Source organism: Patiria miniata, unplaced genomic scaffold, assembly GCF_015706575.1.
Source record: "Patiria miniata isolate m_02_andy unplaced genomic scaffold, ASM1570657v1 HiC_scaffold_7, whole genome shotgun sequence".
In the NCBI taxonomy this organism is placed as follows: Eukaryota; Metazoa; Echinodermata; class Asteroidea; order Valvatida; family Asterinidae; genus Patiria; species Patiria miniata.
In genome coordinates, this window is record NW_024037074.1 from 343926 (window position 1) to 487598 (window position 143673).

Sequence of the window (143673 nt, forward strand, 5' to 3'; positions counted from 1 at the left end):
ATATTCCTTTCAGTTTTAGTGGCAAACACAAGCAGAGGTGCTGGTTTGTTGTATGGCCCAACCATAAAGCCAAGGCCACTAAAATATGTGGGCTACAAACCATCTAGGAAGCACACAGAAAGACATTAAGTCATTGTGATTTTGTTTTGTATTTAAACTGCAAACACTTTTGTTGGCTCATGAAATTGAAGATGAAAGTTCATCATGCCAATCTGGTTTGTGTTGCCTGTGAATGTGCTTTCCACAAATTATGATGCCATTTTCCTACAACATTTTTGTGTGGTATTTGGCAATAAGGAATAGGTGCCCAATCCTCGGAATAACCCAACATCAGGGTGGCACTGGGGGTATCTCCAGCTGTCGGTGAAGGCGTCAATAACCCATACTTCAGTTAAGAAGCCCTGTGTTACATAGTATGAATGTTTTAACTCTTCATTAAACTCATGCTTTTCATCTGTTGCTTATTAAAGCTATACATGTACCGGTACCTTATTTGAAGGCAAAGTAAAGCCATATTTTTCTGACCGTGTACCTCACTCATTACAGTAATGAGTTCAAGGGCTTTTAAAGTTAATGTTAGTTTTCTACAGTCTAGCATTTTATTGATAAAGTGTGAATGGGGTTTACATGTACATCCATTAGAAGGATTAGCCTTCATTACTTAAAGAATTAATTACCCAACCCTTTCATAGGCAATGTAGTGTCCAAAACTGCCATGCCTAATCACTGTAGTGCCCAAGTTTTGGACACTACAGTGATTAGGCATGACAGTTTTGGACACTATAATCACTGTAGTATCCAAAACTGCCATGCCTAATCACTGTAGTGTCCAAAACTGCCATGCCTAATCACTGTAGTATCCAAAACTGCCATGCCTAATCACTGTAATGTCCAAAACTGCCATGCTTAATCACTGTAGTGCCCAAGTTTTGGACACTACAGTGATTAGACATGGCAGTTTTGGACACTATAATCACTGTAGTGTCCAAAACTGCCATGCCTAATCACTGAAGTGTCCAAAACTGCCATGCCTAATCACTGTAGCGCCGGAAAATGGCCTGTGCACTCCATGGTTTTATTGATAAATTTTTCGTTAATTACAAAATACACAATGTAGTACAAGTGCTGATGAATGAACATTTATTTAAAAATATGACCAGGAAGGAATGCATAAAATAATGTCACTGTCTTTGATACAAAATAAGTCAGCTGATGCTGTGTCAGATCACTGTAAATTTTAACATTAGGTATTTGCCTTTTTAACAATGTCTTTTGGGGCAAATCAAATTTTCCTAATTATTATTTTGAGCTAATTATAAAGTTTGCATATAAACAGGAGGTCATGGGTTCACTCCCAGCTGAGCAAGCTTGTGATTTTTTCTTCCTACCGAGCTCTTAGAAAGCACTGGTGTACATGTACATGTACGTGTACATATACCCACAATGACAAACTATCAAAGTCATAAAACAGGTTTTCATCATTCAATCCATTACCTTTGAATTACCTTTCGCATGCGTTGAATATTGCCCCCTACAATTTTTAAGGTCGTTCGCGTAATAGGTACTAACGGATACTGAAGAAGTCTTAAATTATTTCATTTTCTGTCGTTTATAATGAACGATTCCATGGCAAACTGTATGTGTACTCTTGGCCAAAGAAATCTTGTCTACTTGACCACCATGAAAGATTATAGAGACACCCTTCTTGATATTCTTGGCTGGTTCATATTCTGATTCCGAGGAAGTGCAGTTGTATTTTCTTTGCTGTCCTTAACTTCAACACATTTGCAAACGTCTTGAGGAAAGCCTCTGATACAGAATCTTGACAGAGTAAAACTGGCTTTTGATGATGCCCAGTTGCCTACAATCCTATGCATCTCATGTTCTTTGAGAAGATAAGACTGCTCTTGCCGTTAAATCCTGGAATTAATCATGACAGGGCCAACACATGTATCCCCACGAGAAACAAAAGGTGACACTGCACCATTATGCCAACAATGCTGTGTTATTTTGATAAGTTTTCACCAATGTTTATTGTGTGCAGAATACTAATTTTTGGCTCTGCATTGCCAATTTCTTTTTTGCAGAACCTGAAAATATAATCCTTTGAAATAATTACTTTCTTGTATAGCAACTACATGATTGTGTAGCCCTTTAAGCAGGGAAACTACCTTGTAATTTACAGCTCATGAGTTCTTGGTGCAGTTTACAACTGTACAATATATTTTGCTGACAAACACCAATGAGGAACAGAGTGATTTGATACCATGTCACGTAGATATCCTGGATAACTGAAGAACTTGCAGATGGGGTGCAAGGAACTTGTCTTAATTGCCTGTCGATACAGCTAGGTATAATATGACAGATTGATCTGGTTTGACTCTGCATGAAAACCACTGAATGAGTAGCACATCAATGGAGCTTGGTATGGTATACCTGCACGGTGGAGAAGGTGCGATTACTGAGCTGTGCAGGGATCTTTCATCTTGCCAAAGGAATCAAACTAATGGCAATGTACTTGGATTCGTAATACACTGTAGCCATTTGTTTGATAGGATTTATTGTGGAGGAGAATGCAAATTTTAAAACCTTCGGCCCCCCCCCCCTATACTGGAATTTTTTAGACCTGTTTCAAGAGGCCTTTTTTCACGAGTGACCCTTTTTAACATAGAGTGAACATCTTCAATTGAAAAGCACCACCAATCATCCGAGAATGTCAGATGACATTATCATAGAACAAGTGTCCAACCTGTAAACACTTTAGGCACTTCAATGCTTTGCATTCTTTGCCAAACGGCCAATGGTACCACATCAGGCACAGGTGCGTACCTGGCCCGACTGAGAAATCCAGGCATTGCGATCTCCTATTCTAATGACCAAAGGGATGTTCCATGTGATCCTCATTCTACACCGATGGGAATTTCCTTTGAAGACAGTGGGCTCATGCCGAAAGTTGCAGAAACGTCCCTCTATAAACCTGACCATATCAGGACAGAATTGAGTGGACCACATTGTCTTCCATATCTAAAGATAAATATTTAACCGTGACGACAGTGATGCCATCAAAGTTGGTCAGCTGACACCCGTTGAAAGCCTCTAATTTTGGAAAAGAGCCTTGAACTTGATGACTTGAATTTGACATCGAAATGGTTGCCAGGCAACTGCTGGGCAGCAGAAAGGTGGTCCTTGGTTGAAATTCCCACCTTGCGCAGTTTCCCGAACAGCTTAGTAAATTATGCCGAGAGAAATTACATACATTATACAAAATTCATTAAATGAAAATGATCTGAAAAGTTTGTAAATTATTGTAAAAGCAAACATGAACGCCCCAATATTTAATAGATTTTTAAAAAATCATTTAACTGTACAGTTTAAGTACATGTATTTACAAAGTGTGTGCAACTTGAAGAATTTACCAAGATTTGCAGGAATCTTGCAAAATTAAATATACAAAATTCAAAGTCATACTCAGACAATCAGTGAAAACAAAACTAAAAGAATGCAAAACACAAAGCAGGTCACTAAATAATGTGAAATTGTACTTAGTCCATAGGTAGGGACTGCTGACTTTAAATCTGAAGGTTGCATGTTCGATTCCGGGGGGAGGGGGATCTTAGATTTGAAATTTTATTACTTTATGGGTCAATTTAAACTTGATAGTTAATTTCGTAACCACTAAAAAGTGTCAAATTATGCTTAGTCCAATGGTATGGACTGCTGACTCTAAATCTGAAGGTTGTGGGTTCAAATCCAGGGTGGGAATTTAAGATTTTAAAATGTATTTCTTTTTGGGTAAATTGAAACTTTATAGTTAATTTCGTAACCATTAAAAAGTGTGAAATTATGCTTAGTCCAATGGTGTGGACTGCTGACTTGAAATCTGAAGGTTGGGGTTCAAATCCAGGGTGGAATTTTAGATTTTAAAATGTTATTTCTTTTTGGGTAAATTGAAACTTCATAGTTAATTTCGTAACCACTAAAAAGTGTGAAATTATGCTTAGTCCAATGGTGTGGACTGGTTGACTCGAAATCTGAAGGTTGTGGGTTCAAATCCAGGGTGGAAATTATAGATTTTAAAATTTTATTCTTTTTGGGTAAATTTAAACTTCATAGTTAATTTCGTAACCACTAAAAAGTGTGAAATTATGCTTAGTCCAATGGTATGGACTGTTTACTCGAAATCTGAAGGTTGCGGGTTCAAATCCAGGGTGAAGTTTTAGATTTTAAAATTTATTCTTTTTGGGTAAATTGAAACTTCATAGTAATTTCGTAACCACTAAAAAGTGTGAAATTATGCTTAGTCCAATGGTATGGACTGCTGACTCGAAATCTGAAGGTTGTGGGTTCAAATCCAGGGGGGAAATTATAGATTTTAAAATTGTATTTCTTTTTGGGTAAATTGAAACTTTATAGTTAATTCCGTAACCACTAAAAAGTGGGAAATTATGCTTAGTCCAATGGTACGGACTGTTGACTCGAAATCTGAAGGTTGCGGGTTCAAATCCAGGGTGGAAGTTTTAGATTTTAAAATGTTATGTCTTTTTGGGTAAATTTAAACTTCATAGTTAATTTCGTAACCACTAAAAAGTGTGAAATTATGCTTAGTCCAATGGTATGGACTGGTTACTCGAAATCTGAAGGTTGTGGGTTCAAATCCAGGGTGGAAATTTTAGATTTTAAAATTTTTTTTTGGGTCAATTGAAACTTCATAGTTATTTCGTAACCTTTAAAAATTGTGAAATTATGCTTAGTCCAATGGTACGGACTGCTGACTCGAAATCTGAAGGTTGTGGGTTCAAATCCAGGGTGGAAGTTTTAGATTTTAAAATGTTATGTCTTTTTGGGTAAATTTAAACTTCATAGTTAATTTCGTAACCACTAAAAAGTGTGAAATTATGCTTAGTCCAATGGTACGGACTGCTGACTCGAAATCTGAAGGTTGTGGGTTCAAATCCAGGGTGGAAATTTTAGATTTTCAAATGTATTTCTTTTTGGTAAATTTAAACTTGATAGTTAATCGTAACCACTAAAAAGTGTGAAATTATGCTTAGTCCAATGGTATGGACTGTTGACTCGAAATCTGAAGGTTGTGGGTTCAAATCCAGGGTGGAAATTATAGATTTTAAAATGTTATTTCTTTTTGGTAAATTGAAATTTGATAGTTAATTCCGTAACCACTAAAAAGTGGGAATTATGCTTAGTCCAATGGTATGGACTGTTGACTCGAAATCTGAAGGTTGCGGGTTCAAATCCAGGGTGAAATTTTAGATTTTAAAATTTATTTCTTTTTGGGTAAATTTAAACTTCATAGTTAATTTTGTAACCACTAAAAAGTGTGAAATTATGCTTAGTCCAATGGTATGGACTGCTTACTCGAAATCTGAAGGTTGTGGGTTCAAATCCAGGGTGGAAATTTTAGATTTTAAAATTTATTTCTTTTTGGGTAAATTGAAACTTCATAGTTATTTCGTAACCTTTAAAATTGTGAAATTATGCTTAGTCCAATAGTACGGACTGCTGACTCGAAATCTGAAGGTTGTGGGTTCAAATCCAGGGTGGAAGTTTTAGATTTTAAAATTTTATGTCTTTTTGGGTAAATTTAAACTTCATAGTTAATTTCGTAACCACTAAAAAGTGTGAAATTATGCTTAGTCCAATGGTACGGACTGTTGACTCGAAATCTGAAGGTTATGGGTTCAAATCCAGGGTGGAAATTATAGATTTTAAAATGTTATGTCTTTTTGGGTAAATTGAAACTTGATAGTTAATTTCGTAACCACTAAAAATTGTGAAATTAGGCTTAGTCCAATGGTACGGACTGCTGACTCGAAATCTGAAGGTTGTGGGTTCAAATCCAGTGTGGAAGTTTTAGATTTTAAAATTTATTTCTTTTTGGGTAAATTTAAACTTCATAGTTAATTTTGTAACCACTAAAAAGTGTGAAATTATGCTTAGTCCAATGGTATGGACTGCTTACTCGAAATCTGAAGGTTGTGGGTTCAAATCCAGGGTGGAAATTTTAGATTTTAAAATTTATTTCTTTTTGGGTAAATTGAAACTTGATAGTTATTTCGTAACCTTTAAAAATTGTGAAATTAGGCTTAGTCCAATGGTACGGACTGCTGACTCGCAATCTGAAGGTTGTGGGTTCAAATCCAGGGTGGAAGTTTTAGATTTTAAAATTTTATGTCTTTTTGGTAAATTTAAACTTCATAGTTAATTTCGTAACCACTAAAAAGTGTGAAATTATGCTTAGTCCAATGGTACGGACTGTTGACTCGAAATCTGAAGGTTGTGGGTTCAAATCCAGGGTGGAAATTTTAGATTTAAAATGTTATTTCTTTTTGGGTAAATTTAAACTTGATAGTTAATTTCGTAACCACTAAAAGTGTGAAATTATGCTTAGTCCAATGGTATGGACTGCTGACTCGAAATCTGAAGGTTGTGGGTTCAAATCCAGGGTGGAATTTTAGATTTTAAAATTCATTTCTTTTTGGGTAAATTTAAACTTCATAGTTAATTTGTAACCACTAAAAAGTGTGAAATTATGCTTAGTCCAATGGTATGGACTGCTTACTCGAAATCTGAAGGTTGTGGGTTCAAATCCAGGGTGGAAATTTTAGATTTTAAAATTTATTTCTTTTTGGTAAATTGAAACTTGATAGTTATTTCGTAACCTTTAAAAATTGTGAAATTAGGCTTAATCCAATGGTACGGACTGCTGACTCGAAATCTGAAGGTTGTGGGTTCAAATCCAGGGTGGAAGTTTTAGATTTTAAAATTTTATGTCTTTTTGGGTAAATTTAAACTTCATAGTTAATTTCGTAACCACTAAAAAGTGTGAAATTATGCTTAGTCCAATGGTACGGACGTTGACTCGAAATCTGAAGGTTGTGGGTTCAAATCCAGGGTGGAAATTTAGATTTTAAAATTTTATTTCTTTTTGGGTAAATTGAAACTTGATAGTTAATTTCGTAACCACTAAAATGTGTGAAATTATGCTTAGTCCAATGGTATGGACTGCTGACTCGAAATCTGAAGGTTGCGGGTTCAAATCCAGGGTGGAAGTTTTAGATTTTAAAATTTTATGTCTTTTTGGGTAAATTTAAACTTCATAGTTAATTTCGTAACCACTAAAAAGTGTGAAATTATGCTTAGTCCAATGGTACGGACTGCTGACTCGAAATCTGAAGGTTGTGGGTTCAAATCCAGGGTGGAAATTTTAGATTTTAAAATTTATTTCTTTTTGGGTAAATTGAAACTTGATAGTTAATTTCGTAACCTTTAAGAATTGTGAAATAGGCCTAGTCCAATGGTACGGACTGCTGACTCGAAATCTGAAGGTTGTGGGTTCAAATCCAGGGTGGAAGTTTTAGATTTAAAAATTTATGTCTTTTTGGGTAAATTTAAACTTCATAGTTAATTTCGTAACCACTAAAAAGTGTGAAATTATGCTTAGTCCAATGGTATGGACTGTTGACTCGAAATCTGAAGGTTGTGGGTTCAAATCCAGGGGGAAATTTAGATTTTAAAATTTTATTTCTTTTTGGTTAAATTGAAACTTGATAGTTAATTTCGTAACCACTAAAATGTGTGAAATTATGCTAAGTCCAATGGTATGGACTGCTGACTCGAAATCTGAAGGTTGTGGGTTCAAATCCAGGGTGGAAGTTTTAGATTTTAAAATTTTATGTCTTTTTGGGTAAATTTAAACTTCATAGTTCATTTCGTAACCACTAAAAAGTGTGAAATTATGCTTAGTCCAATGGTACGGACTGCTGACTCGAAATCTGAAGGTTGTGGGTTCAAATCCAGGGTGGAAATTTTAGATTTTAAAATTTATTTCTTTTTGGGTAAATTGAAACTTGATAGTTATTTCGTAACCTTTAAAAATTGTGAAATTATGCTTAGTCCAATGGTACGGACTGCTGACTCGAAATCTGAAGGTTGTGGGTTCAAATCCAGGGTGGAAATTTTAGATTTTAAAATTTTATGTCTTTTTGGGTAAATTTAAACTTCATAGTTAATTTCGTAACCACTAAAAAGTGTGAAATTATGCTTAGTCCAATGGTACGGACTGCTGACTCGAAATCTGAAGGTTGTGGGTTCAAATCCAGGGTGGAAATTTTAGATTTTAAAATGTATTTCTTTTTTTGGTAATTTTAAATTTGATAGTTAATTTCGTAACCACTAAAAAGTGTGAAATTATGCTTAGTCCAATGGTATGGACTGTTGACTCGAAATCTGAAGGTTGTGGGTTCAAATCCAGGGGGAAATTATAGATTTTAAAATTTTATTTCTTTTGGGTAAATTGAAACTTGATAGTTAATTTCGTAACCACTAAAATGTGTGAAAGTCCAATGGTACGGACTGCTGACTCGAAATCTGAAGGTTGTGGGTTCAAATCCAGGGTGGAAGTTTTAGATTTAAAAATTTTATGTCTTTTTGGGTAAATTTAAACTTCATAGTTAATTTCGTAACCACTAAAAAGTGTGAAATTATGCTTAGTCCAATGGTATGGACTGTTGACTCGAAATCTGAAGGTTGTGGGTTCAAATCCAGGGGGAAATTATAGATTTTAAAATTTTATTTCTTTTTCGGTAAATTGAAACTTGATAGTTAATTTCGTAACCACTAAAATGTGTGAAATTATGCTTAGTCCAATGGTATGGACTGCTGACTCGAAATCTGAAGGTTGTGGGTTCAAATCCAGGGTGGAAGTTTTAGATTTTAAAATGTTATGTCTTTTTGGGTAAATTTAAACTTCATAGTTAATTTCGTAACCACTAAAAAGTGTGAAATTATGCTTAGTCCAATGGTACGGACTGCTGACTCGAAATCTGAAGGTTGTGGGTTCAAATCCAGGGTGGAAATTTTAGATTTTAAAATTTATTTCTTTTTGGGTAAATTGAAACTTGATAGTTATTTCGTAACCTTTAAAAATTGTGAAATTAGGCTTAGTCCAATGGTACGGACTGCTGACTCGAAATCTGAAGGTTGTGGGTTCAAATCCAGGGTGGAAGTTTTAGATTTTAAAATTTATGTCTTTTTGGGTAAATTTAAACTTCATAGTTAATTTCGTAACCACTAAAAAGTGTGAAATTATGCTTAGTCCAATGGTACGGACTGCTGACTCGAAATCTGAAGGTTGTGGGTTCAAATCCAGGGTGGAAATTTTAGATTTTAAAATGTATTTCTTTTTTGGTAATTTTAAATTTGATAGTTAATTTCGTAACCACTAAAAAGTGTGAAATTATGCTTAGCCCAATGGTATGGACTGTTGACTCGAAATCTGAAGGTTGTGGGTTCAAATCCAGGGGGAAATTATAGATTTTAAAATTTTATTTCTTTTTGGTAAATTGAAACTTGATAGTTAATTTCGTAACCACTAAAAGTGTGAAAGTCCAATGGTATGGACTGCTGACTCGAAATCTGAAGGTTGTGGGTTCAAATCCAGGGTGGAAGTTTTAGATTTTAAAATGTTATGTCTTTTTGGGTAAATTTAAACTTCATAGTTAATTTCGTAACCACTAAAAAGTGTGAAATTATGCTTAGTCCAATGGTACGGACTGCTGACTCGAAATCTGAAGGTTGTGGGTTCAAATCCAGGGGGGAAATTATAGATTTTAAAATTTATTTCTTTTTGGGTAAATTGAAACTTGATAGTTAATTCGTAACCACTAAAAGTGTGAAATTATGCTAAGTCCAATGGTATGGACTGCTGACTCGAAATCTGAAGGTTGTGGGTTCAAATCCAGGGTGGAAGTTTTAGATTTTAAAATTTTATGTCTTTTTGGGTAAATTTAAACTTCATAGTTAATTTCGTAACCACTAAAAAGTGTGAAATTATGCTTAGTCCAATGGTACGGACTGCTGACTCGAAATCTGAAGGTTGTGGGTTCAAATCCAGGGTGGAAATTTTAGATTTTAAAATTTATTTCTTTTTGGGTAAATTGAAACTTGATAGTTATTTCATAACCTTTAAAAATTGTGAAATTAGGCTTAGTCCAATGGTACGGACTGCTGACCCGAAATCTGAAGGTTGTGGGTTCAAATCCAGGGTGGAAGTTTTAGATTTTAAAATTTTATGTCTTTTTGGGTAAATTAAACTTCATAGTTAATTTCGTAACCACTAAAAAGTGTGAAATTATGCTTAGTCCAATGGTACGGACTGCTGACTCGAAATCTGAAGGTTGTGGGTTCAAATCCAGGGTGGAAATTTTAGATTTTAAAATGTATTTCTTTTTTGGTAATTTTAAATTTGATAGTTAATTTCGTAACCACTAAAAAGTGTGAAATTATGCTTAGCCCAATGGTATGGACTGTTGACTCGAAATCTGAAGGTTGTGGGTTCAAATCCAGGGGGAAATTATAGATTTTAAAATTTTATTTCTTTTGGGTAAATTGAAACTTGATAGTTAATTTCGTAACCACTAAAATGTGTGAAAGTCCAATGGTATGGACTGCTGACTCGAAATCTGAAGGTTGTGGGTTCAAATCCAGGGTGGAAGTTTTAGATTTTAAAATGTTATGTCTTTTTGGGTAAATTTAAACTTCATAGTTAATTTCGTAACCACTAAAAAGTGTGAAATTATGCTTAGTCCAATGGTACGGACTGCTGACTCGAAATCTGAAGGTTGTGGGTTCAAATCCAGGGTGGAAATTTTAGATTTTAAAATTTATTTCTTTTTGGGTAAATTGAAACTTGATAGTTATTTCGTAACCACTAAAATGTGTGAAATTATGCTTAGTCCAATGGTATGGACTGCTGACTCGAAATCTGAAGGTTGCGGGTTCAAATCCAGGGTGGAAGTTTTAGATTTTAAAATTTTATGTCTTTTTGGGTAAATTTAAACTTCATAGTTAATTTCGTAACCACTAAAAAGTGTGAAATTATGCTTAGTCCAATGGTATGGACTGCTGCATCAAATTTGAAGGTTGTGGGTTCAAATCCAGGGTGGAAATTTTAGATTTTAAAATTTATTTCTTTTGGGTAAATTGAAACTTGATAGTTATTTCGTAACCTTTAAGAATTGTGAAATTAGGCTTAGTCCAATGGTACGGACTGCTGACTCGAAATCTGAAGGTTGTGGGTTCAAATCCAGGGTGGAAGTTTTAGATTTTAAAATTTTATGTCTTTTTGGGTAAATTTAAACTTCATAGTTAATTTCGTAACCACTAAAAAGTGTGAAATTATGCTTAGTCCAATGGTATGGACTGCTGACTCGAAATCTGAAGGTTGTGGGTTCAAATCCAGGGGGAAATTATAGATTTTAAAATTTTATTTCTTTTTGGGTAAATTGAAACTTGATAGTTAATTTCGTAACCACTAAAATGTGTGAAATTATGCTAAGTCCAATGGTATGGACTGCTGACTCGAAATCTGAAGGTTGTGGGTTCAAATCCAGGGTGGAAGTTTTAGATTTTAAAATTTTATTTCTTTTGGGTAAATTTAAACTTCATAGTTAATTTCGTAACCACTAAAAAGTGTGAAATTATGCTTAGTCCAATGGTACGGACTGCTGACTCGAAATCTGAAGGTTGTAGGTTCAAATCCAGGGTGGAAATTTTAGATTTTAAAATTTTATGTCTTTTTGGGTAAATTTAAACTTCATAGTTAATTTCGTAACCACTAAAAAGTGTGAAATTATGCTTAGTCCAATGGTACGGACTGCTGACTCGAAATCTGAAGGTTGTGGGTTCAAATCCAGGGTGGAAATTTTAGATTTTAAAATTTATTTCTTTTTTGGTAAATTTAAATTTGATAGTTAATTTCGTAACCACTAAAAAGTGTGAAATTATGCTTAGTCCAATGGTATGGACTGCTGACTCGAAATCTGAAGGTTGTGGGTTCAAATCCAGGGTGGAAATTTTAGATTTTAAAATTTATTTCTTTTTTGGTAAATTGAAACTTGATAGTTAATTCCGTAACCACTAAAAAGTGGGAAATTATGCTTATTCCAATGGTACGGACTGTTGACTCGAAATCTGAAGGTTGCGGGTTCAAATCCAGGGTGGAAGTTTTATATTTTAAAATTTTATGTTTTTTGGGTAAATTTAAACTTCATAGTTAATTTCGTAACCACTGAAAAGTGTGAAATTATGCTTAGTCCAATGGTATGGACTGTTGACTCGAAATCTGAAGGTTGTGGGTTCAAATCCAGGGGGGAAATTATAGATTTTAAAATTTTATTTCTTTTTGGGTAAATTGAAACTTGATAGTTAATTTCGTAACCACTAAAATGTGTGAAAGTCCAATGGTATGGACTGCTGACTCGAAATCTGAAGGTTGTGGGTTCAAATCCAGGGTGGAAGTTTTAGATTTTAAAATGTTATGTCTTTTTGGGTAAATTTAAACTTCATAGTTAATTTCGTAACCACTAAAAAGTGTGAAATTATGCTTAGTCCAATGGTACGGACTGCTGACTCGAAATCTGAAGGTTGTGGGTTCAAATCCAGGGGGAAATTATAGATTTTAAAATTTTATTTTTTGGGTAAATTGAAACTTGATAGTTAATTTCGTAACCACTAAAATGTGTGAAATTATGCTAAGTCCAATGGTATGGACTGCTGACTCGAAATCTGAAGGTTGTGGGTTCAAATCCAGGGTGGAAGTTTTAGATTTTAAAATTTTATGTCTTTTTGGGTAAATTTAAACTTCATAGTTAATTTCGTAACCACTAAAAAGTGTGAAATTATGCTTAGTCCAATGGTACGGACTGCTGACTCGAAATCTGAAGGTTGTGGGTTCAAATCCAGGGTGGAAATTTTAGATTTTAAAATTTATTTCTTTTTGGGTAAATTGAAACTTGATAGTTATTTCATAACCTTTAAAATTGTGAAATTAGGCTTAGTCCAATGGTACGGACTGCTGACCCGAAATCTGAAGGTTGTGGGTTCAAATCCAGGGTGGAAGTTTTAGATTTTAAAATTTTATGTCTTTTGGGTAAATTTAAACTTCATAGTTAATTTCGTAACCACTAAAAAGTGTGAAATTATGCTTAGTCCAATGGTACGGACTGCTGACTCGAAATCTGAAGGTTGTGGGTTCAAATCCAGGGTGGAAATTTTAGATTTTAAAATGTATTTCTTTTTGGTAATTTAAATTTGATAGTTAATTTCGTAACCACTAAAAAGTGTGAAATTATGCTTAGCCCAATGGTATGGACTGTTGACTCGAAATCTGAAGGTTGTGGGTTCAAATCCAGGGGGGAAATTATAGATTTTAAAATTTTATTTCTTTTTGGGTAAATTGAAACTTGATAGTTAATTTCGTAACCACTAAAATGTGTGAAAGTCCAATGGTATGGACTGCTGACTCGAAATCTGAAGGTTGTGGGTTCAAATCCAGGGTGGAAGTTTTAGATTTTAAAATGTTATGTCTTTTTGGGTAAATTTAAACTTCATAGTTAATTTCGTAACCACTAAAAGTGTGAAATTATGCTTAGTCCAATGGTACGGACTGCTGACTCGAAATCTGAAGGTTGTGGGTTCAAATCCAGGGTGGAAATTTTAGATTTTAAAATTTATTTCTTTTTGGGTAAATTGAAACTTGATAGTTATTTCGTAACCACTAAAATGTGTGAAATTATGCTTAGTCCAATGGTATGGACTGCTGACTCGAAATCTGAAGGTTGCGGGTTCAAATCCAGGGTGGAAGTTTTAGATTTTAAAATTTTATGTCTTTTTGGGTAAATTTAAACTTCATAGTTAATTTCGTAACCACTAAAAAGTGTGAAATTATGCTTAGTCCAATGGTATGGACTGCTGCATCAAAATCTGAAGGTTGTGGGTTCAAATCCAGGGTGGAAATTTTAGATTTTAAAATTTATTTCTTTTTGGGTAAATTGAAACTTGATAGTTATTTCGTAACCTTTAAGAATTGTGAAATTAGGCTTAGTCCAATGGTACGGACTGCTGACTCGAAATCTGAAGGTTGTGGGTTCAAATCCAGGGTGGAAGTTTTAGATTTTAAAATTTTATGTCTTTTTGGGTAAATTTAAACTTCATAGTTAATTTCGTAACCACTAAAAAGTGTGAAATTATGCTTAGTCCAATGGTATGGACTGTTGACTCGAAATCTGAAGGTTGTGGGTTCAAATCCAGGGGGAAATTATAGATTTTAAAATTTTATTTCTTTTTGGGTAAATTGAAACTTGATAGTTAATTTCGTAACCACTAAAATGTGTGAAATTATGCTAAGTCCAATGGTATGGACTGCTGACTCGAAATCTGAAGGTTGTGGGTTCAAATCCAGGGTGGAAGTTTTAGATTTTAAAATTTTATGTCTTTTGGGGTAAATTTAAACTTCATAGTTAATTTCGTAACCACTAAAAAGTGTGAAATTATGCTTAGTCCAATGGTACGGACTGCTGACTCGAAATCTGAAGGTTGTAGGTTCAAATCCAGGGTGGAAATTTTAGATTTTAAAATTTTATGTCTTTTTGGGTAAATTTAAACTTCATAGTTAATTTCGTAACCACTAAAAAGTGTGAAATTATGCTTAGTCCAATGGTACGGACTGCTGACTCGAAATCTGAAGGTTGTGGGTTCAAATCCAGGGTGGAAATTTTAGATTTTAAAATTTATTTCTTTTTTGGTAAATTTAAATTTGATAGTTAATTTCGTAACCACTAAAAAGTGTGAAATTATGCTTAGTCCAATGGTATGGACTGCTGACTCGAAATCTGAAGGTTGTGGGTTCAAATCCAGGGTGGAAATTTTAGATTTTAAAATTTATTTCTTTTTTGGTAAATTGAAACTTGATAGTTAATTCCGTAACCACTAAAAAGTGGAAATTATGCTTATTCCAATGGTACGGACTGTTGACTCGAAATCTGAAGGTTGCGGGTTCAAATCCAGGGTGGAAGTTTTAGATTTTAAAATTTTATGTTTTTTGGGTAAATTTAAACTTCATAGTTAATTTCGTAACCACTGAAAAGTGTGAAATTATGCTTAGCCCAATGGTATGGACTGTTGACTCGAAATCTGAAGGTTGTGGGTTCAAATCCAGGGGGAAATTATAGATTTTAAAATTTTATTTCTTTTTGGGTAAATTGAAACTTGATAGTTAATTTCGTAACCACTAAATGTGTGAAAGTCCAATGGTATGGACTGCTGACTCGAAATCTGAAGGTTGTGGGTTCAAATCCAGGGTGGAAGTTTTAGATTTTAAAATGTTATGTCTTTTTGGGTAAATTTAAACTTCATAGTTAATTTCGTAACCACTAAAAAGTGTGAAATTATGCTTAGTCCAATGGTACGGACTGCTGACTCGAAATCTGAAGGTTGTGGGTTCAAATCCAGGGTGGAAATTTTAGATTTTAAAATGTTATTTCTTTTTTGGTAATTTTAAATTTGATAGTTAATTTCGTAACCACTAAAAAGTGTGAAATTATGCTTAGCCCAATGGTATGGACTGTTGACTCGAAATCTGAAGGTTGTGGGTTCAAATCCAGGGGGAAATTTAGATTTTAAAATTTTATTTCTTTTTGGGTAAATTGAAACTTGATAGTTAATGTCGTAACCACTAAAATGTGTGAAAGTCCAATGGTATGGACTGCTGACTCGAAATCTGAAGGTTGTGGGTTCAAATCCAGGGTGGAAGTTTTAGATTTTAAAATGTTATGTCTTTTTGGTTAAATTTAAACTTCATAGTTAATTTCGTAACCACTAAAAAGTGTGAAATTATGCTTAGTCCAATGGTACGGACTGCTGACTCGAAATCTGAAGGTTGTGGGTTCAAATCCAGGGTGGAAATTTTAGATTTTAAAATTTATTTCTTTTTGGGTAAATTGAAACTTGATAGTTATTTCGTAACCACTAAAATGTGTGAAATTATGCTTAGTCCAATGGTATGGACTGCTGACTCGAAATCTGAAGGTTGCGGGTTCAAATCCAGGGTGGAAGTTTTAGATTTTAAAATTTTATGTCTTTTTGGGTAAATTTAAACTTCATAGTTAATTTCGTAACCACTAAAAAGTGTGAAATTATGCTTAGTCCAATGGTATGGACTGCTGCACTCAAAATTTGAAGGTTGTGGGTTCAAATCCAGGGTGGAAATTTTAGATTTTAAAATTTATTTCTTTTTGGGTAAATTGAAACTTGATAGTTATTTCGTAACCTTTAAGAATTGTGAAATTAGGCTTAGTCCAATGGTACGGACTGCTGACTCGAAATCTGAAGGTTGTGGGTTCAAATCCAGGGTGGAAGTTTTAGATTTTAAAATTTTATGTCTTTTTGGGTAAATTTAAACTTCATAGTTAATTTCGTAACCACTAAAAAGTGTGAAATTATGCTTAGTCCAATGGTATGGACTGTTGACTCGAAATCTGAAGGTTGTGGGTTCAAATCCAGGGGGAAATTATAGATTTTAAAATTTTATTTCTTTTTGGGTAAATTGAAACTTGATAGTTAATTTCTTAACCACTAAAATGTGTGAAATTATGCTAAGTCCAATGGTATGGACTGCTGACTCGAAATCTGAAGGTTGTGGGTTCAAATCCAGGGTGGAAGTTTTAGATTTTAAAATTTTATGTCTTTTGGGGTAAATTTAAACTTCATAGTTAATTTCGTAACCACTAAAAAGTGTGAAATTATGCTTAGTCCAATGGTACGGACTGCTGACTCGAAATCTGAAGGTTGTAGGTTCAAATCCAGGGTGGAAATTTTAGATTTTAAAATTTATGTCTTTTTGGGTAAATTTAAACTTCATAGTTAATTTCGTAACCACTAAAAAGTGTGAAATTATGCTTAGTCCAATGGTACGGACTGCTGACTCGAAATCTGAAGGTTGTGGGTTCAAATCCAGGGTGGAAATTTTAGATTTTAAAATTTATTTCTTTTTTGGTAAATTTAAATTTGATAGTTAATTTCGTAACCACTAAAAAGTGTGAAATTATGCTTAGTCCAATGGTATGGACTGCTGACTCGAAATCTGAAGGTTGTGGGTTCAAATCCAGGGTGGAAATTTTAGATTTTAAAATTTATTTCTTTTTGGTAAATTGAAACTTGATAGTTAATTCCGTAACCACTAAAAAGTGGGAAATTATGCTTATTCCAATGGTACGGACTGTTGACTCGAAATCTGAAGGTTGCGGGTTCAAATCCAGGGTGGAAGTTTTATATTTTAAAATTTTATGTTTTTTGGGTAAATTTAAACTTCATAGTTAATTTCGTAACCACTGAAAAGTGTGAAATTATGCTTAGTCCAATGGTATGGACTGCTTACTCGAAATCTGAAGGTTGTGGGTTCAAATCCAGGGTGGAAATTTTAGATTTTAAAATTTATTTCTTTTTGGGTAAATTGAAACTTGATAGTTATTTCGTAACCACTAAAATGTGTGAAATTATGCTTAGTCCAATGGTATGGACTGCTGACTCGAAATCTGAAGGTTGCGGGTTCAAATCCAGGGTGGAAGTTTTAGATTTTAAAATTTTATGTCTTTTTGGGTAAATTTAAACTTCATAGTTAATTTCGTAACCACTAAAAAGTGTGAAATTATGCTTAGTCCAATGGTATGGACTGCTGCATCAAAATTTGAAGGTTGTGGGTTCAAATCCAGGGTGGAAATTTAGATTTTAAAATTTATTTCTTTTTGGGTAAATTGAAACTTGATAGTTATTTCGTAACCTTTAAGAATTGTGAAATTAGGCTTAGTCCAATGGTACGGACTGCTGACTCGAAATCTGAAGGTTGTGGGTTCAAATCCAGGGTGGAAGTTTTAGATTTTAAAATTTTATGTCTTTTTGGGTAAATTTAAACTTCATAGTTAATTTCGTAACCACTAAAAAGTGTGAAATTATGCTTAGTCCAATGGTATGGACTGTTGACTCGAAATCTGAAGGTTGTGGGTTCAAATCCAGGGGGAAATTATAGATTTTAAAATTTTATTTCTTTTTGGGTAAATTGAAACTTGATAGTTAATTTCGTAACCACTAAAATGTGTGAAATTATGCTAAGTCCAATGGTATGGACTGCTGACTCGAAATCTGAAGGTTGTGGGTTCAAATCCAGGGTGGAAGTTTTAGATTTTAAAATTTTATGTCTTTTGGGTAAATTTAAACTTCATAGTTAATTTCGTAACCACTAAAAAGTGTGAAATTATGCTTAGTCCAATGGTACGGACTGCTGACTCGAAATCTGAAGGTTGTAGGTTCAAATCCAGGGTGGAAATTTTAGATTTTAAAATTTTATGTCTTTTTGGGTAAATTTAAACTTCATAGTTAATTTCGTAACCACTAAAAAGTGTGAAATTATGCTTAGTCCAATGGTACGGACTGCTGACTCGAAATCTGAAGGTTGTGGGTTCAAATCCAGGGTGGAAATTTTAGATTTTAAAATTTATTTCTTTTTTGGTAAATTTAAATTTGATAGTTAATTTCGTAACCACTAAAAAGTGTGAAATTATGCTTAGTCCAATGGTATGGACTGCTGACTCGAAATCTGAAGGTTGTGGGTTCAAATCCAGGGTGGAAATTTTAGATTTTAAAATTTATTTCTTTTTTGGTAAATTGAAACTTGATAGTTAATTCCGTAACCACTAAAAAGTGGGAAATTATGCTTATTCCAATGGTACGGACTGTTGACTCGAAATCTGAAGGTTGCGGGTTCAAATCCAGGGTGGAAGTTTTATATTTTAAAATTTTATGTTTTTTGGGTAAATTTAAACTTCATAGTTAATTTCGTAACCACTGAAAAGTGTGAAATTATGCTTAGCCCAATGGTATGGACTGTTGACTCGAAATCTGAAGGTTGTGGGTTCAAATCCAGGGGGGAAATTATAGATTTTAAAATTTTATTTCTTTTTGGGTAAATTGAAACTTGATAGTTAATTTCGTAACCACTAAAATGTGTGAAAGTCCAATGGTATGGACTGCTGACTCGAAATCTGAAGGTTGTGGGTTCAAATCCAGGGTGGAAGTTTTAGATTTTAAAATGTTATGTCTTTTTGGGTAAATTTAAACTTCATAGTTAATTTCGTAACCACTAAAAAGTGTGAAATTATGCTAAGTCCAATGGTACGGACTGCTGACTCGAAATCTGAAGGTTGTGGGTTCAAATCCAGGGTGGAAATTTTAGATTTTAAAATGTATTTCTTTTTTGGTAATTTTAAATTTGATAGTTAATTTCGTAACCACTAAAAAGTGTGAAATTATGCTTAGCCCAATGGTATGGACTGTTGACTCGAAATCTGAAGGTTGTGGGTTCAAATCCAGGGGGAAATTATAGATTTTAAAATTTTATTTCTTTTTGGGTAAATTGAAACTTGATAGTTAATGTCGTAACCACTAAAATGTGTGAAAGTCCAATGGTATGGACTGCTGACTCGAAATCTGAAGGTTGTGGGTTCAAATCCAGGGTGGAAGTTTTAGATTTTAAAATGTTATGTCTTTTTGGGTAAATTTAAACTTCATAGTTAATTTCGTAACCACTAAAAAGTGTGAAATTATGCTTAGTCCAATGGTACGGACTGCTGACTCGAAATCTGAAGGTTGTGGGTTCAAATCCAGGGTGGAAATTTTAGATTTTAAAATTTATTTCTTTTTGGGTCAATTGAAACTTGATAGTTATTTCGTAACCACTAAAATGTGTGAAATTATGCTTAGTCCAATGGTATGGACTGCTGACTCGAAATCTGAAGGTTGCGGGTTCAAATCCAGGGTGGAAGTTTTAGATTTTAAAATTTTATGTCTTTTTGGGTAAATTTAAACTTCATAGTTAATTTCGTAACCACTAAAAAGTGTGAAATTATGCTTAGTCCAATGGTATGGACTGCTGCATCAAAATTTGAAGGTTGTGGGTTCAAATCCAGGGTGGAAATTTTAGATTTTAAAATTTATTTCTTTTTGGGTAAATTGAAACTTGATAGTTATTTCGTAACCTTTAAAATTGTGAAATTAGGCTTAGTCCAATGGTACGGACTGCTGACTCGAAATCTGAAGGTTGTGGGTTCAAATCCAGGGTGGAAGTTTTAGATTTTAAAATTTTATGTCTTTTTGGGTAAATTTAAACTTCATAGTTAATTTCGTAACCACTAAAAAGTGTGAAATTATGCTTAGTCCAATGGTATGGACTGTTGACTCGAAATCTGAAGGTTGTGGGTTCAAATCCAGGGGGGAAATTATAGATTTTAAAATTTTATTTCTTTTTGGGTAAATTGAAACTTGATAGTTAATTTCTTAACCACTAAAATGTGTGAAATTATGCTAAGTCCAATGGTATGGACTGCTGACTCGAAATCTGAAGGTTGTGGGTTCAAATCCAGGGTGGAAGTTTTAGATTTTAAAATTTTATGTCTTTTGGGGTAAATTTAAACTTCATAGTTAATTTCGTAACCACTAAAAAGTGTGAAATTATGCTTAGTCCAATGGTACGGACTGCTGACTCGAAATCTGAAGGTTGTAGGTTCAAATCCAGGGTGGAAATTTTAGATTTTAAAATTTATGTCTTTTTGGGTAAATTTAAACTTCATAGTTAATTTCGTAACCACTAAAAAGTGTGAAATTATGCTTAGTCCAATGGTACGGACTGCTGACTCGAAATCTGAAGGTTGTGGGTTCAAATCCAGGGTGGAAATTTTAGATTTTAAAATTTATTTCTTTTTTGGTAAATTTAAATTTGATAGTTAATTTCGTAACCACTAAAAAGTGTGAAATTATGCTTAGTCCAATGGTATGGACTGCTGACTCGAAATCTGAAGGTTGTGGGTTCAAATCCAGGGTGGAAATTTTAGATTTTAAAATTTATTTCTTTTTTGGTAAATTGAAACTTGATAGTTAATTCCGTAACCACTAAAAAGTGGGAAATTATGCTTATTCCAATGGTACGGACTGTTGACTCGAAATCTGAAGGTTGCGGGTTCAAATCCAGGGTGGAAGTTTTATATTTTAAAATTTTATGTTTTTTGGGTAAATTTAAACTTCATAGTTAATTTCGTAACCACTGAAAAGTGTGAAATTATGCTTAGTCCAATGGTATGGACTGCTTACTTGAAATCTGAAGGTTGTGGGTTCAAATCCAGGGTGGAAATTTTAGATTTTAAAATTTATTTCTTTTTGGGTTAATTGAAACTTGATAGTTATTTCGTAACCTTTAAAAATTGTGAAATAAGGCTTAGTCCAATGGTACGGACTGCTGACTCGAAATCTGAAGGTTGTGGGTTCAAATCCAGGGTGGAAGTTTTAGATTTTAAAATGTTATGTCTTTTTGGGTAAATTTAAACTTCATAGTTAATTCCGTAACCACTAAAAAGTGTGAAATTATGCTTAGTCCAGTGGTATGGACTGTTGACTCGAAATCTGAAGGTTGCGGGTTCAAATCCAGGGTGGAAGTTTTAGATTTTAAAATGTTATGTCTTTTTGGGTAAATTTAAACTTCATAGTTAATTTCGTAACCACTAAAAAGTGTGAAATTATGCTTAGTCCAATGGTATGGACTGCTTACTCGAAATCTGAAGGGTTGTGGGTTCAAATCCAGGGTTGAAGTTTTAGATTTTAAAATTTTATGTCTTTTTGGGTAAATTTAAACTTCATAGTTAATTTCGTAACCACTAAAAAGTATGAAATGATGCTTAGTCCAATGGTACGGACTGCTGACTTGAAATCTGAAGGTTGTGGGTTCAAATCCAGGGTGGAAATTTCAAATTTTAAAATTTATTTCTTTTTTGGTAAATTAAATTTGATAGTTAATTTCGTAACCACTCAAAAGTATGAAACGATGCTTAGTCCAATGGTACGGACTGCTGACTCGAAATCTCAAGGTTGTGGGTTCAAATCCAGGCTGGAAATTTTAGATTTTAAATGTTTTTTCTTTTTGGGTAAATTGAAACTTGATAGTTAATTTCATAACCTTTAAAAATTGTGAAATTACACTTAGTCCAATGGTATGGACTGCTGACTCTAAATCTGAAGGTTGCGGGTTCAAAGCCAGGGTGGAAATTTTAGATTTTAAAATGTATTTCTTTTTTGGTGAATTTAAATTTGATAGTTAATTTCGTAACCACTAAAAAGTGTGAAATTATGCTTAGTCCAATGGTATGGACTGCTGACTCGAAATCTGAAGGTTGTGGGTTCAAATCCAGGGTGAAAGTTTTGGATTTTAAAATTTTATGTCTTTTGGGGTAAATTGAAACTTGATAGTTAATTTCGTAACCACTAAAAAGTGTGAAATTATGCTTAGTCCAATGGTATGGACTGTTGACTTGAAATCTGAAGGTTGTGGGTTCAAATCCAGCGTGGAAATTATAGATTTTAAAATTTTATTTCTTTTTTGGTACATTTAAATTTGATAGTTAATTTCGTAACCACTAAAAAGTGTGAAATTATGCTTAGTCCAATGGTATGGACTGCTGACTCTAAATCTGAAGGTTGCGGGTTCAAATCCAGGGTGGACATTTTAGATTTTAAAATGTATTTTTTTTGGTGAATTTAAATTTGATAGTTCATTTCGTAATCACTAAAAAGTGTGAAATTATGCTTAGTCCAATGGTATGGACTGCTGACTCGAAATCTGAAGGTTGTGGGTTCAAATCCAGGGTGGAAATTTTAGATTTTAAAATGTATTTCTTTTTTGTTGAATTTCAATTTGATAGTTTATTTCGTAACCACTAAAAAGTGTGAAATTATGCTTAGTCCAATGGTATGGACTGCTGACTCGAAATCTGAAGGTTGTGGGTTCAAATCCAGGGTGGAAATTTTAGATTTTAAAATGTATTTCTTTTGGGGTAAATTTAAATTTGATAGTTAATTTTGTAACCGCTAAAAAGTGTGAAATTATGCTTAGTCCAATGGTATGGACTGTTGACTCGAAATCTGAAGGTTGTGGGTTCAAATCCAGGGTGGAAATTATAGATTTTAAAATGTTATGTCTTTTTGGGTAAATTTAAACTTCATAGTTAATTTCGTAACCACTAAAAAGTGTGAAATTATGCTTAGTCCAATGGTATGGACTGCTTACTCGAAATCTCATGGTTGTGGGTTCAAATCCAGGGTTGAAGTTTTAGATTTTAAAATTTTATGTCTTTTTGGGTAAATTTAAACTTCATAGTTAATTTCGTAACCACTAAAAAGTATGAAATGATGCTTAGTCCAATGGTACGGACTGCTGACTCGAAATCTGAAGGTTGTGGGTTCAAATCCAGGGTGGAAATTTCAAATTTTAAAATTTATTTCTTTTTTGGTAAATTTAAATTTGATAGTTAATTTCGTAACCACTCAAAAGTATGAAATGATGCTTAGTCCAATGGTACGGACTGCTGACTCGAAATCTCAAGGTTGTGGGTTCAAATCCAGGCTGGAAATTTTAGATTTTAAATGTTTTTTCTTTTTGGGTAAATTGAAACTTGATAGTTAATTTCATAACCTTTAAAAATTGTGAAATTACACTTAGTCCAATGGTATGGACTGCTGACTCTAAATCTGAAGGTTGCGGGTTCAAAGCCAGGGTGGAAATTTTAGATTTTAAAATGTATTTCTTTTTGGTGAATTTAAATTTGATAGTTAATTTCGTAACCACTAAAAAGTGTGAAATTATGCTTAGTCCAATGGTATGGACTGCTGACTCGAAATCTGAAGGTTGTGGGTTCAAATCCAGGGTGAAAGTTTTGGATTTTAAAATTTTATGTCTTTTGGGGTAAATTGAAACTTGATAGTTAATTTCGTAACCACTAAAAAGTGTGAAATTATGCTTAGTCCAATGGTATGGACTGTTGACTTGAAATCTGAAGGTTGTGGGTTCAAATCCAGGGTGGAAATTATAGATTTTAAAATTTTATTTCTTTTTTGGTACATTTAAATTTGATAGTTAATTTCGTAATCACTAAAAAGTGTGAAATTATGCTTAGTCCAATGGTATGGACTGCTGACTCTAAATCTGAAGGTTGCGGGTTCAAATCCAGGGTGGACATTTTAGATTTTAAAATGTATTTCTTTTTTGGTGAATTTAAATTTGATAGTTCATTTCGTAACCACTAAAAAGTGTGAAATTATGCTTAGTCCAATGGTATGGACTGCTGACTCGAAATCTGAAGGTTGTGGGTTCAAATCCAGGGTGGAAATTTTAGATTTTAAAATGTATTTCTTTTTTGTTGAATTTCAATTTGATAGTTTATTTCGTAACCACTAAAAAGTGTGAAATTATGCTTAGTCCAATGGTATGGACTGCTGACTCGAAATCTGAAGGTTGTGGGTTCAAATCCAGGGTGGAAATTTTAGATTTTAAAATGTATTTCTTTTGGGGTAAATTTAAATTTGATAGTTAATTTTGTAACCACTAAAAAGTGTGAAATTATGCTTAGTCCAATGGTATGGACTGTTGACTCGAAATCTGAAGGTTGTGTGTACAAATCCAGGGTGGAAATTATAGATTTTAAAATTTTATTTCTTTTTGGGTAAATTGAAACTTGATAGTTAATTCCGTAACCACTAAAAAGTGGGAAATTATGCTTAGTCCAATGGTATGGACTGTTGACTCTAAATCTGAAGGTTGCGGGTTCAAATCCAGGGTGGAAATTTCAAATTTTAAAATTTATTTCTTTTTGGGTAAATTTAAACTTCATAGTTGATTTTGTAACCACTAAAAAGTGTGAAATTATGCTTAGTCCAATGGTATGGACTGCTTACTCAAAATCTGAAGGTTGTGGGTTCAAATCAAGGGTGGAAATTTTAGATTTTAAAATGTATTTCTTTTTGGGTAAATTGAAACTTGATAGTTATTTCGTAACCTTTAAAAATTGTGAAATTAGGCTTAGTCCAATGGTACGGACTGCTGACTCGAAATCTGAAGGTTGTGGGTTCAAATCCAGGGTGGAAGTTTTAGATTTTAAAATGTTATGTCTTTTGGGGTAAATTTAAACTTCATAGTTAATTTCGTAACCACTAAAAAGTGTGAAATTATGCTTAGTCCAATGGTATGGACTGCTGAATCGAAATCTGAAGGTTGTGGGTTCAAATCCAGGGTGGAAATTTTAGATTTTAAAATTCATTTCGTTTTGGGTGAATTGAAACTTGATAGTTATTTCGTAACCTTTAAGAATTGTGAAATTAGGCTTAGTCCAATGGTACGGACTGCTGACTTGAAATCTGAAGGTTGTGGGTTCAAATCCAGGGTGGAAGTTTTAGATTTTAAAATTTTATGTCTTTTTGGGTAAATTTAAACTTCATAGTTAATTTCGTAACCACTAAAAAGTGTGAAATTATGCTTAGTCCAATGGTACGGACTGCTGACTCGAAATCTGAAGGTTGTGGGTTCAAATCCAGGGTGGAAATTTTAGATTTTAAAATTTATTTCTTTTTTGGTAAATTTAAATTTGATAGTTAATTTCGTAACCACTAAAAAGTGTGAAATTATGCTTAGTCCAATGGTATGGACTGTTGACTCGAAATCTGAAGGTTGTGGGTTCAAATCCAGGGGGGAAATTATAGATTTTAAAATTTTATTTCTTTTTGGGTAAATTTAAACTTCATAGTTAATTTCGTAACCACTAAAAAGTGTGAAATTATGCTTAGTCCAATGGTACGGACTGCTGACTCGAAATCTGAAGGTTGTGGGTTCAAATCCAGGGTGGAAATTTTAGATTTTAAAATGTATTTCTTTTTGGTAAATTTAAATTTGATAGTTAATTTCGTAACCACTAAAAAGTGTGAAATTATGCTTAGTCCAATGGTATGGACTGTTGACTCGAAATCTGAAGGTTGTGGGTTCAAATCCAGGGTGGAAGTTTTAGATTTTAAAATTTTATGTCTTTTTGGGTAAATTTAAACTTCATAGTTAATTTCGTAACCACTAAAAAGTGTGAAATTATGCTTAGTCCAATGGTACGGACTGCTGACTCGAAATCTGAAGGTTGTGGGTTCAAATCCAGGGTGGAAATTTTAGATTTTAAAATTTATTTCTTTTTTGGTAAATTTAAATTTGATAGTTAATTTCGTAACCACTAAAAAGTGTGAAATTATGCTTAGTCCAATGGTATGGACTGTTGACTTGAAATCTGAAGGTTGTGGGTTCAAATCCAGGGGGGAAATTATAGATTTTAAAATTTTATATCTTTTTGGGTAAATTGAAACTTGATAGTTAATTTCGTAACCACTAAAATGTGTGAAATTATGCTAAGTCCAATGGTATGGACTGCTGACTCGAAATCTGAAGGTTGTGGGTTCAAATCCAGGGTGGAAATTTGAGATTTTAAAATGTATTTCTTTTTGGGTAAATTGAAACTTGATAGTTATTTCGTAACCTTTAAAAATTGTTAAATTAGGCTTAGTCCAATGGTACGGACTGCTGACTCGAAATCTGAAGATTGTGGGTTCAAATCCAGGGTGGAAGTTTTAGATTTAAAAATTTTATGTCTTTTTGGGTAAATTTAAACTTCATAGTTAATTTCGTAACCACTAAAAAGTGTGAAATTAGGCTTAGTCCAATGGTACGGACTGCTGACTCGAAATCTGAAGGTTGTGGGTTCAAATCAAGGGTGGAAATTTTAGATTTTAAAATTTTATTTCTTTTTGGGTAAATTGAAACTTTATAGTTAATTCCGTAACCACTAAAAAGCATGAAATTATGCTTAGTGCAGTGGTTCAGACTGCTGACTCTAAATCTAAAGGTTGCAGGTTCATTCCCACGCTGGGAATTTTAGATTTCAAAATTTTACTACTTTTTAGGTCAATTGAACATTTAGTTAATTTTTTAACCACAAAATAGTGTGAAGTTGTGCTTAATCAAGTAATACGGACTGATGACCCTAAATCTGAACTTCTGAAGGTTGCTAGTTCAAGTCCCACAGTTGGAGTTTTAGATTTTAAAATTTTATTAATTTTGAGGTCAATTGAAACTTTATATTTTTTCAAGTTTGAAACCAGTCCACACTTCTAGTCTAGCAAAAGCCAAAAAGTAAAAAAGCAAATACTTTTAGCTTGAAGCAAATAGTGAAAGCATTTGCTCTCATTTTTATTCATGCAAATAAAAGTTATGCTGAAAAATACGTAATAAAAAAAAAGAAGCAAATGCTAGTTTTAATACATACGACCAAATGTTTCAATGTTAATCATAATTGCATCGTATATGTTTGAGTAATAGATATAAAGTGTTTGAGGACCTACGTGGATCTGTTTGGGCCTACAACGACGCCCATTCACTGAGCGGATTCGGGATTGCCCATCGAGAACTCGAAAAGATAGGAGAGACCAAGGCCAGTTGCTTTGGTAAAATTTTTCATTCAGGTAAGACAAACTTCCATGAAGACTCAACTCAACTCATTAGTTCAAGTCCCCCCCCCCCCCCCAACTAAGCCCTAAGACAACACTGAGTGTACACTGTTTACAAAATATGTCCGGTTTTATTTAGTTAAGTGGCTTTCAGGCTGTTAGTTCTCCCACGTTTTAATAGTGGCCCCTCATTTGACAATTGTCTTCAAACGTTCTTTTGTCAAAGCCATCGGGGCAGAATATTTTTGGCATGCTGTTGGAAAGAATCAATTTTCAACTTTTGTTCTTGTGAAAATCCTGTTGCGTGACATCACAGCCTGTGTTGTGATGTGGATGAGTTCTACCTGATTGATAAACGTGACCCGACTCAGAGGTGTCATGTCTTGGTGACAGTCCCTCGCTTGTCAGTAGGTACAGAATGTCATTTGGTGACAAGTGAACGTCCTTTATATCCCAAGTCAAGGAGTCATGTCCCACAGTATCTCCGGGGTTATCCACGGTGTTGCCGAGCGGCTCCGAATCCTCCTCAGACGTTATCGTCATGACAACTGTCTGCTCCATGTTCCCAAGGGTGCCCTCCGAGGACGACATCATGGACATGTGTGAGATGTCCTGTGATTGGTCAGCAAGGTATGGTACCAAGACTGTAGATTCAGCTGCAGATTCCTCGGGGCTGATTTGGATAATGCGCAGGCCTGAGTGTACAGCCGTAGCTGTGCTAGATGGTGGTGCAGCAGCTGGGTGTGCTGCTCAGACATGTGTTGCAGTAAGTCTTGCAAAATGGACTGGTTCTCGCTGTCGTTGGTTAGACGTTTCAAACTGGACTTGTGAATCATGGACAGCTGCTGATTGAGTGACGTGTCTGTGTTGGACAAATACCCAACCTGGAGAGCAAGAAGGATGGGCAGAGAAATTATTTGCTTACAGATGGAATTTTAATAGACCAATCCATTAGGCTCTGCCCCATGATGTGTAACCAATCACAACCATGACAACGCACCCCAAAGTCTGACATTTATGCACTTTATGATGTGTGCAGTTGGAGCATGAATGCTTAAGAAGGCACATGTGTTGTTGCCCAGTTATTTAGTGCAACTAGAGTATGAGTGAAACCACGAATCCTCTACACAAGGATAAACTACACATCTGAGCTTGTGTACAAAATGTGTGCAACGGTTTGTCTGCATTTATCATTAGCAGCGTCAGCGCATAGAACAACGTAGAACGTGTAGAAAATGTAGAGCAATGACAACAACAGTGCACACCATGATAGCCCACAGCCATGACAGCTGGCATCCTAACAGAAATCTGACCACTGAGAGAGCGCAGTCGCATTAGTGTGCCTGCATTAGTTCTGATCAAGGTATGTCCCCCCTCCCACTTTTGAGAAGCGATTGACGCCCTTGGTACCTGTTGCACTCAGGGAACAAGATCCAAACTCATTCTTAGACCAAGACCAGATGGAATGCCCACTCACCTTTGTACGAAGCCTTTCTATAGTGCCTTTCATCCTGTGCTCTGTCTGGGCCAACGTTGTCTGCTCCTCCTCAAGAGTCTTCTCCAGACTTTCCTTCTCCTGCAGCAGCAGCGACAAGTTGTGCTCTGTGTAGCAAGTCTCGTCCTCCAAATCCCCTTTGCTTCCCTCGTCTGGTATCTCAATAAGGACAACTGTTTACGAGAGGGAAAGGTTAAGTAATTATCCTGGATAATAATTCCTGTAATAATGAAAGTCGCTCATCAAAAGGTCACTCCAGGTGTGGGCTACACAAAGAGGGGAAATGACGGGAGGAGTTTTTGGAGTGGAAAGGTTGACATATATGTTGCACTGGAAAGGGACAGATAATATGTAGCGGTAAAAACAGGATACAGGCAAGAAAGACCCCAGTGATGCAGTGCGTGTCAAGAACATGTAATTCCTTGTAGCTGGGTGTAAGCAATCACTCACTTTTTAACCATATTCCTAACATTAGGTGGGCAAGGTGAAGGACAAATTCCAATATTTAATTAACTGTTGAAGTCCGCTTTCAAAATGCACTGCCACCCTGACTCATTAAATTTTCTAAAATCCATCAATTTAAAAACACCAATTCCACTTTGTAAAATCCACTGTCAATATGGCCCTCACCCGCCCCAACCCCCTTAAAAAAATGCTGAAATTTTGGTGGTTGTTTTGTTTATTTTATTGACCAAACAAGTGCAGGAGTGAAGACAACTGTTTTAAACATGCTGTTGTCTACCCATTTCCTTCTTCCGTATGGATTCATGATATATCAATTGTGGGGCTGGGGGGGGGAAGAGTTCTTCCTTGTATCAAATGCCTCCCCCTTGGCTTTTTGGTCAGCTTTTTCTAATTATCCTTCACTGCTGGTGGCATTATCCACCTTAACCTCTGGGTAGATGCTGAAGGATTCTTGGAGGGTCAGGGTTAATATTCTTACCATCTTACCTTCCCCATTGGCAGTGCTCTGGCTCGGATCATTGATGCAGGCATACTGGTACTCGATTTGCGGCTGCTGCCCATCAGTCTGCTCATAGCCCCGGGGATGAGGTGTCCGTCTCCGATGGCTGCTGTGACTGGGGGACTATGAGGTGTGTTACCAGGCTGGTACTGTTGGGTGCTGGGTCAGTGTATGTGGTGAAGATCTAGTTGACATACTGGGTAAAAATGGTGGAGTGAAGTCGTTAAGGTTGACAAAATGAGACTTAAACCAAAAGATTCAATTTACGACACAAACGTACAGTGATAAAATTAGGTTCACAATTAATTATTTTAAAAGGCACGAAGTGTTGGCATTTGATATAATCCACCCAAATCCTTGTAGAACTACCATACCTGCTCACAAGGTACATAAATTTCAACTGATTACATTTATTTCATGGGTTTTTTTTCCATGCAAATTCAAGGGGACCATTACATTACAGTAACGGCATACTCAGTTGTCTTGAAGCAGCACTGAAACTGTGAAGGCTAAAAATAAGTGCATTTTCAAACATTTTAAGCCAAAAGGTGTGTCTAATCATTCTCAAAAGAATGGATACTTGAGTCAAATGTTTGATTGCGGAATTTATTTCACAGAGTCTTTTGACCCTAAATCCCTAGCATGATTTACTAGGAACCATACCCATCCTGGCAAATTCCAACACCATATGGGAAACTGAGCACACACATATTTCTGACTTTGATTCTGGAGGTGTGCCAATGTAAAAGACTGTCAGTTTAGGGGTACTGTACCCATCCTGACAGATTCCAACAAAACATGTCGTTGGAGTTTGATGGGTTGAGTTCTGTTATGGTTAAAGCTATAAATAAGTCCAATGAATTTAGGAATTCAAGCATCAGGAATTTACAACATTTTCTGAGTGAACCATGGTAGTTTAACCACATGTGCAAACATTGATCAGCTTATTACTGTTGATGCAGTTTAAAAGGAATAAACGTGTGCTTGGTCGGTTTTAATCCGAGCCGAAGGTGAGGGTAATTATCAGCACCCAGACTCCAACCAGTTTTTAAACAGAGTGATTAATACCGACGTCCAAGCACATATTTATTCCCATTCATAAATACTTTTTCGGTAAAAGAATTCAAAACTTTTTGGTAAAAAAACCCCGATTTTGTTCAACAAGTTCACTTCATGTTTTTTAAACACCCCTCTATAGCTAAATAATGGAGTGTCTAGCTCGCGAGTAAGATGTACACAACTCCTTTTATGGAGATTGGCGTACGCGTTCGCATGTACTGCGTGATGTCGTGCAAGACGCACCTGGAGATTGCGTTGTTAATTTAGGACTTCTTCTTCTGTTGTACATGTATGTCCTTAGACTTGCAGCTCTGTCGAGGTGAGCCAGGCCAGTGTGTCATCCTCCAGGTTGATCAGGCGACCGGTGTTTTGGGCAGGTGGTGATGATGTGGTCTACTGTCTGGATTGGTTCTCTGCAGTCGCAGGAAGTGCTGTCTGCCAATCCCCAGCTTTTCATGTATGTACCATAGTATCCGACTCCAGTCCTCAGATGGTTGAGGGTCGTCCACTGCTTTCGTGGGAGGTCTTGACCGCACACATCCTTAGGGTCGTTTATGAAGCGGTGTAGCCTAGGTAGATGGTTCTGCTGAGGTCCACCAGACTCTCCAGCTGGTTTTACCCAGGCGACCTTAGAGACGTCTGCTGATGTCGTGAGCAGCTTGTGGGCGTGTGTGGCAAACAGCCTGGAGCCTAGCCGGTCTCTAGCCGTTGGATGGCCAACTGGAGTTTGTGTGCCGTGAAGTCGCCTGAAAGGTTGGGATCACACCCCTGCGCATGGCGCAGCTCCTTGACTCGCCGATGGGACTCTAGTAAAGTTCTTGTTCGCGTTGGGGAAGCGACCGTTGCTCAACAGCTGATACGCGATGGAATTTGCAGTAATTGGACATTGTGTTGGGGTTGTGGACCTACCCGTGAGTTGTTGATGGTTTGCCATGCCCAACAGCTGGAATGGGTGAAATCCATCGATTCCACAGTCTCTGTCCATCTCTGCCTTCATTTCTCATAGAGCCTACCGAAAAGATCACTGGCTGCTTTATCCCTGTCTTCGTTGGTCGTTGCTTCTTCATGGGCGCAAAGTAGATCTTCACACTCGCCATCCCAGCAGGGGACGTAGGCCATGAATGATGCCGTGGACGATGCAGGATCTACAACACCGCAATATTTTAAGACCTGGGGAGGGATACAGTAGAGGATTGGTTTGGCAATTTTGACAAAAGCTGACAGCTATATGCACTTTGACAAAACATGAACTATGGATCTTTTTATATGGTTCTCTTGCTGTAACAGGCACAAGTAAGCTATTGACCTGAGTTAGGACTCTTGTTCAGGCAGGCCGGATGCAAAGCTTTTCCCAAGACACAGTCGGCATTTGGGCATGGCCTGTGACAATTGAGTCTATCGAACACTGATATCTGCTAAGAATAACCAGCCCAGGTATCTGTCAATTTCATAAAACTCCCACAAATGCCACTACCTTGTGTCCTGCTGTCCACTACCTTCAACTTATCTTAATTCAACTCACAATCCTTTTCACAAACACGGACCACAAGTCATCTTGTAGCATGACTCATGAACAGAAAGTGAAAACATTGTCCTTAACCTAAAACTTATTTCTTGGGATCCAGTCACAAGTATGCAAGAGCTTGGTCTTGTTCCCAAATGCAAACTCACCCCCAAAGTTGATGCCTTTATCCATGTGCTTGACCCTGAAGTGCGCCTTGAGGAGAATCTCATCAGTGAAGAGACTGTCCTGGGAGCAGAATGGACAGTGCAGATGCGGAGCCTTCATCAAGGAGTGGCTACACTCCCTGTCTGTGCATTGTATGGGCGTCCAGTCTGCCTCAGCGCCTTTCATTCGCACTGATGGATGCACCTACAGTTGCAAAAAAAAATGAGACAACCGTCAAGTTTACATGTATGATGTAAAAAAAAAAAATGTAAATGTATGAAATGGCAACACCAATTAAATCTTCACAGAAGTTTTCAAAGTGGATAGGGGGAAACAAATTAGGCCAAATAAAAAAAAAAACATGTCTAGCGTCCCCGCCTGCTTCCTTTTTGGAGGCTGCCTCCTTAGGTTTTTTTTTTTTTAAACCAATTTTTTTAAAAGTTTTCAATAGTGACATTAGTTTGGCCTCTTACATTGTATCTGTTGCATCATGGAGCTACATGTATAAACACATTTCAATATAAAGCTGGTATGTAATTTGCTGAGTCCAATGGCGGCCATTTAAAAAAAAAATGGCAACCATCTTGATGAAAAATAGCCCGGTCGGGCGACCATTGGGGAGGAAAAAAAAAAGAAGGGTCTCCCGCTTCCTTTTTTTCAAAAAGCAGGACCCTAAGGCCAAAAAAAAAAAGTCTCCGGTTTCTGGTATGGAGCTTGCCCCAAAAGTGGTGCGGCGACGCGGCTTTTTTTTTTTTTTTACCTGTTTTTTTTTTTTTTTTTGGCTTCAAATGTCGGCTGATGACTGCAAATGGTGCCCGACTAAACTTAGTGCAAATATATGGGAGTCCAGAGAGGCCACATAAAGCTTATTCTCGATCTTAACCCCATCTAAAAACACGTTAAAATTGTGCAGCAGCAGGATTCCAGTCAAACCAGTAAGTTTGGCGGTTTTGAGACATCATCTTGTATTGAAAAAAAAAAAAACTTTTTCATTTTGCCGACGCGCATGGCTGCGGCGACGCGCGCGCATACCAGAAACCGGAGACTTTTTTTGGGGGGCCTAAGCATATTCTTTTTGGAAAGATTCCCACATCTGGCCATCACTTGTCATCCTGTGCACAATGAGACTGGTCTGAAAATTTCTAAGTGTTTTCTCAGTAAATACCCCAATAAATTCCCTGCTAAATTTGACATACTTTCTGATGGCTGATAGGTCACTGAAGGAAAACATTATTGATGGCCAGATATGGGAATCTTTCCAAAAAAGTCCTACTAGCAGTGGCACTAGCCATAGGGGTAATCCTTACTTTTAGGACACCTCTATTTTTTACGAGTTCTGTTCAAAACTGACTTTTGCAGATGTCTGTCCAGTACCAAAGTGACTTTTGCAGGCTAAAGCAGTCTTTAGAAGTCAAGAAGGTGTCATTGCCCATTGTTCAGATGTGCCAAGAAGTATCAGAATGTCAATTTTGAGTGTCATTTAGTCAACTGTTTCGGTGAGTCTTTCCCTTCCTATAGAGGAACGGGGTCCTAAAAGTAAGGATTACCGCCATAGGGATAGCGAGCAGCAGCCATTCAATATTGTGAAGTGTCCGGAAACTGGGCGATTTCACATTTTGCTTTTTGTTTAAAAAAAGTCATACGAAGAGCAAGAGGTGTCCAACTTAAAAATATAAATAATTTTCCAGAATATCTTGGGTACCTACCACATGAATAGCCATATTCAACAACTCCTTTGCCTTGAATAATCACATAAATAAATTCTGGGGGGAAATGTCAAGGGGAAAAACTAACGTTCGGTGTAAACAGCGCCCTCCAGGAAAAAAAAGAAAAATGTGGGTTTAAAGGGTTTTCCAAAATTCGATTTATTCCCATGCGGGTTGTTCTATTAAACCAATTTGAAGAAGAATAATTATGTAATTTCCACACAGCTACTCAGAAAGCGTGGGGTGTCAAATAAGAAGAGACAAATAGGTATTATTGGGCTTCCGTTACGGCAGACGCAGGCATCTCGTTAAAAAAAAGAAGGATGCCAGTTCAATGATGAAGCTGCGAACCTGCGACGAAGGCCGAGGTTTCGAAACAGCTTGCATGTGAGGGACACATGAGGGCAGCATTCAACAACATAAACACGCGACTCTTGACACATGCTTGAAAATCTGGCGCTACCCGTATTCTTCCGAGTGGCTGAAAACTTTCTTATTACGTCAGTATCAGTACTACTACAAGTTTGTTTTAATTAAAGGTAACATTAATTTGGTTGTTTTTAATAGCTATTGGTGAAATCTGCATTATTTTATTTAGTGAAACGTCGTGCAGAAGTAGCCGTCATGGCCGCACTCCCGTAGACGCACTGGCACTGCGTTTACAACGCTATTGATAATAGCGTTGTATCATTGAATCTAATTCGTCATGTGTGTTCGTGAAGAGTTTGAGATGCTGGAAAAAAGTCCATACTGGGGTACCACTCATATTCCTTAATATGACCTGAAAAGTACCAAACATTGCCAAAAGTTGTAAATCTGATGAAGAAACACTGTTTTAAGGAGAGCAAACATTCTTTGATAATACGTGTTCTGTCATGGCCCATAGACTTTGTGCAGGAACTCTGAGTGGTGGCCCAGTATGGAATTTTTTCTGACCACCCCAACTAGTAGTCCGAGTAACTTGGACCCAACTTATCGCCTTTTTTAACATTTGGACATGCAAATGTCGTGACGGCGCGCTTGCGCATAATGCACTGCATGCACGGCAGATTCCCCTGCGCCGCGCCGACGACTGTTTCCTGATGTAGAGCGCCAGCCATGCGCCTGGCTAGCCAGCGCGACTCCTAGGCGTACCGCGAACTTACACAGCACTCTACATCAGGAAACAGTCATCGGCGCGGCGCAGGGGAATCTGCCGTGCATGCAGTGCATTATGCGCAAGCGCGCCGTCACGACATTTGCATGAGGTCGAGGTCAGACGCCATTATCATGCAGTTTTGAACGTGAGCACAACACAACAACCTAGGCAGAGAGGGTCTTCAGAATTGAACGGAAAATTTCACTTTTTTCCGGATCGTAAGTAAACTTCAGTACAACCATCTTAATTATTGATGTCTACTTGTACCTCAGGTGGCATATCTAGTAAGTTGGAGGCCGTTTTGAAGGTGAAATCTGATGTTTTTTGTTGGAAAATGTTGGTTTTTGGGACTGTGTTGTCTAGGTCTCGGTATTAGCTTGGACCTTACTATCGCCAGATCATGTCCAAATGTTAAAAAAGGCGATAAGTTGGGTCCAAGTTACTCGGACTACCCAACTAGTTGGCGACATTGAGAACATATGTAGGGGTACTTCTGAAATCAGAAGGCTTCTAGTATGTCATGAGGTATAGTGCGGAGTTAAGGGGCAAACTGTGCAGCGGTTCTGTGGGAAATGTCTGCATTTTGATGGACGTTTTTGTACTTAATTAGTGCCTAGGAGTACTCACGTCTGACTGCAAAAAACGGTAGGAAAGTCACATTTTCTTTGAAAGCGTTTCTTTAGCCTGCAAAAGTCACTTTGGTAATGGACAGTCATCTGCAAAAGTCAGTTTTGAACAGAACTCATAAAAAATAGAAGTGTCCTAAAAATAAGGATTACCCTAGCTCTACTGAGTGGAGCGTTGAATTACGGGTACCCCTCCATACAAAAAACCAGATGTGTGCCTCCAGCTTTAGTCCGAGTAACTTGGACCCAACTTATCGCCCTTTTAACATTCAGACATGGTCTGGCAAGTAGGACACCAGACCATGTCCGAATGTTAAAAGGGCGATAAGTTGGGTCCAAGTATCTCGGACTGAAGCTGGAGGCACACATCTGGTTTTTGTCCAGCAACCAAAATATGGCAGAGGCTGTAAAAAAAAAGTGGCCTCGGAAAAGCCATTGAAATTTTTTTTTTTCTCATATTTTAGTTTAATAAAACTAGTTTGAGTAACTCCAGCTCCAATGCTCATCAGGAATTCAACATATAGCGCTAAAACTGTGTTGTGCACAGGCACAGGAATATACGGGAACATGGAAATCTTATGCTTTCAAGGTTTTGCCACCTCAAGAGACCTTTATATTTTAATACTATAAACATTTTTTTCATTTCTGTCATGAAGAGGAAATTCATGTGTTTGAAATTGATACTAGATTCTAAGAGGCCCTAAAAACGAGACTCTCTGTATAGGTCTGTATCACAATATGGTCCTTTTCCCCTCTATTAATCCCAACCCAGATTGTCATGATTGTGATACAGATACAGAGAGCCCTGTTTTTCAGGGCATCTTAGAATCTACAACATACTTTTTAGCTCCATGCAGCTCTATATGTCGAATTCCTGATGAGCATTGGAGCTGGAGTTACTCAAGCTAGCAAGCATTGTTCTGTTTCAAGTCGACCAATCGCTCTGTAAATGATTGCTGCATGGCGTGAAGTAAGTTTAATCTCATCTGGGTTTGGATAATAGGGAAAAAAGTAAAGTTTAGTATAGGCCAAATTTCACGGCCTCCGCCATTTTCCAACTGCTGGACAAAAACTAGATGTGCCTCCAGTTCTACATGTCAAATTCGTGATGAGCATTGGAGTTTCTCATCTCCATCTTGTATGGCAAGTTTTCAAAACCTTAATTTTTGGGACTGTCATAGACAGTATTGAGAGTTCCAAATTTTTGGACTAGCGTTTCTCAAGCTAGAGCTGGGGGAACAACTATTGGAAAGAGTTCCATACCTGGACATCACTTCACACCCGGTGCACAAACCCTATGAGACTGGTCTGATCAATTTGAAGTGTATTCTCAGTAAAAACTTCAATATTTTTCCTGCAAAATTTGACTTTTAAACTTTTTATCCCTTTCTGATGGCTGATAGGTCACTGCGGGGAAATATTAGTGATGTCGATGCAATATGTATGGAATTCTTCCCCAACTATTTTTTCCCCAGCGGTCAGAAAATGGCGGAGGCCATGCAAAATTGCCTCAACTGAAATTGTCTTTTTCCCCCATTATCCAAACCTAATTGAGATTAAACTCACCTAATACAATGCAGAACTCATCACAGAGCAAAGGATCGGCTGGAAACAGAACTACACCGACTAAAAGATGGGGGGGAAATGATGATTTTGGTGGCTTTTCAGATAGAACTGTCGCGTTGCAGCCGTGTTGTGGCGACATTTACAGCGCTCATCTAAAACTGGTATGGTAACCACATATATACATATGGTAACCACATATACACAATATGGTTACCATTCTATTTTCATCTAAAACTGGTATGGTAACCACATATATACATATGGTAACCACATATACACAATATGGTTACCATTCTATTTTCAGGTGCGTGTTGTGATTTCAAATTTCGACCCCTCCCCCTAGATATCCCACTGGTCATGGCTTTCAATAGTATACAACTGCTTTATGTGCAGTTTCTTTATATTTCCAGTGTGTTTTTGGTCCAACGTAATAACACCAAAATGGATGAGAAGCAGGGACCAACTTCTGATGATGTCCCAACTGGGGAGGTAACGTCAACCACAGTTACAGAGGGTGATGTTGTCAAGATGCCAACAGATGTGGCCATCACTATGGATGCTATTCCCAATGAAGATGAGGAGGACAAATCCAAAGGTGACTTGTTATTCTTTTACTTGGTGAAGACGTTTGCTCCTTTGCCAGATTAGCTATTAAGTGTAATCCCATTCGTGTGATTTTGTCAATTCTTGCCAATTGCAAAACTTGATACTTTGAGCCAAATAAATTAAATTCGCTTCAAAACAGTTTCATTGTTTTCCTCTTTTTTTTTTTTACATTGGGGGATCGATGGTTCAAATTCATAAAAATTGGCACCTTTTTTGAAGTGTCAAACTTGTCCATTTCTGATGAATGAATGCAAAGTTTACAAAGCCATTCATATCTTAAAACGTTCTTTTGATCAATTAATTGATCCAAACATTAAAAAAAAGGAAAATGAAATATCAAAATATTACGAGACATGAACAAAGTATCAAGTATCAGAAAGCCATACCAGCTCAAATACCAGAATGGTGATAGTTGTATAGCATTATTTGTGTTTGGTAGTGTTGAATTACACACACAAAAGAAAAGCGGCCTATATGAACTTGAAATTGGTCATTTTTGGGAACCATCCAAATTAAGATATATGCAGGCTTAGCTCTAACTTTACAAAGACATTCATTTTTTTGTAGCATTCATTTTTTAATTATCCATGGGTTCGTTACAGTGTATATGAAGACTATTGAACTTTGGAATGCTTTTTATTCAAAGTTTGAAGTTTATTGATCTGTTTGATAGTGTGAACTGATTTTCTCGTGCAGTGTCTCACTTGAAAACTCATAATTAAACTTAGAAGTATCTCATGCTTTAAAAAATCAAAGTAAATTGATTTCATCTGATTGGAGTTGGTCTTTTAATTTGTTTGTGTTTGTCTATCAGGTCTTGACCCACAAGATAACCATTCCACCAGCACCTCTGACGTACCAGTGACTGGTGCTGCCATAACGGATCCTTATCACTATCTGACACAACAGCACTTCACCTCAGAGATCTTCAAGATTGAGATCCAAAACCTCCCAAGACATTTTGGATTTGCGGTGAGTTTGCTCTCTATGCTTTCAACTCTCGATAATGATAATACAGTTTGTGCTCTATTAAGAGTTCATGATGTTCTCCATGGTGAGGATTTCTCAGGGTCTTTTTGTAATTTTGTATAACAGAATTTAAAGGCCATTGGATGAATTTTACTAAAGCCTGGAAATATCCTAGCCTCATGTCTATAGATATGAAAGTAATGGTAAAGTGCATGTTGAAAGTTGTAATCTTTTTTCCAGTGCACTTTTTACAATGCCTGTACACTTTAATAGTTGTTTCTACTGTTGCTGTGAAATCGCTTTAGGTATTTCACATTTACAGCTTTGTGATTTTCTGTGTAACTTGTGAAACTAAAATTCATTGCATTGAAAATGTACATGTACACGTAGCAGTTTGTTGTTAAAGTATCTGACTGACTGCCTGTGCCTCGTGTACAAGGAACAAACAGTCACATCAACCTCAACCAAAACACTTTGTAACTTTTCGTCCTCAAACAGCAGTGACACTGAAGTTCCAGCTCATGAAATCACTGCCCCACTCACAGAGTTGTAATGACTTGAGTCAATGACTCGACTCGAGTCCCTAAGGGTAAATGACTCGACTCAACTCGAGTCACTGCGAGCAAATGACTCGACTTGACTCAAGTCCCTCATCAGAAGACTCGACTCGACTCAAGCGAAGGCTAATAAGACTCGAGTCCTAAAGATAAAAGCACAACTATGCGAAAAGTATTTGCAATGACTTACGGTGCAAAATTTATACTCACTTCGCTTTGCGAATAGCACTCTTGTACAAATATACAATGTGTCACAGACTCCCACCTCATGATTCTAGAATGCACAAAATACTATCCAGGAACCAGATTTGTAAACACATTTTCTAATTTGCTGTTTCATCAGTGGCTTCGGGCGATTTCTTATTAAAGCTCTTGGATTGGAACGCTGGCTAAACTTGTGGCCTCCTTTTATAAATGTTGGTATATAGTGTTCAAATAATCGTGACTCGAATTGACTCGAGCTAAATATTTGACTCGACTCGACTCGACCTTTCGGCCTAATGACTCGACTCGACTCGAGTCACTTCTTTAAAATGACTCGACTCGACTCGAGTCGCAAAAATCAGTGACTCGTTACAACTCTGCCCACTCATGAATATGGAACTTGGCACTTTCTTTAAAATATTTCAAAGCCTGGATCATCGTAACCCTTCATGAACTAAAACCTCAAAATCTGTTTCAAACGCACTTAAGCATCTGCAGTGAAAAATGTAGGGTTATACATGTACAAATGTAGATGTTTGTGCCACTTCATGTAGATTTTCACACAGACAAAGTTTAAAAACAAACTTGCTCATTTAAACGCACACAAAAACCTCATTTAATTAAGTAACAGTTAACATGTACATAAGTATGCAGTTTTGTAATCCATTTGCCCAGACATTCATGTTCAAGTGTTTCTGAACCAAGAATGTAAGATTTGCTGTGATCTGGCAGATGCAAGATAGGCGCAGATACAAGTGGCGCTTTCAGCGTGCTCAATGCATGTTCCTGTGCCTCTTCCCATTTCACATGATTTGGTTTTCATTTCTTAGGCCCCCCAAAAAAGTCTCCGGTTTGTGGTATGGAGCTTGCCCAAAAAGTGGTGCGGCGATGCAGCTTTTTTTTTTTTACCAAATTTTTTTTTTGCTTCAAATGTCGGCTGATGACTGCAAATGGTGCCCGACTAAACTTAGTGCAAATATATGGGAGTCCAGAGAGGCCATATAAAGCTTATTCTCGATCATAACCCCATCTAAAAACACGTTAAAATTGTGCAGCAGCAGGATTCCAGTCAAACCAGTGAGTTAGGTGGTTTTGAGACATCATTTTTTATTGAAAAATAAACTTTTTCATTTTGCCGACGCGCATGGCTACAGCAACGCGCGTGCATACCAGAAACCGGAGACTTTTATTTTGGCCTTAGTCAGATCTGTAATCGGCACTGCAATGGCTGAAAAGTTTGGAATGAATTTGCAATAGTAATTTACAAGGCCCATAAGTGATCTAACTTCCTTTTCATTCTTGGACAAGATGCGTTCAGGATTTTTGTGATCTTTTCCAGCTGTGGCTTTACAACACCGTTTCCTACAATGTGCCCTAGAAAATCAAGGAAATCATATCCGGCCATAATTTGCCTTGCGCAAGGGGTTCAAAACATCTTGAATTGTTTCGATGTGTTGTTCCCAAGTATCCGTGTATATTAGAATATCATCAATGAAATTCACGACATGCTGTATGTTTTCCAGCAATTTTCTCATCATGCGTATGAAAGTAGCCAGTGCATTTACCGTTCTGAAAGGTAACACAGTGAATCGAACTACAAATGTGTGTACTTTTTGAGGAGATTTGCGTGAAATGTGTGTGGCTTACTGTTCATCTCAATACAGTTGTCGTGTTGTGCAACTTTCCGTAATACAGGAAATGGCCCTTTCCATTGCATGAGTCATTTGTTCGCGTCAGTTGGCAGGACAACTAATACTTGGTGGCCGGTATCAAACTTTTGATCTCAAGTACGCGCGTCGTAGTATTTCTTATACATATAGCTAGTACTGGACTTCGCGAGTTCTTCTCAAGCTACAATGTAGTTGGCAAGTAGACTCTAGCCATTCACACAAGTCTATGACATACTGGTAAGTTGTCTTTGCCTCTTTATCTAATTTTTCTCCAGTCCATAACTCTCTGAGGAGAGTAAGAGGACCTCGTACTGAATGACCGTACATGAGCTCAAAGGGAGAGTACCCCGTGTTCTCTTGCGGAGATTCTCGATACGCGAACAACAGCACAGGGATATACCGATCCCAATCACGCGGTCTCTCACTGCACATGCGCCTTAACATTCGTTTCAGTGTACTGTTGAATTTCTCAACAAGTCCATTACAGATTGGATGGTAGGGTGTAGTTTGCAGTTGTTTCATTGACAGAAGTCTGCCTATTTCTTTCATTAAATCCGTGGTGAATTGTGCGCCAATATCTGATAGCATTTCATTTGGATCGCCCATTGGAGTGAAGATTTCAAACAACACTTCCACTACGCATTCTGTTTCAATAGGGCTACGGCTTCCGGCTAGCGCGTCGCATAGTCGACCAAAGTCAGAATGTATCTATTGCCTCGTTCCGTGATGGCGTGAATTGGTCCTATCAAGTCTACGGCTACTCGTCTAAACGGCGTATCAATAAAGGTATTCTACCTACATGTAGAGTAACCTGGCCGACACGACCTTTTGCGACCGTTATTTGGCATATGTCACAGGAAATGCAGTATCTTTGGACGTCGCCTTGCACGCCTGGCCAAAAGAAATTTGCAAGTACGCGGTCTGTTGTTTTCTTGATACCAAGATGCTTTGCCATGGTGGAATTGTGTGCATGCTTCAATACCTTCGAGTGCATTTTCCTTGGGAGTACCAACTGTGTGACACGATAGTTTTCTGTCGACGGTGAAGCGAATTCATGGTAGAGTAATCCGTCCGAGACGTAATACCTAGTTTCGTTATCCTTACCCTTTCGTCGGCTTTGACCTGTTTCCGCGAGGGTCAATAGCTTTTCCAACAACGGATTTTCATGTTGCGCTTTAATTATTTCCGTACAAGATTTGGAGAGATTTTGCACTTCGGGAACTTTAAGATGACGCAAGTTCGTGACTTTCTTTAGCTTTTGTGCTCTTGTCTCAACTGCTGCTGTTTTCTCGTCGCGAGGGCTTTGGCATTTCTGTTCTGGTGTGTCATTTCATTTACCTGACCAACTGGGATCAGGATCACGCGGGTCTCTAACACCTGTTATGTTTCCCTATAAGATCGTACAAGGGATTTGGCATACACAATGCATTCACGGTTCCTACAAAATACAGCGAATCTATTTCAATACGCACGACTGAAAAATTCCGTGTACTGTCTAGAAGAACACACTTTTGTTTTGGCTCCAACAGTTGTTCCTTCTTAACTAAACTCTGTTTGACGATAACCGTACCACATCCGCTATCACGCAGAACCTTAACCGTTTTGTTGCCTTACTGGAATTTGATTACCGATTGTACACGTGACACTAATCATGGGGACTTCATGCCCACAAGACAGTTTCAAATTTTCTCCTATTTGACCTGCACATTCGCATAGCGCAGGCCTCGATCTTGGGCAAAAAAGGGGCAGGCCACTTTGGCCTTGCCCCCATCAAAATTCCACAGGGCACCAAGGCCAACTCAAGGGGGCACCAAGGCTAATCATTTCAAAACCTTTAATTTACATTTATTTACAGCCAGTGTACACACGCCTATTTTCTAGGTCACATAAACAATCTCAGAGTATTCAGTTCTCGTACAAATGTACACCATGTCCAAAGAGCTTCGTTTCCGATTTCGCTTTATCGCTTGTAGCTTTTAATGTTCTGATCAAATTTTTAAATAAATCGCTTTCTTTGTAATATAATACAGTTGATGTTTCTGTAAGATAACATTTGACTAATGTTGATCTGGAATCTTCAAACTTAGGCACCCAAATAGCACTGTTAGCAGGCGGAGCCGAATGAAGACCGAGTTTTGTAAAATCTCGGTAACGGTCGCCAAATTCAAAATTGTACATAACACAGCAAAAAATTCGCCCATACGATCCCAGTATATTTGACGCACAGTTTTCTCTAAACGAAAGCAATGAATATGAATTATCAACTCATTTAAAATAAAATTAATTAGCAGTTAGCAGTTAATTAAACTATATTATACTCGGGCGCTATCCGATTGTCGGCGAAACTTCAGACATTTTCGGAAAAAGGAGGAATTCCTCCCGTTTTAGTCATGTGACGTAAATTGTAATACAATGTATTACTGGAGGCTATCGGACCTAAGATTCATCAGGAATAGTCAGAAATCTTTTGGTCTGGGAACCAGACTAGCTTATCGAGCCGCATTCGGAGCCGCTTCAACCTCCTCCTCATGGGTTTCAACCTCCTCCTCATGGCGACCAACTCGCAGTTGCATTTTGTCCAAACATTGCCTTGCGCGATACCCATTGAGACGAGGTTGAGACGGCTCCGAATGCGGCTTGATAAGCACAGACCCGCCAACCTTTGGGATAAAAAAACTGTATTCTGAATCTCCAAAAATTGTATTTTTCATTACAAAACTGTATTTTTCAAAAATATGCATAGACGGGCTATACGAACAAATAAATGTGGCTGCAATGCTCCATTTTTAATACATCTTAATTAAAGTTATCAAAAAAATGACCAGAGGTCTTCCTGCGGGTGGTAAACCCAATCAAACAATTTGCATGAATAAGGATATTGATCATATACCTTACTCATGAGCAAACTGCTTTAAAAACTATTTCATGTTTGAAATAAATAAACCATTAATGCAGGTGAAACATTCATTTGGCCATGTTCAGACACCGTGTGGTCGCTCGCCACGGGAGGTCCGGCCGTCGTAAAAAATAAAACTACCGAGCGTCCAGACATCGTTTTAAGTATAGCAAGTTCAACTCGAAGCAGTTTATCTTAGTTTCTAAGGTCACGTACAACATCCGCCTCAGCAAAAACCGCGCGCTAAAAAGAGCCTTCACTCTTTTGTTTTGACAGTTCGCTACACGTGGTCTGAGCCTCTCACCGTGTGATGCGTGTTGCCATGCTGTGTTTGACATCGCAGCCCCGGCCGGTCATGTAGCGTGGCACACCGTAAACATGACGACAGTCACTTGTCCAGCGCGGCGATTCCCCCATTTTTTAAGTATCGTGTACATGTAGGCCTTACACCATTTGTGTTAAAATTTGGGGGGCTATTTTCTGTACCTTTCGTGGTGCAGAAAGACATAAAAATGTTCTAAAAAGTTGATTGAAAACAAACACGTCATTGAACAGATTTCACTGCACTCATCAACTTGACAACTTGCCCGCACAATATGTCAGTCACGTGAAAATTCACATGATATTAACGTTGCAATATTGACCAATCAACGCCAAGGTTTTCCTGGTAGTTGAATATATTAGTGTAGTATGATAATTACGCTCCGGTTAGCGGTTGTTGCATTGGCATATATGCATAATGTACATCGTACAGTGGCACCGCGCCGTATGTTGGGCCATAGCCGGGAGATCGGGAAGGGCTGCGCGCTGGGGTATGGTGTATCAGATGACCCGCCTGTGTACGTACATACAAACACAACAACGATAACCATAAAAAGACGTGTATTATTTTCGCCGCGACTAGACGTTTGTTGAATGGTGTTTGTATGCACAGATCCTCTACACAATATCTGTGATGTATGATTGTCATGACGGGACATGCAGAGGTAAAATACAAACATGACAAAATGGCATGTGGCCGAGTTGGCCGCGACATGTGTATTTTCTGAAGGGGCATTGCGGCCAAGTTGGAAGGGCATGCGGTCATTGGCCGTAGTGGCCGCTGTAAAGATCGAGGCCTGATAGTGATGACTTTTTGGTTATGCACCCAGCAACTTCTTGTATTTCTTGCCCTGTTTCTTCGTCGGTTCGTTCTGTTACTTTCACACTTGCATATTGAGCTAGATAGCCCTATGAACAAGAACAATACAAGCACTATCAAACTAATCCTAGCGCAAGTGCGTTTGTGAGGGGAGATTCTAGAAATACCTAACTTACGCAACAACAGCTTGATTCCATGTGACTTAGTGCGCGTTACATAATCGCCAACATGACATGACAATCTGTCTATAGGCATCGCAATTTGGGCTTCTCAATGCACGCTGCCTAGCAAGGGCTTCCATAAACCACCTTGAACATCTATCCTGTATAACCACACACCTGAGACTACCGGCTTTTCTCAATTTGTTTTTTTCATTTCCCGGACGAGCCCCCATTTGTCACATTCCCTGGTTTGCTCCTCCCCAAGAAATATAACCCTCAGTAGTCTGGTACACCGTCACACAAAATAAATTGTCGAGTAAATTGACAATTTATTTTGTGTGACAATTTATTTTGTGTGACGGGTGTACCAGACTTCTGAGGGTCATATTTCTTGGGGAGGGGCAAACCAGGGAATGTGACACTGACAGTTGGTTGCAATCTGTTCTGGTCCTGCACATTACTAATGACACAGGAAGTATTGACAATTCCCTACTTTAAAGTAAAATACGTTTCTATTCCTGATAATATGCTGTGAATGTTTCTCGTTACCAGTAAGGTGTTTCATGGTAATATGCGCCAATCACAAGATGAAAATCAAATTAAGTTTCGCCCTTCTCCGACGTATATACACTGTTTACTCAGTGTGTTAAGGGCCTGTCACATTATATGCGATCTCATAGGAGACCTTACGGCGACCAAAAATATTTCATAAATTTATGCGAGGACATAAAGAAAATGCAGCCAGGACACAAGAAAATGACAGCTTTCTGTATCAAAGATTGATATTATTGATAAGTCTGAAGTCTGAAGGCAAAGTATAAGTTGTCCCCAGAGTATAAATAATTGCAGCTGAAACGTTCAGTGAGTTCAGAATGAAAAAAAATGGCAGTATTGATGATAACCATACAGAGGACCTTGCCTGCTCGCTTGGGACAATTTGGCAACTGTGCTGATTGCTTGCACACTTTAACTACTACAAAGATGTACAAAGCAAGAGTGGCTACCAAACAGGTAGTGTTGGTAACGAAATTAATCCAAAAAATGATGTTTTTAAAGACAGTCTCTGGCAAGAATATCGGAATCACACCAACAATAATTGTTGGCACCAAGAGTGCTGCTGATATCTTTGCTGCTCGAGATTTAGAGGCTTTTTCCTTGAATGTCAGAGGATTACGCACTGCAGAGAATCCCTCAGCTGCTATGATCTCTACAAAATACATGTAACTAGAAACAATAACAAATATGTAATTGAATCCCAGGACATACCCTTATTTTGTTTTACCGTTTTGGATTTCCTCAAAAACAAAAACCGTGAACGAACAGTTTACAGTTTTACAGTTTTGTAAAACGGTCAAACGGTATTAAGTCGACACACAAAAAATACTTTTTGTTGTTGTTTTTAATTGTAGAAAGCGTTAAACGGTTAGTTGCTTTATTTTTAGAGTGTTGTTTTACAAAATCATGACAATGACAAAACGGTCAATAGTCTTGCCGACCATTTTTTTGGATTTAGGTTTGGCAATTAAGCAATGCTCCAAGGAATGTTAATGCGTCCTTGGGATCGAGTCATTGCCTGGGCCCTCCTTACATTTTCGTTCTCACGACAGAATTTGCGAATTAGCTATTGAAGAGCCGCGTCGACTTAAACTCCAATTTCCTTCAAAATATCTGCAACTTCATCTAACGTCTTACCATCCTGTATCCATTGTGAAAAGTAATGCCCTCCCTTGCAGTTTTCCAGCGCCATTTTTGCTTGCAACTCTTTAAGCCCCACCAACTGAATCACATGAGAAGGGGTCAGGGTCCGCGCCAGGAATCACACCACGCATTAATTATGCCGAGCCAACACTCGTGTAAAGCAGGGTCCCCCTCCACCCCCTTGCCCACCGCCACAAAATGCACCACGGACTGTTAACTATGACACTAAAATAAAAAAAAACAGTGTGTATTCAATACTGACCGTTTTGCTGTTTTTCAAAGTTATTTGTGTAAAACTGTAAAACAAAAATAATGGATCGTTGTGCTATAATGACTTTTCCTAAACTTATAAAACGGATAAACCATATTTATGTTAATACTGTTTGTCGTTTTATAAAACTGTAAACGACAAAACGGTCAATGGTTCGTTTACTGTTTTTGTTTTTGAGGAAATCCAAAACGGTAAAACGAAATAACGGTATGTCCCAGGATTTATTTGACACTCTGGAATGCTTTGTACACTTCGGATGAACACAATACAAATATACATTGAGTCATAAGGAAGAGCAAGTCAGCCACGGCCAGATTGGATAAGTAGATGTTGATGATTGTACGCATTGACTTCACTCGAATGACTGTGAAGAGAAAGACCAAGTTTAAGAGGAGGCCGATTGGTGCATTGATTTCAGTAATTAACCATGGTATTTGTTAATTTCTTTTATGAGTCTTGATAAAGTTCTCAAGGTGCTTTTCAACTTCATCGTTCTCCATATCCAACATTTGATTCAGATGTAGCAAAGAGTGTTCTGTCCTATTTCAAGATCACTCCAGTTTTATACTAACAGCGAATATAAGACATGGAGCAATGTGTAATTGAAATAAAAAGCTTCTGCATTTTTTCCCCTTAGTGTTTCTTTATCTCTAAGATTTGTAAGGATAAGTTCTTTGTTCCTTGTTTTGAATGCATACTAAACCAAAGTTGACATTAGAGTTTCACAGTTGACTTTGGCATACTTTTTTACATGTTCATTGTGTAATCCGTCACTAAGGTTTTGCTCAAATCTAAGTTATGCCCAAAAAAAGAGTTTTTTTTTCAATGAAAGATGATGTCTCAAAACCGCCAAACTCAACGGTTTGACTGGAATCCTGCTGCTGCACAATTTTAACGTGTTTTTAGATGGGGTTATGGTCGAGAAAAAGCTTTATGTGGCCTCTCTGGACTCCCATACATTTGCACTAAGTTTTATAGTCGGGCACCATTTGCAGTCATCAGCCGACATTTGAAGCAACAAACCAGGTAAAAAAAATAATAAAATAGCCGCGTCGCCACACCACTTTTTGGGCAAGCTCCATACCAGAAACCGGAGACTTTTTTTTTGGCCTTTCTTTAAAAAAGGTGAAATGGCACTCTGCACTTTTTACATGTAGAGTTTTGCAGCTCATAAAAGATCACAGACATAACGTAACACTTGAATTATCTGTAACTGAATAAAATTAGATGCAGATCAAAAAATGACACAAAATCTTTCAGGTCGTTCACTACATTTTGCTTACAACATATTTATTTATATCTCACATATAGAAACTTGACACAAGCTTTAGATTTGGTGTTTGGATAATCAAGAAAGACATTTAAAATACAGATACAACTGCATCAACAAAGATTTGAAACCATGGAATTCCTACACTGTCTTGCTTGAAATTGAAAGTGTACTTAGATTTCTGCTATCAAATGTTATACTAAGAAATTACCCATGATTGGCTCCCGTCCGTACATTATTGATACTGATTGTGGTGGGGGGGGGGGGGACCAGCCTACCCAGCAAGAACAGAAATTATGTTTGGCAGCCAATAATTTGGAATTGTAAAGTAATAATTCAATAACTGAACGTGAGCTTTTTTGTGTTTGGTGTTTCATTCAAAAGTGAATAACTTTTGTATTGCTTGAAAAATAGCAGATTGGTAAAGAAATCTGTTTTTCGGGATGAAACTCGAAAATAGCACGGAACTTTAAGTAAATTCAGTACCTCATCTGGCATTTGTTGAGCAAAACTGTTATGTGGACAGTTTTCCTTGTTTTTTTCCTAGAAGGTACAGCATTAAAGGTTGCATGTCTGTGTAGAGTGTGTGTGCGATTCACAGTTTCAGATGGTTCTTATTTTATCTGATAAACTGTCGAAGTTGAACACATTACCCTCATTGTTTCAAGCTTAAACTTTAATTTGCAATGCACCACCAGAACTATGAACTGAAGTTAGGAGAATGGTTGTATGTAGAAAGATGACAAGTTCCACACACAATCCATTACCCTTTGGAGATACGGTGGACACAATACGAGGGCGCTATTTGGTTTGGGTCTAGTCTTTTGCATAATCTAGCCCAATATACCCAAATCAAATAACACCCTTGTATTGTGTCTGCCATATATCGCAAAAGGATAGCAGTTGAGCTATTCACTTTTTCCAATATTTGTTAAGACTCTGGAAAAACTGAATGTGCTTTTCACATCTTTTTCCAATCTACAGGTTCAACAACATGCTGACTCCACTGTGGAACCAGCCGTTTGAGGACCAGATATCCACCAAATAGACCAACACCAGGGAGTTTCTGAGGAATTTATCCAAGATGCTGCAACGGAACATTGGGGAGATGTCTCCCTGGCTGAAGCAACAAAGGTGAGCTACTCACCAAAGACACGGGATGGTTGTGGGCCAGAATGGAAATGTGATCTTTGTTGACAAAAAAACTGTTTCCAGACACAGTTTTCTGGCAAGTGGACTTACATGTACATGATGTACAGCTGCCCTGAAATTTCATTTAAAAGTCCAGAAAATGATGCCTCATTTTTCTTGAGAATCAATTAAAACTCAGCAAGCTTTGGGCCAACTTCTGAAATAAACTTCCTTTCCACATACAAAAGTCCCAAAGATTAAAAGGGGGGGGAGTTGGTAAAAAAATGTTTACAAACAAAAAGCAGAAAAATGAACACAAAACCAAAACTTCACAATTCATAAGCCGATCGAATGAGACTCGCACCAACAATCTCCTGCTTCCTAGTGCAAATGTCTCAGGTACTTGACCATCAGGCTTGCTGGGGTTGGCTGGCTGGTCCCAATCTGATACAGCAGGTTGTTACAACTGATAATGTAGTAACCAACGGATAATGTATCACCAACTGATAATGTCACACAAATTGACCGATACTGTATCACTAACCGATAATGTAACAGAAATTGACCGATAGTGTAGTAAAAATGTACACACTATCAGTCCATTGTTGTTACATTATCCGTTTTAATTGATAATGTAACAAATATTAACCGATAGTGTAGTAACATTTACTACACTATCGGGCAATTTCACTATCAGTCATTATCAGTTGTAACACAGGTACTACAACCAATGAGTTTAATTAATTGTTTACTTAGGGGAGTTGTGAATGTGAATACCTGGTTTTGACCTTCACCAATGTAAATTTGAATGCACTGTATATTAGTGCTGTCTGAAAGCTTACGAGCAAAGATTCTGCAAGCTTGCTTGGGTGAGATATGAACCCATGACCTCCTGCTTACTAGTGCAGACATCTTAACCACTCAATAACAGAGCTTGCAAAGGTTAGTGGGCCAGTTTGAATCTTGTGCATATATAGCTGTGGTTACCACAAGAAATTTACAAGCCTGTTGGAGTGGGATTCGAACCCACACTCTCATGTTGAATAGTGCACTCTTCATTTGATTGACAGGAAGAACCACAGTAGGATGGCATGTGAGTTGGAACCAATTAAGCCATCAGTGAGTAAGCTAGGTGACAAATATTTGTTGATAAAAATATAGATTTTATTTAAATTTATTTGTAGTATTGTGAATGATTTTATGAATTATAATCTCAATGATAGTTCACATTGGCACATAGTGTTAGGTTAGCTTGACTGGTGTGATCTTTGAACTCGGGTAGATAGATAGAGTCACCTTACTTGTACTAAATTTATATTTCAACCTGGATTTCTTGTTAGATAAACTATACAGCATGTGAATCTTTTGTGGGGTGAATATTCCTGACATTGGAGATGTCTGATTTGTTCCTTTCATTTTCATTGTTTGTTTGCACAATCACAGCCAGTATTAGAGAGTTATCGCAACAAGTGTGAGTTTACCATCGGCAAGAGTGTAGATGGCATCGGTGAGTGAAACTGGAATTTATATGCAATCTCTTCATTTTGTGTGTGTAGCGCTCCGTTCACAAGTACCCCCTCGCCTGGATATAAAGTGTGCACACATGTACTTAATGCACCTGTTATGAAAGCTGAACAGAAAGTTCCAGGATTTTTTCTCAGTTGTTCCCCAAATTTTTTTTGTCAGGTCTGCATGAAAATTGGCCCTGGATAAATTGTGCAATAGTTTCAGTATCATGTCTTCTTATTTTCATTGACAGATAACACTGTTGGTTTCTGGCTTGGCGCTTCCTCTGAAGTTCCATTTTGGTAAAAGACGTAGATCAGCTTTTATGTTTGATTGGTTTGGCTGTCAAGGGGCGTGGCCTATTAGTAGTTAATGCTGATCAATTCCAACCAATCAGAATGCAGCACACAGAAAGATTGACAGGTGTACATATTGTGCATTGTCTATTATGTCTGTCAGGAATTAAAGGGAAAATACAACATTTGCAAACATCAAAAAATAAAACTACCAAATCATTTTGAAATACCTTGCTGGACTGTTAGTGAATGACAGTGTAAAGCATCCTGTAAAATCATGGCACCTAGTATACTGTCATTTTCAAGAAAAGTGGTATTTTTGTATCCATTTCCAACGCTGATCGGCCGATCAGCGTTGGAAAAAACTGGCTTTTTTTCAAATACTGGCCCCAGTTGACCATCACACTTGTTTGCAATCGATTACAAACCTATGAACGGGTACAAGCCAGCTAGACTGGTTCCCTGACCTTACAATTCCCCAATATATGTAAACTGCTCTGTTTCTTCTTAAATGGAGTCAGGGAACCAGGCTACAGGAAAATGATTGTTTTTCTTGGTTTTTATAGCATTTTCGAACCCAAAACCTCAAAAAAGTCAGTGTAACTAGATTTGCTATATATTTCCTACCCCCCAATTCCATCCATTTCTGAAAATTACAGCAAAAGCAAATGATGTATATTCCCTTTAATTATTGAAAAGAAAGAAACAAGCCACAAAAGACTTAAACCCTTGTCATCCCCTTTGCTGACCAATATGTTGTCTTACTTTTCTGGCATGAATATTGAGGGTATATGTTTGTAATTCCAACATTGTCCAACAAGCTCTTTTACTCAGTATGGATTTTTCAACAATTACTTTTGTACAAGCAAGAATTAGGTTTTAAATAAAAAAAATTCAGAAAAATCACTGTTTGTTTAAATGTTGCTAGTGTACACTTTTATTTATCTTATCACTGATTTTGCTTTTACACGCAAATTTGTTTGCCCTATAAAAAGTTTGTGACATTTAGAAACATGGTTTGCCCTGCAATTTTTTTTAAGTATTACTAGGTATCAGAAAGACGTAAGAGCTCAAACACTGATTTGGTGATTGTACATTTCTGTATTATTTGTGTTTAGAGTTTTAAATTACACAAGGAAATTGCAGCTTTAATGAACATATAAAAAGCAGCAATTCCTTGGATACTGTGCAAATTAAGATACATCTTGTACGATGCTAACTTTACAACGACATTCATATTTTACAGCATTGATTTTTCAATTACCCACATTTGAAGTACCTTTGAGTCCATCTAAAAGAAATATTAGAATATTGCTTTGCATTTAAACATCATACAAACATGGAGCTCATAATGTAATACAACAGACTAGTGGTGCTACACAGATTATATGTACAATAATAGAGCATGCAAGTCTCGCCAGTTCACATTCACTTTTCATGTGAACATCTTGGTACCAAACACTGACTAGTCTAGCCACAGACTCCCGTGTTTGAATTCACCCAATTCACCCAATGAACGGAAGTGGAGGTCAACATTTTTTCAATTTACTAAAGTAATCAACTTGCAATATTTTTTTAATGTGTTGTAAATTGGAAAGATTTTTTTCTTGTTCAGAACCCATTCTTTGCCCTTGACTGGATAAACCTAGTAAAATCACTGAGGTTTTTGAGGTCAACTTGCACGCTCTATTGACAGAAGTGGAGTACAAATTGCTGACTTCAACTATCAACTACATTTTTTCCCAGATAGTAGCTGTGAAGACACCTTTAATACACCAGACTTAAATCCCATACTGTACATCTAAAGCCTACAATGGCCTGTGCTCTGCAGCAAAACATCTATTCAATTGGATTTCTCCTTGCTAAAGATAGAATTCAAGAAAGTTTGAACAAAAATTCTGCACTTCATTTGGTCTGCAAAAAGTATTTTCCACGTTGTGCTACATGTACATGTATGCACAAAGATTGGTGTAATGTATTTGGAATCAGATGCTCTTAATGCATAACTTGCAACTTTGTTGATCTGTTACTTAGGCTGTGTCTGAAACGGGCTTCTAGAGCTCTGAAGACCTAGACAATATAGCTCTAGCCGTATCAATTTTTTTAATCTGTTCATTTGTCTATCAGGTCTTGACCCACAAGATAACCATTCCACCAGCACCTCTGACGTACCGATGACTGGTGCTGCCATAACGGATCCTTATCACTATCTGACACAACAGCACTTCACCTCAGAGATCTTCAAGATTGAGATCCAAAACCTCCCAAGACATTTTGGATTGGCGGTGAGTTTGCTCCTTAAACATTCAACCCTCGATTATGATAAACAAACAGCAACTGAATTAAAGGGCCATGGAATGAATTTGAAAATGAAACATGAAAATAATCATATATGAAAGTAATGGTAAACACACACATTGTTCTTGACAACTTTCAAATGGTGGACTCCCTTCTGGTTCTGGATGTGCATACTGCTGCCCTTGTGCTGATGGCTCGGTGCCAGTCAGCCCAGGACATTGTTCCTGAGTACTTGCAAGTGACTGCTGGCTCTCTGCTGGTTCTGGATGTACACACTGTTCCCCTTGCATGGATGGCTTGCAGTCATTGTTCCTCATGTGAAATTGCAAGCGCTGGTTGCTGGTTCTGCATGTACCTCAACATGCACTTGAACATGCTGACTGTGCATGGATGCCTTGCTGCTGCTTTGCCTGGAACATTGTTCTTGACAGCTGTCCAGTGACTGCTGACTCTCTGTGTGTTGTGCATGCCCTTGGCTTGGTGGCTTGCTCCTGCTTGGCCTGGCAGCATGGTGCTCTTGGTCATTTTCTGCCTGTGGAATCACATGAAGCTCAATCTGCTTCCCTGGCTGCGATGGTCGGCTGGGATTCCGTCTTGGGCAGCAACGACAGCACAGTATGAGGAATGAGAAAGCCTTGACTACAGCTTGACGAAAGTCAGTGTTTGTGGCACTGTAGACTAAGGAATTAATTGAGCTATTGATCAGTTGCAAAATTATAATGCATGTACCCAGAATATGAATTGTCTCCCCAAGTTCCAGATAGGCAACAATCTGAGCAGTTGAAGTTAACTTGGATGCAAGTGCATGTATTATCATAATTGCAGCTACAGTGTACAGTGAGTTCAGAATGAAGAAAACAGCAGTGTTCATGATAACCATGCAGAGGACCTTGCCTGCTCGCTTGGGACGGTTCGGAAACAGGGCTGATTGCTTGCACACTTTCAGTACTACATAGATGTACAAAGCAAGAGTTGCTATCAAAGAGGCAATGTTGATAATGGAAAGAATCCCAAGGTAGACTTTAGAGAAGACATCATCTGTTAATGGTAAGAAAATCAGAATCACACCAACAATAATTGTTGGCACCCAGAGTCCTGCTGATATCTTTGCTGCCTGAGATTTAGAGGCTTTTTCCTTGAATGTCAGAGGATTGCGTACTGCCGAGAATCTCTCAGCTGCTATGGTAACCACAAAGAAATTAGAAGTAGCAAGGAACGTGTATAGGGCACTTGATGTTGCCTTGTTGACCAATAAGCTGGACTCTATAGGTGGAAACACTGCAAATATGAAGTGAGTCATAAGTAGGAGGGAGTCAGCCACAGCCAGATTGGATAAGTAGATGTTGATGATTGTACGCATGGACTTCACTCGAATGACTGTGAAGAGAAAGATAAAGTTTAAGCAGAGGCCAATTGGTGCAATGATTTCAGCACCTAACCATTTCATTTGATTAGTTCTTTCTTCACTCATGTAAAAGTTCTCAAGATGCTTTTCAACTTCAGTTTTCCACCCAGTTGATGGAGTGGAGCTGTTTTGGTAGCCATCACCCATAGTTCATGCACAATGTAGCATTGAGCTCTGTGAGCCACATGTTGTTCAGATGCAGCAAAGAATATTCTTCTCTATTTCAAGATCACTCCAGATTTATACTTACAGGGATTGTAAGACCTTGAGCAAAGTGGAATTGAAGCAGAAAGTTTCTTGTTCTTTTCCTTCCCCCCCCCCATTTCTGTCCGATTTTAATGCATGTGACTATCTTGTGGTATCAGTTCCTGTAACCAAAGCAGATGCATGTAAGTCAGTTTCACTACTTGCACTGACATGAAATCTGAGAATTGAATTTGTTTCAGTTTTAACTGGAGGTTCGCGTTTGTTGTTACAAACGCAGAGTGGTTGGGTAGACAACTATTTCATTATAGCCTACATTGTCCAGTAAAGTTATGAATATGTTTATGTTAGAGCAAAGATTCTCGCACTTTAATCTTTCCAGAGCAACCAATATATTTTGCACAAAAAATGCATCCATTAGCAGATGATAAATTTCAGTATACATTTTAGGAACACGCACAAGTTATTTTTGGCTTGATAATGCATTAGTTAAAAATGGGAAGTGAATTCTCATATAGTTCGGAGTGGATAAATGTTAATTGTGAAGTTAAATAACGTCACAGTATTTGGACGCAAAAGGAGAACATTGTAATGGATATCGTTATTTGGGCTACGAAAATGTAGCCTTATGGTCTGATGGATAGGGGTAATATTTATGAGGCACGTTGTGACTTTAGTGTGAAGTTTTATTATAAGGGTGGCTGTGTAGTTACAGGCCTTGTTCCTATAAGAAAAGGAAAAATCAAGTTATTGAACTCACAAACTCAAGTTAGGATGTTTAAAACCCACATGACTGTCATGAAAAGAGGGCAGGGTTTTGATTTTTTGATGGAAATTTTGGAGTAAAATGACAATGAAGACAACAAACCCCAAAACACCAAAATAGCGATAGCGATCACCCCGATACACCGTGAGTGTGCACAAAACGTTGATTTCAATGGCATCAACTGAAAAAAATATGTAAAAGAAACTGCATTTTCTACCAAAAGATACTGTTCAAATTAACAAAATATGTTGTCATTCGAATTGAAACAAATCTTCTTTAGGTTGCAGAAGTCATTTTGAAATGACCAAAATACTCTTGCCTCTAATGCCCGTTTTAGACATCGTGCTACTGCTGCGTCGAACTTAATTATTTATGAGTGTGGCATTAGCTCATCTACAGCGCATCAGTGCTCTAAATGCCGAACCTAATAGTTGAAATTGAATGAACCTGGAGTAACTGGCCAGGTTACAGCAGTTCGAGCAGTTCAATGAACATTCAAACTGTTTGCGCCAATTTCACTTAATGTGATGCGGACACAAGGGAGGACATTAAACGTTTGCCCAACTTCGAATTGAATTGACTTGCACGGCTACGGCTCGGTGTTTAGAACAGTGCTGTGGCACTGACTCTCTGAATGACGACAGCTCGGCAGCCCTGTTGAGCCAAAGGATGGTGCCGTGCCGAACTCAATTTACCTAGACATATATCTAAATGCTGTACTATCACCATCCCGAATTAAAAACGGGCAAATTAATTGTGTTTGGCACAGCTGGAGCACGGCGTCTAGAACAGGCCTTAGGCTAGGTGCACACACTTCCAATTTTTAAGCCGAATCGCCGCGAATAGCACTTCTTGAGTAAATTAGGGATTGTTGTTGGCAGCCTCGGGATGATTCTGTTTGTTCGGTGAAAGATTGTTTAAGATCGGGAAGCGCCCAGACAAATTTGAAGGTGTTCAAAATTGTTGGGGTGATTCGGAAACCAATTTCAATTCTTGGTTTAAAACTTGTTGTATCCACAACTAATTCAGAAATGTGTGAACCTAGCATTATACTTGACCTAAACTAAATGGGGGCCATAACTACACAATCGTCTTTATAAGCGCCTTATTTTATTCTGTGATTCCATGCTGTAGACTCAATTTAGAGGAGGGAATTATGGTCAAACATCGGAAATCATTATTGACGAATCAGTTTGTTTTTCTTATAATTTCATCCTCCTCATTTCAAGAAACCATGCTTTCCTGACGATTCTAATGATTTGTCTGTTTGTTTTGTTTGACAGGTTCAAAGTTTACTGACAGATTTTCAAAGCTTCGTCCAGAACAGTAAGTTCCTGCAAGCAGCCGATGCCATCAATGAATTGGTAAGAGACAAATGAAAGTAACTTTCCAATCAATTTAAGATGAGATTTGATTTCTATTTTCCAAATTTAGTTTGTTTAAAAAGCAATGCAAAGTTCTTTTTTTTTGTAAGAACTTTACTTTAAAGGGACACTAGGTCCTGGAACATCCCAATTGGGCTACAAAACGCACTTTGAACGAGATGATGATAATCGGAAATATCATTTAAATGTAGGATATAAACATCCACACAACTATCCTTTCAAAACTGGGAGTTTTTGTGTTATTCCTGTTTTAGAACGAATTTCGGGGTCCACTTTTGCGACCCCATAAATTTGAGCTGTTTGGAAGCTAGTTGTGATTTCATTCGTACAAGTAAAGTGTTCGGCTTTAGCGGACGTTGAAGAAACCACAATTTTTTGCATTGGTGACCGTCACCGTGCACTGTTCCTGAGACACACGACGTGTATAGGGTACACTGAGAACGACACGAAAAATGTATTCGTACTCCGTTATGTCCGATGTTAACAAGCGTTTTTTCCGTCTTTTTTCAGGAACAGTAAGACATTAGGTTGGTTTCCAAACAATCCAAAACATAACATTTTTGGGGATTTCAGGACCTAGTGCCCCTTTAAAATAACAAATTTCCGGTTATTGTAGTAATTGTTGAATCCACTGTAATCGTGTTGTACTTTGCATATGGACAGTGAAATTTCGATGAGTCCAAATCTGATAACTCAAATCTACTGTTAAGTTAAACATGGATTTTAGTATAACAATGATATGAAACCCTGCCTTACTCAAATTTCGAACCTATTCCCTTGAGGTTTGACTTATCGAGATTTCACTGGATTTCAAATTTTTTTTCATGCAGAAATCTGCTTTCATTGAAGACGAATACTGTGAGCTGAAAATTGTCAAGGCTCTAAGGGTAAGGAGCTTATCCGTTGTCTGTTTACTTGCAGCAGGCCAGTGAGGATGCAGAAAGTGAATTGACCTATCCCGTTAGAATCACATTAGAATTGCGTCAATGCAGCTTGTAAAATATTGTCCAATTTACAGATATATGGATGGACATGGAACTCGCAAAATCTGAGACAAACTAAACGTAGTGTACAAATATTCCTTAGGGTTGTCTAAAGGGGCGTGGCTAACTCACAAACGGTGATAGGTCAGTTGGGATGACGTTGAATTTTGCCAGCCAGAGAGAGACATTGCTGATAAGAGGTTTTTTTTCCCCGTTTTAGTCTGAGCTGCGAGTGAACCAAGAGACGCTGCTGCATCATCTAGGAGAGGCCTGGTCTGCCATGACTGTCTGGACTATACCCCATGCCAAAGAACCCGTCACCCTGACCAACGTCAGCCAAGTCCAACTCAAACTAGGTAGGTCATCAAGACAGTGGGACGCTATGGCATGTAGTCTGGAGTATCGTATTCAAGTTCTGTAGGTTATGGGTTCGAGTCCAACCCGGGGTAGCGGTGCTGTGCTTGTGTCCGTGTGCATGACATTTTGACACTCATTGCTTTCCCCACCCAGAAGTACATTTTGTTTTGCAATTTTTTTTCACCAGTTTACAGTGAAAATGCTGCGGTGACTGTCAATGCCATGAGTCAGGTTGGAATTCTGAAGAGCAAAATGCAAGTTTTCGGTGAGTTTCTTAAATGTTTGTCTTCTCTTTGTGACTGTTTTTCAACACCGAGCTTTGATAAACCAAAAGTGCATTAACGGAACAATTGTATATCACCACATTTGGAACAGACTTTGCTCCTTGTATCCTTCAGTTCCTTTAAAAATGTCAGCCGCATATTGACTGTTGTGTTTTTAACAAAAAGGCTGTTAATTTTCCATTTTCAGGAAAGAAACTGATGGAGCATATTCTGAAGCCAGTTGTGTCGCTGTCAAATGTTGCGCCATCAATTAACGCAGCTAAAAAGGTACTGTCATTCTCCATTAAGTCTTAAGTTACAGTTGAATTTTGCTTTGGTTTTTTTTTCAGAACTAGAAGAAATGAATATTATACAAATTGTACAAGTTTATAAGTTCATAAGTATACAACCTGTTTTGCTGGGTAAAACGGTTTTATATCAACCACTGTTGGGTGTGGGTTCCTCAGTCTTGTTTTGCCAACAGCTACATTTGAGAAAATTGTGCTAAACGTATACAATGCCGCTTCATAGCATAGATTTGCTAATGTTTCCTATCGTGCTCACAAAAATCCTTTTCATCAGTTATAAGCTATTTGCTGTGCTGACTGCTATTTTCCTATAACAGACACATCCTCTGTTAGAAAAAATGTGTTAAACACTAATTTCTTGCGGGGAAATTCAGCGGGGAACTGGTCTAAGCCAAAAAGTAAAACATTTTGGCTGGTAACCTAATAATGTGTATTTATAAAGTGCATGTATCCACCAGTATCCAGTTTGTTAGTAAAAACGTCATACATGCACGCACACCACTGATAATTAGCGCCCATTGGATATACACGAGGTGCGTTAGCTTCCGGTTCCATTTGTACTATGCTACACTGTGTGAAGAATGCATGGTTAAATTGAGATGACGTCACACTAACGAAGCGAATTGGTGCTCAAGGCGCTACATCGTTATTACCCTGCTCATTGGACCAATGAACTATGGTGCCATTTCGGCACAAAGAAGCTAATTCAATCACAATAACCATCTCTGCCCTCACAGGTACTCATTTACTCCTGGGTGGAGAGAAGCAATGAGTGACAAAGTGCTTTAACCAAGGGCACACACGCACCATAACATTGCATAACCACTGCTGGACTCGAACCCACAACCTGCAGTGTTACCCACAGACCACAATTTCAATGCTCCAGACCACGAGGCCACAGCACTCCTCAGCAAAACCTTTTTTTGTGCATTTAGTGAATGAATGTGTTAACATCTTCTTTGCAGTCGCAGTCAACCACCGTTAGATTCAAGGTGCTATCCAAGAGCTCTGAGGAGCCGTCCGATCCCGTAGCTGTGTACAAGAGCACTCTGGCAATACTGAAAGCACTGAGCAGGCCGTTACTTAGCCTCAAGACAGAGGGTAAAAACAGAGATGAGAACACAACGCTGATGGCTTTGCTAGGTAGGGACAATCTCATTAGCAAATTGGGAACAGCTTTTGTTTTTTTCCTACAATTTTTTTTTCTTCCTTTTATTCTTTTCCCCCGATTTTGTACATATGTTGTGACAACATTTCAATTTCTTTTTGAGGAATCCTTGGTTTCATTACCAGAAATGATTAATAATAATAATAATAACATTCATGAAGTAACGGAGGAGTTTGCAGGATTTTAGGCTGTATGCAATTTTTACATGGAGGCAGTTGGAGGATTTTGCAGGATTGAGGTTGCATCCTAGCAAAAATGCCCAGGGAGTTAATCATTTTGTCCCTCTGACACATAAATTAGGGCGTTAACCAAATGTTTCTTTGACCTTTACAGGAGAACACATCTGGCCAGAGCTGTCCAAGTGTATCATCACACATTGTCTGGTGCACTCGATACCCACAAGCAGCTCAAAGGTAGCCACACAGCATTACTTTCTTCAACCATTCTTTAGGGTTTATCTTAAAATTAAAAAAAGCATTGCTTATTTAAAGATTTGTTATCTGTATCGTCATCTCTGAATTAGTGTTGTTGTTTTTTGCAGAAATTTATGTGCACATTTATTTTAAAATCTTACTTAAACATTAAAAACCAAATTGTGAGGTTTTCAATAATGGAATAGACCTGAAGGCCTTTTCACACTACGAAAAATCTCCGTGTTGTACACGGGTCTGACACGTGTAAACTGGACTAACCTTTTCACACTCCGACATTTAAACACGGCACTGACTTGTGTAGAATGCTCGACCCGTGTCAAACTTACCCTACTCGGGAGGTGGGTTGAGAATTCTCGATCCGTGTTGAGAAGTCCGACACATGTTGAAAGCCGTAGTATGAACACTTCTGGGTTACGTTTGACCCGTGTACAACCGCACATCGACTCATCGGACGCGGACCGGCCGGAGTACGAGTGCGTGCATGCAGCATCACGCTGTAGTTGTTACGCCACCATTGGTGTGATATGAAAATCGGATTCGTGTGAAAATCGGACTTCTTTTCCCTTTTATTGGTTAAACCCTTTCACGTGATCAGTCCCTCTCCTAATTAGCTATGCATGAGCATGTGCAATACCTTAATGGGTCCGTATTTCATAACGCCTGATATTCTCGCTACACCTGCCGGCCGCGCTTGCTTTTTCGTAAGGACTAGAAAGTAGAAACGGCCGAACATGTTTGGTTTTTCGTGCGTTTGTCTCGGCCGTGCTTGCTTTTTCGTAAGGACTAGAAAGTAGAAACGGCCGACCATGTTTGGTTTTTCGTGCGTTCTCAGAATATTTTATCCTCCGACGTAAAATGGGACCAAAATCAGAAAAAGGACTGACATGAAGTGCGGGTCCTTTGCGCTGACCATCCATGGAGCTATATAACACGTGTAGGGCGGACGGCCGTGTGTGAAGTGTGAAACGATCACGCAATACACGGGTCGAAACATTACACGCATGGCAAAAACGCCGCGTTTGCAATGAGTAGTGTGAAAACGTAGCGAAAGTGAACGGTGTTGAAATTTTTAGAAGTCGACACGGGTTGGAACCGTGTAGATTTCGACACGGGTCGGACGTTCATAGTGTGAAAAGGCCTTTAGACATAATGACGTCCTGCTTTGTTTACATGTGCGCTTTCCTATGGGAGCCAAGTGTCTTAGGTCTATTCAGGCATGCAACTTTTCCTCAGATCTGCTGATTTCCTCGGTTTTTTTACTTCTCATGAATGCCAATACAAACTGGAAAATACAGTACAAAATGTTGGTTTGGAATTTCCTCGTTTTTTCTAAATTATCAGTTGCATGCCTGTCTATTGAATCGGGAATAAATGCTATCCGGTTGATGATTGAATATGAAGATATTTGGTATATTCTCTAAATAATGTATGATAAAGATATTTTGCTGATTTCATCATATTCACCATTTCAGCTCAATGAGTACAAAGCTGTCATCACGGCTACTGAGAGATTTGAAGCTTCTCTCCGGAAAACAGGTCAGTCAGCAGTTTAAACAACAACCAAAACAAATAATTGCACAAAAGATATAATAAAATGCTGCCTTGAAGCTTAATATTTTTAAGGGAGAGTAGTTTGTTTGCAGCTATCCAAAGAGTAACTAACCAAATTATTGTTGAAAAGCATACTTGGTTTAAAGATAATAATAGCACTAAACTCCCTGTGAAATTATTCATTCTGGCATGCTGTCATTTTGAAGAAAACAATAAAAGAAGGTCATTTCCAAAGATGTGTCAAGTGACGCATTTTTGGAAATTTCCGTTTGTAGTTGGTTTGTAGTTGTGTTTGTAGTTTGTTTGTAACACGCACACGCTCGCGCGTTGTTGCTATTACTCATCAGGTTCAGTTGCGTGACATCTCATAGCTGCAATCAGCTGAATGAGAATGTGTCCCGGATACTGATTTCGGGTGCAATTCAAAATATGAATGTTCAACTTTTGAATTGAAATGAAGATCCTAGAATATTGTTTTCTCGAAATATACAGCATTCACAGAGCTAAAACTTCATCAGGTCAGTTGTAAAGCATCTGTCTATAGATTTTGAGCACTTTTGTTGTTTCAAATGAAGCAAATTGCAAATGTTCTTATGAATGAAAGGTTTGCGGAAACACCTTGTGGGAATAAGTTTCTCAAACTAAAGAGAATGGTCAGAGCACACTGACCAGAACGTGGAGTCTTTTCAGAACCATTCACTTTAGTTTGAGAAATATATTCCCACGTGGTGTTTCTGTAAACCTTTCATTCATCTCCACCATGCAAAGCCTCAAATCTAACTTTCACATGATCTACTCTGCCTTTAATTGTAAGAGATCTTTCTGTCTCTGATAAAACAAGTGTCGGTGTGTACCTGACACCGTGCTGGAGCAAAATTCGTCACTTAAGAAAGTTTCTTATTAAAGAGATCTTTCTATCCCAAGGTTTATTGCAGAAACTGCTTCTCTGCTGCTGACCTACGCCAGAGATGTCAATGTCCATTTTGCTAACAAAAAGGTATAAACAATTGTTTTTTTTTTAATGTCTATTATTTTTAAAAATCTTGTGCAGTGTTTTAGTCGAGGCCACAACCTCCAAGGCCAAGGCCGAGGCCACAACCTCCGAGGCCAAGGCCGAGGCCACAACGGCGAGGCCAAGGCCGAGGCCACAACCGCGAGGCCAAGGCCGAGGCCACCACCTCCGAGGCCGAGGCCAGCTATCAAAACACGTAATAAAATATAAATCACTAAAACAAGGCTAAGATTATGTTGGTGTTTTAACATCTTTTTAGTTGAATTCACTGAGTTTTGGAGTGCCTGGCTTACAAATTTACTGCTTGCAATGGGTTTCCTCTAGTAGGGAGTCAGGCGAATTTTATTTTTTAAAGAAAGAAATCTCAAGTTTTGTATCACTGAAAGCAAATTACACAACAAAATCAATGGCGTTTGAGTCAGGCTCATACATGTAGGTGTTTGCCCTTTGGAGATACAACCAAAACCAAATTAACGGCCAAATTTAGAGTTTCTATTCTGTAAGATTTACATCATTTACTTTTAGCATGTTTTATAAATCTTATTTTCCAAACCTATCAAAATGCTTAATATCATAGGAATCCCCATTAAATAAACACCAACTTGATTTTTGAATCAGGTTTTTACCACTCATAACCAAAAAGTTATGACCCCCCCCCCCCCGACCCGACCTTCGCACTGTCCAGGCGCGCGCCGAGCAAACGCCGCGATGCGACCAGACAATGCCAGACGGCCCGCCATTACGCACGGGCAAAGCATAGTTCCAATCCCGCTCCACATAATGGGATAAGTGTCCACGCATCATCACTGTTAATACCGCGGTACCAGGCAAAGTCTTGCAATGGCCAATCCCGCTCCAAACAACACGGAACATGCGTGCATGATATCACTCAATTCATCAAAATGACCATGAATTCTCGGATCATCCGATTTGAATCCAATGGCTTCGAAAAATTTTAAGATCATGGCAAGAGGTAGGGAGTCCAGAGGTTTTTTGGCCGTATATCTGTAACCACGCAAAATTATTCAATTTCAAACCGTGCTTATACATGTAATAAGTATCAACATGGCTCTAAAATAAAAGTATCCTGCTACCACGAGGAATACTGACTCCTATTATTAAAACATTCATTCAGAACTTTGCATTCATTTGGATGGAAAAACGAATTCTGAAATCGCGCTTTCCATATCGACCATTTGCGCCAAACATTACCGTGTGAGCCGGAACTTTCTTTTAAATCACCGTGTAAAAATAAAATCTACTTGATAAATTGTAATTGTTTTTATCATATCTTTATTAGAAAAAAAAAGGTTAAGGACTAATACACTCGATCGTACCCAGAAAGTTCAGACTTTTACTGAAACAGTGGCCTATAAAAAGAAATGATTAAGCTTGCCGCACCTTGCCTCAAATCATTTTTAAAGGTCGGGGTACAGAGGTGAAACGAGAAAATTGTGTTCAACACTGCAACCAGACCAGTCTACTACGACATGTTATTGTACGCAAATGGGATTGGTTCCAGACTTATGTAGTCTGGCACGCGGTAACAGTTATAACGCTTGCAAGCACGTGGAAAGCTGAAGCGCAGGCTAGGCGAAGATGCTACGTGCGTGAGTACTTTCAATGCAACCATTTCCAGTTCATTCGTGCGTACATTGTATATGCGTTCGTTTCACGTAACCCAATGCGGAAGAATCTCGAGGGTTTGATACGGTAAAAAACTAAAATTAATTAGAAAAGAAAACACATCAAAATGGGCAGCCTTGAGCCGGCCTCGTCCGATTCGCCGAGGCCGGAAGGCTCCAAGGCCGAGGCCTTGCACCTCCGAGGCCAAGGCCGAGGTCATGAAAATCGGCCTCGAGGCTGAGGCCGGCCTCGAGACCTCCAACACTGATCTTGTGGGAACATTTTTTGAATGGCAACAGTTGGACTGTTTGGTCCCTTCTGAATCTTTGGTTCATCTCATTCACATATGATCCTCCAGCAAACCAGTCGGAAATTGTACGGCCGCATTTTGAAATACAACCTGTAATACATAGAATGTTGATGATATTTGGGAACTGAAAAAATCAATAGCTCCGTCAGATTTTGTCCGATTCCCATATTCTATACATCATTGGAAAGTTCATTTAATGTCCTTTCCAATAAGCTCAAAATCCTGGTTTTCAAAAATTGGCTCTGGTTTTATGCTGGAGGGTGACACAATTATTTTGGAATGCATCAATAAACTGCTCTGAACTTTGGGGTAAAAAGCGTTTTTGCCTTCAGGACAAGGACATTCTAGTCTCTCAAAAGCCTATGTTGAAAACTTTTTGTAAGTTTTCCCAGAGTGGACTTCAACACAAATGCTCCTGCTTAATGCAATACTACAGCAATCCACCATATTCTGCATAGTTTGAATCTTCATCAATTTTTAACCTCTTCTTCAAACTTTTGTTCATGGATGTAGTCCAGTCCATCACAAGTCCTCCAGTCCCAATTCAACCCACAAGCAATTTACAAGAGTTTTGACAAAGGCATTCCTTTATTGTTCATCCACTGTTACTTGTGACTGGACTTAATAATAATAATAATAAGCAAAGATTTATATAGCGCCCAATCCATCGAAAAAACAATGCTCCAGGGCGCTTACAAAGTAACATAATTATAGAAAATCCCTTTAAACACAAAGTAATTATTAGAATTAACAAGAAAAATGTAAAAATCAGTTTAAAATCAGACTTGTGACTGGACTTGTGACTGGACTTGTGACTGGACTTGTGACTGGTCTTGTGACTTGACTTGTGACTGGACTTGTGACTGGACTTGTGATTTACTTGTGGCTGAACTTGTGATGGATTTGACTTCATCCCTGACAGTTTTCATGTTCGGTTTATTTTATTTTTGGAAAGTGTCAAGAGCTGATAGTTGAAGCCCGCAAGCTGATGAAGAGAGAGCTGCACAATACAAAGAGAGTCGGTACAATGAAGGTTGACAACAAGAACGTCAAAGATCAAAAACAAGATGCCAAGGTTAGAATTTGTTGGAAATTGTGCGCTTCAAGACTAAACTGGATTTGATTTTGTCATTCTAATCAGCCTTTAAGAGTTCTTGCAAGTTTAAAACATTAAATGAAATATTTATTGTTGAAATGCGTTGAATGAACTTAGCGTATTAAATATGAAATTTCACTTGAGGACACTTGCAATGTAATTTTTTTTACTTCTTTCAGGACAAGTGCCACGTCAGCGAGGGTATCTTTGCACTGCCTGAGTGTGCAGTCAGTGAAAGCATAGAGTGTCTTGTTAATCTAGCCTACCAGACATTACAAGAAGCTGCTAGTAACACACCACAATGGTGAGTTGGACATAGATTAATTTGGGGGGCTAATCATCCTTACTCGCAGCAGAAGCTGAATTGTAAAGGACACGGCTACAACGTGGTTGAGCCGAAGGCATGTTATGTACAAGCGCCTCAAGCAGCCATCGTATGACCCTCGTGGCACAGGAGAGAATTAATTAATTAACAACTCTACTCGCATATTACCCGATCCGGGAATCAACCCAGGCCACAGCAGTGAGAGGCAAGTGCTTTACGCACTGCGCCACCCATGCCAACTGCCTGATGTGATGTGTTTATGCTATTCTCACCAAAGTAAAGTAAAGTCTGTCGTGAGCCAATATGGCCCATCGGGCCAGCCGTTATTTATGGTTTCCTTGGTATGAAATGATTCAATATTTCTACTCCCCCTGGATGGGATGCTAGCCCATCGCAGGTTACTCCCCAGCTGATTCTAGTACCCATTTACATCCTGGGTGGAGAGAGGCAAGTGGGGGTAAAGTGGCTTGCCCAAGGACACAGCATATGGCCAGCAGCTGGATTCAAACCTCTGAGCCTCTGATCAAGAGTCACGAACCCAAACCACTTTGCCACACTCCCCTGTGTTGGAATTTGTCCCATATCATGTGAAAAAGCAAAAGTGCCTTTTTTCCATGCAAATTGAAATGTGTTGAACATTTTATAGGTCAATGTGCACAATATTCAACTAAAGGATTCCTGAAAATGTCTTATTTTTATGTTTGCAGTGCCATCCAACTGTTCTACACAGTGCGAAACATGTTTGAGATATTTTGCGATGTCGTACCCACATACCACAGAGATAGTCTGGTGAGTCAACTTCTAGACTTTTTCGAACAGTCATCTGGTATTTCACTGTCATCTGCTTGTTGAGCCAAATAAAAAAAAAATGCACAGAAGCAAATGTTTCCATGTACCTTTAACAGGCATGCAACTGGGAATTTTGAAAAAAACGAAGAAATTCCAAACCACACATGACTTTGTTCAGTGTTTTTCAATTTGTAATGGCATTATTATTATTATAATTATAATTATTCATGAGAAGTAAATAACGAGGAAATCAGTGGATCCAAGGAAAAATTGCATGCCTGCTTTAACCAGTTTGCGCCAGAGGCCGTGTATACACGCAAAAGTTTTGGGTACTCCGAACCGATGACAGATAAACACGCAGGGAGAGAGTCTGGAAATATCTGTCAGCGACCCACTCGCAGCGAGCAAGGCTTGAAATATGAGTGTGCTGCCCGAGGGTGATGGCTTCAACCGGCCTGGCTTGAGGTCGAGTGAAAATATATCCCGCGTCTCGTTCCGTTCTTGTCAAAATAATCCCAGCGTGAACAGGTTAAAGCAAGGATGAAAACAACAACCAAAGTAATGTTGATATTGTCTTAAAAATTCTTTACAGAAATCTTAACTTCTTTATTATTTTTGCAAAATTTTTCTTGTGAAACAGCAAAAGCTACCTCTGGAGTGCGCACTCCACCACAACAACTGCATGTACATCGCCCATCACCTGCTGACGCTAGGCCATCAGTATCGTCAATCCTTACCCCCGCCCCTCTGTGACGGCACATCCACATTTGTCGACCTCATCCCTGTCTTCAGGAAGCTGGCATCCGAATGTTTCTTGGCTCAAATGGTAAAACAGCAGCCTATTTTGTCTCATTTATACCCAGTCACCACAGCTTCCAGGCAGTAGATTTCTACTGTACCTCCTGATATGTCAGTAGAACTAAACTTCATCACCGAGTTTATTTGATTTGCGTAGAACTTTTATCCCCTTGTGAACCCTAACCCTGTCAGATGCAACACAGTGCATCAGGTGCAAACATCTGTGGGACATTGGTGCACTGAGCCTTCAAAACCAGTGCAAAAAACAGCCAATTCTGAAATGCCACAGTTGTATCCTGGTGCAGTTGGTGACCACAGACTCTGAGGCGGTTTAGCCTCAGAAGCGTAAGCAGAAGTCAAACCTTTTATTAATCTCCATTTAGCTAACTTTGTAAAATCGTAGTGGCCATTGTTACGACAGCTGTAATGCAATTTTCAAATACTATCTTTATGGAATTTGAAAAAAAAAATGTATAGAGCAGGTTTTAATCAAATTTTTATTTAAGTAGATTTCATTTTCTTTTTTGAAAATTGGAGGATTTGTTGAAATAGGGAAATAAAGTCATAGAACCATTTTGTTGATTCCAACAGCCAAAGATCGTGACATTGAATACTGTATTGACCTATCGCTGTTTGCAAGTTAGCCAAGCCTCTTCACAACCCTACAGAATTTGTGTACACTAAGTATTATTGTCTCAGATTTTGCGCGTTCCGCATCCCTCTGCATATCATGTAATTGGATAATATTTCACAAACTGCGTTGACGCCATTCTAAAGCGATTCTACCGCGATAGGTCAATTACGTCAGGGAACCAGACACTTTTGTAACAATAGCAGTTGAAAGTCACGTTACGTCTGTCATAACGATAAAGTGTTTCACGGTAATATGTGCCATCTTGCCCGCTGGGCAATTTTACACGTGTTCTGTGTACACATCGTCATTGGAAAGTTTTGGCGCTTCCAAGTCAACATGCGTTCAATCCAAAGTGCGCCCGCGTCTAGCAACGTGTGTTCTTTGTGCCCCGCGAATAAGATTACGCACATTACCAGGAAACACCTTATTGCCATGGCGTTATTATTTCATATGCCCTCTCCTAAAACAATTTCTTTTGAATGGATATACAAGTAAGGCTTAGTTCCACCCCACTCAAATACAGTACTGGTACAATTGAATTTTCTGCATCAAATTTCCAACTTGGTAATATGCCTAGTAAATGGATTTCATAGGTTTAGCCCTAGGTGAATAAATTATTATTTTATTTCCTCAGAAAATGATGTTGACTCAACTCAGTCCAACTTGAATCTGGCTGGCGGTCGGTCCTCCGGCTGTAACATGGATCTGAAACTACAGAACCAGCTGAGTAAATACATGTACCTAGTCCCAGGTAGACAAATATTTGCATTTTTTCTCCTTTGCAGATTTGTCCTTTACCTACATTTACTTGCAGAAACCAAAACACCAATTTCAGTGACATTTTTGCATAAGCTTGTTTTACATATACACACCTTGTGTTCAACTTTAAGTACTTTTACTGTTAATTTGTGCCAATTTCATGGGGCAAAAAGAGCACGCGTTCTTGAGTAATGCACATCAATTTGAAAACTTTTGCGCTTCCAAGTCATCATGCATTCAGCAACATGTATTCGTTTTGTCCTGTGATTGATGCAACTTGCATAAAGGTGATATATCCAATGCTCTTCATAAATAGAGGGTTTTTTTCTCCTTACCAATTCTAAATTGTTTTGTTTTGTGACAAAAAGTATTTTATTCTGATTTTGGGCATCTCAACTCACTGAATAAGGGCTTTCATTTTGGGAACAAGAACCCGCTTTGCGAGAGCAGAGTTATTGTCTGACGGCCGATAATTTAATTTTTTGGAAAGAAATCATTCAATATCTATAAACGTAGGTGGATTTTTTTCCGTCGATGTCACAAAAAGTGAATTCAATAAAAACAAAAAAGTAGCACGGGAAACACGTCTTTAAACAAATTCTATGAAAATGCCCCATTTCAAATCTGTGCATCTTTGATGGCATAATTGAAAATTTTGCCTTTTTACTAAATCTTGCAGAATTTGACGTTGGTATAGATGATGTTGGGGAAATCGTCAACATACTTAATGTCATCAAGGTAAGAATTAAATCTTTACATTCCAATTAGTTTCAACCTCGTGTCAAAAAAACATGTCCTACTTTTGACCCTAAATAACTCTGTTGTTTACAAATGAAGTTAAACCGAAATTTCAGATCATGTAAACCAGTGTTGGAGGTCTCGAGGCCGGCCTCGGCCTCGAGGCCGATTTTCATGGCCTCGGCCTCGGCCTTGGCCTCGGAGGTGCAAGGCCTCGGCCTTGGCCTCGGCCTCGGAGCCTTCCGGCCTCGGCGAATCGGTCGAGGCCGGCTCGAGGCCGCCCATTTTGATGTGTTTTCTATTCTAATTAATTTTTTTTTTTTACCGTATCAAATCCTCGAGATTCTGCCGCAGTGGGTTCCGTGAAACGAACGCATATACAATGTACGCACGAATGAACTGGAAATGGTTGCATTGAACGTACTCACGTACGTAGCATCTTCGCCTAGCCTGCGCTTCAGCTTTCCACGTGCTTGCAAGCGTTATAACTGTTACCGCGTGCCAGACTACATAAGTCTGGAACCAATCCCATTTGCGTACAATAACATGTGGTAGTAGACTGGTCTGGTTGCAGTGTTGTACACAATTTTCTCGTTTCGCCTCTGTACGCCGACCTTTAATAATGAATTGCGGCAAGGTGCGGCAAGCTTAATCATTTCTTTTTATAGGCCACTGTTTCAGTAAAAGTCTGAACTTTCTGGGTACGATCGAGTGTACTAGTCCGTATCATTTTTTTTTTCATAAAGATATAATAAAAACAATTACAATTTATCAAGTAGATTTTAAAAAGAAAGTTCCGGCTCACACGGTAATGTTTGGCGCAAATGGTCGATATGGAAAGCGCGATTTCAGAATTCGTTTTGCCATCCAAATGAATGCAAAGTTCTGAATGAATGTTTTAATAATAGGAGTCAGTATTCCTCGTGGTACCCGTATACTTTTATTTTAGAGCCATGTTGATACTTATTACATGTATAAGCACGGTTTGAAATTGAATAATTTTGCGTGGTTACAGATATACGGCCAAAAAACCTCTGGACTCCCTACCTCTTGCCATGATCTTAAAATTCTTCGAAGCCATTGGATTCAAATCGGATGATCCGAGAATTCATGGTCATTTTGATGAACTGAGTGATATCATGCACGCATGTTCCATGTTGCCGTGTTGTTTGGAGCGGGATTGGCCATTGCAAGACTTTGTCTGGTACCGCGGTATTAACAGTGATAATGCGACACTTATCCCGTTGTGTGGAGCGGGATTGGAACTATGCTTTGCCCGTGCGTAACGGCGGGCCGTCTGGCATTGTCTGGTCGCATCGCGGTGTTTGCTCGGCGCGCGCCTGGACAGTGCGAAGGTCGGGGGGGGGGGGGGTCGTAACTTTTTGGTTATGAGTGGTAAAAACCTGATTCAAAAATCAAGTTGTTGTTTATTTAATGGGGATTCCTATGATATTAAGCATTTTGATGGGTTTTGAAAATAAGATTTATAAAACATGCTAAAAGTAAATGATGTAAATCTTACAGATTAGAAACTCAAAATTTGGCCATTTAAATTGTTGTATTTCCAAAGGGCAAACACCTATGAGCCTGATTCAAACGCCATTGATTTTGTTGTGTAATTTGCTTTCAGTGATACAAAACTTAAAATTTCTTTCTTTAAAAAATAAAATTCGCCGGACTCCCTACAAGAGGAAACCCAATGCAAGCTGTAAATTTGTAAGCCAGGCACTTCAAAACTCAGTGAATTCAACTAAAAAGATGTTGAAACTCCAACATAATCTTATCCTTGTTTTAGTCCAGGGGTGTGAAATCTCAGCTTTAAAGCTGATTTCAGCTTTTTTGGTTTGGATTTTAGCTTTTTTTCCCTCACTTGCTATGTACAAAAATACAGGAGATTCCAAAGTTCAGCTTTTTACCACCTTTTTCAGCAGTTTTCAGCTATATTTATCAGTGGTCACTCACACCCCTGTTAGTCATTTATATTTTATTACGTGTTTTGATAGCTGGCCTCGGCCTTGGCCCCGGAGGTGGTGGCCTCGGCCTTGGCCTTGGCCTCGCGGTTGTGGCCTCGGCCTCGGCCTTGGCCTCGGAGGTTGTGGCCTCGGCCTTGGCCTCGGCCTCGGAGGTTGTGGCCTCGACTACAACACTGATGTAAACGACGCATCACATTTTATGGAGCGAGTTTCATCAGCTTTGTGCAAGAGGGGGAGATTTGAACTCAATACGAAAAAAATACTCACTTTCAGAATGTCGATACAGCACTGGAGACGATGGCAGAAGGTGTGTGCTGCAGCTAAAAGCTTCTTAAGGAATACAGGATCACCCCTGATGTCATTGCACACCTCCTCGATCGTGTCTTGCGCCAAACGATCAAGGGGGCGTGCAATGACATCAGGGGTGATCTTGCATTCTTCAGAAGCATGCGACAGCAACACGTGCCTTCCGCCACCGTCTCCAGTGCTGTATTGACATTGAGGGCGCCTAGTCAAAAGTCGCAGATTCTGAAAGAGAGTATTTTCTGCTTATGGCGATTCAATCTCACCCTCGTGCACAAAGCTGATGAAACTCGCTTTGTATAATTTGTCTTGCCTTGTTTACATGATCTGAAATTTTGGTTTAATTCCATTGGTAAACAACAGAGCTATTTAGAATCAAAAGTGGAACATGTTGGTTTGTTTTTTTACACGTAGTATAATGTTCACAAAACCGATTAAATGCTTGGTTTGGGGTTCTTTGTCTAATTGTAACTTTTTTTCAAACATTGGGGGGGGGGCATGTTAGGATAACTCCTGCAAATGACACCCTTCCACATCGTTTCTGTTATTTCTTCCCAGGTTAAATGCGCATCAACATCTGAGAAATTCCGTCTGTTGATTGGACTGTTGTGTGAAGTGGATCTGTCAATAACCAACATTGAGGAGCACTATGAACAGGTATAGACATCAAAGGCATTGGAAGTGGGGGGGGGAGGGGACGAGGCTCCTTTGCCCCCCCCCCCCCCCTCCCCCCCCCCACACACACTTTTTTAAAACTTAAATATGGCATGTAAATGATGTACTTTATGTATAAGGCTCTAAATGAAGAGGTCACATACACAATGAACGTTAAGGCCAAAAAAAAAAAGTTTCCGGTTTCTGGTATGCGCGCGCGTCGCCGTAGCCATGCGCGTCGGCAAAATGAAAAAGTTTTTTTTTTCAATACAAGATGATGTCTCAAAACCGCCAAACTCACTGGTTTGACTGGAATCCTGCTGCTGCACAATTTTAACGTGTTTTTAGATGGGGTTATGATCGAGAATAAGCTTTATGTGGCCTCTCTGGACTCCCATATATTTGCACTAAGTTTAGTCGGGCACCATTTGCAGTCATCAGCCGACATTTGAAGCCAAAAAAAAAAAAAAACAGGTAAAAAAAAAAAAAGCCGCGTCGCCGCACCACTTTTGGGGCAAGCTCCATACCAGAAACCGGAGACTTTTGTTTTTTGGCCTAAAGGTCATATACAACATTTGCTCTTATTTTCAGACATGAATGGATTTGGGGGTTAGTATTTTATAGCAAATAGTGTATACACTGACCTGTTTACATTTTTAGTTCAAAGATGCTGGGGAAAATCAAGGAAAAAAAAACACTATTCTTGTAGCCTGGTTCCCTGACCCTACTTTAGACAAAACATAGCACTTGTAGACGTCGGGGAATTGTCAGGTCAAGGAACCAGACTAGCTGGCTTGCACCTGTTTGCTGATGTGTAACTGATTGCAAACAAAATGTGGACTAACTCAATTTGGTAAACTGGGGGCAGTATTTGAAAAAAGTCTGTTTTATCTAACGATGGTTCGGCTAACCATCATTGGAATCGTTACCAACATTCCACTTTTCTTGAAAATGACAGCACACGAGGTGCCATGATTTCACAGGATGCTTGAGACTATTCACTCACAGTCAAGTAAGGGAGTTCACCATAATTAGGAGTTCTGTTTTTTGATGTTTGCAAATGTTGTATATACAGTGGAACACTGCTATAATGAACATTCGGCTATAGTGAACATCATCCGTGGCTCCCGGTTTTAATGTACAAAAGCTACGGATTATTACATGCTATTTGGGTCACTTTTAATTCCTGAACATCAAACCACCCATGGTTACATCATGTTTGAATGTCGGAGAGCGATAGATCGCTATTATTTCCCCAAGGAGTAAAAGGGAAAACCACCAGTTGCTAAAGTTTCGTGACGACTCCTCGTGTAGCCGCAGTATTTGAGAAATGCCAGTTCACTATTGGTCAAAAGAGTGAACTGTTGATTCAAAATCACTATACCGAACGATCGTCATTACAAACACTTTCTGTGGATCCCGGGATGTTTGTTGTAGCGGCGTTCCACTGTACTACCTTTAACACAAGTTTTCAATTTCTACTTGCACTCAACATTTCTGTTGATGTGTAGTTATTTATGTGATCCCCAAATATTTCTTTGGACAGCTGTTGGTGAAGAATCGCATCTTTCATCTGCTGAGGATGTTTCCTAATGTTGCTCATCCGTTGCTTGATGTCATCGCCAGGGCAACCAACAGATGCTGTCCACTCGCTTCTCTTCCTGTCACCATCGGAAGAATTGAAAAAGAGAGGTATAGACTGGCACGTTATCCAGAATTGTGGGTTTAATAGTGGTTTTTAAAAAGAACCTCTGAAATATCCATATTATATTTTTTTTACCACTTTGAATATTTTCAGTCCAAGAACTGCACTTGCTTGATCTTACTTTATTAGTTTTTTTGGTCATTTTCTTTTTAAATTGTTTGTAGTTGTTTTTTTTCTTTTTAGTGTTCTTAAGTGGAGAAAATCACAGTCCCATGAGTTAGCATTATTAGCGGGATGAACAAACCACCCTGCCTGTTACTCTCTGTACTGCCCCAAACCACCCTGCCTGTTGCTCTCTGTATCGCCCCAAACCACCCTGCCTGTTACTCTCTGTACTGCCCCTAACCACCCTGCCTGTTGCTCTCTGTATTGCCCCAAACCACCCTACCTGTTACTCTCTGTACTGCCCCAAACCACCCTGCCTGTTGCTCTCTGTACTGCCCCAAACCACCCTGCCTGTTGCTCTCTGTATTGCCCCAAACCACCCTGCCTGTTGCTCTCTGTATTGCCCCAAACCACCCTGCCTGTTACTCTCTGTACTGCTCCAAACCACCCTGCCTGTTACTCTCTGTACTGCCCCAAACCACCCTGCCTGTTGCTCTCTGTACTGCCCCAAACCACCCTGCTTGTTTCTCTCTGTACTGCCCGAAACCACCCTGCCTGATACTCTCTGTACTGCCCCAAACCACCCTGCCTGTTGCTCTCTGTATTGCCCCAAACCACCCTGCCTGTTACTCTCTGTACTGCCCCAAACCACCCTGCCTGTTGCTCTGTGTACTGCCCCAAACCACCCTGCTTGTTTCTCTCTGTAATGCCCCAAACCACCCTGCCTGTTACTCTCTGTACTGCCCCTAACCACCCTGCCTGTTGCTCTCTGTACTGCCCCAAACCACCCTGCCTGTTGCTCTGTGTACTGCCCCAAACCACCCTGCTTGTTTCTCTCTGTAATGCCCCAAACCACCCTGCCTGTTACTCTCTGTACTGCCCCAAACCACCCTGCCTGTTGCTCTCTGTATTGCCCCAAACCACCCTGCCTGTTGCTCTCTGTAGTGCCCCAAACCACCCTGCCTGTTACTCTCTGTACTGCTCCATACCACCCTGCCTGTTACTCTCTGTACTGCCCCAAACCACCCTGCCTGTTGCTCTCTGTACTGCCCCAAACCACCCTGCTTGTTTCTCTCTGTACTGCCCCAAACCACCCTGCCTGATACTCTCTGTACTGCCCCAAACCACCCTGCCTGTTGCTCTCTGTATTGCCCCAAACCACCCTGCCTGTTACTCTCTGTATTGCCCCAAACCACCCTGCCTGTTGCTCTCTGTATTGCCCCAAACCACTCTGCCTGTTACTCTCTGTACTGCCCCAAACCACCCTGCCTGTTACTCTCTGTACTGCCCCAAACCACCCTGCCTGTCGCTCTCTGTATTGCCCCAAACCACCCTGCCTGTTACTCTCTGTACTGCCTCAAACCACCCTGCCTGTTACTCTCTGTACTGCCCCTAACCACCCTGCCTGTTGCTCGCTGTATTGCCCCAAACCACCCTGCCTGTTACTCTCTGTACTGCCCCTAACCACCCTGCCTGTTACTCTCTGTACTGCCAGGGTAAGTCTTAAGGATTTTTTTTTGTATAGCAAAACTGCTATGCAAATTTTGATTTGCATAGCAGTTTACCAATTTTGCATAGCAGTTTTGTTATACTCAAATTTAACCTCAGCTTTGCAATTACTATTTACCTGTCAGTGTCAGACTGTACAAATTACAAAGCAATAAAGAAGTAACTTACGTTAAGCTGTGAACTTAATGACTCATCAGTTGTTTTCGTAGTAGCCATGTTTTCATCAATATGCTACACAGCGCACAAACGACAACACAGCTGGGATTTGGACGTTTTAGTTCCCACGAATCCCACATGCGTATCAAGTGATTTACTTGAAGCGGTAAACCCGTTTTCTGTGTCGGCAAAATGTTTAAGATATACCGACAAATATCTAAAGAATAGTGATGAGAATGTTTAAACTATGTGAATTAATTATCATCTATGAAATAAACCCATTAGGAATTCAAAACAAATGTATTTAAACCATTAAAATACTCGCTAATAGTCGCTGGACTCTCATAATGAATGACCCTCACCCCTAATCATCAGAATGAAACAGTCCAATTAGTGAGGTGACACTAGGGTCAAAGTATTATCTATGAGTGGATTCATTGGCTCATTCTGTGACCTTTACCAACATGTACATGTACTGCATACACTGTACACACACGTACACAAGTAACAGTACGCGATAGAGCAGCATCATGTCAGCAGTCACTGAATCGAAAATGGTTTGTTTACAAACTAAACACGTACAGACTTTTTACAGCTGAACAAAATTGATGTTCTTTTTCAGTATTTAAGCTTAACTAAATCAAAACATGATGGATGTTTACCATGTCCGATAGTTGTGGAATTCTGTGGACCGAAATTTGGTGGCAAGTACACTTTGTGTCAACTTTTCATGATCAAAATGTGGTAAAGCAGTTTTGCAATGCACTTTCAAAATTGCGTCGCAGTCGGCCTCGAATGTGTCGCAAATTGCGATGTGATACCGCTTATTGCGGACCCTGTGTACTGCCCCAAACCACCCTGCCTGTTGCTCTCTGTACTGCCCCAAACCACCCTGCTTGTTGCTCTCTGTACTGCCCCAAACCACCCTGCTTCTCTGTACTGCCCCAAACCACCCTGCCTGTTGCTCTCTGTACTGCCCCAAACCACCCTGCTTGTTGCTCTCTGTACTGCCCCAAACCACCCTGCCTGCTACTCTCTGTACTGCCCCAAACCACCCTGCCTGTTACTTCTGTACTGCCCCAAACCACCCTGCCTGTTGCTCTCTGTACTGCCCCAAACCACCCTGCCTGTTGCTCTCTGTACTGCCCCAAACCACCCTGCTTGTTGCTCTCTGTACTGACCCAAACCACCCTGCCTGTTACTCTCTGTACTGCCCCAAACCAACCTGCCTGTTACTCTCTGTACTGCCCCAAACCACCCTGCCTGTTGCTCTCTGTACTGCCCCAAACCACCCTGCTTGTTGCTCTCTGTACTACCCCAAACCACCTGCCTGTTGCTCTCTGTACTGCCCCAAACCACCCTGCTTGTTGCTCTCTGTACTGCCCCAAACTACCCTGCTTCTCTGTACTGCCCCAAACCACCCTGCCTGTTGCTCTCTGTACTGCCCCAAACCACTCTGCTTGTTGCTCTCTGTACTGCCCCAAACCACCCTGCCTGTTACTCTCTGTACTGCCCCAAACCACCCTGCCTGTTACTCTCTGTATTGCCCCAAACCACCCTGCCTGTTGCTCTCAGTACTGCCCCAAACCACCCTGCTTGTTGCTCTCTGTACTGCCCCAAACCACCCTGCTTGTTAATCGCTGTGCCGCCCCAAACCGCCCTGCCTTTGCTCCCTGTACTGCCCCAAACCACCCAGCCTGTTACTCCTTGTACTGCCCCAAACCACCCTGCCTGTTACTCTCTGTACTGCCCAAAACCACCCTGCTTGTTGCTCCCTGCACTGCCCCAAACCACCCTGCCTGTTAATCGCTGTGCCGCCACAACCCGCCCTGCCTTTGCTCCCTGTACTGCCCCAAACCACCCAACCTGTTACTCCCTGTACTGCCCCAAACCACCCTGCCTGTTGCTCTCTGTACTGCCCCAAACCACCCTGCTTGTTGCTCTCTGTACTGCCCCAAACCACCCTGCTTGTTAATCGCTGTGCCGCCCCAAACCGCCCTGCCTTTGCTCCCTTTACTGCCCCAAACCACCCAGCCTGTTACTCCTTGTACTGCCCCAAACCACCCTGCTTGTTGCTCTCTGTACTGCCCCAAACCACCCTGCTTGTTAATCGCTGTGCCGCCCCAAACCGCCCTGCCTTTGCTCTCTGTACTACCCGAAACCACCCGCCTGTTGCTCTCTGTACTGCCCCAAACCACCCTGCTTGTTGCTCTCTGTACTGCCCCAAACTACCCTGCTTCTCTGTACTGCCCCAAACCACCCTGCCTGTTGCTCTCTGTACTGCCCCAAACCACTCTGCTTGTTGCTCTCTGTACTGCCCCAAACCACCCTGCCTGTTACTCTCTGTACTGCCCCAAACCACCCTGCCTGTTACTCTCTGTATTGCCCCAAACCACCCTGCCTGTTGCTCTCAGTACTGCCCCAAACCACCCTGCTTGTTGCTCTCTGTACTGCCCCAAACCACCCTGCTTGTTAATCGCTGTGCCGCCCCAAACCGCCCTGCCTTTGCTCCCTGTACTGCCCCAAACCACCCAGCCTGTTACTCCTTGTACTGCCCCAAACCACCCTGCCTGTTACTCTCTGTACTGCCCCAAACCACCCTGCTTGTTGCTCCCTGCACTGCCCCAAACCACCCTGCCTGTTAATCGCTGTGCCGCCACAACCCGCCCTGCCTTTGCTCCCTGTACTGCCCCAAACCACCCAACCTGTTACTCCCTGTACTGCCCCAAACCACCCTGCCTGTTGCTCTCTGTACTGCCCCAAACCACCCTGCTTGTTGCTCTCTGTACTGCCCCAAACCACCCTGCTTGTTAATCGCTGTGCCGCCCCAAACCGCCCTGCCTTTGCTCCCTTTACTGCCCCAAACCACCCAGCCTGTTACTCCTTGTACTGCCCCAAACCACCCTGCTTGTTGCTCTCTGTACTGCCCCAAACCACCCTGCTTGTTAATCGCTGTGCCGCCCCAAACCGCCCTGCCTTTGCTCTCTGTACTACCTGAAACCACCCGCCTGTTGCTCTCTGTACTGCCCCAAACCACCCTGCTTGTTGCTCTCTGTACTGCCCCAAACTACCCTGCTTCTCTGTACTGCCCCAAACCACCCTGCCTGTTGCTCTCTGTACTGCCCCAAACCACTCTGCTTGTTGCTCTCTGTACTGCCCCAAACCACCCTGCCTGTTACTCTCTGTACTGCCCCAAACCACCCTGCCTGTTACTCTCTGTACTGCCCCAAACCACCCTGCCTGTTACTCTCAGTACTGCCCCAAACCACCCTGCTTGTTGCTCTCTGTACTGCCCCAAACCACCCTGCTTGTTAATCGCTGTGCCGCCCCAAACCGCCCTGCCTTTGCTCCCTGTACTGCCCCAAACCACCCAGCCTGTTACTCCTTGTACTGCCCCAAACCACCCTGCCTGTTACTCTCTGTACTGCCCCAAACCACCCTGCTTGTTGCTCCCTGCACTGCCCCAAACCACCCTGCCTGTTAATCGCTGTGCCGCCACAACCCGCCCTGCCTTTGCTCCCTGTACTGCCCCAAACCACCCAACCTGTTACTCCCTGTACTGCCCCAAACCACCCTGCCTGTTGCTCTCTGTACTGCCCCAAACCACCCTGCTTGTTGCTCTCTGTACTGCCCCAAACCACCCTGCTTGTTAATCGCTGTGCCGCCCCAAACCGCCCTGCCTTTGCTCCCTTTACTGCCCCAAACCACCCAGCCTGTTACTCCTTGTACTGCCCCAAACCACCCTGCCTGTTACTCTCTGTACTGCCCCAAACCACCCTGCTTGTTGCTCCCTGCACTGCCCCAAACCACCCTGCCTGTTAATCGCTGTGCCGCCACAACCCGCCCTGCCTTTGCTCCCTGTACTGCCCCAAACCACCCAACCTGTTACTCCCTGTACTGCCCTAAACCACCCTGCCTGTTACTCCCTTGAAACAGCCCTGCCTGTTACTCTCTGTACTGCCCCAAACCACCCTGCTTGTTGCTCCCTGCACTGCCCCAAACCACCCTGCCTGTTAATCGCTGTGCCGCCACAACCCGCCCTGCCTTTGCTCCCTGTACTGCCCCAAACCACCCAACCTGTTACTCCCTGTACTGCCCCAAACCACCCTGCCTGTTGCTCTCTGTACTGCCCCAAACCACCCTGCTTGTTGCTCTCTGTACTGCCCCAAACCACCCTGCTTGTTAATCGCTGTGCCGCCCCAAACCGCCCTGCCTTTGCTCCCTTTACTGCCCCAAACCACCCAGCCTGTTACTCCTTGTACTGCCCCAAACCACCCTGCCTGTTACTCTCTGTACTGCCCCAAACCACCCTGCTTGTTGCTCCCTGCACTGCCCCAAACCACCCTGCCTGTTAATCGCTGTGCCGCCACAACCCGCCCTGCCTTTGCTCCCTGTACTGCCCCAAACCACCCAACCTGTTACTCCCTGTACTGCCCTAAACCACCCTGCCTGTTACTCCCTTGAAACAGCCCTGCCTGTTACTCCCTTGAAACAGCCCTGCGTGTTACTCCCTTGAACAGCCCTGCCTGTTACTCCCTTGAAACAGCCCTGCCTGTTACTCCCTTGAAACAGCCCTGCCTGTTCTACCCAAACTTCCCTGCGTGCCTCAAAATTTTTCTCAAGCCAATTAAAAAACCTGTTTAATTTAACTTTTAGAATTTTTTTAAATTTCTGTCTAGGTTCCACCATCACTCCTTCAGTCCTCACTGACTGTAGGTGTCGTCAGTTCTTCAGGAGCTATGGAGTCTCCTACGGACATCCATAAATGCATCTTGCTGCAGCAGCAGCAGCGTCTACGCCTGCAGCTGGAGTTGCTACAGGCTCAGCGACTACAACAAGCGTTGCCTCTGAAATCTGACTTTCAGACAGCAGAAAACAAGCAACGCAGCTGTGTGTACCATCCCAAACCCACCCATGGCTATAATGGAGCAACCCGTGCCAGCAAGCTCCACTGTGATTGGTCCATTGAAATCATCAGCTCAGCCAATGAGGATGACCAGAAGTTGCAGTCAGCTTTCCCAGCAGCCAATCAGGGGAGCTGTTGGAAACAGACACAGCGGCAGTGACATTCAGGCTTTGGATCTCAGATCGCCGGAAAGACGGCTGGCTTCAGAAAATGTTTCAAGTAAAAACGTCACCGCGACATTGATAGAAATTGTGAAAATGTTCCCGAGAAGGGTCTGTACCCCTTGACTTGTCCTGCACTCTTACGCCCACCAACAACACAGGGAACATGATTGCTACCAATGCCGCTTTCGAACCGATGACTGGGTTGTAGCAACAGAAACCAGACGATGAACATGTCAACATGATAAACCAATCCCAATGTCAAAGATTTGAATTTAGTCAGATCCCAGAGGTAAGGTCCCCCATGTTGAGCCCTTTTCACACTAGACAATCTTGGGGTTGACACAGGTTTGAAAACATCAAATGTTGGAGGACATCAAAATCTTTCATTGGAGTTGTATGTCAGTTGGATGGCATGTAGTTAAGTGTGATTTTTGGTCCACAAAAAAAATCTGCTTTTTGGAGGGCTAAAATCATGGATTTTGGTGAACATGTAGCCCCTTGTTTTAACACGCAAAACGTAACTGTTATTGTGGTTTTTTGTTCAGAGGGAGAGGTTGAAATTCCATGCTAAATAAGTGTTTTGATTGAATGCAATGTATTACAATGTCCTTTTTATGTAACGAAAGTTACATAGGCCTACAAATATAAAACCATTGCCGACCCGCCCGGAAAAGCTTTCCAATTCGTTTTCATTTATTCAAACAGACTGTGTTACAGTGTTGACATAACACAAAAGTCTGACTGTTGAAACCAATATATCAAGTTGTGAGACGCATCTGTACGTCTCAAAGCAATTAAAGTTACCGTGGAATTGCCCCTGTATTTAATGTCAGATTTCACTTGAAATTTGGGCGAGCAGGTGTATGTCACAATTGTAATTGTTGCAGAATAGAAATATTGAAAAGAAATCTAGACTGAATTGTGTGTCCATAAATTGCTGATTTCATAAACAGAACACCGTATATTAAAATAATATTCACTTTGCTACCCCATTTTCAGTAATCAAGTACCTGTAGTTATAGAAATAAGTGCAAAAGTAATATTTTTCAAACAAAATTTCAATGTTCTAAATTGCAAGATAGTTTTGTATACATTTGTATTTGCCCAAGGTAAACTTCAAAATTACAGTGTATTTCTGAAATCCCTGTACTTGTATATACATTGTATGTACACAACAGCTGATGTGAATTTATGTGATTGTTTTACCTATCTTTTTTCAAACGAAAAGAATCAGATTTGATCTTTGATTGAACACGAATGTATACTGTTTTACAGTCAGTTGTAACGAATAGCTTTTGTTCATCCGTGGATGTGATGTAAAACGTTTCAATTACACATGTATCAGAATAAATGTATCGGCTGGAATAAATGCCCAGAGTACTGAGGCAAACGAATATGAACACTGTTGTGATTCTTGTATTTATCAGGTGTACATACTTGTTGTTAAGAGAAAAGTCAGTTTTTTACATTTAAATGTTACTGTAGGCCTCAGGCTGGGTCCTTGATTTTTTTCCTTCGATTTTGGCAAAAACGGAAACGAAATTGCTTTAAACTTGCAGAAAAGAAGATGCTTAGAGGACCTTTAAACACATTCCAACAAAATTTCTAGACCCATGTGCTTCTCAACCGAACATTGCATCGAAAATCTTATACTTATAGGGTATTGATTGATGGTCCTCTTGCATTCAGATGAATTTCTGCAATCGTCGCGCCTAGAGGTACGTACCGCTAGAGGCGACCATCAATTGTCGCCCCTAGAAGTAGGTACCGCTAGAGGCGACCATCAATAGTCGCCCCTAGAGGTACGTCCCGCTAGAGGCGACCATCAATAGTCGCCCCTAGAAGTAGGTACCGCTAGAGGCGACCATCAATAGTCGCCCCTAGAAGTATTTGCCGCTAGAGGCGACCATCAATAGTCGCCCCTAGAGGTACGTAGAGATGAAATTCTGTGGAAAAAAATAAGATAAAATCGGCCCAAAAAAAAATTGACGAAAAATGTAAGGCTAACCCCTTGCATTTTTTTCAATTTTGGCCAAAAAATGAAATTTCCTGAAAGTTGCTAGAAAGATGCCTTAAGGGTCCTAGAACACATTCTCAATCGATTGCTAGACAGTTGTGCTATTAAAGGGGAAATTCTGTCGAAAAATAAGGTTAAATCGCTCAAATTTTTTTTTTCTCCAAAAATTGACGATTTGGGCCAAAATCTTCAAAATTATGTGTGTTAGAGGATTGATTGACTGGTCCTCTTGCATTCAGATGAATTGCTGCTTTGTTTTGAGAAAAGTCCATTTTTGCCGATTTTGACGAAAAATGTAAGGCTAACCCCTTGCATTTTTTTTCAATTTCGGCCAAAAAATGAAATTTCTTGAAAGTTGCTAGAAAGATGCCTTATAGGTCCTAGAACGCATTCCAAATCGATTGCTGGACAGTTGTGCTTTTAAAGGGGAAATTCTGTCGAAAAAAAAAGGTTACATCGCTCAAAAAATACCCTTTTTTCTCCAAAAATTGACGATTTTGGCCCAAATCTTCAAAATTATGTGTTACAGGATTGATTGATGGTCCTCTTGCATTCAGATGAATTTCTGCCTTGTTTTGAGAAAAGTCCATTTTTGCCGATTTTGATGACAAATGTAAGGCTAACCCCTTGCATTTTTTTCCATTTTGGCCAAAAAATGAAATTTCCTGAAAGTTGCTAGAAAGATGCCTTAAGGGTCCTAGAACGCATTCCAAATCGATTGCTGGACAGTTGTGCTATTAAAGGGGAAATTCTGCGGAAAATTCAGGTTAAATCGCTCAAAAAAATACCTTTTTTTCCTCCAAAAATTGACTATTTTGGCCAAAATCTTCAAAATTATGTGCGTTAGTATACTGATTGATGATCCTCTTGCATGCAGATGAATTTTTGCCTCGTTTTGAGAAAAGTCCATTTTTGGCCGATTTTGAATAAAAATGTAAGGCTAACCCCTTGCATTTCTTTTCAATTTTGGCCAAAAAATGAAATTTCCTGAAAGCTGCTAGAAAGATGCCTCAAGGGTCTTAGAACACATTCTCAATCGATTGCTAGACAGTTGTGCTATTAAAGGGGAAATTCTGTCGAAAAATTAAGGTTAAATCGCTCAAAAAATTACCTTTTTTTCTCCAAAAATTGACGATTTTGGCCCAAATCTTCAAAATTATGTTTGTTACAGGATTGATTGATGGTCTTCTTGCGTTCAGATGAATTTCTGCCTTGTTTTGAGAAAAGTCCATTTTTACCGATTTTGACGAAAAATGTAAGGCTAACCCCTTGCATTTTTTTTAATTTTGGCCAAAAAATGAAATTTCCTGAAAGTTGCTAGAAAGATGCCTTAAGGGTCCTAGAACGCATTCCAAATCGATTGCTGGACAGTTGTGCTATTAAAGGGGAAATTCTGTCAAAAAATTCAGGTTAAATCGCTCAAAAAAATACCTTTTTCCTCCAAAAATTGACTATTTTGGCCAAAATCTTCAAGATTATGTGTGTTAGAGTATTGATTGATGTTCCTCAAGCATCCAGATGGATTCCTGTCTTGTTTTGAGAAAAGTCCATTTTTGGCGGATTTTGACTAAAAATGTACGATTTTTGCCAAAATCTTCAAAGGTATGTGCATTAGTGTATTGATTGATGATCCTCTTGCATCGAGATGAATTTTTGCCTCGTTTTGAGAAAAATCCATTTTTGGCCGATTTTGAATAAAAATGTAAGGCTAACCCCTTGCATTTTTTTTCAATTTTGGCCAAAAAATGAAATTTCCTGAAAGTTGCTAGAAAGATGCCGTAAGGGTCCTAGAACGCATTCTCAATCGATTGCTAGACAGTTGTGCTATTAAAGGGGAAATTCTGTCGAATAATTAAGGTTAAATCGCTCAAAAAATTACCTTTTTTCCTCCAAAAATTGACTAATTTGGCCCAAATCTTCAAAATTGTGTGTGTTAGAGGATTGTTTGATGGTCCTCTTGCATTCAGATGACTTTTTTCCTTGTTTTGAGAAAAGTCCGTTTTTGGCCGATTTTGACGAAAAATGAAAGGCTAACCCCTTGCATTTTTTTCAATTTTGGCCAAAAAATGAAATTTCCTGAAAGTTGCTAGAAAGATGCCTTAAGGGTCCTAGAGGTATGTACCGCTAGAGGCGACCATCAATAGTCGCCCCTAGAGGTAGGTACCGCTAGAGGCGACCATCAATAGTCGCCCCTAGAGGTAGGTACCGCTAGAGGCGACCATCAATAGTCGCCCCTAGAGGTACGTACCGCTAGAGGCGACCATCAATAGTCGCCCCTAGAGGTACGTACCGCTAGAGACGACCATCAATAGTCGCCCACAGGGGGTATGTACCGCTAGAGGCGACTACAATAGTCGCCCCTAGAAGTAGTTACCGCTAGAGGCGACCATCAATAGTCGCCCCTAGAGGTACGTACCGCTAGAGACGACCATCAATAGTCGCCCACAGGGGTACGTACCGCTAGAGGCGACCATCAATAGTCGCCCCAGAGGTAGGTACCGCTAGAGGCGACCATCAAATGTCGATATTGCTCGTAAAAAGGAGTGTGACTTTTTTTGCCATCAAGGTTGCTTCCATTCAGATTTTATTTTCACGTTTAAAACACTTAGGCCTAATTGTTTCGATCTCAAGTGCTTTCCTGTTGGACGAACCCCAATGATTTATTGATTGAAAAATCCTCCTGAATGTGATACATTATGAAGAGTTATTGGACGGAATTTCGATTCAATACAATCAGTAAACCGCTACCCGAACCTCGGAGAGTATTTTTTAACGGTTAAAACACTAAGTTGTTTCGGTCATATTATTTTTGTTGGTTGAAAAGTTCTCTTGAAATGAAATTGGCGACCGTGACACATTATGAACAATTACCAAACGAAATAATGAGTTAATTCATTCAGTATTCCTTGATATATTGCCCGAACCATCCTATCGCCTAGTTTTTTCTGCGTTGACACAAGACACTGTTGAGGGAGAAAAAAAAAATTTTGTCTAAATCTTCTGTCTAGTTTTTCTATTTTTCATGATAAATCACCTGGCCACTGTTCAATTTTATGCATTACTTAATTTTTGAGAAAGTTTGTCGTCAACGACTATCGTTTTCGAGCAAAGTGTGAGGAAAATAGTATGTTTGGACTGGGACTGCATCCTATCGCCAAGTTTTTTTCCGTGTTGATATAAGACACTGTTGAGGAAGAGAACAACAATATTTTGTCTAAATCTTCTGTCTAGTTTTTCTATTTTTCATGATAAATCACCTGGCCACTGTTCAATTTAATGCATTACTTAATTTTTGAGATAGTTTGTCGACCAGGACTATCGTTTTCGAGCAAAAAGTGAGTAAAATAGTATGTTTGGACTGGGACTGCATCCTATCTCCAAGTTTTTCTCTGCGTTGACACAAGATACTGTTGAGGGAGAGAAAAACAATATTTTGTCTAAATCTTCTGTCTAGTTTGTCTGTTTTTCATGATAAATCACCTGGCCACCGTTCAATTTAATGCTTTACTTAATTTTTGAGAAAGTTTGTCGTCAACGACTATCGTTTTCGAGCAAAGTGTGAGGAAAATAGTATGTTTGGACTGGGACTGCATCCTATCGCCAAGTTTTTCTCCGTGTTGATATAAGACACTGTTGAGGAAGAGAACAACAATATTTTGTCTAAATCTTCCGTCTAGTTTTTCTATTTTTCATGATAAATCACCTGGCCACTGTTCAATTTAATGCATTACTTAATTTTTGAGATAGTTTGTCGACCAGGACTATCGTTTTCGAGCAAAAAGTGAGTAAAATAGTATGTTAGGACTGGGACTGCATCCTATCTCCAAGTTTTTCTCTGCGTTGACACAAGATACTGTTGAGGGAGAGAAAAACAATATTTTGTTTAAATCTTCTGTCTAGTTTGTCTATTTTTCATGATAAATCACCTGGCCACTGTTCAAATTAATGCATTACTTAATTTTTGAGATAGTTTGTCGTCAACGACTATCGTTTTCGAGCAAAAACTAAGGAAAATAGTATGTTTGGACTGGGACTGCATCCTATCGCCAACTTTTTCTCCGTGTTGATACAAGACACTGTTGAGGAAGAGAACAACAATATTTTGTCTAAATCTTCTGTCTAGTTTGTGTATTTTTCATGACAAATCACCTGGCCACCGTTCAATTTAATGCATTACTTAATTTTTGAGATAGTTTGTCGACCAGGACTATCGTTTTCGAGCAAAAAGTGAGTAAAATAGTATGTTTGGACTGGGACTGCATCCTATCTCCAAGTTTTTCTCTGCGTTGACACAAGATACTGTTGAGGGAGAGAAAAACAATATTTTGTCTAAATCTTCTGTCTAGTTTGTCTGTTTTTCATGATAAATCACCTGGCCACCGTTCAATTTAATGCTTTACTTAATTTTTGAGAAAGTTTGTCGTCAACGACTATCGTTTTCGAGCAAAGTGTGAGGAAAATAGTATGTTTGGACTGGGACTGCATCCTATCGCCAAGTTTTTCCCCGTGTTGATATAAGACACTGTTGAGGAAGAGAACAACAATATTTTGTCTAAATCTTCCGTCTAGTTTTTCTATTTTTCATGATAAATCACCTGGCCACTGTTCAATTTAATGCATTACTTAATTTTTGAGATAGTTTGTCGACCAGGACTATCGTTTTCGAGCAAAAAGTGAGTAAAATAGTATGTTAGGACTGGGACTGCATCCTATCTCCAAGTTTTTCTCTGCGTTGACACAAGATACTGTTGAGGGAGAGAAAAACAATATTTTGTTTAAATCTTCTGTCTAGTTTGTCTATTTTTCATGATAAATCACCTGGCCACTGTTCAAATTAATGCATTACTTAATTTTTGAGATAGTTTGTCGTCAACGACTATCGTTTTCGAGCAAAAACTAAGGAAAATAGTATGTTTGGACTGGGACTGCATCCTATCGCCAACTTTTTCTCCGTGTTGATACAAGACACTGTTGAGGAAGAGAACAACAATATTTTGTCTAAATCTTCTGTCTAGTTTGTGTATTTTTCATGACAAATCACCTGGCCACCGTTCAATTTAATGCATTACTTAATTTTTGAGATAGTTTGTCGTCAAGGACTATCGTTTTCGAGCAAAAAAGTGAGAAAAATAGTATGTTTGGGCTGGGACTGTATCCTATCGCCAACTTTTTCTCCGTGTTGATACAAGACACTGTTCAGGAAGAGAAAAACAATATTTTGTCTAAATCTTCTGTCTAGTTTGCCTATTTTTCATGATAAATTACCTGGCCACCGTTCAATTTAATGCATTACTCAATTTTTGAGATAGTTTGTCAACCAGGACTATCGTTTTCGAGCAAAAAGTGAGAAAAATGGTATGTTTGGACTGGGACTGCATCCTATCGCCAACTTTATCTCCGTGTTGATACAAGACACTGTTGAGGGAGAGAACAACAATATATTGTCTAAATCTTCTGTTTAGTTTGTGTATTTTTCATGATAAATCACCTGGCCACCGTTCAATTTAATGCATTACTTAATTTTTGAGATAGTTTGTCGTCAAGGACTATCGTGTTCGAGCTAAAAGTGAGGAAAATAGTATGTTTGGACTGGGACTGCATCCTATCGCCAAGTTTTTCTCCGTGTTGATATAAGACACTGTTCAGGAAGAGAACAACAATATTTTGTCTAAATCTTCTGTCTAGTTTTTCTATTTTTCATGATAAATCACCTGGCCACCGTTCAATTTAATGCATTACTTAATTTTTGAGATAGTTTGTCGACAAGGACTATCGTTTTCGAGCAAAAAGTGAGTAAAATAGTATGTTTGGACTGGGACTGCATCCTATCTCCAAGTTTTTCTCTGCGTTGACACAAGATACTGTTCAGGAAGAGAACAACAATATTTTGTCTAAATCTTCTGTCTAGTTTGCCTATTTTTCATGATAAATCACCTGGCCACCGTTCAAATTAATGCATTACTTAATTTTTGAGATAGTTTGTCGTCAACGACTATCGTTTTCGAGCAAAAACTAAGGAAAATAGTATGTTTGGACTGGGACTGCATCCTATCGCCAACTTTTTCTCCGTGTTGATACAAGACACTGTTGAGGAAGAGAACAACAATATTTTGTCTAAATCTTCTGTCTAGTTTGTGTATTTTTCATGACAAATCACCTGGCCACCGTTCAATTTAATGCATTACTTAATTTTTGAGATAGTTTGTCGTCAAGGACTATCGTTTTCGAGCAAAAAAGTGAGAAAAATAGTATGTTTGGGCTGAGACTGTATCCTATCGCCAACTTTTTCTCCGTGTTGATACAAGACACTGTTCAGGAAGAGAAAAACAATATTTTGTCTAAATCTTCTGTCTAGTTTGCCTATTTTTCATGATAAATTACCTGGCCACCGTTCAATTTAATGCATTACTCAATTTTTGAGAAAGTTTATCGTCAACGACTATCGTTTTCGAGCAAAAAGTGAGAAAAATGGTATGTTTGGACTGGGACTGCATCCTATCGCCAACTTTTTCTCCGTGTTGATACAAGACACTGTTGAGGGAGAGAACAACAATATATTGTCTAAATCTTCTGTTTAGTTTGTGTATTTTTCATGATAAATCACCTGGCCACCGTTCAATTTAATGCATTACTTAATTTTTGAGATAGTTTGTCGTCAAGGACTATCGTGTTCGAGCTAAAAGTGAGGAAAATAGTATGTTTGGACTGGGACTGCATCCTTTCGCCAAGTTTTTCTCTGCGTTGACACAAGATACTGTTGAGGGAGAGAAAAACAATATTTTGTCTAAATCTTCTGTCTAGTTTGTCTATTTTTCATGATAAATCACCTGGCCACCGTTCAATTTAATTCATTACTTAATTTTTGAGATAGTGTGTCGTCAAGGACTATCGTTTTCGAGCAAAAAGTGAGAAAAATAGTATGTTTGGACTGGGACTGCATCCTATCGCCAACTTTTTCTCTGCGTTGACACTAGACACTGTTGAGGGAGAGAAAAACAATATTTTGTCTAAATCTTCTGTCTAGTTTGTCTAATTTTCATGGTAAATTACCTGGCCACCGTTCAATTTAATGCATTACTCAATTTTTGAGATAGTGTGTCAACCAGGACTATCGTTTTCGAGCAAAAAGTGAGAAAAATGGTATGTTTGGACTGGGACTGCATCCTATCGCCAACTTTTTCTCCGTGTTGATACAAGACACTGTTGAGGAAGAGAACAACAATATTTTGTCTAAATCTTCTGTCTAGTTTGTGTATTTTTCATGATAAATCACCTGGCCACCGTTCAATTTAATGCATTACTTAATTTTTGAGATAGTTTGTCGTCAAGGACTATCGTTTTCGAGCTAAAAGTGAGGAAAGTAGTATGTTTGGACTGGGACTGCATCCTATCGCCAACTTTTTCTCTGCGTCGACACCAGACACTGTTGAGGGAGAGAAAAATAATATTTTGTCTAAATCTTCTGTCTAGTTTGTCTATTTTTTTATGATAAATCACCAGGCCACCGTTCAATTTAATGCATTACTTAATTTTTGAGAAAGTTTATCGTCAAGGACTATCGTTTTCGAGCAAAAAGTGAGAAAAATGGTATGTTTGGACTAGGACTGCATCCTATCGCCAACCTTTTCTTCGTGTTGATACAAGACACTGTTGAGGAAGAGAACAACAATATTTTGTCTAAATCTTCTGTCTAGTTTGTCTATTTTTCCTGATAAATCACCTGGCCACCGTTGAATTTAATGCATTACTTAATTTTTGAGATAGTTTGTTGTCAAGGACTATCGTTTTCGAGCTAAAAGTGAGGAAAATATAATGTTTGGACTGGGACTGCATCCTATCGCCAAGTTTTTCTCTGCGTTGACACTAGACACTGTTGAGGGAGAGAAAAACAATATTTTGTCTAAATATTCTGTCTAGTTTGTCTATTTTTCATGATAAATCATCTGGCCACCGTTCATTTTAATGAATTACTTAATTTTTGAGATAGTTTGTCGTCGGGGACTATCGTTTTCGAGCAAAAAGTGAGAAAAATAGTATGTTTGGACTGGGACTGCATCCTATCTCCAAGTTTTTCTCTGCGTTGACACCAGAAACTGTTGAGGGCGAGAAAAACAATATTTTGTCTAAATCTTCTGTCGAGTTTGTCAATTTTTCATGATAAATCACCTGGCCACCGTTCAATTCAATGCATTACTCAATTTTTGAGAGAGTTTGTCGACCAGGACTATCGTTTTCGAGCAAAAAGTGAGAAAAATAGTATGTTTGGACTGGGACTGCATCCTATCTCCAACTTTTTCTCTGCGTTGACACCAGAAACTGTTGAGGGAGAGAAAAACAATATTTTGTCTTAATCTTCTGTCTAGTTTGTCTATTTTTCGTGATAAATCACCTGGCCACCGTTCAATTTAATGCATTACTCAATTTTTGGAGATAGATCTGTCTTCTTTTTACTCAAAAGGCGGACATCCGTGTTGACGCGGTACGAGCAGCGACCACTGTGCATGTTGCGCGCCCTCTATTGAAAGATTGGCTAAAAATGATATTTTTTTATCAATTAGTCGGTGATTTTTTGCCCAAATCTTCAAAATAATGTGCTTGAATGTTGATAGATACTTATCTGATATCGAAAGAGGTTTCGGAGTCGTTTGGAGAAAAATCTTTCTTTTTTTGGCCACACATTTGAGAGAAACAAAATAATAAAAGTTAATTAAACTCAGAAATATTTCAAACCTCACACGTTATACACAGAGCTTAGTAGTTGCACTCTGCAATTTTATTCAATCTTTTCATTCCAGAAACCTTAAACTAGAAAATCACTTGAATCATAGCAAGAACTAAAACAACAAGACAAACAAATCCAGTGTTAACCTTGTAACAATTACTGAAAAAATGCAATCATTTCCAAAAACCAGAGCGTGAATTTGGACACCAATATTTGTTAGACAAAATGAAACAATGTTAAAACAAATTATACTGTCACATGCAGTTCAAATTTCCTTTCGTAACTTTGACTGAACATACTTGTACATACTTTGAGCAGATCTATTGATATTAAAGAGGGCAATAACGTCTAAGTTTTGCAGTTACTAAATCGGACGCATGGCAAGTCTGTTCAAATAGATTTCTTGTCTACTTGTATTTTTCAAGTCGAGTTTAAGAGTACATGTTGCATCAATAAACTGCAGGCTGGTAGACATTTCTAAAAAAGCAAGTCAACAATGTCAATTCTGAGCACTGAAATAAAAAATATGTCTCTAAATCTTTGAACATGGATTTTTATCAGTGGGGAAATAACGGATAATTGGAACATACTTTTTTAAATTTTCTTTTCATTATGAGGAGAAAAACATGTTTTGCATTCAAATGTTTTTGTTTTAGACAGTTACATACCCAGTTGAAAGGAAAGAAAGATACTTGAAGTGATATAATTATGATAATATTTGACAAATAGTGCAGCTTAATGAGAAATGAAATAAGTATTCAGCACTTGATTACAAGTACCTATTATTGAGAATATTTTAGAAGGATTTCTTAAGAAAACATGAGAAAGTTCTAAGAAAGGACTTTTGTTTTAGAGAAATCGTCTTTTGGGAAAATTTTATTAAAAATGTATTCTATTTTAATCCTGGCAAAATTTTTTTAATTGCTTTAAACTTACAGGATACTTGTCCGAGGCCAAAAAAATAAGTCTTTGGTTTCTGGAACGGAGCTTGCCCAAAAATTGGTGCGGCGATGCGGCATTTTTTTAAATTTGTTTTTTCTTCAAATGTCGGTGATGACTGCAAATGGTGCCCGACTAAATTTAGTGCAAAATATATGTGAGCCTACAGAGGCCACATAAAGCTTAAACTCGATAGTAACCCCATCTAAAAACACATTAAACTTGTGTAGCAGCAGGATTCCAGTCAAACCAGTGAGTTGGGCGGTTTTGAGACCAAAATCTTACAATGAAAAAACTGTTTAAGTTGGCTGTCACGCATGGCTACAGTGACGCGCGCGCATACCAGAAACTGGAGCCTTTTGGGGGGGGGGGGCCTAAAGTACTTGAGGCTCAATTCCAACACGATTTCTGGTCAGATATTCCATCCAACAGATAATCACGTCAAATATGTGGGAGAAATTGCGGTCACAAAAGATAACTTCTTTCCAATCAATAAACCAGTAATTTTTGCTCAAATCTTCATAAAAATGGATTTTTGAACACTGATTGAAACTCATCTTACATCGTAGGGCATTGCCGAGTCATTTGGAGGCAAGTCCTGTTTTGGCCAGATTTCATAAGAAATGTTAGGTTGAACCCTTGCAATTTGTTATGAGTTTTGGTAAAAAAACCCCAAAACTACTTGAAACTAAAAGAGCGAACTGTAAAGAAGGTTTAAAACTGCACCTTGAAGAGATACCTTACAATACAATGGCATAATTATCTCTAGAAATTTGGTCTTAGGGCATACAATCACCCCCCCCCCACTTGATCAACCTAGCCCCACCCCTTATTAATCTTGATTTCCCACACTAAATATTAAGCAATGCTTAGAATCAAGAATTGAAGGTGACATGTTGACGCATCTATGGCATGCATCGTTTTATGAAGCGTGGGTAGAAGCAGACGTCCCTGATATGCATTCGGTTTAGGATCCAGGTCAAGAATCGTCCAGTCCGAGACCGTAGCCTCCGTGAGGACAGGTACCGTACTTCCTCTGTGGAGGGAATAAATACAAGAAATATTCAGTACGCACAAAGTTGGCTAAACTGGGGGCCATTAGATGGAACCAGGTTCAATCAAGGACCATAGTATACAAATATGGAATGCTTGGAGTGGTGTAGTAAACCTAGCCGCCTCAGGTGATCCATGGACATTCTATTTCCCTGAGGGGAAGCAAAGGGAAAATTAAATGCTCCGTGGATCATCGACGGAGGCTAGTTTTACTTCACCACGAGATAAGGCATTCAATATTTGTTTCATAACAACTCACCCACAGATTCTGCTAGGTTTTTAATACCTTAAATTACATAAATCTGAAAACAGTTAAAATGAACTTCTATTTCAATACAAAATTGGTGGGAACTCTTCCAAACCACCCCTTCACAAAACGCTTGAATCCAACTCTGTGGTGCGCTCTCTTGGAAACAATACGCGCTACGCGCAGGCCAGCATACATTTGCACACAAAAACTACACCATGGGTATAGTACTTTGGTTGCTAGTGGTATAGTACATGTACTTTGGTTGCTATGGGTATAGTACTTTTGGCTGTGCTCTGAAAGATAGCAAAAATAGAAAGTACCATGTGACTCGCTCTCGGCCAATCAAGACACAGAATCTCCGGGTGAGGTATTGTAATTAATTATATTTTGACAAACTCTGATGGAACGCACGCCAGTCGAAGATGGTTGGACTAGTCTAGTAGACTATTCAGGACTAGCCTACCGCGGCTGGTCGGGCCACGATTTATAGCTGGTTATCAATAGCAATTTGTCATAACATTGGGCAGAGGGGATCAACTACGATATTGAACAATAGGGCAGAAAAACAAAAATTGTGAGTACTAAATTCCACTTTCATGGCATAGTTTTTCTTTGTTAGTTTAGGATTCTATCACTACTGTCACCATTGTACAATAAAATAATAAACTACGCAATCACTATTTCAATATTAGGCTCTGCCCTTCACCGATGTATAAACACTGTTTACTCAGTGTGTCCCGTCCCCCCCCCCCCCCCAGCAAAAGTGAAAAAATCATTCTGGTGGGACTCGAACCCTTGACCTCCTGTTTTCTAGTGCAGATGTCTTACCATTCAACCACCGAGCTTAAAAGCTATTATTTGTGTAAATAAAACAGAAACACCAAGTGTTGAACAAATCTTCAGCGAATGTGCGAGCACCATCTTCTCACAGCTGTTGACATGTCAATAGTTTGACTAGAGTTGTACCCACTTTAATTTCAGTGCGCATGTGCTACGTACGTCACCAACCAACCACTATTCAACCATTGGTCCTAGATCCAACTTGCCCCTAGTTCACTCAACACTCCTTTTACCACTAAAGTTGCCGAGATCTGCAAGCGCATCTCAATTTAGTCACATTTGAAAATGACTCAGACTCGGACTCGACCATGACTCCTCGAACTCGAGCTTGGTGACTTATGACTCGAGTCACGTAATTTAATCAAAAGAAAAAACCTAACGCAGGGATGGGAAAGGATCATCGAGGAATAATGTTTGGATGATAAAACATGGAGGGAAGGGATGGAGGAGGATTTTTGTAGGGATGGGAGTTAAAAGGAAAACACATTTTGGGTCTAAACAACATGTACACACAACATTATACACTGGGATTTACTGAAAAGACAGAATGGCTGATTAAAAATAATTTAAAAAAAATATGATTGGTTTGGTGAACAACTAAGAACAAGTGACTCGTGACTCGGACTCGAGGCTTGTAACTCGAGACTTGGACTTGGACTCGGGACTTGGACTCGACGTTGGACGGTGACTTGACTACAACACTGGTACTTGGTCACAGAGTCCACTGTACCTACCAGGTAATTCTGAGTTGACCACCCCAGGGTAGACAGGCAAAGGCCCCCATGAGGTGACGACATGGAGCTAGTCCCTCAGCTCAGGATGGGTCTTCACCCGTAAGGCCAGGGTGTTGGAGTCTATGCCTGTACCGTCTGCTGTCTTATTAAGGATCATCTGGATGGACTTCAGGGAACCTGGGCGGGGAAAAAAAATTACAAGATGGAAATTATCCTTTTTTATATTGGACTTTTGTTTGCCTTTGGCCGATATATTTAGCAAACACTGTACAGTTAGTGTTGTCCAGAAGGCTTAGGTGGGATTTAAACTAATGACCTCCTACACAAAGTTGGGTTAAGCACTGCTACATCAGACTCAGAACGGCCAGCTTGCCACAGCAAGCTCAGTGGTCGAGTGGTTAATGCGTCTGCACTAGGAAGCAGAAGGTTGGGGGTTCGTGTCCAACCCGAAGAAAGAAAGGATTGATAGAAAAGAAAATATCCTCTTTTTTGCTGTTGTCTACATCTATGTGGTTAATGCGTCTGCACTAGGAAGCAGAAGGTTGGGGGTTCGTGTCCAACCCGAAGAAAGCTTGTGTTTTTTTTCTAGCAAGCCCTCAGACAACACTCGAGTGTACAGTGTTTGTAAAATACTTCAGCGAGGGGCAACAAAAAAATTACACATATAAAAAAGAAGATCAATAATTATATGGATGACATTGAAAACCAATTGTACTAAAGTTGATTCCTACTTTCTGATTCACAATTTCAAATTTCACAATCATCCAAATAGAAATGAGATGCAGACCAATGCAAATGAGACTTCACAGATGTTTGTCTTACCTGACTGGATAATTAAAAAAAAAAATTCATTTTGCAACTGTCAGTGCCACAAAACACCACCTGTCTGCGCCATCACGTGGGCATACGTCATACGTTGGGAATTTTAGTAAACATGGGTTTCGTTTGAAAGATATAGCTTTCACTTCCAGCGATGTTATTTTGTCACTTTACATTAGTGTGCACGGTTGTAGGATTTTATTGACGCTCATAACTGACAATATGTACAAGCAAAGGGAAGATGCTTATTAAATTTGTCTTCAGATTTAGTTCCTTGAGTGCTGTCATTGGCCATGACATTTACTTGGAAACACTGGGATTATGTAACCAAGAATTAAGTGTGACACAATGAAATAAGCCAGATGAACAAAACTGTCATTCTTTCACACAGAGTAATTTGACTGAAACAAACAATTTTGTTCAGATCTACATGTATTTAATATAAAATTGCTGACTTGCGTTCTTTCAGCAAAACGAAAACAATTCACACACATCCTTATGTGATTTTTATTCTCAGTATTTTTTATTCTTATTGTTTTTTTGGTCTCAGTTAAACTTTAGGGAACAATTGATTATTTTGCACTCTCCTTCTCTCTATCTTGATTCCTCATGTTGCCATCACCTCGCTGTTGGCCTGTGTGCTTCGCACAAACTTCAGAGATCCGAACCTTGGGTGTCCGATGTGCATTCTTGTTGAACACCCTTGACACCCCTCCCCACCCACAAGTGTCAGAAGTGGGATCTGTACTTTCAGCCAGCCAACTAGTAGCGAGGGCTTGAGGATCCGTAGGTCACATCATAGTCGTCAAGATGACAACCTACGTGAAAGTACAGTCTCCAGCAGAGGAGAAAACCAGGAAGTTTTCCTTGGTTGATGGGCGTTTGCCCCCTTCAAAGCCTGAAGGGGTGCTACGTGAATGCCACCGGGCTGATTCACAGAACTGACTAGGACAATGAACTAATTCTGCCGATTTTGATTTGAGCCATTCTCCCTCCAGAAGGAGGATGGAAAGTGGGAGGAGAGTACACACCGCTTACCAGAGTCCAGATCCAGACAGAACCGACCAATACCGGGTTCCCCTCAGAGGAGCTCCTGCGGGCGTTTGTGGCCTGCCACCCCAAGTTGGGATGGCACCATAACCAAAATGCCCCTCATTCGAAGGACGGAACGATGCAAAGTCCGTGCTGGTAGATGACTTTGTAACAGCTAAATGTATGAATCATGTGTATGACCGTTATCACAATCCGGAGGACCAACGTGGCCAGTTTTTGCTGGACTCACTCCGCCGAAGTCAGACGGTAGTGGTCCACTCTTTACTGTCCTCTGTTGAGACTGCCGAAGAGGCACTGATGTATTTAAAGACCTCATATGGGGAGACCCTAACAAGTGGAGAGTTGCAGCGCTGTTGTTTGGAACAGAGGCAGTGAGTCCATTCGTCAGTTTGGCGTAGAGCTACAGCGACTGTTTCACTGACTACTTAAGCGAGACCCCGGACTATACAAAAATCCTGACACCATCATACAAGATCAATTCATAGATGGCATCGAGCAAAAGAGACTGAGGCACTCCTGTCGCGATTTTGTTGACCACAGTTCATCTATTTCAAAGAAGTCAAGAACTGGGCAATGAAACGCAAAGAACGGAAACAGGCCCGGGCGCAGACTACAGACTTCCGAGGAACCACATCGGCCATTGCGGTTGGATTGAAGATTGATTCTATCCAGCGACTGGAAAAGCACATGCAAGACATCATGGTATTGGTGAAATCTCTTGCTGAGAGAATTTCACCTGCTGCCAGATGAAGTCCAAGTAGATGGTGTCAAACTGGTCTGGGAGAAGACGCTGCAGGTATCATCTTAGACATCAATCCAAATTGTACAGTCAGTAATTATATAATTCTTATCAGGAAAAAAAACATAATTTAACCTTACTTTGATTGTATTAAATGATGATTTCCCACACTTACTGCCAAAATCTTCACCATTATTATGCAATGTAGCAAACCTGCTAGAGTCGTGTGACTGATTCCAATCCTATATTATGTACTGATTATCAGCACCACTCCATGTACATGGATATCTTCAGCAATTTGCTGTTCAACAGGATTGCAATCAGCCAGCTGACTCCAGCAAGCTTGGTGGCGGAGTTGGTTAAGATGCCTGCACTCTAAGCAGAAGGCTCTGGGTTCACATTCAGACCAAGTAGTTGACTCGTGGAGTCCTACATTACGTACACTACTGATTATCAGCACCACTCCATGTACATGGATATCTGCAGCAGTTTGCTGTTCAACAAGATTCCAATCAGCCAGCTGACTTCAGCAAGCTTGGTGGTGGAGTCGGTTAAGATGCCTGCACTCTAAGCAGAAGGCTCTGGGTTCACATTCAGACCAAGTAGTTAGTCCTTGCAAATTGTCTTGCAAAGATGTTCCATCAACAACACTGAGAATATGACAACATCAACAGGATTGTCAGGCAAGGCAGAGACTGATTTCAAATGACAACAACCCCAGAAAGTGAAAAAAAACTTTTATCAGATGACAACCAACATTCGCCCAGGAAAGAAAGAAAAAAGCAACAGATGAACAGAAATCAAATTGTGATTTGTGTGTGACGGTTTAAAATATACCCCCCCCCCCTTTTTATTTTCCGGACTATTTCTTATGCACTATATCCTTACGCCTCTTTCATTATTATTTAAATTATGTAACAATACACTCTTCCCGGCCCGGCAAACGGCCCGCCGCACTCCATCTTCTGTATTTGAAGAGACAACATTAGATTTACTCTTCTCTTCATTTTACAGGTAAATACTTCTTTATTTTCTTATAATTCATTACTTCTAGCTTAAACTTCATTTACTCATCTACTCATATCTTATGTGTTCATTTATATTTTATTAAGCCTTTTCTACGATTTATAGTGCATTTTCGTGGTTAGCAAAACTTCGTTTTCTTGGACTTGTGGTATAGATTGTTACGACTTATTCCTTATTCTTAGACTTACAATCTAGCTTAATCCTTAATGATATAGTCCTAAACGGGAGTTGTAGTAATATTCTTGTAGTTTTTTGCAAGAGACTGGGTGTGTTTTAAGGTATCGTTTTGTAATTAGTCCTAAAACGGACGTAGCCGCAAGATGGCGGCTATCGCCGATCTTTTGGCAGGAATCGCCATTTTGGTTTAAATGATTTATATTTGTCATGCTTTAGCCATCCCTTTGATATTTCACTTTAGTAATTATTGTTTAGCATTTGCTTTCAATTACTTGGCTAAATCGTCAATGGAGACATATTTTACTTTTAGATATTTTTTATAATTTGTCATGTAAATATTTATTTAAGCACTCCATCTTCTGTATTTGAAGAGACAACATTAGATTTACTCTTCTCTTCATTTTACAGGAATAAAACAACAGAGATAACAGAGAATTTGCTTCAGCCGTTCCTCATTCCCATTTCGACACCGATCCCCCCGGTGTCACATGTGAATAAAAACTTTTATTTGACTTCATTGCTTATCAGATCAAATTGAATATCAAAAAGAAGGGAAGTACAGAATTGTTGTATGGGTAAATAAATCAACATCCAGGGGAAGAACACAATTCATTTTGGAAAAACAACAGCAAGGATTGATAGAAAAGAAAACATCCTCTTTTTTGCTGTTGTCTACATCTATGTTACTTTGTACAAAGTAAAATGAGTGCTTAAAGATGTTTGGAGTGGATGTTACTTTCCGTCATCAGAAACATGACCAAATTGAAACCAACTACCAACTACCTGCTCCTCCGTCCAATCACATCCATATACTGTCATTATCCCCAAAGCCATTTTCAGGATGTATTCATCAAGTTTATTCCCACGTGAACGGTTGAACCAACTACAGGATGAGTCAAAAAGAAAGTGACAGAATTCGAAAAAAATGTTTAAAATATTTAGCTTGTTCCATTTCAATAAAATACGGGTAAAGTACATCTTATTGACTATTAACTGTGAAAATTTCACTTAAATTGCATACTCTATTCCCAATTCATGTCTATTTCTATAAAATGATCACAAAACTTAGCTGTCCACCACTTATCAATTACCATATTGCGAACTGATAATACATGTACCCATTGAGGAAAATGAAAAATCAATCGTTTTCCCACTTCCATGAATGAACAAGAACTTGCAAAGGAAAAGATACAAAAATCACCTTCGATTTGCTGCCCAAGACGGAATCCCAGCCGACCATCGCAGCCAGGGAAGCAGATTGAGCTTCATGTGATTCCACAGGCAGAAAATGACCAAGAGCACCATGCTGCCAGGCCAAGCAGCAGCAAGCCACCAAGCCAAGGGCATGCACAACACACAGAGAGTCAGCAGTCACTGGACAGCTGTCAAGAACAATGTTGCATGCAATGCGGCAGCAAGGCATCCATGCACAGTCAACAGCATGTTCAAGTGCATGTTGAGGTACATGCAGAACCAGCAGGGACCCCAGCCCTTGCAAGTTCTCATTAGGAACAATGCTCTAGTCTGACTGACTGCTAGCCATCCATGCAAGGGGAACAGTGTGAACATCCAGAACCAGCAGAGAGCCAGCAGTCACTTGCAAGTTCTCAGGAACAATGTCCTGGGCTGACTGGCACTGAGCCTTCAGCACAAGGGCAGCAGTATGCACATCCAGAACCACAAGGGATTAAATCTTTGGAAAGTTGTCAAGAACAATGTTCACTGGTACCTGAAAAGTGCAAGCTGTCTTTAAGGGCAGCAGTGTGTAGAGTGAGTGCTGCTTTTGAACTTGCTGTGTTCAAAGTGTAGAGCAGATTTAAGGCCGTTTCATACATGTACATCTTCTTCATTGGAATGCCAATGAAGTAGATTTGACATCGAGAAACATTAACAACACAATATGCTGGAGTTGAAATGTGTTTTACAAATGTACTTCAGCGAATTGCCAATACATGTACGCACCATGACATCAGTAATGTGCAGGCCTGCCCAGAGCAGATTGCAACCAACTATCAGTAAAGGGAACAGCTGGTATTCATGCAATGTATGTATGTAAAAGGTTCAGAAATGAACAAATTCCAAATAGTTTAATTTAATCAAACATTTGTACGTGTTTAAAGGTAGAGTAGATCATTTGCAGCTACCCAAAAAGTAACTGACAAAATTATTGTTAAAAGGCTTTTGGTTTTAATGGCAATAAACTCCCTGTGAAATCATTCTTTTTGGCATGCTGTCATTTTGAAGGCAACAATGAAAGAAAGCAATTTTCAACGATGCATCATGTTAGTTCATGTAGTTGGTTTGTAAATTTGGTGAATCCATGAATTTGTGCGCGCAAGCGTCGACACAACGCACACTAGGTTGCTATGATTCGTCAGTTCAGTGCATGACATCGCGTAGCTGCAATTGACTGAATGAGAATGTGTCCCTGGGGCTGAATTCGGACGCAATATAAAACATGACTCAGCAACTTTGAATTGAACCTGAGATCTTAGAGTATATGTTTGGAATATACTGCATTCACAGAGCTAAAACTTCATCGTGTTAGTTGTTAAGCACCCGTTTTTAGATTTTGAACACTTTTGTAGCTTCAAATGAAACAAAAAATTCACAAATGACAAATGATCTACCTTTCCTTTAAATGAGCAAGTTTGTTACTTTTTTCAGTGTGAAAAAGTAATGGTACTAACATATGGATAACCCTGAAAGTTCACTGGAAATAAAGATTTTTTTTTAAGTGCTTTTGAAACAGATTTGGAGGTTTTTATTTTAGGAAATGCACCTCTGTATTCCAAGTCTTTGGATGTTTCAGGCTTTTACATATTTTTATGATGGTGCCAAGATGCATGTTCATGACAAATACAATGATGTCATGAGCTGGAACTTCAGTGTCACTGCTGTTTGAGGGGAAAATAACGTTAACAAAAGTGTTTTGATCAAGTTTGATGTGACTGTTACGTTCATTAGCACATACCATGCAGCCAATGAGATACTTAAATGTACAAACTTTTAGACATGAACAATGCAATTAATTTTAGGTTCATTTTAGGTGCATTGCAAAAAAGTGTACGTTAAATGTGGTCAAACAAACACAGGGCTTGGATATTTCATGTTTTAGTGAAATTCATTTTACAGCCTTTTGATTCTGTTATTAACAGACCTTGACAAATCCCAAGCATGGAGCACAATACATACATACTCCTATAAAAAGGCACAAACTGTGTGGTTATTGTTATTGAGGGTTCAATGTTAAGGGAGCAAACTCACCGCAAATCCAAAATGTCTTGGGAGGTTTTGGATCTCAATCTTGAAGATCTCTGAGGTGAAGTGCTGTTGTGTCAGATAGTGATAAGGATCCTTTACGGCAGCGCCAGTCACCGGTACGTCAGAGGTTCTCGTGGAATAGTTATCTTGTGGGTCAAGACCTGATGCACAAATGAACAGATTAAAAAAATTGATATGGCTAGAGCTATATTGTCTAGGTCTTCACCCAAAACAATTACATGGGAACAATCTGACAATAGCCGTAGCCATAGCTCTAGAAGCGCGTTTCAGACACAGCCTAAGTAACAGATCAACAAAGTTGCAAGTTATGCATTAGGAGCATCTGATTCCAAATACATTACACCAATCTTTGTGCATACATGTACATGTAGCACAACGTGGAAAATACTTTTTGCAGACCAAATAAAGTGCAGAATTTTTTGTTCAAACTTTCTTGAATTCTATCTTTAGCAAGGAGAAATCCAATTGAATAGATGTTTTGCTGCAGAGCACATATATATAATATACGAGACCATTGTAGGCTTTAGATGTACAGTATGGGATTTAAGTCTGGTGTATTAAAGGTGTCTTCACAGCTACTATCTGGAAAAAAAATGTAGTTGATAGTTGAAGTCAGCAATTTGTACTCCACTTCTGTCAATAGAGCGTGGAAGTTGACCTCAAAAACCTACATGTAGGTGATTTTACTAGGTTTATCCAGTCAAGGGCAAAGAATGGGTTCTGAACAAGAAAAAAATCATTCCAATTTAAAACACATTCAAAACATATTGCAAGTTGATTACTATAGTCAATTGAAAAAATGTTGACCTCCACTTCCGTTCATTGGGTGAATCGGGTGAATTCAAAGACGGGAGTCTGTGGCTAGACTAGTCAGTGTTTGGTACCAAGATGTTCACATGAAAAGTGAATGTGAACTGGCGAGACTTGCATGCTCTATAATTGTACATAATCTGTGTAGCCTCACTAGTCTGTTGTATTACATTATGAGCTCCATGTCTGTATGATGTTTAAATGCAAAGCAATATTCTAATATTTCTTATAGATGGACTCAAGGGTACTTCAAATTTGGGTAATTGAAAAATCAATGCTGTAAAATATGAATGTCGTTATAAAGTTAGCATCACACAAGATGTATCTTAATTTGCACAGTATCCAAGGAATTGCTGCTTTTTATGTGTTTATTAAAGCTGCTATTTCCTTGTGTAATTTATAACTCTAAACACAAATAATACAGAAATATACTATCACCAAATTGGTGTTTGAGCTCTTACGTCTTTCTGACACCTAGTAATATTTGAGAAAAAAAATTGCAGGGCAAACCATGTTTCTAAAAGTCACATACTTTTTACAGGACAAACAAATTTGCGTGTAAAAGCAAGATCAGTGATAAAATACACAAAAGTGTACACTAGCAACATTTAAACAAACAGTGATTTTTCTGAATATTGTTTTTAAAACCTAATTCTTGCTTGTACAAATGTAATTGTTGAAAAATCCCTACTGAGTAAAAGAGCTTGCTGGTCAATGTTGAAAGTACAAACATAACACCCTCAATATTCATGCCACAGAAGTAAGCCAACATATTGGTCAGCAAAGGGGATGACAAGGGTTTAAGTCTTTTGTGGCTTGTTTCTTTCTTCTCAATAATTAATTCCTGACAGACATATTAGACAATGCACAATATGTACACCTGTCAATCTTTCTGTGTGTTGCATTCTGATTGGTTGGAATTGATGAGCATTGGCTACTAATGAGCCACGCCCCTCCACAGCTGATCCAAGCAAACATGAACGCTTATCTACGGCTTTTGCAAAATGGAAACCCTCTGTGAAAATACTTACTTTTGTAAGCGCCAAGCCGGAAACCAACAGTGTTATCTGTCAATGAAAATAAGACATGAAACTGAAACTTTTGCACAATTTACCCAGGCCAAGTTTCATGAAGACCTGACAAGAAATTTGGGGAATAACTGAGAAAAAAAATTCCCGAAACTTTCTTTTGCGGTTTTCATAACAGGCGCATTATGTACATGTGTGCACACTTTATATCCAGGCGAGGGGGTGCTTGTGAACGGAGCGGATACATACAAAAAAATGAAGAGGTTGGATAACTAAAAATAAATGCCAGTTTCACTCACCAATGCCATCTACACTCTTGCCGATGGTAAACTCACACTTGTTGCGATAACTCTCTAATACTGGCTGTGAGTGTGCAAACAAACAATGAAAATGAAAGGAACAAATCAGACATCTCCAATGTCAGGAATATTTACCCCACAAAAGATTCACATGCTGTATAGTTTATTTAACAAAAAAAAGCAAGTTGAATGCCATCCCACTGTGGCTCTTCCTGCCAATGAAATGAAGAGTGCACTATTAAACACGAGGTTGTGGGTTCGAATCCCACTCCAACAGGCTTGTGAATTTCTTCTCGTGGTAACCACAGCTATTATATGCACAAGATTCAAACTGGCTGACAATCTTGGTAAGCTCTGCTGTCGAGTTGTTATTGATGTCTGCACTAGTAAGCAGGAGGTCATGGGTTCACATCCCACCCAAGCAAGCTTGCAGAATCTTTGCTCGTAAGCTCTCAGACAGCACTGAATATACAGTGCATTCAAATTTACATTGGTGAAGGTCAAAACCAGGTATTCACATTCACATTCCCCTACGTAAACAATTTATTAAACTCATTGGTTGTGGTACCTGTGTTACAACTGATAATGTAGTAACCAACGGATAATGTATCGCCAACCGATAATGTCACACAAATTGACCGATACTGTATCACTAGCCGATAATGTAACAGAAATTGACTGATAGTGTGGTAAATGTTACTACACTATCAATCAATATTTGTTACATTATCAGTTAAGACGGATAATGTAACAACAATGGACTGATAGTGTAGTACATTTTTACTACACAATCGGTCAATTTCTGTTACATTATCGGTTAGTGATACAGTATTGGTCAATTTGTGTGACATTATCGGTTGGTGATACATTATCCGTTGGTTACAACATTAACAGTTGTAACAACCTGCTGTATCAGATTGGGACCAGCCAGCCAACCCCAGCAAGCCTGATGGTCAAGTAGTTGAGACATCTGCACTAGGAAGCAGGAGATTGTTGGTGCGAGTCTCACTCAAGCTGCTTTTGAATTGTGAAGTGTTGGTTTTGTGTTCATTTTTTTGTTTTTGTTTTTAAACATTTTTTTTTAACCAACTCCCCCCCCCCCTTTTAATCTTTGGGACTTTTGTGTGTGGAAAGGAAGTTTATTTCAGAAGTTGGCCCAAAGTTTGCTGAGTCTTAATTGATTCTCAAGAAAAATGAGGCATCATTTTCTGGACTTTTAATGAAATTTCAGGGCAGCTGTATATGTAAGTCCACTTGCCAGAAAACTGTGTCTGGAAACAGTTTTTTTGGCAACGAAGATCACATTTCCATTCTGGCCCACAACCATCCCATGTCTTTGGTGAGTAGCTCACCTTTGTTGCTTCAGCCACGGAGACATCTCCCCAATGTTTCGTTGCAGCATCTTGGATAAATTCCTCAGAAACTCCCTGGTGTTGGTCTGTTTGGTGGACAGCTGGTCCTCATACGGCTGGTTCCACAGTGGAGTCACCATGTTGTTTAACCTGTAGATTGGAAAAAGATGTGAAAAGCACATTCAGTATTTCAGAGTCTTAACAATTTTGAAAAAAGTGAATAGCTCCACTGCTCTAAGCCTTTTGCGATATGGCAGACACAATACAAGGGTGTTATTTGATTTGGGTATATTGGGGTAACTTATAAATGCAAAAGACTAAACCTAAACCAAATAGCACCCTCGTATTGTGTCCACCGTATATTTAAAGATTAAGCTTGAAACAATGAGGGTAATGTGTTCAACTTGACAGTTTATCAGATAAAATAAGAACCATCTGAAACTGTGAATCGCACACACTCTACACAGACATGCAACCTTTAATGCTGTAACTTCTGATCTTTTATGAGCTGTAAAACTCTGTAAAAAGTGCAGAGTGCCATTTCACTTTTTTTAAGTAACCTGGATATGAGCAAAACCTTTACGACGGATTACACAATGTACATGTAAAAAAAGTCTTGAAGAGAAAATTCTGAAGCACATCTATGCCAAAGTCAACTGTGTCTATTGTCTACTTTGGTTTAGTATGCATTCAAAACAAGGAACAAAGAACTAATCCTTACAAATCTTAGAGATAAAAAAACACTAAGGGGAAAAAATGCAGAAGCTTTTTGTTTCAACTACACATTGCTCCAGGTCTTATATTCGCTGTTAGTATAAAACTGGAGTGATCTTGAAATAGGACAGAACACTCTTTGCTGCATCTGAATAAAATGTTGGATATGGAGAACAATGAAGTTGAAAAGCACCTTGAGAACTTTATCAAGACTGGTGGCGAGCGACCATTTTAACTTTTACCGTTTTAGCTTAAACATGGTGTCTGAACATGGCCAAATGAATGTTTCACCTGCATTAAAGGTTTATTCATTTCAAACATGAGGAAGTCTAGTCTTTAGTTTATGTTGAAGTAGACTTGCATTGAATAGTTTTTAAAGCAGTTTGTTTATGAATAAGGTATATGATCAATATCCTTATTCATGCAAATTGTTTGATTGGGTTTACCACCCGCAGGGAGACCTCTGGTCATTGTTTTTATAACTTTAATGAAGATTATTAAAAATGGAGCATTGCAGCCACATTTATTTGTTCGTATAGCTCGCCTATGCATATTTTTGAAAAATACAGTTTTGTAATGAAAAATACAACTTTTGGAGATTCAGAATACAGTTTTTGGATCCCAAAGGTTGGCAGGTCTGTGCTTATTGAGCCACATTCGGAGCCGTCTCAACCTCGTCTCAATGGGTATCGCGCAAGGCAATGTTTGGACAAAATGCAACTGCGAGTTCAAAACCCATGAGGAGGAGGTTGAGACGGCTCCGAATGCGGCTCAATAAGCACAGACCTGCCAACCTTTGGGATCCAAAAACTGTATTCTGGTTCCCAGTAAGCCTGGACGACTAGTGCAACTAGTTGCAAAGTCGCCAATACCAAAAGGTATTAGTGGTCACGACTATCGATTTTCAGATAGTCGAGTAGTCATGCGGCGACTATTGTCCTGCGAGTCGCGACTAGTGCGCCACGGCAATATTTTGCACCGCGACTATTGTGATGCGACTATTAACCTGCCCTGCAGTGCACTACGCACCGCTCAAATTCTGAGCGACTAGTCACTACACTGTTCACCGAGCGCACGTACCTAGAAAGAGACACACACACACAGTACTTACAGTTTCAACGAAACACCACACACACAAAACGAAACACTCACAGAACGGTACATGTACATGTACATTGTACATCGTACCTGTACAATACATTGCGATCGATAGTGCGTTCACACAGCTCAGGTCATTGGGGCCGGGGTCACTCATGAACGATGAATGGCGCACGTGTTGAACGATACACACATAGAGTCACATATAAACTCGGCGCACATGAATGCCGTACATGACGAAATGACGATTAACAGTACACGCAAAACAATGTAGGCCTACACGTACATAGTGACGTACATACATGTAATGTCTCCTTGGTTGCATTGGAGCTCCATGATTCTATTCTACCCACGAGTCACATGGCATGGCACATCCGGGACTCAGGTATTCCCGCTCCGGTCAGCATTTCGACAAGTTGTTGGTGAAAAAGCTTTCTTCGTGTATTTCTTGAATTAAAATGAAATATCAGACAACTGCTTGTTTGCTTGCCTTGAGTAATTTATTCTGTTCTTTTCATTTTTCTTGCGTCTGATTTTTGTAATTATTTTAGAGATATTTGTGAGAATTTATGGAAGTTGGTAGAATAAATGTAAATGTTAAAGTAGCCTTCCTAAGTTGTGATGCGGTCAGTCAAGTTTATCGTAACAAGTTTATATGAGTCGGGAGTAAACGACCTATAGGCCCTAAATTTATGTTTCATGAGTATTACAGTGTTTTGCGTAAGTCGTAATGACTATAATGACAAAAGAGGCCTATGACTCGGGTCGGGTCGGGTTGACCATAGCTCGACAGCCTCCATTCAGTCTCACATCTGGTTCACGTATCAATCCTCACCGCGACTGCTATCTGTGGTTAGCACTTATTAGTTTACAAAGCACCTTTGTATGAAAGTAATGATGCAACAGTCCGCATCCGACTGGTTGATGAGGCTCTGCATTTTTTCGGAAGCAAGAGTGTAAGTAATCTCTTTAGCACCATATTAAAACAAATTTTAAGAAACATGGCACGCTCGACCAACTGCAGCGGAAGGTTTGGGGAGGGGGAGGGGTGTAATAATAATGTCGGGTTGGTACTTCAAAGACGGCGCACCGCCGAAGTCGGTAAAAGTTTTGACTTCATACTTGATTAACAAAGTTTCACCGCTACTACTCGTGGTTAGGGGTTGATAACATGTCTGACATTTATTTGGGTTTGTGACGGATGTTTCCTTTTTAAGCGGCAAGACCATTAATGAAGAGGCAGTCATTGTCTTTAAAATCGGCATCAAGTGTATTACTGGTTACTAAGAAATGGGTTGAGAGTCGGGGAGACAATGAAAGCCTTTGATGTTTGGTGATTTGGTGAGTATCACTGTAAGTCTGTAACCAATTATTCTCACTAATCCCAGTTACCACCTCCAAAATAAAAGCCACGGGAAAATTTTGCAAGCATCAGATGCACTTAGGTCTTCATCGAAAATGCCGTTCCCAACATCAGATCTGCTGCGAAACAAACGCTTGGCACCAAAGAAAGATGCCAAGTGTGAAATATGGAAATACTTTGGATATCCACTTGAACCAATTGACGACAAAATCGTTCTCAGTGAGTCAAAGGTTGTCTGCGCGATTTGTGACGCATTGCTGACCTCCACTGGGAACACCAGCAGTTTGAGGAACCATTTGCGAGCCAAACATCCTCGTGGGTATCGTGAGTTTTCGCAGAGTTCCCAGAAGTCTGCGGCTCCGACTGCACCTAGCGTCCCAGGATTGTCAACACCCCAAAGCCAGCAACCCAAATTAGACGTAAGTATACCCCTTACGAATGTTATAATACGACTTTAAAGTTTAATGTTGTAAAATTTAAAAATATTGTTTGATGCATCATGCTCAGAATGCTGCGTAAGTTTTGGTAAAACGACCAAAAAAATGTTTCCCAAATTTTAAGAACAATACATTGAGCCTGATTTAAACTGCATTCCATTGAAAATTGAAAAATAATGCTATAAATTTGCACGGATTTCGCGATGTACGACTACACTAACAAAAACAAACACTTACCTTCTCACCAGTATATAATTCTTACCACCAACCCCCCCCCCTAAAAAAATCCACTTGTGTTTTTGTGTTTTGTTCCTTTTTTTTTGCACTTTATAAGAACAAAATGTGGGCCCTTATTCAACATTCAGTGTTTTATTTACCCCTTAATTTTTTGTCTTGTTTCGTTTTTAACTTCAGACCCTGTTCTAGAAAGCTGTCCAGTATTCATCAAACAGTTTACAAGCTAAGGAGTTGACCAAGGCGGTTGCATATCACATTGCGAGAGATATGAAACCAATCTATACTGTTGAAGAGCCAGGTTTCGTCCGAATGTTGGAGAAGTTTGACAGCCGGTACTCTCTTCCACCGAGGAAGACATTTTCTTCAGTGATAATTCCGCAGATGTACAAAGACCTGCGCGCATCCACCGTGGTCCCTCTTGCTGCCAATGCGACATCGTTCTCCCTCACATCAGACCTCTGGACGGCTCGGAACATGGCTCAATTCCTTGGTGTATCTATCCACGCAATCAACTCATCGTGGGAGTTGAAAAAATTCACACTTGAAAATACTGATTGCCCTCCACCCCACGATGCTGAATGCATAGCTTCAAGCCTAAAGAAAGTGCAGGAGGAATGGAGCTTGGAACAGGAGCGACTTACGGCAATAACGACCGACAATGCATCCAACATAACAAAGGCCATTCGGGATCTCGAGTGGGGCCATCTCCCCTGCTTTGGGCATTGCCTAAATCTGATCGTCAGGGCGGGACTGGACACCAAACAAGTCCACACAACACTTGCCAGATGCACAAAACTTGTGCAATATGTCCACAAAAGTGCAACTGCTACTTACAAGCTCACGGAGAAGCAGGGGATGCTTGACTTGCCCAGAACAAACTGGTACAAGATGTCAAAACGCGGTGGAACTCAACTCTGGACATGCTGGCACGAATTGTACAGCAGCAGCAAGCCATCTGCAGTATGCTCTTGGAACTAAAGAAGCAGGAACTGATGCCATCAGCTGAAGAATTCAAGACTATCGAACAGTTGGTTGATCTTCTGACCCCGATGAAGGAGATGACGGAATTCTTCAGCGGAGAGTACGTCACCGTTTCCGGATTACTACCTTGCATATTCCGACTTGAACAAAGTCTACTTGACAAGGCTGATGACACGAAAGCAGTTGAAGGTGTCAAACATGCAATGGGCGAAAAACTGAGCGATATTTATCATCACCGGTATGTTGAGAAGAACCTGCAGATGTACAGTTTTCTCGATCCACGCTTCAAGCCATTCCCCATGATGAAACCTGAAGAAGTAAGCCGGGTGCACGACATGGTAACCGAACGAGTTACTGAGATGGCAGAGGCAGAGAACAACACAGAGCACAGTGATGTTGACAGAGAGGCTACTGATGAGCCCCCCGCTAAAACCTCCAAAATCAAGACCATCTTCGGCGAGATGTACAAAGCCTCAAAGCCAACCGTGCCCCTCGGCCCTGATGCCTTGGCCGCCGATGAAGTCCGCCGGTATGCCGCAGAACCGCCCATGGGTTTGGAAGGGAATCCTCTGTCTTGGTGGAAAGTGAACGAACCTCGGTTTATATTTCTGAGCAAAATGGTCCAAGCAATATCTGGCCATTCCGGCGACGAGTGTGCCCTCTGAGCGCCTTTTCAGCACTGCTGGCGTCATTGTTAACGCAAAGCGAGCCTGTCTGAAGCCAAGTCATGTCAGATACCTTACTTTCCTCCTTGACAATTTGAGATAAAATGTGATTCGAGACTCGGCCATTTGGACTCTGGATCCCGGAAATACCATAAATAAAAGCAACATTTTAGTGTAAATCTTCCCGCGTGCATGCAGCTTTTGGATGTTCATTTTCATTTTGTATTCTGCATTTATGGTTATGTGGATCAATATAAGTCGTTACGACATTGCACGCATGATATAATAATTTGTGGCCTCAAGTTTTCTCTGTGATAATTTATATAAAAAGTTGGAGTGCAGGTTCCAAGTGCATCAACCATCAAACCTCAAAAATGTTTAGCAAATCTGGAGTAACGACCTGTGACTGTGACTGTGAGCAAACATCGTTCCCTTTGGTAATCTAAAATTAATAATTATCGTTTTTCAAACTCTTCTTAAATGTCTTTTAATACAGTAGTTTTAGTAAAATTAGCCAACTTTTGTGTTCTCTATTATAGTGATGATGACATTGTCAATTAAGATTTGTATGTTTAACTCTTTAATTAGTCTTGAGTTCTTTTAAGTTTCGATGTTATTTTTGCAAAGTTTTAAATTGATTGAAAAGTAAGAAACGTGACAAGATCAAGGCCTCTCCTCCATTGAATGTCCGAAACGTATTTCATGAGACCCAGCTTGCCCAGTAACTTTGCTTATTTATTGATGCTTTTATTGATTTCTCAAACTTCTTACAGCAATGAACATTTTTAGCACTCATGGAAGTATCTTAATAAGTGTCACCTGATAGTGTGACTGACTGGGCGGGACCAGAACGTGCGTCTTCTGAATCTTTCATGAATTATGCATCTAGGCCCTAGCAGAGCCATATTTTGTTTATGGTGGACAACTCGCTGAACTCTAGTAATCAGTGGGACATCTCCGCGCGCGCTACACACAATTATTACTACTGCACAATAGTGCTGAAAGAAAATTCTGAAACCAGACCACGTGAAAGTGCGACGCACTGTGCATAATGCATAATTCGGTTATGTACAAAACATGTTGCTGGCACACCGAATGCGTGCGGCATGGCTCACACAATCTGTCTAAATTCTTGTTCTAAATGAGTTAAGTTCTCAAGCATGGATTTGTAGAATTAATTGCAATTGACGATCAAGGAATTATTTGACAATCAACAACCACTTAATCTTACAAAGGTGGTAGAAAAGTATGTCATAATTCATAATTCGTTTTACAAAAATGATAAAACTCCACCGAGCTAGCGGAGAAATGCTGTGTGGGGCCGGCGTGAGGTAAGCCTAGTGTGTGGGTATCCCTCTGTGTTATGCAAACACAGATCCAGGGACGCCTTATCAGTGGTTTTAATGGAAAAATAAACAATGCAATTAGTCGTGACTAGTCGACTAGTCGCGACTATTTATTGATAGTCGCCGCGACTATTGAAATTTGATAGTCGCCCAAGCTTAGTTCCCAGACCAAAAGATTTCTGCCTATTCCTGATGAATCTTAGGTCCGGTAGCCTCTGGTAATACATTGTATTACAATTTACGTCACGTGACTAAAACGGGAGGAATTCCTCCTTTTTCTGAAAATTTCCGAAGTTTCGTCGACAATCGGATAGTGCCCGAGTATTTCCAAGTATATAATATTGTTTAATTAACTGCTAACTGCTTATTAATTTTATTTTAAATGAGTTGATAATTCATATTCATTGCTTTCATTTAGAGAAAACTAGAAATTCAACTACGATTATGTTCGTCAAATATACTAGGATCGTATGGGCGAATTGTTTGCTGCGTCATGTATTTTGAATTACCGAGATTTTCCAAAACTCGGTCTTCATTCGGCTCCGCCTGCTGACAGTGCGATTTGGGTGCCTATGTTTGAAGATTCCAGATCAACATTAGTCAATGTTATCTTACAGAAACATCAACTGTATTATTTAACTGTATGATATTACGAAGAAAGCGATTTATTTTAAAATTTGATCAGAACATTAAAAGCTAAAAGCGATAAAGCGAAATCGGAAACGAAGCTCTTTGGACATGGTGTACATTTGTACAAGAACTGAATACTCTTGATTGTTTATGTGACCTAGAAAATAGGCGTGTATACACTGGCTGTAAATAATGTAAATTAAAGGTTTTGAAAGGATTGGCCTTGGTGCCCCCTTGAGTTGGCCTTGGTGCCCCCTTGAGTTGGCCTTGGTGCCCTGTGGAATTTTGATGGGGGCAAGGCCAAAGTGGCCTGCCCCTTTTTTGCCCAAGATCGAGGCCTGCGCTATGCGAATGTGCAGGTCAAATAGGAGAAAATTTGAAACTGTCTTGTGGGCATGAAGTCCCCATGATTAGTGTCACGTGTTCAATCAGTAATCAAATTCCAGTAAGGCAACGAAACGGTTAAGGTTCTGCGTGATAGCGGATGTAGTACGGTTGTCGTCAAACAGAGTTTAGTTAAGAAGGAACAAATGTTGGAGCCAAAACAAAAGTGTGTTCTTCTAGACAGTACACGGAATGTTTCAGTTGCGCGTATTGAAATACATTGTAGATTCGCTGTATTTGGTAGGAACCGTGAATGCATAGTGTATGCCAAATCCCTTGTACGATATTATAGGGAAACATAACAGGTGTTAGAGACCCACGTGATCCTGATCCCAGTTGGTCAGGTAAACGAAATGACACACCGGAACAGAAATGCCAAAGCCCTCGCGACAAGAAAACAGCTGCAGTTGAGACAAGAGCGCAAAAGATAAAGAAAGTCACAAACTTGCGTCATCTTAAAGTTCCCGAAGTGCAAAATCTCTCCGAATCTCGTACGTAAATAATTAAAGCGCAACATGAACATCCGTTGTTGGAAAAGCTATTGACCCTCGCGGAAACAGGTCAAAGCCAACGAATGGGTAAGGATAACGAAACTAGGTATTTCGTCTCGGACGGATTACTCTACCATGAATTCGCTTCACCGTCGACAGAAAACTATCGTGTAATCACACAGTTGGTACTCCCAAAGAAAATGCACTCGAAGGTATTGAAGCATGCACACAATTCCACCATGGCAGGGCATCTCGGTATCAAGAAAACAACAGACCGAGTACTTGCAAATTTCTTTTGGCCAGGCGTGCAAGGCGACATCCGAAGATACTGCGTTTCCTGTGACATATGCCAAAGAACGGTCGCGAAAGGTCGTGTCAGCAAGGTTACTCTAGGTAGAATACCTTTAATTGATACGCCGTTTAGACGAGTAGCCGTAGACTTGATAGGACCAATTCACGCCATCACGGAACGAGGCAATAGATACATTCTGACTTTGGTCGACTATGCGACGCGCTATCTGGAAGCCGTAGCCCTATTGAAACAGAACGCATAGTAGAAGCGTTGTTTGAAATCTTCACTCCAATGGGCGATCCAAATGAAATGCTATCAGATATGGCCGCACAATTCACCACGGATCTTATGAAAGAAATAGGCAGACTTATGTCAATGAAACAACTGCAAACTACACCCTACCATCCAATCTGTAATGGACTTGTTGAGAAATTCAATGGTACACTGAAACGAATGTTAAGGCGCATGTGCAGTGAGAGACAGTGTGATTGGGATCGGTATATACCTGAGCTGTTGTTCGCGTATCGAGAATCTCCGCAAGAGGTACTCTCCCTTTGAGGTCATGTATGGTCGTTCAGTACGAGGTCCTCTTACTATCCTCAGAGAGTTATGGACTGGAGAAAAATTAGATAAAGAGGTAAAGACAACTTACCAGTATGTCATAGACTTGTGTGAACGGCTAGAGTCTACTTGCAAACTAGCTTGAGAAGAACTCGCGAAGTCCAGTACTAGCTATAAGAAATACTACGACGCGCGTACTTGAGATCAAAAGTTTGATACCGGTCACCAAGTATTAGTTGTCCTGCCAACTGACGCGAACAAATGACTCATGCAATGGAAAGGGCCATTTCCTGTATTACGGAAAGTTGCACAACACGACAACTGTATTGAGATGAACAGTAAGCCACACACATTTCACGCAAATCTCCTCAAAAAGTACATAGTTCGATTCACTCTGTTACCTTTCAGAACGGTAAATGCACCGGCTACTTTCATACGCATGATGAGAAAATTGCTGGAAAACATACAGCATGTCGTTAATTTCATTGATGATATTCTAATATACACGGATACTTGGGAACAACACATCGAAACAATTCAAGATGTTTTGAATCCCTTGCGCAAGGCAAAATATGGCCAGATATGATTTCCTTGATTTTCTAGGGCACATTGTAGGAAACGGTGTTGTAAAGCCACAGACGGAAAAGATCACAAAAATCCTGAATGCATCTTGTCCACGAATGAAAAAGGAAGTTCGATCACTATAAGCCTTGTTAATTACTATTGCAAATTCATTCCGAACTTTTCCGATCTGACTAAGAAAGGAAAACCAAATCATGTGAAATGGGAAGAGGCACAGGAACATGCATTGAGCATGCTGAAAGTGCCACTTCTTGCATATCTTGCATATCTTGCATCTGCCAGATCACAGCAAATCTTACATTCTTGGTTCAGAAATACTTGAAAATGATCGGCTAGGCAAATGGATTACAAAACTGCATACATATGTACACATTAAATGTTACTTGAATGAGGTTTTTGTGTGCGTTTAAATGAGCATGTTTGTTTTTAAACTTTGTCTGTATGAAAATATTTATACATGCCTATCTTGCATCTGCCAGATCACAGCAAATCTTACATTCTTGGTTCAGAAATACTTGAAAATGATCGGCTAGGCAAATGGATTACAAAACTGCATACATATGTACACATTAAATGTTACTTGAATGAGGTTTTTGTGTGCGTTTAAATGAGCATGTTTGTTTTTAAACTTTGTCTGTATGAAAATATTTATACATGAATTGGCACAAACATCTACATTTGTACATTTGTACAGTATGACCCTACATTTTCCACTGCAGATATTTAAAGTGTGTTTGAAACAGATTTTGAGGTTTTTAGTTGATGAAGGGTTACGCTCCAGGCTTTAAAATACTTTCAAGAAAGTGCCAAGTTCCATATTCATGAGCAATACAGTGATGTCATGAGCTGGAACTTCAGTGTCACTGCTGTTTAAGGACGGAAAGTTACAAAGTGTTCTGGTTGAGGTTGATGTGACTGTTTGTTCATTGTGCACGAGGCACAGGCAGTCAGTCAGATACTTTAACAACAAACTGCAATGCAATGAATTTTAGTTTCACAAGTTACACAGAAAATCACAAAGCTGTAAATGTGAAATACCTAAAGCGATATCACAGCAACAGAAGAAACAACTATTAAAGTGTACGGGCATTGTAAAAAGTGCACTGGAAAAAAGATTACAACTTTCTACATGTACATGCAGTTTACCATTACTTTCATATAGACATGAGGCTAGGATATTTCCAGGTTTTAGTGAAATTCATCCAATTGCCTTTAAATTCTGTGAAACAAAATTACAAAAAGACCCTGAGAAATCTTCACCATGGAAAACATTATGAACTCTTAACAGAGCACAAACTGTATTATCATTATCGAGAGTTGAAAGCATAGAGAGCAAACTCACCGCAAATCCAAAATGTCTTGGGAGATTTTGGATCTCAATCTTGAAGATCTCTGAGGTGAAGTGCTGTTGCGTCAGATAGTGATAAGGATCCGTCATGGCAGCACCAGTCACCGGTACGTCAGAGGTGCTGGTGGAATGGTTATCTTGTGGGTCAAGACCTGATGCACAAAAACAAACAAATTAAAAGACCAACTCCAATCAGAGAAAATAACTTTACTTTGATTTTTTTTTAGGCATGAGATATTTGTAAGTTTAATTATGAGTTTTCAAGTGAGACACTGCACAACAAAATCAGTTCACACTGACAAACAGATCAATGAATTGCAAATTTTGAATAAGAAACATCCCAAAGTTGAATACTGTTAATATAGATGTACATGTACAACAATTGTACACAGTACCTGAAAAAAGATTAATGCTTTAAAATATGAACCTCATTGTAAAGTTAGAGATAAACCTATATATAAATATCTTAATTTGGACGGTTCCCAAAAATGACCAATTTCTACAATGTACAAGCTGCTGTTTTTGTGTGCGTAATTCAAAACTGCCAAGCACAAATAATGCTATGTACTATCACCATTCTGGTATTTGAACTAGTATGCTTTTCTGATACTTGATACTTTATTGATGCCTCATAATATTTTGATATATTTATTTGCCTTTTTTAATGGGCTTTGTATTAATCAACAAAAGAATGAATCAAATTAGGTTTCGCCCTGCACCGACGTATAAACACTGTATACTCAGTGTGGTACCTCCCGAGTGAAATTTGGAAAAAAATCACTCACGACGCAAAATTCCATCTTAAGCCGTGTCCGCACTGGACTTTTTTTTTTGAAGGTTTTACCGAGACGATGGTAAAATGAGAAATGGTCAAATGTGACCACTGTCCGCACTTGGACTTTCGACACGGGAAATTTTACCCAGACCGTGTGGGAGAAGTGACCGAGCTGTCACAGTCACGCGCACAGGAAATAAAATGCCGATCACATTTTTTTTCAGCCCCCAATACGCACAGTATAATATTACACACACCATTAAAATGCACAATATAATCGTAACATACGATGTTATTTCATCTTGACAGGATAAATCTTGACGAAAATGCCTACTATTCTGACGCATTTGTGATGGACGACATCGAAGCCATGCGGCAGCAGTTCCATCGGTAATCGCTGGTTCCCACCGCATGCTAACAGAATCAAAGCTATGATGTACACTGTAGGAGCGGAACCAGGGACTGCGGCCTACGTACGGTGCCATGCAAACTACACGGCGTAACAGGACGAAATTGGATCGTATAAAATACAAAACAAACATTGGTGGAGAAAAAGAATAACTGCAAAGTATTTCCCAGAACGTGCTCTTGATATTTTCTGTGAATGTATTCTCCGTTAAAATATATTTATAACAAGATTTTACCGCTCGGACTTGACACACCGCAGCGTACGTGTTTCCACAAAATGTTCGGCCACATCACGTGTGGGATCGTGCTGTTTCTGTATGCATGATACTCGCGCTCGGGCCGGATGTCACTTTCATGAGCCACTTTTACCGACTCGCACTGTCCGCACTGGACTTATCGTCTCGGGAAAAGTGACCTGGTCAATTTTCCTGGGCACGTGGTCAGTTTTCCTGGGCAGCAGTTGGCCAGTAAAAGTAACCGCTGGACTCAGGAAAAGTAACTGAGAGGAAAATGTCCTAGGCTGTCCGCACTGGACTTAAAACGGGAAAAGTACCCATAGTCTCGGTAAGTTTGACCAAAAAAAAGTCCATTGCGGACAGGGCTTTATAAAAGAATGAATGTTTTAAGATATGAATGGCTTTGTAAACTTTGCATTCATTCATCAGAAATTCACAAGTTTGACAGTTGAACAAAGGTTCAAGGACAGAGGAAACGACAGACGTGGCGGAGGTGTCTTTATCTTGGTTAAGGATGGTTTCTCAGCCATTGAACTTTCTGAAGATGGTTGTGAATTACTCTGGTGCCAACTACCGCTCAAGCCGAAAGGAGAGGACATCTTCATCTCTGCATATTATAGAGCCCCCGACTCCTACAGGCCAGAATCTCTAGAAAACCTAGACAGAAGTCTGAGTAAATTGCAGGCTCAGGTAAACTCCCCATTCATCATTCTTGGAGGAGACTTCAACATACCGGGCATGCTTTGGAACTCAAGGACTGGTACATGTACTTTCTCGGCAAACGGTATTCAATCCAAAATTATCAACATCGCAGATGACTACAATCTCGAACAAAAGGCAAATTTTACTACAAGGAGAGACCCAGTTACAGGAACAGATAACATCTTCGATTTGCTCTTCACCACACGTCCAACTCTGGTTTGTAATGTTTACAGCAACTCCGGAATTAGTGATCACGCAACAGTGTTAGCTGACATAAACATCACCGCACCTCGCTCTGTCAAGCCCCCTAGGAACATCTTCAAGTGGAATGACGTGGATGAATCCAAGCTGAAAAAATCTGTCCTCTAGCTTAAGACCGAATTCATGCAGTCATCTCCAGAAACCAGAACAGTTGAGGCAAATTGGAGTATTTTTAGGGACAGGCTGAAAACTAACAAATTAGTACCACAAAAACCAGTCCAGGGACATTCTAGACCCTCATGGCTCACTACTGTCCTAATCCGTTGCTGCAGGAAGAAAGAGCGCAGCTATGTGAAGGCAGTAACAAGTGGTCTACATTCAAACTTTTACAAAAGCAAGTGAACAGCGAAATCCAAAGGGCTAAACGCACACATTTTACAAGAAACTACATCTACAGGTAACCCCCAGAAATGTTGGTGCTACATAAACAGAACTCGTAAAGACAACACAGGTGTTCAGATTCTAAAACTCAACGGGAAAAATATCACATCTGACCAAGAAAAAGCTGAAACCCTACAAGACCAATTCTGTAGTGTTTTTAGCAGGGATGACACCGATGTGCAGCCAGTTCTACCACCGAGTCCCTACCCAGACTTGACAAACATCACCGTGTCTGTTAGCGGAGTCCTCAAGTTACTGACGTCGCTCAACTTGAAACTAGCTGCCAAGGAAGTTGCCCCAGTACTCGCATTCATATTCCAACAATCACTTGACCTGGGTTCTCTACCATCTGACTGGAAGAAAGCCAACGTAACACCCATTTTTAAGAAAGGCTCCCGTGAAGACCCGGCAAACTACAGACCTGTGTTGTTGACCTCTGTTTGTTTTAAGTTATTAGAGCACATCATTGATAGCCAATAAATGAAACACTTCCAGGAACACGACATCCTGAACGAAAACCGACATGCTTTTCGTAAAGGCCTGTCCTGCAAATCCCAACTCGTAACAAATCACCACAGACATGGCAGTACTTGACTTCTCCAAAGCATTCAAAATAGTTTCTCATCAAAAACTGGTCCAAACATTAGTCTACTACGGGATAAGGGGAAAAACACAGAGATGGATCAGGGAATTCCACCAACAGGTCACAAAGAGTTGTGGTAAATGGAAAGTCTTTGAAATGGCAAAGTGTCGACAGTGGCATACCACAAGGCACCGTGCTTGGCCCCCACCTGTTTTTACTTTTCATCAACAACATAAGCAAATCGGTGACTGGCACAACTCGCCTTTTCGCTGACGACTGCCTGTTATATCGGAAGATCTGCTCATCAACTGATGAATTGATGTTCCAAAAAGACCTGGACAACTTGGCTCACTGGGCGCAAACCTGGGGAATGAAATTTAACTCCAGCAAATGTAACATCATGCGAATCTCCGGGAAGCGGGCCCCCGGCAAAACTAACGACACCATGTTAGGATCCAACCTCGTAGAGAAAACCAACATGACATATTTTGGAATAATCATTCAGAATAACCTAAGTTGGAATCACCAAACAGCACATGCCACTTCCAAAGCAAGTCGTATATTGAACTTCATCAAAATAAATTTTCATTCTGCATCCAGATCAGTCAAAGAAAAGCTGTACTTAGCACTAGTCAGACCACACCTAGAATATGGCAGCATTGCTTGGAACCCTCACATAGCTAAGAACATAACAGCCCTGGAAAAAGTGCAACTGAGGGCTGCTCGTTTCGTAATGCGAGATTATTCCAGACTGAGCAGTGTGACCGACATGTTGACAACCCTAGGCTGGTCTTCACTGGAAGAGAGAAGGAAAGTTAACCAACTTACCTACTTACCTACTAAAATAATACACAACATAGTTCACATTAACCCATCATCCATAGTCCCCAAACCAGCACCGGCTCGTAGACTTCACAACCACCAGTTCACAGAAATTGCTGCAAGGACAGACATCTATATGCAGTCATTCCTACCCCGAACTATCCGGAAATGGAACAAGCTCCCTCAAGACACCACAGACGCCCCAAACCACAACACCTTTAAGGATTTAATTTAGCTCCACTTCCCCAAGGCCTCCTTGCTAGACTTCCACGTGGAGTATTCAGGATAACCACCAAGTACCAAGTACCAAGTAAAGGTGCAATTTTTTTTTATGAAATTGAACCCTCATTCCCCCAATTTAAAAAACTTACCTGGAAAGCAACTAAACTATTTTGCAGCAAAATTAATTTCACTGGGTTAAAGTGTTAAGTTTCCAATAAGCAAGAATGGACAAAATCACATGAATGGGATTACACTTAGCTGACCTGGCAAAGGAGCAAACGTCTTCACCAAGTAAAAGAATAACAAGTCACCTTTGGATTTGTCCTCCTCATCTTCATTGGGAATAGCATCCAAAGTGATGGCCACATCTGTTGGCATCTTGACAACATCACCCTCTGTAACTGTGGTTGACGTTACCTCCCCAGTTGGGACATCATCAGAAGTTGGTCCCTGCTTCTCATCCATTTTGGTGTTATTACGTTGGACCAAAAACACACTGGAAATATAAAGCAACTGCACATTAAGCAGTTGTATACTATTGAAAGCCATGACCAGTGGGATATCTAGGGGGAGGGGTCGAAATTTGAAATCACAACGTGCACCTGAAAATAGTATGGTAACCATACCGTGTACATGTCTCTATCCAGTGCGATGTATATGTGGATACCATACCAGTTTCAGATGCGAGCTGTAAATGTCGCCACAACACGGCTGCGACGCGACGGTTCTCTCTGAAAAGCCACCAAAATCATCATTGTTTCCCCATATTTTAGCCAGTGTAGTTCTGTTTCAAGTCGATCCTTTACTTTGTGATGACTGCTGCATGGTATTTAGGTGAGTTTAATCTCAACTAGGTTTGGATAATCAGGTTAAAGGACAATTTCAGTTGAGGCAATTTTTCATGGCCTCCGTCATTTTCTGACTGCTGGGGAAAAAATAGTTGGGGAAGAATTCCATACATATTGCATCGACATGACTAATATTTCCCCACAGTGACCTATCAGCCATCAGAAAGGGATAACAAGTTTAAAAGTCAAATTTTGCAGGAAAAATATTGAAGTTTTTACTGAGAATACACTTCAAATTTATCAGACTAGTCTCATAGGGTTTGTGCACCGGGTGTCAAGTGATGTCCAGGTATGGAACTCTTTCCAATAGTTGGTCCCCCAGAGCTTGAGAAACGCTAGTCCAAAAATTTGGAACTCTCAATACTGTCTATGACAGTCCCAAAAATTAAGGTTTTGAAAACTTGCCATACAAGATGGAGATGAGAAACTCCAATGCTCATCACGAATTAGACATGTAGAGCTGGAGGCACATCTAGTTTTTGTCCAGCAGTTGGAAAATGGCGGAGGCTGTGAAATTTGGCCTATACTAAACTTTTTCCCCTATTATCCAAACCCAGATGAGATTAAACTTACTTCACGCCATGCAGCAATCATTTACGAAACAAATGGTGGACTTGAAACAGAACAATGCTTAGTACTAGCTTGAGTAACTCCAGCTCCAATGCTCATCAGGAATTCGACATAGAGCTGCATGGAGCTAAAAGTATGTTGTAGATTCTAAGATGCCCTGAAAAACAGGGCTCTCTGTATCTGTATCACAATCTGGGTTGGGATTAATAGAGGGGAAAAGGACCATATTGTGATACAGACCTATACAGAGAGTCCCGTTTTTAGGGCCTCTAAGAATCTAGTATCAATTTCAAACACATAAATTTCCTCTTCATGACAGAAATGAAAAATAATATTTATAGTATTAAAATATAAAGGTCTCTTGAGGTGGCAAAACCTTGAAAGCATAAGATTTCCATGTTCCCATATATTCCTGTGCCTGTGCACAACACAGTTTTAGCGCTATATGTTGAATTCCTGATGAGCATTGGAGCTGGAGTTACTCAAACTAGCTTTATTAAACTAAAATATGAAAAAAAAACATGATTCAATGGCTTTTCCGAGGCCATTTTTTACAGCCTCTGCCATATTTTGGTTGCTGGACAAAAGCCAGATGTGTGCCTCCAGCTGTAGTCCGATTAACTTGAACCCAACTTATCGCCCTTTTAACATTCAGACATGTTCTGGTGACCTACTTGCCAGACCATGTCTGAATGTTGAAAAAGCGATAAGTTACTTGGACTACCACCAGCTCATATAATGTTGAATTCCCGATGAGCATTGGAGCTGGGGTTGGAAAGATTCCCGTATCTGGCCATCACTTTTCACCCTGAGCACAAACCGTATGAGACTGGTCTGAAAATTTCTGTGTTTTCTCAATTTCAAAAACAGGCCTACTTCAACATTTCCCTGCTAAATCTGACTTTTTAGGACACAGGCCTATTATCACTTTCTGATGGCTGATAGGTAACTGAAGGGAAAAATTAGGGCAATGGTGTAGTGTAGGGCCCCTGTTTTGTTTTTATCAAATTAGAATCAAGAATGTTTTTTATTTCTAAAAAATGATATTGTCAACTTTTAAAACAGACTTCTCTCAATGTTTTGACACATTTTTGGCAATTTTTGAAAAGTTACTTGGGGTAGAAATTACGATTGTCCTACGTGGTTTACAGGCCAGTTGGTGTCGTGCAGCGCGACTTGTGTGCTCATGGTACACATGGTCCATCGCGCAGTGATCGCCATCTTTATTTTCGTGTTGCGTTTTGTCGTTGTCGTCGTCATTTTACCCCCAAATTTTCTTCATATATTAAAAACACTGCCCTTTATCTATGACACACCTATATGGGGAATCCTTACATTTAGGAACCCTTACATTTAGGAACCATTCCTATATTTGAAAGACTCATCAAAACAGCCGACTAAATGACACTAAAAAGTGACATTCTGATATTTCTTGACACATCTGAACAGGTGGTAATGACACCTTCTTTATTATCAAAACTTTAATTTTGTGGAAAGAGGGCAGGGCTTTGATTTACGAGGGAAATTAAGGGGTAGAACTAAAAGACGACGACAACCAGAAAACAGACTCAAAAACCAAGATGGCAAATGTGAAAGCTAGATGCAATGTAAAAGCTCACTGCTGATTGGCTGATAAAAAAAAATATTTTACTTATTTTTTTTAGCAGCCAATCAGCATTGGGCTTTCATTGTGTTGGGCTATCACTCGTGTTGTGAGAAATACAATGGGCACATCTTACGTTTTACTCCTAGAACTATGAGGCTCCACGAGGCTCCACGTAGATGAAGAACCCCGCAAAATTGTTTGCAGCACAAAACACTAATTAAGTACAAAAACGTCCATCAAAATGCAGACATTTCCCACAGAACCACTGCACAGTTTGCCCCTAAACTCCGTACTACACCTCATGACATACTCACGTAATATGCACAGAACAAACATCGCTGGATTTTGTCGGTTTTTTGGCTAAAATGATGAAAAATATGCCCTCTCCGCATTGAGCCAACCTGACACTTGAAACGTGCACGCATATGAATGATCCAGCAATGATTTTTTGGTTCTCTCAGAGTGCGCCGCGGGGGGTACAGTACTTGCATTTGTACGCATGCGCATACTATCATTTCTTTTGCAACTGAAAATCATCGCTGGATCATATGCGTGCACGTTTCAAGTGTCAGGTTGGCTTAGTGCAGAAAGGGCATATTTTGCATCATTTTAGCCCAAAAAACAACAAAATCCAGCGATGTTTGTTCTGCGCATATTACGTGAGTATGTCATGAGGTATAGTGCGGAGTTAAGGGGCAAACTGTGCAGCGGTTCTGTGGGAAATGTCTGCATTTTGATGGACGTTTTTGTACTTAATTAGTGCCTAGGAGTACTCACGTCTGACTGCAAAAAACGGTAGGAAAGTCTGTTGGCGCATGACGTTGCGCGGAAGCGTAACACCCGATGACGGTTGCGGTTCCAGTACCGCAGCTGTGATGCGAGTGGTAAACTTCATATGAGTGCATGAAACAGTCATCGGGTGTTACGCTTCCGCGCGACGTCATGCGCCAACAGCCAACCGCCAGCCGGCAAAAACGACTAGTTGACAGCCTGGTACCGGTAACCGACCGCCATTCATTGTACACAATTTTTTTTTGTGCACAAACCAATTACGGTCCTGGCCATGCCCGTAAGCTTGTCAGGTTAGCGGTTATTCCTCCTGTTTTCACTGCAATTGTAGGCTGAATCTTCATCGTGGATCGTTTTTTACTTCAAGGACCTGTTTAATGGTTATTCCAGGCAAGTTTAGGGTGAGTTGCAGTTGCAATTAGTGTGTAACGGGGACAAAATTGAACATTTTCCAAAATTTTTTGCCTATACTATCGTTTACGAGAAAAACTAGCTCCAGCCCTTATAGACAACCCAATGATAAAACTCAAGGCTGGGTAACTCCAGCTACATTACACCTAAGCATCCCAGAAGTGATAGATGGGACATCGTAGAATACAACCACATGTAAGAAATTCCCTGCAAATTTTATGAAAACGTCCTCAGTAGTGCGCGGACCACGGTGTGTGGCCTTAGGTTCAGCGCAGCATACCGACGGCCACACTAGTGGGGCTAAAAGTCTATGGGCCATGACAGAACACGTATTATCAAAGAATGTTTGCTCTCCTTAAAACAGTGTTTCTTCATCAGATTTACAACTTTTGGCAATGTTTGGTACTTTTCAGGTCATATTAAGGAATATGAGTGGTACCCCAGTATGGACTTTTTTCCAGCATCTCAAACTCTTCACGAACACACATGACGAATTAGATACAATGATACAACGCTATTATCAATAATAGCGTTGTAAACGCAGTGCCAGTGTGTCTACGGACTACGGGAGTGCGGCCATGACGGCTACTTCTGCGCGACGTTTCACTAAATAAAATAATGCAGATTTCACCAATAGCTATTAAAACAACCAAATTAATGTTACCTTTAATTAAAACAAACTTGTAGTACTGATACTGACGTAATATTAATAAGAAAGTTTTCAGCCACTCGGAAGAATACGGGTAGCGCCAGATTTTCAAGCATGTGTCAAGAGTCGCGTGTTTATGTTGTTGAATGCTGCCCTCATGTGTCCCTCACATGCAAGCTGTTTCGAAACCTCGGCCTTCGTCGCAGCTTCGCAGCTTCGCAGCTTCGCAGCTTCATCATTGAACTGGCATCCTTCTTTTTTTAACGAGATGCCTGCGTCTCCCGTAACGGAAGCCCAATAATACCTATTTGTCTCTTCTTATTTGACACCCCACGCTTTCTGAGTAGCTGTGTGGAAATTACATAATTATTCTCCTTCAAATTGGTTTAATAGAACAAGCCGCATGGGAATAAATCGAATTTTGGAAAACCCTTTTAAAACCCACATTTTTCTTTTTTTCCTGGAGGGCGCTGTTTACACTGAACGTTAGTTTTTCCCCTTGACATTTCCCCCTAGAATTTATTTATGTGATTATTCAAGGCAAAGGAGTTGTTGAATATGGCTATTCATGTGGTAGGTACCCAAGATATTCTGGAAAATTATTTATATTTTTAAGTTGGACACCTCTTGCTCTTCGTATGACTTTTTTTAAACAAAAAGCAAAATGTGAAATCGCCCTAGCTGGAGTTACCTAGCTGGAGTTACCCAGCCCTGAGTTTTATCATTGGGTTGTCATCTAGGCCCAATGATAAAACTCAGGGCTGGGTAACTCCAGCTAAAATCGCCCAGTTTCCGGACACTTCACAATATTGAATGGCTGCTGCTCGCTATCCCCATGGCGGTAATCCTTACTTTTAGGACCCCGTTCCTATATAGGAAGGGAAAGACTCACCAAAACAGTTGACTAAATGACACTCAAAATTGACATTCTGATACTTCTTGGCACATCTGAACAATGGGCAATGACACCTTCTTGACTTCTAAAGACTGCTTTAGCCTGCAAAAGTCACTTTGGTACTGGACAGACATCTGCAAAATTCAGTTTTGAACAGAACTCGTAAAAAATAGAGGTGTTCTAAAAGTAAGGATTACCCCTATGGCTAGTGCCACTGCTAGTAGTAGGACTTTTTTGGAAAGATTCCCATATCTGGCCATCAATAATGTTTTCCTTCAGCGACCTATCAGCCATCAGAAAGTATGTCAAATTTAGCAGGGAATTTATTGGGGTATTTACTGAGAAAACACTTAGAAATTTTCAGACCAGTCTCATTGTGCACAGGATGACAAGTGATGGCCAGATGTGGGAATCTTTCCAAAAAGAATATGCTTAGGGTCCTGCTTTTTGAAAAAAAAGGAAGCGGGAGACCCTTCTTTTTTTTTTCCTCCCCAATGGTCGCCCGACCGGGCTATTTTTCATCAAGATGGCTGCCATTTTTTTTTTTAAATGGCCGCCATTGGACTCAGCAAATTACATACCAGCTTTTTATTGAAATGTGTTTATAGCTCCATGATGCAACAGATACAATGTAAGAGGCCAAACTAATGTCACTATTGAAAACTTTTTTAAAAAAATGGTTTAAAAAAAAAAAACCTAAGAAGGCAGCCTCCATAAAGGAAGCAGGCGGGGACGCTAGACATGTTTTTGTTTTTTTATTTGGCCTAATTTGTTTCCCCCTCTCCACTTTGAAAACTTCTGTGAAGATTTAATTGGTGTTACCGTTTCATACATTTACATTTTTTTTTTTACATCATACATGTAAACTTGACGGTTGTCTCATTTTTTTTTGCAACTGTAGGCGCATCAATCAGTGCAAATGAAAGGCGCTGAGGCAGACTGGACACCCATACAATGCACAGACAGGGAGTGTAGCCACTCCTTGATGAAGGCTCCGCATCTGCACTGTCCATTCTGCTCCCAGGACAGTCTCTTCACTGATGAGATTCTCCTCGAGGCGCACTACAGGGTCAAGCACGTGGATAAAGGCATCAACTTTGGGGGTGAGTTTGCATTTGGGAACAAGACCAAGTGCTTGCATACTTGTAACTGGATCCCAAGAAATAAGTTTTAGGTTAAGGACAATGTTTTCACTTTCTGTTCATGAGTCATGCTACAAGATGACTTGTGGTCCGTGTTTGTGAAAAGGTTTGTGAGTTGAATTAAGATAAGTTGAAGGTAGTGGACAGCAGGACAAGGTAGTGGCATTTGTGGGAGTTTTATGAAATTGACAGATACCTGGGCTGGTTATTCTTAGCAGATATCAGTGTTCGATGAACTCAATTGTCACAGGCCATGCCCAAATGCCTGCCTGAACAAGAGTCCTAACTCAGGTCAATAGCTTACTTGTGCCTGTTACAGCAAGAGAACCATATAAAAAGATCCACAGTTCATGTTTTGTCAAAGTGCATATAGCTGTCAGCTTTTGTCAAAATTGCCAAACCAATCCTCTACTGTATCCCTCCCCAGGTCTTAAAATATTGCAGTGATGTAGATCCTGCATCGTCCACGGCATCATTCACGAGCAGAAATACTTCAAGGGTGCCCACTCGCACTGCTACCACTGTCACAATGGGTTCAGCAGGAGGGACAAGGCTATGAAACACTACCAGCAACACTTCCGTAATCCAGAGACCACAATACAGATAGTTATTACTCGGGTACAGTATGTCATGGTCAATTTTACAATCATGTACTTCATTTTATCCCAGTGGGCACATCAGACTGCACGTACAATACATGTAAACCACAATTCATAAATACCTATGGCAGTTTATCCATTCCTATTGGTCGAGAAGCTGCTATGTGGCTGGTCTTAAACGGATGATAAAGACATGGCTGGCTGGTCTTCAACTCTTTTCCAGTCTCACTTCAAATTTTGGCTCCTATGAAATCCAGTGCCTCTTTCCATTTTATTGGTCCTCACGTAGGCATGCGCAATGCTACCAGTGAGTCAGTATTTCATAGTCCTAAAATTCACAACGCAACGCCCCAGGTGCGTTTTGCATGACATCGCGCAGTATGTGCGACGCGTGTGCCTATCTCCAAAAAAGGAGATGTTAACATCTTACTCGCGAGCTGGACACTCCATTATTTAGCTATAGAGGGGTGTTAAAAAAACATGAAGTGAACTTGTTGAGCAAAATCAGGTTTTTTTACCAAAAGGTTTGGATTTTTTTGACCGAATAGGTATTTATGAATGGGAATAAATATGTGCTTGGTCGGTATTTAAGTTTAAGACCGCTTGGAGTCTGGGTCCTGATAAATACCATCGCCTTCGACTCCAAGCGGTTTTATACAGAGTGATTAAGACCTTCCATGCATACTTTTATTCCCTTTAAACTGCATCAACAGTGATAAGCTATTAAACATTGGCACAGGTGGGTAAACTACCATGGTTCACTCAGAAAATGTTGTAAATTCCTGATGCTTGAATTCCGGAGCTCATTGGACTTATTTATAGCTTTAAAGACTCTCTGAAATAAATTTTACAATCAAACATTTGACTCAAGTATCTATTCTTTTGTGAATGATTAGAGACACCTTTTTGGCTCAAACTGTTTGAAAATGCACTTATTTTTTTAACCTTCGCAGTTTCAGTGCTGTTTCAAGACAACTGAGTATGCCGTTGCTGTAATGTAATGGTCCCCTTTGAAACAATGAAATAAATTTAATCAGTTGAAATTGATGTACCTTGTGAGCAGGTATGGTGGTTTACAAGGATTTTGGTGGATTTTATCAAATGCCAACACTTAGGGTCTTTTAAAATAATTAAGTTTGAACTTTAATTTTTCCTTGTACATTTGCGGTGTAAATTGAATCTTTTGCAACCCTGCAGGTTTTGTCTCATTTTATCATCCTCAACCACTTCACTTCACCATTTTACCCAGTATGTCAACTAGATCTTCACCACATACACTGACCCAGCACCCAACAGTGCCAGCCTGGTAACACACCTCATAGTCCCCCAGTCACAGCAGCCATCGGAGACAGACACATCATCCCCGGGGCTATGAGCAGACTGATGGGCAGCAGCCACAAATCGAGTACCAGTATGCCTGCATCAATGATCCGAGCCAGAGCACTGCCAATGGGGAAGGTAAGATGGTAAGAATATTAACCCTGACCCTCCAAGAATCCTTCAGCATCTACGCAGAGGTTAAGGTGGATAATGCCACCAGCAGTGAAGGATAATTAGAAGAAGCTGACCAAAAAGCCAAGGGGCAGGCATTTGATGCAAGGAAGAACTCTTCCCCCCCCCCCCCCCCCCCCCCCCCACTTTGTTTTCAATTGATATATCGTGAATCCATATGGAAGAAGGGAATGGGTAGACAACAGCATGTTTAATACAGTTGTCTTCACTCCTGCACATGTTTGGTCAATAAAATAAATAAAACAACAACCAAAAGTTCAGCATTTTTTTAGGGGGTTGGGGTGGATGAGGGCCAATATTGACAGTGGATTTTACAAATTGAAATTACAAGGTGCAAAGGGTGTGCCATTGGCGTTATTTAAGTTGATTGAATTTTGGAGGATTCAGGAAAAAAAAAATCTAATAAGTCAGGGTGGCAGTACATTTTGAGAGCTGACTTCAACAATTAATGAAATATTGGCATTTGTCCTTCACCTTGCCCACCTAATGTTAGGAATATGGTTTGAAAAAGTGAGTGATTGCTTGCACCCAGTTACAAGGAATTACATGTTCTTGACACACTGCATCACTTTGGACTTTCTTGCCTGTATCCTGTTTTTACCGCTACATATCATCTGTCCCATTCAAGCGCAACATATATGTCGACCTTTCTACTCCATAAACTCCTCCCATCATTTCCCCTCTTTGTGTAGCCCACACCTGGAGTGACCTTTTGATGACCGACTTTCATTATTACAGGAATCATTATCCAGGATAATTACTCAACCTTTCCCTCTCGTAAACAGTTGTCCTTATTGAGATACCAGACAAAGGAAGCAAAGAGGATTTGGAGGACGAGACTTGCTACACAGAGCACAACTTGTCGCTGCTGCTGCAGGAGAAGGAAAGTCTGGAGAAGACTCTTGAGGAGGAGCGGACCACGTGGGCCCAGACAGAGCACAGAATGAAAGGCACTATAGAAAGGCTTCGTACAAAGGTGAGTGGGCATTCCATCTGGTCTTGGTCTAAGAATGAGTTTGGATCTTGTTCCCTGCATGCAACAGGTACCAAGGGCGTCAATCGCTTCTCAAAAGTGGGAGGGGGGACATACCTTGATCAGAACTAATGCAGGCACACTAATGCTACTGCGTTCTTTCAGTGGTCAGATTTCTGTTAGGATGCCAGCTGTCATGGCTGTGGGCTATCATGGTGTGCACTGTTGTTGTCATTGCTCTACATTTTCTACACGTTCTACGTTGTTTTATGCGCTGACGCTGCTTATGATAAATGCAGACAAACCGTTGCACACATTTTGTACACAAGCTCAGATGTGTCGTTTATCCTTGTGTAGAGGATTCGTGGTTTCACTCAAACTCTAGTTGCACTAAATAACTGGGTAACAACACATGTGCCTTCTTAAGCATTCATGCTCCAACTGCACACATCATGAAGTGCATAAATGTCAGACTTTGGTGTGCGCTGTCATGGTTGTGATTGGTTACACATCATGGGGCAGAGCCTAATGGATTGGTCTATTAAAATTCCATCTGTAAACAAATAATTTCTCTGCCCATCCGTCTTGCCCTCCAGGTTGAGTATTTGTCCAACACAAACATGTCACTCAAGCAGCAGCTGTCCATGATTCACAGGTCCAGTTTGAAACATCTAACCAACGACAGCTAGAACCAGTCCATTTTGCAAGAGTTACTGCAACACATGTCTGAGGAGCACACCCAGCTGCTGCACCACCATCTAGCACAGCTACGACTGTACACTCAGGCCTGCGCATTATCCAAATCAGCCCCCGAGGAATCTGCAGCTGAATCTACAGTCTTGGTACCAGACCTGGCTGACCAATCACAGGACATCTCACACATGGCCATGATGTCGTCCTCGGAGGGCACCCTTGGGAACATGGAGCAGACAGTCGTCATGACGATAACGTCTGAGGAGGATTCGGAGCCGCTCGGCAACATCGTGGATAACCCCGGAGATACTGTGGGACATGACTCCTTGACTTTGGATAAGGACGTTCACTTGTCACCAAATGACATTCTGTACCAACTGACAAGCGAGGGACTGTCACCAAGACATGCCACCTCTGAGTCGGGTCACGTTTATCAATCAGGTAGAACTCATTCACATCACAACACAGGCTGTGATGTCACGCAACAGGATTTTCACAAGAACAAAAGTTGAAAATTGGTTCTTTCCAACAGCATGCCAAATGAGGGACCACCATTAAAATGTGGGAGAACTAACAGCCTGAAAGCCACTTAACTAAATAAAACCGGACATATTTTGTAAACAGTGTACACTCAGTGTTGTCTTAGGGCTTAGTTGGGGGGGGGGACTTGAACTAATGAGTTGAGTCTTCATGGAAGTTTGTCTTACCTGAATGAAAAATTTTACCAAAGCAACTGGCCTTGGTCTCTCCTATCTTTTCGAGTTCTCGATGGGCAATCCCGAATCCGCTCAGTGAATGGGCGTCGTTGTAGGCCCAAACAGATCCATGTAGGTCCTCAAATCTATAACTGAAACATAAACGATGCAATTATGATTAACATTGAAACATTTGGTCGTATGTATAAAAATTAGCATTTGCTTTTTTTTTACTACATATTTTTAAGCATAACTTTTATTTGCATGAATAAAAATGAGAGCAAATGCTTTCACTATTTGCTTCAAGCTAAAAGTAATTGCTTTTTTACTTTTTGGCTTTTGCTAGACTAGAAGTGTGGACTGGTTTCAAACTTGAAAAAAATATAAATTTCAATTGACCTCAAAATTAATAAAATTTTAAAATCTAAAACTCCAACTGTGCGACTTGAACCAGCAACCTTCAGAAGTTCAGATTTAGGGTCATCAGTCCGTATTACTTGATTAAGCACAACTTCACACTATTTTGTGGTTACAAAATTAACTGTAGAGTTTCAATTGACCTAAAAAGTAGTAAAATTTTGAAATCTAAAATTCCCAGCGTGGGAATGAACCTGCAACCTTTCGATTTAGAGTCAGCAGTCTGAACCACTGCACTAAGCATAATTTCATGCTTTTTAGTGGTTACGGAATTAACTATCAAGTTTCAATTTACCCAAAAGAAATAAAATTTTAAAATCTAAAATTTCCACCCTGGATTTGAACCCACAACCTTAAAATTTAAAGTCAGCAGTCCGTACCATTGTACTTAGCATAATTCCACTGTTTTTATTGGTTAAAAAATTAACTATAAAGTTTCAATTTACCCAAAAAGAAATAAAATTTTAAAATCTTTAATTCCCTTCCTAGATTTGAACCCACAACCTTCAGATTTCGAGTCAGCAGTCCATACCATTGGACTTAGCATAATTTCACACTTTTTACAGGTTACGAAATTAACTATGAAGTTTTAATTTACCCAAAAAGTAATAAAATTTGAAAATCTAAAATTTCCACCCTGGATTTGAACCCACAACCTTCAGATTTTGAGTCAGCAGTCCGTACCATTGGACTAAGCATAATTTTACACTTTTTAAAGGTTACGAAATTAACTATAATGTTTTAATTTACCCAAAAAGTAATAAAATTTTAAAATCTAAAATTCCCACCCTGGATTTGAACCCACAACCTTCAGATTTCGAGTCAGCAATCCATACCATTGGACTTAGCATAATTTCATACTTTTTAGTGGTTACGAAATTAACTATCAAGTTTAAATTTACCCAAAAAGAAATAAAATTTTAAAATCTAAAATTCCCCCCCTGGAATTGAACCCGCAACCTTCAGATTTAGAGTCGGTAGTCCATACCATTGGACTAAGCATAATTTCACACTTGTTAAGGGTTACGAAATTAACTATAATGTTTTAATTTACCCAAAAAGTAATAAAATTTTAAAATCTAAAATTCCCACCCTGGATTTGAACCCACAACCTTCAGATTTAGAGTCAGTAGTCCATACCATTGGACTTAGCATAATTTCACACTTTTTAGTGGTTACGAAATTAACTATAATGTTTAAATTTACCCAAAAAGAAATAAATTTTACAATCTAAAATTCCCCCCCCCTGGAATTGAACCCGCAACCTTCAGATTTCGAGTCGATAGTCCATACCATTGGACTAAGCCTAATGTCACACTTGTAAAGGGTTACGAAATTAACTATAATGTTTTAATTTACCCAAAAAGTAACAAAATTTTAAAATCTAAAATTCCCACCCTGGAATTGAACCCACAACCTTCAGATTTCGAGTCAGAAGTCCATCCCATTGGACTAAGTGTAATTTCACAATTTTTAAATGTTACGAAATTAACTATGAAGTTTCAATTTACCCAAAAATATAAAAAATCTAAAATCTAAAATTTCCAACCTGGATTTGAACCCGCAACCTTCAGATTTAGAGTCGGCAGTCCATACCATTCGACTAAGCATAATTTCACACTTTTTAGTGGTTACGAAATTAACTATGAAGTTTAAATTTACCCAAAAAGACATAAAATTTAAAATCTAAAATTTCCACCCTGGATTTGAACCCACAACCTTCAGATTTAGAGTCAGTAGTCTATACCATTGGACTAAGTGTAATTTCACAATTTTTAAAGGTTACGAAATTAACTATAATGATTTAATTTACCCAAAAAAGTAATAAAATTTTAAAATCTAAAATTCCCACCCTGGAATTGAACCCACAACCTTCAGATTTCAAGTCAGCAGTCCATACCATTGGACTAAGCATAATTTCACACTTTTTAGTGGTTACGAAATTAACTATGAAGTTAAATTTACCCCAAAAGACATAAAATTTCAAAAACCAAAACTCCACCCCTGGATTTGAACCCACAACCTTCAGATTTCAAGTCAGCCGTCCGTACCATTGGACTAAGCATAATTTCACACTTTTTAGTGGTTACAAAATTAACTATCAAGTTTAAATTTACCCAAAAAGAACTAAATTATAAAATGTAAAATTCCCACCCTGGAATTGAACCCACAACCTTCAGATTTCGAGTCAGTAGTCCATTCCATTGGACTAAGCCTAATTTCACACTTTTTAAAGGTTACGAAATTAACTATAATGTTTTAATTTACCCAAAAAAGTAATACAATTTTAAAATCTAAAATTCCCACCCTGGAATTGAACCCACAACCTTCAGATTTCGGGTCAGTAATCCATACCATTGGACTAAGTGTAATTTCACAATTTTTAAAGGTTACGAAATTAACTATAATGTTTTAATTTACCAAAAAAAGTAATAAATTTTAAAATCTAAAATTTCCACCCTGGAATTGAACCCACAACCTTCAGATTTCGAGTCAGTAGTCCATACCATTGGACTAAGTGTAATTTCACAATTTTTAAATGTTACAAAATTAACTATGAAGTTTCAATTTACCCAAAAATAAATAAAATCTAAAATTTCCAACCTGGATTTGAACTCGCAACCTTCAGATTTAGAGTCAGCAGTCCATACCATTGGACTAAGCATAATTTCACACTTTTTGTGGTTACGAAATTAACTATAAAATTTAAATTTACCCAAAAAGACAGAAAATTTTAAAATCTAAAATTCCCACCCTGGATTTGAACCGACAACCTTCAGATTCAGAGTCAGTAGTCCATACCATTGGACTAAGTGTAATTTCACAATTTTTAAAGGTTACGAAATTAATTATAATGTTTTAACTTACCCCAAAAAGTAATAAAATTTTAAAATCTAAAATTCCCACCCTGGAATTGAACCCACAACCTTCAGATTTCAAGTCAGTAGTCCATACCATTGGACTAAGTGTAATTTCACAATGTTTAAATGTTACGAAATTAACTATGAAGTTAAATTTACCCCAAAAGACATAAATTTCAAAACCAAAACTCCCACCCTGGATTTGAACCCACAACCTTCAGATTTCAAGTCAGCCGTCCGTCCCATTGGACTAAGCATAATTTCACACTTTTTAGTGGTTACAAAATTAACTATCAAGTTTAATTTACCCCAAAGAACTAAATTTTAAAATCTAAAATTCCCCCCCTGGAATTGAACCCGCAACCTTCAGATTTAGAGTCAGTAGTCCATACCATTGGACTAAGCCTAATTTCACACTTTTTTAAAGGTTACGAAATTAACTATCATGTTTTAATTTACCCAAAAAAGTAATAAAATTTTAAAATCTAAAATTCCCACCCTGGAATTGAACCCACAACCTTCAGATTTAGAGTCAGTAGTCCATACCATTGGACTAAGTGTAATTTCACAATTTTTAAAGGTTACGAAATTAACTATATTGTTTTAATTTACCCAAAAAAGTAATAAAATTTTAAAATCTAAAATTTCCACCCTGGAATTGAACCCACAACCTTCAGATTTCGAGTCAGCAGTCCATACCATTGGACTAAGCATAATTTCACACTTATTAGTGGTTACGAAATTAACTATGAAGTTTAAATTTACCCAAAAAGATATAAAATTTTAAAATCTAAAATTTCCACCCTGGATTTGAACCCACAACCTTCAGATTTAGAGTCAATAGTCCATACCATTGGACTAAGTGTAATTTCACAATTTTTAAATGTTACGAAATTAACTATGAAGTTTCAATTTACCAAAAAATAAATAAAATCTAAAATCTAAAATTTCCAACCTGGATTTGAACCCGCAACCTTCAGATTTAGAGTCAGTAGTCCATACCATTGGACTAAGCATAATTTCACACTTATTAGTGGTTACGAAATTAACTATGAAGTTTAAATTTACCCTAAAAGACATAACATTTTAAAATCTAAAATTTCCACCCTGGATTTGAACCCACAACCTTCAGATTTAGAGTCAGTAGTCCATACCATTGGACTAAGCATAATTTCACACTTTTTTGTGGTTACGAAATTAACTATGAAGTTTAAATTTACCCAAAAAGACATAACATTTTTAAAACTAAAATTTCCACCCTGGATTTGAACCCACAACCTTCAGATTTAGAGTCAGTAGTCCATACCATTGGACTAAGTGTAATTTCACACTTTTTTGTGGTTACGAAATTAACTATGAAGTTTAAATTTACCCAAAAAGACATAAAATTTCAAAAACCAAAACTCCACCCCTGGATTTGAACCCACAACCTTCAGATTTCAAGTCAGCCGTCCGTACCATTGGACTAAGCATAATTTCACACTTTTTAGTGGTTACAAAATTAACTATCAAGTTTAAATTTACCCAAAAAGAACCAAATTTTAAAATCTAAAATTCGCCCCCTGGAATTGAACCCACAACCTTCAGATTTAGAGTCAGTAGTCCATACCATTGGACTAAGTGTAATTTCACAATTGTTAAAGGTTACAAAATTAACTATAATGATTTAATTTACCCAAAAAAGTAACAAATTTTAAAATCTAAAATTCCCACCCGTGAATTGAACCCACAACCTTCAGATTTCAAGTCAGTAGTCCATACCATTGGACTAAGTGTAATTTCACAATGTTTAAATGTTACAATATTAACTATGAAGTTTCAATTTACCCAAAAATAAATAAAATCTAAAATCTAGAATTTCCGACCTGGATTTGAACCCGCAACCTTCAGATTTAGAGTCAGCAGTCCATACCATTGGACTAAGCATAATTTCACACTTTTTTGTGGTTACGAAATTAACTATAACATTTAAATTTACCCTAAAAGACATAAAATTTTAAAATCTAAAATTTCCACCCTGGATTTGAACCCACAACCTTCAGATTTAGAGTCAGTAGTCCATACCATTGGACTAAGCATAATTTAACACTTTTTTGTGGTTACGAAATTAACTATGAAGTTTAAATTTACCCAAAAAGAAATAAAATTTTAAAATCTAAAATTTCCACCCTGGATTTGAACCCACAACCTTCAGATTTAGAGTCAGTAGTCCATACCATTGGACTAAGCGTAATTTCACACTTTTTAGTGGTGACGAAATTAACTATGAAGTTTAAATTTACCCAAAAAGACATAAAATTTTAAAATCTAAAATTTCCACCCTGGATTTGAACCCACAACCTTCAGATTTAGAGTCAGTAGTCCATACCATTGGACTAAGTGTAATTTCACAATTTTTAAAGGTTACGAAATTAACTATAATGATTTAATTTACCCAAAAAGTAATAAAATTTTAAAATCTAAAATTCCCCCCTGGAATTGAACCCACAACCTTCAGATTTAGAGTCAGTAGTCCATACCATTGGACTAAGTGTAATTTCACAATTGTTAAAGGTTACGAAATTAACTATAATGATTTAATTTACCCAAAAAAGTAACAAAATTTTAAAATCTAAAATTCCCACACTTGAATTGAACCCACAACCTTCAGATTTCAAGTCAGTAGTCCATACCATTGGACTAAGTATAATTTCACAATGTTTAAATGTTACGATATTAACTATGAAGTTTCAATTTACCCAAAAATAAATAAAATCTAAAATGTAAAATTTCCGACCTGGATTTGAACCCGCAACCTTCAGATTTAGAGTCGGCAGTCCATACCATTGGACTAAGCATAATTTCACACTTTTTTGTCGTTACGAAATTAACTATAACATTTAAATTTACCCTAAAAGACATACAATTTTAAAATCTAAAATTTCCACCCTGGATTTGAACCCACAACCTGCAGATTTAGAGTCAGTAGTCCATACCATTGGACTAAGCATAATTTAACACTTTTTTGTGGTTACGAAATTAACTATGAAGTTTAAATTTACCCAAAAAGAAATAAAATTTTTAAATCTAAATTTCCACCCTGGATTTGAACCCACAACCTTCAGATTTAGAGTCAGTAGTCCATACCATTGGACTAAGCATAATTTCACACTTTTTAGTGGTGACGAAATTAACTATGAAGTTTAAATTTACCCAAAAAGACATAAAATTTTAAAATCTAAAATTTCCACCCTGGATTTGAACTCACAACCTTCAGATTTAGAGTCAGTAGTCCATACCATTGGACTAAGTGTAATTTCACAATTTTTAAGGGTTACGAAATTAACTATAATGATTTAATTTACCCAAAAAAGTAATAAATTTTAAAATCTAAAATTCCCACCCTGGAATTGAACCCACAACCTTCAGATTTCAAGTCAGCCGTCCGTACCATTGGACTAAGCATAATTTCACACTTTTTAGTGGTTACAAAATTAACTATCAAGTTTAAATTTACCCAAAAAGAACCAATTTTAAAATCTAAAATTCCCCCCCTGGAATTGAACCCGCAACCTTCAGATTTTGAGTCGGTAGTCCATACCATTGGACTAAGCCTAATTTCACACTTTTTAAAGGTTACGAAATTAACTATAATGTTTTAATTTACCCAAAAAGTAATAAAATTTTAAAATCTAAAATTTCCACCCTGGAATTCAACCCACAACCTCCAGATTTCGAGTCAGTAGTCCATACCATTGGACTAAGTGTAATTTCACACTTTTTTGTGGTTACGAAATTAACTATAAAATTTAAATTTACCCTAAAAGACATAAAATTTTAAAATCTAAAATTTCCCCCCTGGATTTGAACCCACAACCTTCAGATTTAGAGTCAGTAGTCCATACCATTGGACTAAGCATAATTTCACAATTTTTAAATGTTACGATATTAACTATGAAGTTTCAATTTACCCAAAATAAATAAAATCTAAAATCTAAAATTTCCAACCTGGATTTGAACCTGCAACCTTCAGATTTAGAGTCGGCAGTCCATAACATTGGACTAAGCATAATTTCACACTTTTGTGGTTACGAAATTAACTATAAAATTTAAATTTACCCTAAAAGACATAAAATTTTAAAATCTAAAATTTTCCCCCCTGGATTTGAACCCACAACCTTCAGATTTAGAGTCAGTAGTCCATACCATTGGACTAAGCATAATTTCACACTTTTTAGTGGTTACGAAATTAACTATGAAGTTTAAATTTACCCAAAAAGACATAAAATTTTAAAATCTAAAATTTCCACCCTGGATTTGAACCCACAACCTTCAGAGTCAGTAGTCCATACCATTGGACTAAGTGTAATTTCACAATTTTTAAAGGTTACGAAATTAACTATAATGATTTAATTTACCCAAAAAAGTAATAAAATTTAAAATCTAAAATTCCCACCCTGGAATTGAACCCACAACCTTCAGATTTCAAGTCAGCAGTCCATACCATTGGACTAAGTGTAACTTCACAATTTTTAAATGTTACGATTTTAACTACGAAGTTTCAATTTACCCAAAAATAAATAAAATCTAAAATCTAAAATTTCCAAGCTGGATTTGAACCTGCAACCTTCAGATTTAGAGTCAGCAGTCCATACCATTGGACTAAGCATAATTTCACACTTTTTTTGGTTACGAAATTAACTATAAAATTTAAATTTACCCTAAAAGACATAACATTTTAAAATCTAAAATTTCCACCCTGGATTTGAACCCACAACCTTCAGATTTAGAGTCAGTAGTCCATACCATTGGACTAAGTGTAATTTCACAATTTTTAAAGGTTACGAAATTAACTATAATGATTAATTTACCCCAAAAGTAATAAAATTTAAAATCTAAAATTCCCACCCTGGAATTGAACCCACAACCTTCAGATTTCAAGTCAGCAGTCCATACCATTGGACTAAGCATAATTTCACACTTTTTAGTGGTTACGAAATTAACTATGAAGTTAAATTTACCCCAAAAGACATAAAATTTCAAAAACCAAAACTCCACCCCTGGATTTGAACCCACAACCTTCAGATTTCAAGTCAGCCGTCCGTACCATTGGACTAAGCATAATTTCACACTTTTTAGTGGTTACAAAATTAACTATCAAGTTTAATTTACCCAAAAAGAACCTAATTTTAAAATCTCAAATTCTCCCCTGGATTGAACCCACACCTTCAGATTTCGAGTCGGTAGTCCATACCATTGGACTAAGCCTAATTTCACACTTTTAAAAGGTTACCAAATTAACTATAATGTTTTAATTTACCCAAAAAGTAATTAAATTTTAAAATCTTAAATTCCCACCCTGGAATTGAACCCACAACCTTCAGATTTCAAGTCAGTAGTCCATACCATTGGACTAAGTGTAATTTCACAATGTTTAAATGTTTCGATATTAACTATGAAGTTTCAATTTACCCAAAAATAAATAAATCTAAAATCTAAAATTTCCGACCTGGATTTGAACCCGCAACCTTCAGATTTAGAGTCGGCAGTCCATACCATTGGACTAAGCATAATTTCACACTTTTTTGTCGTTACGAAATTAACTATAACATTTAAATTTACCCTAAAAGACATAAAATTTTAAAATCTAAAATTTCCACCCTGGATTTGAACCCACAACCTTCAGATTTAGAGTCAGTAGTCCATACCATTGGACTAAGTGTAATTTCACATTTTTAAAGGTTACGAAATTAACTATAATGATTTAATTTACCCAAAAAAGTAATGACATTTTAAAATCTAAAATTCCCACCCTGGAATTGAACCCACAACCTTCAGATTTCAAGTCAGCAGTCCATACCATTGGACTAAGTGTAACTTCACAATTT

General features: G+C 39.1%; 3 protein-coding genes, 2 long non-coding RNA genes and 2 pseudogenes across 8 annotated transcripts; 5 read left to right on the top strand and 2 right to left on the bottom strand.

The window, feature by feature from the left end:
• Positions 1-27392: 27392 nt before the first annotated feature.
• On the bottom strand, positions 27393-34215 carry LOC119746199. Of its 4 annotated transcripts, XR_005273709.1 has the most exons (6): positions 34095-34215; positions 32391-32592; positions 30963-31889; positions 29640-29856; positions 28679-28869; positions 27393-28085 (listed from the first exon to the last, which is right to left on the bottom strand). XR_005273709.1 is itself a non-coding variant. In XM_038223008.1 (3 exons), exons 1-3 carry the CDS (start codon positions 34107-34109, stop codon positions 31804-31806), a joined length of 303 nt encoding a protein of 100 aa, XP_038078936.1. In that variant the 5' UTR covers positions 34110-34214; the 3' UTR covers positions 30874-31803. The 4 variants fall into 4 exon arrangements, 1 of the variants encoding a protein (XP_038078936.1); XR_005273708.1 differs by lacking the exons at positions 32391-32592; positions 34095-34215 and having other exon boundaries at positions 29648-29856; positions 30963-32050; XR_005273707.1 differs by lacking the exons at positions 27393-28085; positions 28679-28869 and having other exon boundaries at positions 29654-29856; positions 34095-34214.
• A 15648-nt stretch (positions 34216-49863) lies between these two features.
• On the top strand, positions 49864-51787 carry LOC119746258. Its single transcript, XR_005273713.1, has 3 exons — positions 49864-50001; positions 51442-51505; positions 51758-51787. It is a non-coding gene; the product is annotated as an uncharacterized LOC119746258 (long non-coding RNA).
• Positions 51788-52553: 766 nt separating this feature from the next.
• LOC119746511 (centromere/kinetochore protein zw10 homolog) lies at positions 52554-75603 on the top strand. The gene is made up of 18 exons (XM_038223488.1): positions 52554-52597; positions 54058-54085; positions 57757-57837; positions 58689-58745; positions 59062-59197; positions 59386-59463; positions 59670-59749; positions 60735-60912; positions 61271-61350; positions 62844-62911; positions 63847-63919; positions 66826-66945; positions 67146-67270; positions 67999-68080; positions 68721-68906; positions 70147-70263; positions 70951-71009; positions 75486-75603. The coding sequence occupies exons 1-16, from the start codon at positions 52554-52556 to the stop codon at positions 70177-70179; spliced, it is 1449 nt and encodes a 482-aa protein (XP_038079416.1). The 3' UTR covers positions 70180-70263; positions 70951-71009; positions 75486-75603.
• LOC119746512 lies at positions 70212-83884 on the top strand. Its single transcript, XM_038223490.1, has 4 exons — positions 70212-70239; positions 70951-71009; positions 73844-73942; positions 82094-83884. Exons 1-4 carry the CDS (start codon positions 70212-70214, stop codon positions 82478-82480), a joined length of 573 nt encoding a protein of 190 aa, XP_038079418.1. The 3' UTR covers positions 82481-83884.
• A 10760-nt stretch (positions 83885-94644) lies between these two features.
• LOC119746405 lies at positions 94645-107664 on the bottom strand. The gene is made up of 6 exons (XR_005273738.1): positions 107628-107664; positions 106276-106339; positions 105980-106015; positions 104121-104278; positions 97040-97216; positions 94645-95198 (listed from the first exon to the last, which is right to left on the bottom strand). It is a non-coding gene; the product is annotated as an uncharacterized LOC119746405 (long non-coding RNA).
• Positions 107665-110897: 3233 nt separating this feature from the next.
• Positions 110898-121246, top strand: LOC119746520 (annotated as a pseudogene).
• Positions 121247-128459: 7213 nt separating this feature from the next.
• LOC119746011 lies at positions 128460-134679 on the top strand (annotated as a pseudogene).
• Positions 134680-143673: the final 8994 nt, after the last annotated feature.

What these genes read in the sequence shown, in the direction of transcription:
- LOC119746512 (XM_038223490.1), top strand. Translation starts at nt 70,212, where the DNA reads ATGGATCTGAAACTACAGAACCAGCTGA. An exon ending in ACATACTTAATGTCATCAAG is followed by an intron (nt 71,010 to 73,843) that starts GTAAGAATTAAA and finishes ATTTCTTCCCAG; the next exon opens with GTTAAATGCGCATCAACATC. An exon ending in TTGAGGAGCACTATGAACAG is followed by an intron (nt 73,943 to 82,093) that starts GTATAGACATCA and finishes ATTTCTGTCTAG; the next exon opens with GTTCCACCATCACTCCTTCA.
- LOC119746199 (XM_038223008.1), bottom strand. An exon ending in TAAAGGCATCAACTTTGGGG is followed by an intron (nt 31,890 to 32,390) that starts GTGAGTTTGCAT and finishes ATCCCTCCCCAG; the next exon opens with GTCTTAAAATATTGCGGTGT.
- LOC119746511 (XM_038223488.1), top strand. Translation starts at nt 52,554, where the DNA reads ATGTTGTCTTACTTTTCTGGCATGAATATTGAGGGTATATGTTT. An exon ending in TCTCTCCGGAAAACAGGTCA is followed by an intron (nt 62,912 to 63,846) that starts GTCAGCAGTTTA and finishes TTCTATCCCAAG; the next exon opens with GTTTATTGCAGAAACTGCTT. An exon ending in GCTAGTAACACACCACAATG is followed by an intron (nt 67,271 to 67,998) that starts GTGAGTTGGACA and finishes TTATGTTTGCAG; the next exon opens with TGCCATCCAACTGTTCTACA.